Source organism: Xenopus tropicalis, chromosome 2 (assembly GCF_000004195.4).
Source record: "Xenopus tropicalis strain Nigerian chromosome 2, UCB_Xtro_10.0, whole genome shotgun sequence".
Classification (NCBI taxonomy): Eukaryota; Metazoa; Chordata; class Amphibia; order Anura; family Pipidae; genus Xenopus; species Xenopus tropicalis.
The window spans coordinates 132029819-132151714 of record NC_030678.2 but is presented as its reverse complement, the minus strand read 5'-3'; the positions used below and the strand labels follow the sequence as shown (position 1 = coordinate 132151714).

The following is a 121896-nucleotide window of genomic DNA, read 5'->3' as shown; positions in this document are numbered from 1 at the left end:
AGGTGCTGACTTGGCTCCTCTTACTACACACTACAGGACCTGAACTCCAGCCATGAGTGCTGGGGGGTCTTAACCCCTCTCTCTCCTGTCGGGGCTATCACTGCCCGTTCTCTCTAGCCTGCCTGTCACTCCTAGAGTGACCTGTTACAGTACCTCCTGTACTAGAACACAAGCCTGTTATACGCTTCTTTACAAGAAGCAGTCCCAGGACGAAGACCTGCTGAAACTGGGTGTCAGCCCTTTTTATACTTTTAGCACAGCGACATCTAGTGGTGGCTGTTAACTTGCAGGGAAACTCCCTTTTCACACATAAACACCCAGGACCACCTTTAGGTGTCCAAATCTCATAAGGCCACCCTCATGGTGCCTGTCTAAAGGGGAACTAATCCTGGAGGGGCCCAATTCTTTGGGGTCCCTACATTAGCAATGCAGTGTTTTCATTCATTCAGGACACAATATACTGTACTATACTATACTACCTAATACTGGTAAGTCTAATGCAACTGGACTTAAGTAATCTCGAAAATAGTTCACCAATAACTGAACATCTTCTTCTGTTCAACCTGAACCAACCACTCAGAAATGAAGAAGCCGATCAGAAGGCTGGTGTAATTTTTCAAGTCGAGTTGCTTAGACTTATAGACTTATCCTTACTAAATAATGGAGATAACGCAAATTTGCACATTGCTAGTGAACTGGCACAACCAGCAGTGGTCTGAACTAGAGTGCTCTAAGGCTGATGCCTCATGGGGTACTTTGCTGCCACTACCACCTAGCAGAAAACAGTAGTGTACTAAACACCCCTGTAAGCCTGTTACCACTCTTTTGGGGGGTATGTAATAATTGACAGCCCAAGGTTCAGTAACTCACATCAACCAATCAGCAGGTAGTGTTTACTGGTCACCTCTTTAAAAGCAAACATCTCATTGGTTGCAATGTGTTACCGCTACTTTGTGCCTTTTATTACATATGGGAGATTATGATATTAAATGTAAATAGTATATCATAAGATCAAAAAGCAAAAATAAATCAAACGGCTCCAGGCAGCATTTGAAAACTGCAGTGAATTTTAATGGCAGTGTCAGCACACATTTTGCTTTTTGACTGTACAAAGGTCACCCCCAGCCTGCAGATGGCAGCCTTAGACAATCTGGAAACAGTAGGGCTGATACCATGTGACTTTGCAAGGAGAGATGGGAAAGAGGAAGTCACGGCAATAAGGCAATGAGAGAGCCCTCACTGTAGCTAGTGAAGATTTAGGGCCCAGTTAGGGATTTAGGGAATTGTTTTATAAGAACCAGAAAGTTCATTAGTCAGGTCCCTTCTCTTATCAGAGTAGGTTAGAGCCGCAGGTTCCAGTGCCAGTGTCAGCCACCCCTGCTTAGTTAGTGGCCCAGTTCTACCCAAGAGGAGAACCAGGACTAAATACTGGACACTATAATCCCTGGGAACACTGGACATCAACGGATTACAAACGGATTACAAATCTAATGTACTGGATCATATGGATTTCACACCTTGGATTGCAGATAAGTGCGTACCAACATTAATAAGGGGTATATTTATCATGCTGTGTAAAAAGTGGAGTAAAACATCACTGGTTATGTTGCTCATAGCAGCCAATCAGCTGCTTTGCTTTGGTTTTCTAACTGTTTAAATCTAATTGCTGATTAGATTGTTGCCCTGGGCAACATCACTGGTAATGCTTCACTTTACTTTTTACAAAGTATGATAAATATACCCCGTGTACACAATAAGCAGGCCTGAATTCTTAGTTATATGTGTTGCACCACAGAGGTTAATAAGTTGTATTACTGTATTGGTTTGTTCTTACTGACATTATTTCAATTTGGTTTTTTATAGTTTTCATTTACCTGTTCTAGTAAAATAGAGAGTGCTGCATTCACTCTCACCATAAATGCATTCAGAAAGTGTGTTATCTCTACTTTGTACCAGGCTGTTAAAGGAACCCATACCTTGCCCAACTACCCAGAACGTAACATATAATTTGGTACAATATTTTTAGGAAGAAATGTAAAAAAAAGACAAAAACAAAAAAACCATAAAAATTTAAAAATTGCATTTCTCAGTGTAATATTATATATTATTGGCACAGAGGAAAATATGGTAGCTAAAAGGCAGAGGCAATTCTAGCTTAAAATGCTGCCTGAGGCAGTTTTTGTGATGCTGCCCCCTTGGCTCCTCTGTGCTTACCTTTACAGCGCCAGAGAGGGTCTAGGTGGGGCCATATCGCTAGTGCAGGGAGTGCAATTGTGCTCCCTGTACTAGAAGAGCTAATTTTCTGTTTTAAAAAAACAGAAATTTGTCTCTCTTAGTTACCAGGAGTGGCTTTTTGCCGGCCTTATAAACCTGTGGGGTGCTGCCACCATAGGCGTTTCTCACCTTGCTTCACAGCCGCTGCTCAAAAGTTCATATTTTTGCATTGCTAATATTTTGCTATTAACAACAGTTATTTATGTTCCCCCATAAGTGTCTTTAAGTGCTTTGCATATAAACTATATGGAGAAGCACATTCATTGCCAAACCTTTGTGCTGTTTACTAAGACTTCATTTAACTGCAGCATAAGGTTTTTATAAGTACTACTGGTAAACTGAAAGTCTGATTATTGTTCCTAAGTGAGTGTTTCAGACATGAATAGTTATTTCAGCTCTGCCTGAATCCCTTATGTGTTTAATGATTTCCCAAGCTTTCCCATTGCTCAGCTACCCATCTGGTAGAATATGCATGCAATTGTAGGCCTACAACAGCAATCTGGTTTTATCAAATGCAGTAAAGATCTTTATGTGTATCTAATTTCAGATTGACCAAATAATTGCAAAACACGTTGACTGGAAATGTATTATGTACTAGGCTACCGCCTCACGTGCAACAATAGTATGTTTTGTATATTATATTTAACTTCTGATTTTTGCTGCTCTGCCAGCTATATACAATTGCATTACGCATAAGGCCAGTTCAAAATCAAATTCTCCTATACAATAAATCATAGTTTTCCATAATTTATTATATTACTCATGCTGGTTATTCTGATTCCTTCTCTCTCTATACCATAAGTTGGTGATGTCATGTAAGCTTTAATTCAGTTTATAGTGGATGTCTGTTCCTTTACTATATAACACTGAAACTTTATTAAAACATCTTGGAAGTTATAAATGTTGGATAGAGTGTGATCAAAGCTTGATCTTGCATTTTTTATATAAGCCTACAAGGAAAGTGATTATTTCATATATGAGGTACAGCAATGTATCAGATGCATTTTTTTAAACAGCTTTTTTTCCTCTTTTGGAAAAGAGGAATTGTAGGGGTACAATTATTCCTAATGCTAGAGAAAGGTAACACAAGGACTAACTAATAAGATATATATACCTTCAATAATTGGGCTTCAGCAAATGATTGACTGGGGCTTTATACCAGCTCATTTTGGACTCATTAGGGAATGTCTTACACTTGAAAGACTAATTTTTTGGAGCATAGCTACTGTAGTTTCACTGGCTTCAACCAAGCCCAAAGGACCCCTTGGTCCTACATAAATGGGACCAAGGGGATAAAAAAGAACTGTTTGATCAGACCATTTTGTAATCCTACATTTATGAATAGAGGGACATGGGTGAATAAAAATGGTGGGATTAAGGAACTGATTGTCCTTTGGGACATAGGAGTTAAGTAGAGAGTTGTGCCTGGGCCTGGAGGAATCCTCTCTACTCCATAAACTAAATCAGTTTGTTTTCTGAGGGCATACTTTTAATTGAAAGTTTTACAAACTTATGGAAAACCCAAATCAGCTGGTACCATTTACTGGTCAAGTTTTTAAAATCAATATGCCAGTGGGTTGTTGTAACCATTAAAGGGGACCTTACACCCTAAGAAATAATTCAATTTTTTTTCTATTGTGTTTGTTAAGCAAAATAAACTTCACTTCATGCCTAAGGCATAGAGGCAGGGCAGGCAGTATATGTGATATGATCTGTGATATATATATATATATATATATATATATAGACAACAACAAGAGATCCTCTGCACTCACCCTTTATCAATATATATAGGACATTAAGACATTCTGTGCATTAAGCTACTAAGAAATGCCCTCCCCTTTAAACAAAACAGGGATTGTTTGTCCATACATTGCAATATACTTGAAGCTGGCCAACTACGTCAAAGTCATCCCTTCTGGCCAGTCCTACACTGACCTATGCGATTCACCAAGAATTCTACTGCTTCATGTTGTGGCCAGCTACAACATGGAGCTGGCCACTGCTCCTGTATAAACTATAGCAAAAAAGGGAAAGTTGTGCTCAACTAAATTTTAAACCATTAGGTGGGGGTGCAATGAGGTTGTGACCACAAAATACATATAGACAACAACAAGAGATCCTCTGCACTCACCCTTTATCAATATATATATAGGACATTAAGACATTCTGTGCATTAAGCTACTAAGAAATGCCCTCCCCTTTAAACAAAACAGGGAGCAGTGGCCAGCTCCATGTTGTAGCTCCCACCCTTCCCAGCTACAGTAAGGTGATCCCAATGGGCCAATAAAAGGGCTTGAAAGCGAGTAAGTTGCAGGTAAAACTTAGTCCCTTGGCTAAACATATATTGAAGCAGTAGAATTCTTGGTGAATCGCATAGGTCAGGGTAGGACTGGCCAGAAGGGATGACTTTGACGTAGTTGGCCAGCTTGAAGTATATTGCAATGTATGGACAAACAATCCCTGTTTTGTTTAAAGGGGAGGGCATTTCTTGGTAGCTTAATGCACAGAATGTCTTAATGTCCTATATATATTGATAAAGGGTGAGTGCAGAGGATCTCTTGTTGTTGTCTATATGTATTTTGTGGTCACAACCTCATTGCACCCCCGCCTAATGGTTTAAAATTTAGTGGTTGAGCACAACTTTCCCCTTTTTTGCTATATATATATATATATATATATATATATATATATATATATACATGTATGTAAATATATATATACATCTAGTAACTGTCAGTCATGCACAGTAAATGTTCGGTTGGCCACTAGTGTGGTAATTTCATCTGAACCTATCATCGTCTAGCTAGATCTAAAGTTTACATAAAGTTCTTTTGCTGACTGTGGCAGATATATATTCACAAGGAGAGTCAAGCTATAGGCAACATTCCTTTCTGAAAAAAAAGTTGATACATATCCACCTCACCCTTTTCTTCTTAACCCAAGCAATAAGATCCAGTAGATATAACCATGGGACACATCACATTTTACAACAAAGGAAGGTTATCATTTAAGTTTCATTTACACTTTCTCCAATGACACATTAATTAACATTGATTGTTTATATAAATTAAAGAATAATTATTAACCTCAAAAGTTAGCGATCTGTAGTCTGAGGGCCTAGCAGCCATCTCAATGTCTCCTTTCGTGGGAATGAGTGTGCAAACACGCTGATAGGGTGGTTAACAACAAGTGGCGGTGGACAGAACTAGGCATTTGCCTCTTCTGCCTACCCCTAGTTCCAGCCCTGTCACTAGATATGCTGCATCTTTGCATTATGATGTGATGTAGGCTGTTGTACTGTTAAATACCTGCAATAATGTTCATTACTGAAGTATTTATAGTTACAGCCTTGCATGGGAAACCAATTAAGTTTGCAAGAAAATGACCACATAATCAAGCTAAGCACCTCTGTAAAATCTCGGTACATGACGAGTTGTGATTTTGGGGTAAACTGAGAGTAAGTTAAAACTCAGTACCTTTGAAAACCCTTAAGTACATATTTTGTCCTTAGTCACAATGATCAGCTATAAAGTTTTACAATCTCATTTGTCAGATAGGTAGGCACGTACTCTTGGCAGATGGCAAATTGAATCTCTGGTCCTTTGAAAACACCTAGATACATGTTTTATCCTTAAGCACAATGAGTCGCTGAGTAGTTCTGTTATATTAAGGCTGATACACAAAGTGGAGAAGACATTATACACATGTAGATTGCTCATTCTGCTACTAGTTGGATCATATAATGGAGACTATCAGTAGTAAATTCCTTGACAATATCTTTGCTTCAAAGTCTCCAAAGGCACTGAAAGCAGCCATCTTGGCATTCTTATCACTTTCGTCTACATAAACTATAATACATGCAAGCAGGTTTGTTCCCTAGACTCTTGTAGAGTGTTTTCTAGCCATAAATATGTTTTTTTTGTTTATGTAAAATGAAGACTGAAACAAATATGTTGTGAATGAAAAAGTGAAAGAGCCACATCTAGGTACCTGGAAGTTTACCCTCACTTATCAGAGCAACATGTGATATTTTGGGGCTACTAGATTATTAGGCTTCCAAAAGCAAATTTATTTTTTATTTTCTTACTGATAAATATTGTAACTGGCAGAGGTATGTTTGGAATTCTGAAAACGTATAAAGTGGATAAATATTTAAAGACGTTGGTTAAGAACTGTGTGCCAGCCCATTCCAAATCAATCCAAATAAAAGGTTGTGTCTAATGTTCAAAACCAAGGCTCTCTGGGATGTTGCATGCTCAGCTGCAATCTGTTTGGTCTAAAAGGAAAGCTATTATATCACATTGAAATCTTACAGGGGCTTTTATTTTTATTAGACAGAATTATTTTTTCCAATAATTTAGAGTTGCTTTTCCTTCAGTTATGCCCTGATGCTGTTCCACAGTACTTATCATAGCAATAAAAGTGGCATGAACTCTTGGGTCCACAATAATATGTTTGTTAATAATATTTATACATCTAGTTTAAATATCAGTCTATGTATATATGTTACTTGGACCATTTGGTGATGTTCTGTGAGTCATACTGATCACCTGACAGGAAATAATGCAACTGTAACAGGAAGAAGTGTGGGTAAATGGCTCAGCTCACACCATTGATTAGCAACCCCAGCATGTACTGTATGTAAGTATTGAGACAATGTCAATATTTCAGCACGGAATTACCCAGTGGCACATACTATTAGAAAAAATATATGAAAAGACTTTATTTATATTAAACAATCTCAAATATTGCTGTTTTATTGCTCCAAAAGGTAGCACCACAAAATATTGGGCGCTGATTACTTATGCAAACTGTATACTTAATTTTCTTTCTAGCTGAAGTTCTAAGACTTTTCTGTACCAAAAAACAATGATGCATAGCAATAAAGAAAAAACCCTGAAATATCTACTGACTGATTGCTCTACACATAAAACACAATAATGAAAACATGTTAAAGAAGTTACACCAGGTCTAGAAAACCACAGCAACCAATCAGCAGGTTACCCATTTGAAAGCAAACATCTATTGTTGTTGCTACAGTACAAACATTTAACAAAGAAGCAGCAATTTTGTCCTTCGCTGACCAAGAAAACTTTATTATTAAATAGATTGTAAAGTAACACCAACATAAGATTATCAGCAAATGTCAAGGCTGTTTTTAACAGCAAACAGCAATAATAGAGCCTTTATCTTTGTGTCGGTGTCCAGTGAAAATAAAGAGAGGTGACTGTACACATTTATTTATTTAAGTCCTACATTCACTGGGTCTCAGAGATCATGGTAAAGATTTCTGTTTACTCATGTAAATATACTACTAAGCAGTGTGTTTTTGTGATATTTGATGTGTACATGTTACTTTGATCAGTTTTAGAAGGCATACATTTCAGCGCAGAGTTTGTTTTTTAAAATAAGAGTCCTCAAGACCGATATAGTAGCTTATTTGTCCATGTATGGGGACCCCAATGGACCTCCCAGACTGATATCTGACCAACTATTGGGCAGGTGTTTGATTGGGCAGGTTTGATTTTTCCATCGGATTGGGGACTGCATTGGCAATTTGGGGGCCAAAATAGCCTAGAGCCTAATATAGCCCACCTTTGGTAGGCATATCGGGAGTAGATCCCCTCATTTTGCAACCTCGCTATAGATATCTGCTACCGCAGGCAACTAACCACTCTGAAATGCCTTTCCTCTGGCAACAATAGGAGTTGCCGGTGGAAACGCCTACGCATCGCTTCGGCTTTACGAAGATGCAAACTCGCTCTGTGGGACATTAGCCTTAGGACAATGACATACAGAGCTACTTGTCACTGCTACAAAATAGAAAATATTGATAATTGTCTCTACATGTGTTTTAGCAGAGATAGTTCTCAGTATTCTCAAAGCATTGGTAGTTTCCAGTGTTTTGTAGCTGTTACAAGCAGCTGGCTACAATAACTTAATGTGTCAGCCTTTAAGCCTTTACCCACTGCCCAAATTGACTGCAAATTAACCTCAAAACAAGCTACATTATGTATGTATGTATATCTTTATTTATAAAGCGCTACACAGTAGAAAGATTAATACAAACGGGATTATTAAAATACTCAAAATTTTTTATGACTTTATACAGAGGAGTACAAAGAAGAGGTTAATCACTGGGGTTAGGAGGCCACAACTGATTAGCTTACACAGAGGAAGATTTCAGAATGTCTAAGGGCCAGGTTTATGATTGGTTAAGCCTTTGGGCTCGAGCAATCATAAAGGTTTCAGGCAGAAAAAGCTTCGAAATTTCCACAAATTTCCCCGAATAGGCTTTTTAGAAAATAAACACTTTGGCAGCTTTTAGTGAATTTGTTTGCGAAACGGTGACAAAAATTCATGGTCGTGTCAAAAAAGTTGCGGCCAAGGCAAAATGTTGCGGTCACGTCAAAAAAATTGCGGCTGCGTCAAAGAATGTCCCACATTTCAGAAATTATTTTTTCAAGAATTCTTCTGTACTTCTGCTAATTTTTCAGTGAAGCTAAACAGGACAGAAACAGCAGATCTAGGTTAGCAGGGTTTTTTATTTACTGCATATAGCCCAGAACAACAGCAGGCAGTAGGGGACCAGTGCATATTTTAATGGAAACTCTTGGTCCCAGGGATCACGTTCTGCTGATCTTAGATGTGTGCAGAAAGACATCAGATTAAAATCATGAAAAGCCAAGTTTCGGTTGTACTGCACATGTGCACAGCCCAGGGCAAAAAATGGTGGTACAGTGATCAATAGAATACCACCTTGGAGTTTTTTTTTTGGTGTAGAAGTGTGCATGGATAGAATCTAAGTTAAGCAATGAGAGTGCCTTATAAATTATCGCCCCCCCAGTGAGTAACTCCTTTCTTTCATTTAATGTAAATGGTTGTTTATGATGGATTCTCTTGTTGTTGTTGACTTTGGATCAAGGCAAGCAGGATTTTGGATCTTTGGAACAATTTTAGAGACCTGTTTTTTGCTACATTACATTAATATGTAGGTCTCGTGTGTATTATAGGTATAATTATCATATTAGAAGTCATTTTTTCTTCTATAAATGTATCTATCATATGCATGGACGCACTGAGGTGTAATTTTGGACTCCATTATGTTGGGGCCCTGTGTATTGTCTCATTACTAATGTGGAATGTTCCTTTGCCTGACCATAAGTAAAAAAAATATTTTGAGTTTTTTGTTTTTAATTGTGCCTCAGATAACATCAGAGAGTACACAAATGAGCCCCACTGCTTTTTTGCTGATTCTTGAGAAACAAGAATGAAGAAAACTGACAACTGTGGGCAAAGACAGGCAGGGTTTATTCCTTCAGATGATTATTCAAGATTATTTGAGACATTCATTTTCATTCAAGACATTGTTGCTAATGTCCTATTTCTCCTGAGGTCTTCCTTTTGTGTAAGTGTTATAGTAAAGACAATAAGCAGAGAACATAATATTTGTAATTGGATAGAAAACTGGCTGAAGGATAGAGTACAAAGAGTGGTGGTAAATGAAACATTTTCTAATTGGGCCAGTGTGGTTAGTGGAGTACCGCAGGGGTCAGTCCTTGGTCCTTTGCTTTTTAACTTGTTTATTAATGACCTGGAGGTGGGCATAGAGAGTACTGTTTCTATTTTTGCTGATGACACTAAATTGTGCAAAACTATAAGTTCCATGCAGGATGCTGCCGCTTTGCAGAGCGATTTGACAAAATTGGAAAACTGGGCAGCAAACTGGAAAATGAGGTTCAATGTTGACAAGTGCAAAGTTATGCACTTTGGTAGGAATAATATAAACGCGAACTATCTACTGAATGGTAGTGTGTTGGGGGTATCCTTAATGGAGAAGGATCTAGGGGTTTTTGTAGATCACAAGTTGTCTAATTCCAGGCAGTGTCATTCTGTGGCTACTACAGCAAATAAAGTGCTGTCTTGTATAAAAAAGGGCATTGACTCAAGGGATGAGGACATAATTTTGCCGCTTTATAGGTCCCTGGTAAGGCCTCACCTTGAGTATGCGGTGCAGTTTTGGGCTCCAGTCCTTAAGAAGGATATTAATGAGCTAGAGAGAGTGCAGAGACGTGCAACTAAACTGGTAAAGGGGATGGAAGATTTAAGCTATGAGGTTAAACTGTCGAGGTTGGGGTTGTTTTCTCTGGAAAAGAGGCGCTTGCGAGGGGACATGATTACTCTGTACAAGTACATTAGAGGGGATTATAGGCAGTTGGGGGATGTTCTTTTTTCCCATAAAAACAATCAGCGCACCAGAGGTCACCCCTATAGATTAGAGGAACAGAGCTTCCATTTGAAGCAGCGTAGGTGGTTTTTCACGGTGAGGGCAGTGAGGCTGTGGAATGCCCTTCCTAGTGATGTGGTAATGGCAGACTCTGTTAATGCCTTTAAGAGGGGCCTGGATGAGTTTTTGAACAAGCAGAATATCCAAGGCTATTGTGATACTAATATCTACAGTTAGTATTACTGGTTGTATATATGTAGTTTGTGTATGTGAGTGTATAGATTGGTTGGTATGGGTTGTGTGCTGGGTTTGCTCGGATGGGTTGAACTTGATGGACAATGGTCTTTTTTCAACCCTATGTAACTATGTAACTATGTAACTATGTAATGTGAATTAAATTGATTTTGCTATATTATATGGCCAAAATTCTATGCAGTCTTTGCATTTGTGCATTGGCAGAATACTCACAACTGTCTACACTTTGCCTCAGAGGAGTAAATACACTAAGGAGTCTCGAAGCATGCCCTAATATACTCTGAAAAGATCTACTTGTAAATATAAGTCAGGGGAGAGATCATAACATGGTTAGATTTATTTATGGGGTATATTACCCTGTGAATCTGTACCCTCTTCTACAGCTAAGTTTCTTATGAACAAGTACTCCATTAAGGATTTGCCAATTGTATTCCCATTACATAGCCTAATATGTTTAAAGCCCAAGTACCTAAAATTACATTTATCACCACTAAATGTCATCTGCCACTTAGCCTTTCACTCAGGTCACCATTATGTCTAGATCCCCCTGCAAGGGGAATGCATGCAGTTGTTTAGTGGAATCAGTAACATAGATCCTTTGCTTTCAATGCCCTTATTAAAACTATTAATTGACATATCAAATAACAGTAAACCAATAAGAACCCTGCAGCACACCACTTAGAATCCAAGTCCAACTAAAGAATGTAATATTCACAACAACATTCAGTATACAAAATTTTAGCCATATATAAACAGCACCACCACGACCAACAGGCTTTAGTTTAAAAAGCTAACCTTCATATGGTACTTTATTGAAAGCCTCAGCAAGATCTTAATACTGTAGATCACATCTGCTGCAACACCTCTGTTCAAGCTCAAACTTACTATATCATCATTTTTATAAGTAAATATGTTTTCCTTAAAACCTTGCTTATTGCTACATATAATGCCCTTGTCCAGAACGTACTTTCTTTAGCCACACGTTTAGATTTTGTCATCTTCAGATGAACATTCGGATATCATAAGTTTAAATGCAACACTCTAAAACTAACATTCAGATTAAAATTGTAGGATAAAGTCAGAGGATGTTATGAACATTAAATAATTGGCAGGCAATAATCGTATGGAAGTGACGTCCCAGAAATGCATTGGAGGCCCCCCAAGAATATCATCAGATGCACAATACATGCACAGATTTTAAATTTATCCAACTGAAATTTTCAAACCTGTCCAATCAGCTAAACAACCAATCGCCATGGTACAAAAATTGTCGGCACAATAATTCAGAACACATACATGATCTGAAATGGAAAAAGAAAACATTCTGTATGATTATATTGGAGCATGTATACCCAGCTTGACTTAAACATACAGCCTATAACTGCCAGGCTGAGACCTTAAGGCTCATTCTTCATACAACTGGCTTCCAGATTATTTTTTGCTGCCTTCTTCTGCTTCATTTCTGCTTGGAATTTAAAATCTAAGTGATCACTTGATAAAGGGCTCATCCCTGAAACGTGTTGTGTGGAATGGCACAATAAATGCACATTACAAGGAATGAAGTCCTGCTGTCGAGCCTTCTTGTTCCTACTGAGTTTCTTCAATGTTGTAACTATTATCCTGGTAGCAGGGGTATAGGAACCACAACTTAAGTCTTCCATATTGACCAAAAAAAGTACAAGTAATTTTTAATCTTTCTATTCAGACACTCTCCTATTTATCTTTCAGTTTGTCATAAAAATACTGTCTGGTTGGGAGGGTAAATTGGATCATAGCAACCAAATATCTGCTAAATTCCAAACCAGAGGGCTGCTGAACAAGAAACAAAAAAATTATGACCGACTGCAAATTGCCTCAGACCTATACTGTGTACATCATATTTAAACTTAATTTAACAGTGAATTACCTCTTTCAACCCATATTAACTTGTTAAATTACTTCACCTTTCCTACACTCCCATTTGTATTGAATACTATTGATCTATTCTATAAGCCCCCAGAACTTTGTACTTAAATATCTTGTGTCAGCAACTGAAAACATGTTTCAGCGAAGCCTACTTTATATATATATAATATATATAAAGTATATATAATTTATATTCAGATAAAGAAATCATTAAGCAAACTTATTCCCTGATACGAAAATATCTTTTTACTGTCGATATACTTTAAAAAGTGAAGCAATCAATTTCCTTTTTTCTATTTTTGCTTTTATAGCACTTCTTATAATTTTTACAGGTCCTTAAAAAGGCTTGTGCCTCTTTTGACTTTTATTTTTTATATGCTTCTTTCTTCCTTGCTGTTAACCTTTTACATCTGAAATACACCAAACAGGTTGGTCCTTGATAGGTTTTTATTTGTGTTTCCTAAGGGATTTGCTTGAGAACACCCACAACATAACTGTACAGAATCACAAATTGTTTCTGTTTTTAATTTAGAAGATGAGTAAAAATACTAAATGCTATTTCTCAGGTATTCTATTACCTGCATATATGTAATACAATCTGGATTGATCATTAGATCACTACCGCACCATGGTTGTCATCTGTAACATGAAACTATAAAGCGGCAAATGTAAAAACTTGATTAAATGAATGTGTTGCCATTATATTTCATACTTGCCCCAAAATATCAGTCTTCTCTATATGCAACAGGAGCTGAGCCTCTTTCTCTTCCCTTACATGAGGGGGTCTGTAATGTTCTTCTATGATTACCTTGCCATGGTGCCTTACACATATACAGATTTAGCCCCCTACAACATGTCCCTTTATACCTTTCCTATGATATAACCTTCTGTATTACCTGTCCATCATGTGACCATAGTTTAGCAATACCAGTGACAATATTGCTGATCCAATTTATAAATATTTGTAGGCTACCAGTTAATCCACAGTCTTAGAAATATGCATAATGGAAATCTATGATGTAGAACACAAGTCATAAGTAGAAAGACCCAGACAGTCCAGATGGCTGGTGTCAAACAGTTATCAGAATTTCATTTTGTTGTAAAAGCTAATTTCAATGGTAAAAAAATAATTATATATGGCAGATGCTAGGATTGCCAGCTGTTTTCTGTGTGATGGTTAGAACTCTGCTTGTGCCAAAGCATGCTATAAAATGTCTTATGCATACCCTCTCTTATAACAGTTGCATTGAGTAACGCAATTTCAGCATCAGTATCAATGATAAAATAAAGAGGAAAACATATTTTGTAGCTTTAATTAAATAGATTTAAATTCTGTCAGATAGGATCCATTCAGTAATGATGTCCTCCACTATAACTCTGACAGAGATCCAAATTACATGGGGCACACTTACAAATGGCAAATGTGATTTAGTGCTTGGTTAAAAAATGGTGGAACTTCAAATGCCAGACATGAAGTTCTAGATTCCAAATTGGTTTGCTTGTTCTTTACAATCTGTTACTAGCTGGTGGCCTAATGAATAAAGAAATATATGACTATTATCATTATAATGGAAAAAATCTGCTTTACCAAACACTTTTCATTCCAAAGAGAGTTCACATACCATGTATTTATTATAACTGGCTTTCAGTGCGCTTTAATTAATAGTGTAATACCTATTACTATGTGACAATTAATAGACTGGGCCTTAATTGCCTTGGAGACTGAGTTATAGCTGTGAATGCTAGATTACATTAGCATGGGTGAAAGGAAAAAAGGTGCCAGAAAAATGCTGTCCACAGAAATACAACAGGGAAGCATCAAGTTAATTTAAATGGAATGGACTAACAGTGTATTCTGGGATGTTTGGATGCTGGGACAAGACATTGACTAATTAGCGATTCTTTATGTTATGTGGGGAAAATTGAAATATCACTAAGAATTGTAGTATTAAAGAATGAATTTATATTGCAAAAATATATAAAAAAAATTGTTCCATGCCATTCCATAATCTTGAGCCGTATTCTGTGAAACATTCAGAGTTCCTAGATCAGTTGTACTCTTTCTAGAGTAAAAGTACATTTAATGCTTAAACAGTAAGTACTAATGCATAATTTATTATAAGCCATCTGCACCAAGCCAAACTTTTACTATAATAGTTTGGTTTTACTTGTCATTAATGGTCCCTCCAAGCTGTGCATTTGTGTGTGTCTAACACAGCTCCTACAACATATTGCTGTATGCAAAAAACTCTTGTTTTTACTCACATAAACTATTTTTCATAACCAATTGCTGACACACATGACATGCCACTTATAATTCAGTTTATGCTTGCATACCCCAACAATACTGCACATACACTGCACACAAAGTTACATACTTAAGCTGGGTTGAAATAAGACCAAAGTCCGTTAAGTTCAACTCCTCCAAGAGAACCCCAGCGCACACATACAGATCATCAATGTATCTGTACATTTACATATATAAACATCCCTGACGAAAGCTCCTGTGTGGAGCTGAAACGTTGGTCACAATAAACCTTAAATTTATTCAATTTTTGTGATCCTATGACTCTTTTGTGAAAATCCTGTGTGTGCCGTCACTCCAGCCTGTATACTCATTTTTTGCACAGGCACCCAGGTATCAATACTACCTCATGGTGTGCAGCTCTTCCAGCATTTTTGTACATATATAAACTATATATACCAATATTTATATTAATAGGAGATCTTAGTATCACAATAGCCATGGATATCATGCTTGTTCAAGAACTCATACAGGCCCCTCTTAAAGGCATTAACAGAATCTGCCATCACATCATCACTAGGAAGGGCATTCCACAGCCTCACTGCCCTCACCGTGAAAAACCACCTACGCTGCTTCAAATGGAAGCTCCGTTCCTCTAATCTAAAGGGGTGGCCTCTGGTGCACTGATCGTTTATGGGAAAATATAACATAAGTACAGAAATATATACATAAGTACAGAGCAATCATGCCCCTCGCAAGAAAACAACCCCAACCTTGACAGTTTTTCCAATGACCTCTTTTACCAGTTTAATGTTCACTTTTTCCAGCTCATTAATATCCTTTTTAAGAACTGGAGCCCAAAACCGTTGTGCACAGTGAAGGTGAGGCCTTACCAGAGACCTGAAACGAGGCATACAGCTTCAAATAAGTTGCTGACAATTCTAGTTATACTCTGGTACCATCCAAATGCAGTTTTTGAATGCCTAGCAACAGCGCATACAAAGAACTGTAAAGAAGTAGAGAATAAGAGAAAGGTGATGGATATGCTGCAGAACAGCTCTATCAAGGGTTGCAGAAAATGTAGGATATTTTAGAATTTTGTGATGGATTCTCTTTCTTCTTGCTCTGCATACAAGTTTGCTGTACTGTTAATGACAGAACTTTAGATTCTCTAGTACAGAAGGTATTGCAGGAACATGCTCCTTTATCTATGCCTATATACTATGACTAATGACAAAGGATTATAATGCATGTAAAACTTGACCCAAGACACCTTTTAAGTCTTTACAGTTACATTGGATTTTCAATTATTTTTCAAACTGTGATTTCAGACTCACCTTTTAACCTTATTTGTAATACTGATGATGCCCAAGTGGACTCATTGATCTTACTTTATAGCATTTCAGAGCATCTAAGGTGCTGGTATCTCTTATGCTTTATTGAAATACTAGGCTAAAATCATTTTTCTATAAAAACCCAGCTAAAACCCTTTAATACAGCTGTTCTGCTAAGTTGCAGTTTCAAAATGGGATCCATTATCCAGAAATCCGTTATCCACTAAGCTCCAAATTACAGGAAGGCCATCTCCCTTAGAGTTCATTTTAATCAAACAATTAAAATGTTTTAAAATGATTTCTTTTTTCTGTGTAATGATAAAATAGCTCATTTACTTGATCCTAACTATGATAAAACAAACCTTTATTGGAGATCATTCCCACTGCGTTTAATTAATGTTAAAAGGATTTTGTAGTAGACTTGGTCCTGAACATTCTGGATAACAGGCCCCGTACCTTTACCAATGATTATCTGTAGAGTCTTTAACCCTTTTACAAACACAGGTGTTAAAACTACATACTGGTTGGTTAAAAAAGGTAATTCAGCACCTGTATTTGTGAATTAGCCCTCCTAACCATTATTTTAATCCAGGGCCGCCATCAGGGGGGCACAGGGGGTCCCGGGTGATTTTCACTTTTAATGGGGGCCCGGCTGTGCCACAGTTTTCTGGACCCCTTTAGTCAATTCCGGGCCCTGTCAGTAATCTGATTGGTCGTGGCCCTTTGTACGTGTGACGTCAGTACGCATGGGGCGCAACCTTATAAAGGGCCTTTCTTGTTTCGCATGCAGTTGGAAGTGCAGAAGGTGTCCTTTGTACTGATGGGAGGGGCCATTGGGGGAGTGGCCCTGTGGGAGGGGGGCCCAGGAAATCTTGCTGTGAGGGACCCTGTGATTTCTGATGGCGGCCCCGTTTTGATCATTTGATTATTGTAATGAAACAGATAGGTGAGGCTAGGGTTATGACTGTGATTGCCTTAGAAAAGAGGTTGTTAAACTTAAGTCCAGCCCTTTAGCTCATAACAAGGTTAAAGATACAGAAAACTATATACTATTGGTATATTAGTCATTTATCCAACATAAGAATATGTAGGGTTTTCCCCCTCAGTCCTTTTATTAACTGACCTTCAAGGTAGGCTATCTAGGAGAGAAAATAGATACTCTCCCCATATCTCAAACTGACATTCAGGCTGAGCTCCCCCTGCAGCTGGTGCAGGGCACTAAGTAGGGACGTCCTCTCAGTTTGGAAAATTCTGCTCTAGATAATGTACATTTCCCTTTAACATTAACTAAAGGGAGCCCAGTTGACTGCAATATATTTTGATTGCAGTGTCAACATGAAAAAATGTTTCTAATACAGAAGTCATACAATAGTATGTCCAAAGCTGAGGTACTGAGATACAGTGAACTGCTAACATGAAACATAGTGCATGCATGGCCACATAGATAATGCTGCAAATATAATTCTACCAGAAACACTTAATTTACTGTCAGCTTCCTGTACTCTGGTCTCATTTTACTCTGTCAGGCATAAAGTCCAACTAAATGCTGAAATGACAATAAATTAAATGTTTGGAATACGTTGCTTTGTAGTACAACATGTGCCTATATCCCAGCGCCACGCAGTTTGTTTCAAAGAGTTCAATTTAATAAATGCATTTTTTCTCCATTCCACCCACCACTGTATGAAAAATGAGTTCTCTTGATGCAATAGCTGTAGTATTCGTCATAATGGAAAAGAGAAAATGTACATTTATCATAAATAAAATTGATTCAATTTTCTAAAATAGAGGTCAGCGCTGTGCAGGAGAGTTTAAGATTAAAATTGAATTCATTGAAACAGAGAATGCTTGCCGAGCAAAGCCAACATAATCTAATGATAGTTCTGCTTGTATCACTATTAGATTGTAAATTCATAACAAGTAATTAAAAAGATGTTTTGGGGAACAGCGGAATTATTTTACAAATTCATATTGTAAAAAAAAATTTATAATGTTGGGTATATTGTAATTTACAACTTTATAAACTACAGCTATTAAAATGTGAAATTAATTTTTAGTACTCTAGACCCTGGGGACTATAGATATCCTGAAAGCCCTCTCTTGGCTCTTCTTCTCTTTCATGTTTAAAAATAAGCAAAGATTACAGAGATGTAGGTTAATCATGACCTGCTCTGCAATGAGAGAGTTAAAACCATAGCCTGTTGCTAGCTGTTTTTTTTAAATTAAAGAACAGATTTCTGTAAATCAAATACATTTACAAATTACATCAATATAATGTAAAATATATTTAATGAAAAAGTAAATCCTGAAGTTTCATGGCATTCAATAAAACCAGCAAGAAGGCATCAGAATAGAACTGTGGAGGGAGCCCTATAGAATTTACACTATGGATTGTAAAGTGTTCTGGGATATTATTGTAGGGACCCATAGGGTTAACAATCCCAATGGCCTTATCCCCTACCACTTAGTTTTGCTGTTACTATGCAGAAATACATGTTACCACTTTTTGCTATTTTCGTATATGTTATTGGCCCTTAGACAGGATGACCACTTCCTGCACACTGTAATATAGTGTCAGGCAGGAAGTGGGAACTTCCTCTTTGCCCTTCCTCTTTCCAGCAGAAGGTTGTGTTCCAGGGGCCTAGACCAATTAGGCCCAGAATCCTTGAGCCTTAGAGGAGGCAACCACTCTAGAGATAAATGTCAGGGAGTGGGGACCCTGTGAATGAGGGTAAGTAAGTGTGCAGGTTATAGCACGTTCTAGGAGAGTGAGGTAGTTCATAATTACTGTGAAAGAGCAGTTGTGTGCTCCAACCAGGAGAAATCAGTGGAAGTAACTCTCTCAAGGCTCTGGTATCTTAGTGAAGGGACCACAGCAGCCAGAGGGAATTCAGGCATAGCTCAGTGGTTCAAGTCGACTGCAGGGATCCAGGCCATTTAAGGTGGACACCCTTGGGACTTCAGTCTACTTTCCCACATCGGTCTCCACAGTGGTGCTACAATACTCTGCATTTTGCATTTATATTGCCTGCACCTGATGTTCTGCTGTACTACTTCATTGCTGTGAGTATTTACCCTGCATATTTCCTTGTAAATCAAGTTACAGTTATTTGCAAAGAACCTCTGGCATCCTATTTGTATTACTACTACCTTTAACAGTGTAGAGTTGTAGATACACTACATCTCAATCAATTGTCAGCCCAGTTCAGTCATGGAGGAAACAAAGGTTAAGCAATGACACAGCAGGGTTGCAAAAATGTCTAAGCTGGAGCTTGAACACCAGAAATGGCACTAGCCTTGTGCCAGGGTCAGCCTTAGGGTCAATAGTGTCCTTTGCCAAATAGTTCAGTGGTTGGCCATGGTCAATTTGAAAACACACAGTGCAGTGGTCCCTTTAGCTAGTTGGAAAGCTTACTACACTCTCTTAGGTTTCAGTGTAAACTTAGAGGGTTATACAAAATAAATACGCATTTTAATGTAATTTAAATGTTTATATAAAAGGACAATGGGCAGTCTGTCCACCTCATTCCTTATCAGGGCCAGCCTTAGGCCAATTGGACCTATTGAGCCCAATAGGTCTCTGCACCCATGGGGACCCTGCACCAGTGTGAATAAGCACATAAAGCTGTCCAGCCAGCCCCCAACAACAATTGCCTGATAATGTTGCTTTGTGTTCTGGGACATTAACACAAAGTAGGCACTGCATTCATATTGTTACTCTAGGGTACGCACTGTCTTTCAAATTAGTGCAGCACAGAATTATTCACACAGTGAACATATTTGCCCTGCCCTTGGTTATACAGTATTTATAAAGCTAGACAAGAATGGTGCATTTAATGTGCAAACATAATTGTCAAATATTAATTCACAGTGCAAATGTCCTTAAAGCTTTTTAAATATGGAATATTTGCAAACTGCGAATATTTATGCGCACACTCTGAGTTCGAGTTGCACTTCAACTAGTGGTGGAAAAAATATTCGCTGAACTGATTTTGCAAATTGCAACTTTATATTCGCAAAGAGTTCATCAATATAGTCGCGCATACTAAACATGCGCAGAGGGCATGCTCAATGAAATCTCAAACATATTTGTGGATTTTTGTGCGCAATTTGGAAGAAAAGGAAAGATGGGAACAGTAGTGTAAAATGTAACAGTTTAGGGGAAAACAAATATGCGAAACAAATATGTGCTGCACAAACTTTATAAATGACCCCCACTGTCTCCACTGTATATAGTATGCTTGGTGGTCAGTGTTTGAGGTCCACATTGTGCCATGAAATGTTGGGGGCCAATGGAAAAAGAGAAAGAGCAGTGAAAAGGCAGGGTACAACATCAGTCACATGGAGGGGGAGAGGCAGGGACTATTTGCCTACCCGGCTCTGTGCCATTGCCAGGCTTTGCAGTGTAAAAAACAGCATAAAATCGTCAAATTTTTTTTACGTGTTATTTCTTCTGGTTGAACTTACGTAAAATGACAGCATAAAATCTACTGTTCAGGCAGCGATTTATTTTACACATCTTTTTACGCTTTTTTTTGGCCATTTTGTTTTACACAGCATAATAAATATGCCCCCTAGTGTAGTGGCCCCACCAAAACAGTCCCAATGGGGCAAAGCAGTTTATAATATCATCCCTGTTCCTTATTACACTTTTTGCAACTGCTCAGGTCAAACACCCTAAATACTGACCTTGACTGGAGACCATCCTGAGATCACCATTAGGGCCTCTGGTCAATGGGTAGTCAGTGGAGTGGCCTTTAATTTATCTTTAATAATACAAGTCAAGCAGTATCTTGCTTTACATCTCTAAACTATAATTCACAGTGTGTTGCACTTCAAATGTAAACATGAATTTTAATCTGTTCCTTGCTTTATGGTTTCCTTATAGGAGATTTTTAGTGCTAACCCCCAGTCTCTTTTGTAATGGCCAGCTGAATTCCTGCCACTGCTGCCTGCCTCATTCTCAGAATGGTAAACAAAGCTGAGTTTATGGAGTCCTTGGGGTTAAAAATTACATTCAAGGGATATTCCTGGCATCAATATTCAGACTTGCTGCCCCCTTTTCTTCTATTTACACAAAAATGCCCAGCAAACCAAAAGAATACAGTTATCTAGTTATCTAGTTCTTGTGATCCAGAACCTTTCAAATTATAAAAAAAGGTTTCAAACTGAGCTTTGCAGTGGGCAGAGACACATTTATTAAGTGTTTCTCCTCCATGCTGCCTTCTGGTTATTTTGGATCCAGGCATTTGGTTAACAACATATTTATCAGCAAGGTGACACAATGTCACACTGCTCTGCTGCAAAGATTCTTTCAATGTTTTGGAGATTTTGTAACTACAAAATGCAGTCAACAATGTTAACAAAATGCACGTATGTTTGATTTCTTGTTACAGACATTAATGGACTTATTTATCAGTTTTCGAGTTTGTGAGTTGGAGATTTCTTTTCTAATTTGAATTCAAGTTGATAAATCACTCCTTAGTTCCACACAGTGACACAGGGGCAGGATGTTCCTCCCTCTAAAACTTAGGGCAGGGTTACACAGGGAGATTAGTCACGCTGCGTCAAATCTCCGCTGTCGCAGGCGACTAATCTCCCTGCAATGCCATCCCACCGGCTAGAATGTAAATCACCGGTGGGATGGCATACGCAGCGAAGTCGCCTTGAGAGGCCGGTGGGATGGCATCACGGGGAGATTAGTCGCCTGCGACAACGGAGATTTGTCGCGGTGCCACTAATCTCCCCGTGTGTCACGACCCTTACAGTCTGGATGTATGTGTAACAACAATAGGCGGAAGTGTGGCGCACCATGTGAAACATGTAGAGGAATTAAGATTGTCGATTTGGACTGAGTATTTGTTTTATGCTGTATTATTTTCAAATCTTGTGCACTTGTGGCTTAAACAATGCAAACTTCCATCTGAGAACCATTCACAATGACTTAAAGAATAAGGTGTAGTACTATATAACTAATGCTACACCTTTCCCTTATGATACATATATAATATATATTTTCTTTAGTGTGGTGATATCAGGTAACATTTTTTGCTATAAATGTACCCATGCCTCTAATAAAACAAGAAGTCTGGTATTTGTAAATGGTAAATAATACAAATATAGGGCTGAGTGAATAGGGAACACGGAAGGGTTAACTTTGATATTGCCGTGACATTTAATAATTGCTCCCTTGTGGATCTATAAAAAAAATCCTCTCACCAGAAGGTGCTACAAACAGTCAGGCTAATTGCTCCGTAATGGATTCTCTCTAGATGGTTTCCACAGGGATAATAGTGCACGAGAAGCCTTGTTACCTATTGGGAAAATAAACTACTTTCACAATAAGTTGACCGCCAAATCATGACTCAACAACAGAAGAAAATGAGAAAAAGGTGGCAGTTTTAAATAGTTTATTTTTTATTACACCAAATGAAAAAAAACGGGAAAGTTATGTTCAATGGCAGGCCTGAAGTATAAAAGGAAGTGTGTTCTGATGAAAGAACATGCTCACAATACAATTCTATAAGGGCACATCTCCAGAGGGATCTTCTTTGCTGGAGTCTGTTCAATCAGTTCAAGTTCCATGAAAGATATTTTTTTCATTTCTCTTTTAACAAAAGATGACCTCTTCTGTAGAAATGAAAACTGCTGCATGCCTTTGTTAACAGGCATTTACCTCATCTATAGATTGTTAAAATTTTAACCTAGTCCTAAAAAGCAGTCAACTGGCATTCACTATCGTCACTGCCTTTGAAATGCCTGAAATGCCAGTGACTGGTCTTTTAGAAAATATTTAGAAATCCAAATGGGACTTCCCATTGTAAATTAGTACATGTTTAACGTCATATTTGTTCTTGAAAAAAGTTCTGTTCCTTGCCTACCATCCCATTAAAGTTAATGAAGGAGGTAAAAATATTAAAACTTATTTTTACATGTATTTGGACAAAGCAACCCTTGGAATTAAAGAAGGAGGGGGGGGGGTAAAAATAGACCATTCTACTGCAACATTTTATCATAAGTCATATGCTCCTATGAACACAATTTTATTAATGCAATCTGCTTTGGATTGTGAACTATTTATTAATTTTTTTTTCATGTTTTATAAAAAGTATAGAAAAAAAAACAAGAATATAACAACTGCTTTATGTACTTATATTGTAAAAGAATTATCAAAAGGTCTATCCCTAGGCCTCCTACATGGGAATATTCCAGTAAAACCAGATTTGCCCATCTTGACCCAATACTGATTGGCTTTGGAACCATTCCTGCCCATCTAGGTGTCATGGATGCACCCATATATAATATTCATGCATGAAATAAGTACCACACTCATACACGTGAGAATTTATTTTTATTAAATACATTTAATTAGATATAATAATGTGGAATATTTACACACAATTGGCACACGATAGAAGCTCTTTTACGTAGCCACTGCTCTGGGCGCCCAGAGCAGGACAGCCCCACAGCTTGGGAATCACTGCATTAAGGGCAATATACTGCCATAACCTCAGGAGCAGGGTTGCAACTGTAAAGTTTCCGGTGGTTTTGACCTCAACTTGGCTATGGTACTAAAGGCACTATGTATGACCCCAAATAAATAGTATAAGAAGAAAAACACTATAATGTGAAAGTGCCAGTTCAGAATTCTGCATTTGTAGCTTTGGTTTGGTTTGGGAACTGTGCACCGGGACCCATGACCACTAGCTTTAGCCCTCCTAGTGACATAGGGAATTCAATAACTTTACTGTTCTCATACAGAATAAATGGATAACATACTATTACTGATGCTGTTAAGTTGTCCTAATATGGCTGTTCCCCTGATTTTCCATCATGCACATCAACAAGGATATCTATAGATACCATAGAATCTGGTAAACAGAGACAAATGCAGAATACCTTCTTACTTATGCTTTATTGTAAATCCCAATGACATCTTTCAGGCATTGACTGTTTTTTTACTGTTCTTATAGTAATTAACTCTGCTGGGTGCTCCCTCGGGTCACCCCCGTCTCCCTCCCTCCTGAAGATAAGTTTAATTTATGTGCCCTCTGGGGGTGTGGGGGCCCTTGGGGGATGCAGGGGCCCCTGGGGCGGCAGCCCTGGTGGGCCCTGCACCCCCCAGTCCAACTGTGGTAACAATGAAATTGTAGCCTCACAGAGCAATAGCAGTTTTTTTCTGCCAGGGTCAGTGACCCCCATTAGAAACCTGCAAAGAAATTCAAAAACTGTAAAAAATAAATAATGAAGACCAATTAAAAAGTTGCCCAACATTGACCAACAAAGTGTCCATAAGTAGTGCACAGGCTGCAATAAAATAAAGAGCAACTTGATGTTTTGGCGCTGCACTACTGGGACTACCCAGGGTTAATGCAAGTCACCTGAATACACGTTAAATGCAACATTATAAAACAAGTACAACAACCTTAAAACTTAGCCCAGTGTAAGTTCATCCATCTATTCTTGGGTATGGCAGTCACCAAAATCTACAAAAAGAATACAAGCCATTGGTATAACAAAAAGCATTTAAGGCTCCATGCCTCATTCAACCCTAATGATGCCTGTGTGTTTAATTTTTAATTTTGATTTTTCTAAATAAATCGCCACCATACAATAACAATCTCACCCTCTCAGGCACCATCCATTCGATCTGCATAGCCTTATGGGCCCTCTTTGAAAGGTGTTTGGATACTGAGGTGTCTTTTGGGGATATTTTTGTAATTCCTTATGGTGCTGCCTTTATGCTTCTTAATCTTTTCTATTACATTTCTTCTAGATTGACCTATATAGGCCATCCCACAAGGCACATTTTAGGAGGTATACCACATTATTTGTTTCACAGGTAGCAGAATCTTGCAATTTAATTATAAATCCTTATGAAGGGTGACTAATAACCTCCCCCCTTAATTATAGATGCAAATACACAATTCAAGCAAGCAAAAGTGCTGTTTTTGTTATTACCTAGGGTCTTTTTTCCTCCCCCAGTTATGCACTTTAAATCTGCACAATATGTGCCCCAGTGCCTTGCCCTGTGTATAGCTGAACAAAGGGCACTTACTCACCAGCTTGCCTATTGTTTTATCCTGCAACTCTGTGGGCCAGTATCTTCTCTTCCTTTTGGTTTGGACTCTGTATTAGTGACAAACAGCATGTGGTCAGTCTTTAAACCTTTTACTTTATTTTGTAGCAAAAGTTTGTTCTGTTGACACTGCCTACCTGTGGTGTGAGTGGTTCCTGTGATTTTTTGCCTTTATTACACTTAATAAAAAATGTTGTTACCTTAAACAAGTTGTGTGATCAAGTGCACTTTTGCAGTTTATTCTGCCTTGGCTTACTTCTTGTTTATGAATACTGCTGTTTTGGGGTGTGTCTGGACAGGTCATCTAAGCAAGTGCCAACACTCATGCCTGGTATATGTGTGGTAGTGAGATTCTGAAAGACATCTCTAGAGGGATCTGGTCCAGTCCAACCCTGATTGTTACTTTTCATAACTTATTTTTCTATTCAGGTACTCTCCTATTCATATACCAGTCTTTCATTCAAGCCTGGTTACTAAGGTAATTTGGACCCTAGCAATGAGATATTGTAACCTGTGATTAAGTGCACTTTTGCAGTTAATTCTGCCTTGGCTTACTTCCCATTTGTGGACTTACTAAAATTCTCTGTGTGAAAACACATACACAGTAAAGGAGTTCTCTACACAAAAACAATCCATAGAAGAAAATCACGTGCACTCCAAGGGGGCCATTTACCAATGCTTGGATTTTTTTTTCTGATTTTATCGCTAAAAGTTGCAGAGATCATATAGAAGTCAATGCCAGAAGTCCCTACCCTTTCCTGAGAGATCCTTCTTTTGCTTTGAAACTTTCAGATTTTTTATGCTGTTTTTTTGTGTGACAGTTCAAAAAAAGTTGCGTTTTAGATATTAATATCTATATTATATATATATTAATATTATTAAGCTACAGAGGGTTTGTGGTGGAGCTCAGTGTTCAGGGGGGATAACCCTCCCCTAGTCAGGAACACCACAACAAAATGATACTATGCAAAAATCATTTTAGTTAACATTCTTTAGTAGAAAAGCATGGGAAGCTATATTTATAAACAATATTTAGTTTAATTTTACAGTCATGGGAACCACAATACTTTAATTCTAAAAATTGATTATAATAAAAAATTCTTTAGAGTAGAATACCGTCCATTCATGATCTCTACTTTAAACTGGGGTTAAGGCTTTTTGGAAACAAAACTGATTTATCACATCTCAGGAATACGGCACATCACGAAACAAACAACAGCAACAACAAAATGAAGTATAGCTGCTAAACAAGTGTTTCTCAAAATACTTAGTGCAGTCATGCCTTTGAGACCTTAGCACCATATGCTACAGAAAAGGAGCCATTTATCAATAAGACATTGGGGTACTAAAAGGGTCAATGTCAACACTTTGCAGCCAACAACTGATTTATGAAGTTCAGAATTGCACTGCTTTGTTTTAGTGAGACCGAGAGCCTAGCATCTCTGTTAACATGAGATACATCCGTGGCTCAAAGTCATTTCAATTTATCTTTGAGATGCCAAATTAGCAAAAATAAATAGTTGGAAGAAGCTACTGGAAGTCCTGGGGGAAGGGCAGTGATGGTGGCCCATGACTTTCGTCTAACTGCTGTCCAGTAATTATTTTGCTGTGTAAGTGGCTTGATGTAGTAATGCTGCCATCAGAGAGAGAACTGCTCCATAAGAGTGTACCAGCCGCAGTGCATAAAGTTCTTTGAAGTCCTATATAACATCAAATAGCTTTGAAAAATGCCAGATAGGACATGTGCTTCAATAACTTATTAATTAAATGTTGTAAAGAAGACTTTGTATAAGTGCTTGTAATTGTTGCACTAGCCAAGGCTAGAACTAGGGGCAGGCAGCTGCCTAGGGTTCAAATTTAGGGGGAGCAGGATGTTGCTGTTTGGGAATTCTACAGTTCCCAACGCTCTCTTTACATGTGGAGCACTGGAACCCTGTACAGTTGGCAATGATAAAGAATGATGCAGTAGGAGAGAGGTGGCTGTCTGGCAACTTTAGGTGGTGTTGGGGGGTGGAGGTTGGCTTTGGGCTGCCTTGGGCACCTGTATCCCAAGCCTTTGGGACTGGCTATATCCACATTGGCAGTTGCAAATGCCACTCCAACCAATACAACTTGTTATTAACAAGTTTTCAGCAATAATGTGCTAATAGGTAGTCTTCATTATAGAATTGTTACAAAATTTGGGGCAGAGTTAATTAGGTTCACCAGATTTTCTACTTTCATAGGAGATCAAATTTAACAGATCACCCTATGCATCCATTTAGGCTACCTCAAAAAGGTGCAATAAAATGGTTGCAGCACATGGTAACTATACACAATAAATGCAGATGGAAAATTGGGTCAATTTGTTAATGCCTTTTGTACCAGCATGTTATGCAATTCTTTACATTTAGTAGAAAAAAGAAATATATTGATAACAACCAAAGCTACAATATTTTCAGTAAGTCGCAGACATGTTTTCTCTTATCTGCATTCTGTGCATGAGTAGCAAAAATGCAAATTTGCAAGGAAGGGAACATATATGGAGGTATTGGGCAAACTATACTTGTTGTACCCACAGCAGTTTACAGCAGTCCTATAACAAGAGCTAATTTTATAGAAACCATTCTGTTTGGAGCTTTAGTTACCTTTCAAATGTTAAGGAAAAGAAAGAAACATTCTAACATTTTATCCCTTGACATCTGACTCCTCTGCTCCCTTTAGTAGTCCTTTAGGATATTCATGTATGTGATGCACTGTGAGCATGCAGTCACTACAAGACATGATCAAGATGCCAGGGCTGCCCTGAAGGATTTCTGCAAGAACAAGACTCCTCTGCATCATGCTATAAACAATAAGAATGATCAGCCTTGGATGAACTTGAATGAGATGGAGCTGCTCTGCTTCATATTATCTCAAGTGAGAAATAAATTGCAATCTCTCTAGAAAAAAAAAAGACTGTAAAAAGTGTTGAACAGAAAACGTTCATCCCTTGAGCCTAATCTTCATCCCATAAAAATCACCAGCTAGAAGGGCGACGGCACTGCACAAATTACATATTTTTAAATGCTATTATAGCTGAGGATTTGTATGGTTTAATTTACCTTTAACAAACTGTTTGAAAATAAATGCATGAATTATTTATGCTCTGAATTGTTTTGTATTTGAGAACCATCAAAGTTTATCCAATTTTTCCTTTTGCTTGGTTAATCTAATGAAATTACTGAATGTAGAATTTAACTTGTATTTTCAAAAGAAGTATTTAAAATTTGCTTTGATTATGTTCTTGTCTAATGAAGATGAATTTAGATGAATTGTTATTCGGGAACATATATTTCAGTGCACAGGCTTGTTCCTTAGCACTCAGTGTCCCACCATTAGGATGTGTTCTTCGTTGCTACAGGATTAGCAAGAAAAGCAAAAAAAGTGTTGTGATACTGCAGTATAGTGTCTTAACATTAACCTTAGCGACTTGGTCCACCTAAATATAATGAACAAAATCCACAAAACCAATTTCTGACTTCAGGAACCAATACCATCCCAGGTTAGGTCATACATTAAAGCATCACACATTCAGATTCACAACTTATACCATATAGGTAGTAAATGCATAATTGAAAACAGACCCTAATCCTTAAAACTAACAGGTTTGATATGCCTTTAATGGGTTAAACATTTTTATGATGTAACCCTTTAAAGTCAGTGGTGGCAAATAAATTCAGGTGATAGCTATCGATCAGAGAGTGATATGTAATGTATTTGATCTCAGTTTTACACAGTATGGTAAATTTACATCTGTCATGGCTGCAATTGCTGAAAATCGAAAAAGCAGGCTCTTACTGTAAGGTTTTTTCTCTGGATTTTGTCACTTGTGTGGCATGACCTTAAATTTGATAGGCATCCAATTATTGGAGCCATCCAGGAGTTACTTCTTTCACATTCTCTTGTCTTCTGCATTTTTTGTTGCTGGAGATATCTCTCAAAGTCCTAATCCCTGCTTCATCTGTGTTAAAGCCCTTTCACGTCTCTACCCCATCTAACCCCTTTCTGCTGCTCACACATCCAACTTTTTTTGTTCCCAAATCAACCTCTTTGCCTTAACTGAAACCCCTTCTTTTAGAATTACTATGCCATTGAGGCTGTGCACTCTAGGCATTCCCCTCTCTTTTTGTTGCTGTTGCAAAGGCACCTAATACCAACCTCTGTCTTGCTCACTTGTTTTTAGTGCACTTTGTTCCACCCTTCTAGTCTTGTTTGGCTGTTATTTACAGACCATCCTCTGCAACATCCACAACTGCATTCCTCTCCGACTTTTAATCCTGGCCTGTTCATTTCCCCTGTTCTGAAACCCTGCAATGATCTAAGGTGATTTTAAGGGCTCTGGTACATGGGGAGATTAGTCGCCAAAACTCCCTTGTTGCGGGCGACTAATCTCCCCAATATGACATCCCACCGGCGATTTACATTTTCGTCAGTGGGATGTCATCTGCGAGTTTAGTCGCCTTCAACAATGGAGATTTGTCGTGGGCGACTAAACTCCCTTGTGTGCCAGAGCCCTAACTGCTACACTGATGATCCGTCTCAGTCTTGACTTTCCTGCTCATACCTAACCTCCTCCTTTTATGTCCAGCAGTCACTTCCTTGATCTGGTGTTTACCAAAAACTACATTTATCAGTGATCAATTTACTGTTATAGATAATCACCTTGTCACTTTATCTTTCATGCCCTCACCTTTTCATCCTCTTTTGTTTAATCCCAGAAAAGGTCCTGAATTGGAATAATCACACCATTGACCTATTTAATCCAGCTAACACTCTTAGTTCCAGATTTTGCTCCCTCGAGTTTGCCTGGATCCTGATTCACCTTTCAATATCAATAATGCCATTCTGTAATCTAATATTGATTGCCCTGCCCCATTACAACCCTAACAGTAATGATTATAACCTTAGCCACTGGCTATATGCTTGTGTGCTCTTATATATCATCTGCAGAACAGGTATGGAGGGAAACCTGTGCAAAAGTTGACTTTCTCCATCATAAATTTCTCATGTTGTGCCGTCTTGGGTCACCAAAGTTAGCAACAAATACTTTTGCAGGCTCATCCACAACACTTACTTTACATCCTGCTACATCCTTCACCAATAAAATAATTTTCTACACCCTCCCCTGAATTCTTCTAACTTTAACTATCTCACCCTTCCTAGGTATCCTCCCTCTTTTGATTGTTTCAATCTTATTACTGAGTCTGCAGTGTTTCATCTCCAGTGCTCTCTATATAACTGGGTCCTTTGAATGTATGATTTTATTATTACTTAACATAGTGTGCACATGATATCCAGATATATTTAGGTAGATTTAGACATTCCTTTAGTGACCACTGATATTCAGACCCAGATCTGTAAATACCTCCTAGCTATCTCCTTTTAGATAAATTAACACCAGTTTAAAACTAAAATAAATGTAAACAATTTTTTCACCCAGACCTGGCCCTCTTCCCCTGAGATAGAGACGAGGTAGTTCCACTGTCTGCACCAGAGGACCTAAATTTCTGTCTTGGTGCTACCATAAACAAATTTGATGTAGAAGAAAAAAGGAGCACTTGTGGGTCTTGAAACAGAAGTGCAAATTAATTAGGTTGTGTTTTGCTCCTCCCTCAGACTTTTGTCAAGACCAACAGTTGGCACCTCTGTGAACTTTTATGATATGAAGTCTTTTTACATTTGACTGTGGCTCACGAGTAAGAAAGGTTGGGGACCCCTGCTGAAAAACATGGCAGTGCATTGCTCAGTATAAAGTGCCCATGGTTCAGTACAGTTTTATAAGAAGTGGAGCAGACTCAGATTAGGAAGTTACACTTGGGTGTCACCCAATTGACACACCCAGGGATTTTAGGTTTCCTTGACCTTTATGGGCGTCACTTTTCTATTCACATTTAGAGTTAGTTGGCCAATTTACTTCAGTCAGTATCTATTGGTTTTAATAAATTAAACCATTTGTGTACTATTATATCCTATGGGACACATACTCTCAGTTAATCAGTTTGATGAAATAGTCATTAATAGACTCCAATGAAAAATCTAGACAATTCAATGTATTTTTTGATAAATATAGGCTTGTATTATTCTTGGAGATAAGTACAGGTATGGGATCCATTATCCGGAAACCCGTTATCCAGAAAGATCCGGATTATGGAAAGCCTGTTTCCCATAGACTCAGTTTTAATCAAATAATTCAGATTTTTAAAATGGATTTCCTTTTTCTCTGTTAAAATAAAACTGTACCATGTATTTGATCCCAATTAATATATAATTATTCCCAACTGGATGCAAAATAATCCCATTGGGTTTTATTAATGTATTATTGATTTTTTTTAGTAGACTTAAGGTATGAAGATCCAAATGACAGAAAGACCCCTTATACAGTATACCCTTGGTCCCGAGCATTCTGGATAATGGGTCCTTTACCTGTACTTCTTTCTGTAGTTGCCTATATTTTTGTTTCTCTAGAGTTATTAGCCTATTATTTCCCCTCAGGATACAAAGAAACCAAAGCAAGCAGAATATCAGATGCTAATCTTTTGTGTGTAACACTAATTAGATAGATTCTAATGAATTTTTGACCTTGTTGCACCTATAGAATGTGTTATGGTGCAGTCACTTCTGCAAATTATACCTATTATTCTGTGTAACATTAGTTTAATTAAATGCTGACCATACTGAAGTAGCCCAAAGACAATGGTCCAGCTTTTTTTTTTCTTTTAAAGTGGGTCAAAGCTAGTACTATGGGTTTTCTGTAGTTTTTCTAAAATTAGAAAGCAAATGTTACTGCTCTAATTTGTAATTCGTGCAGATTGCTAAATGTAGAGATCATTGCGTAATGTGTAAATAATCTTAAGAACTGTAATGGGTGTGAAGACCCTTTTCTATTAAATTTAGGCCTTTGTAGAAATGTAAAGGTATTTGAATTTTTTCCATCTTGTATAGCACAAAATACCTGTAGTTTAAATATGTATTTGTATTTTTATAACTAGTTTTAGAAGGTTTTCAAGATTGCTTTCTCTAAACCATGTCATATATATGCTCTGGCACAGAGTTATTCACCAGGGGAATAAATTCTGCCTGGAAAGATAATGCTCCTGTTCTTTCACTGATGAATGTGAGCGAAATGTAGATGATACATAGCTGAGATTAAACAAAACCTAGAGCAAGGTAGAATGTTCAGACATAAAAACACCTCACAATGGATATAAAGCGGAGACCCATCTGCAGCTTAGCAGTTTCCATCAGAAGTGTCCCGTTACTGATCACAATTGCTATCCTAAAACCAGAATTTAACAGCATACAGGAAGAGAGGACTGAATAGGTTCAAGCACTTTGATAGACGGCTCTATATTTAGCATGCTTCCATTCATTAACTTCTCGCTTTCCCCCTTCTTTTTCCAGAATTTGCTTCAAATAATCCCTATTACTTTTTTCACTACCAGATAGCAACCTACAGGTATGTGGGCAAGCTAATAGCTAGTTTGAGAAAACCACTAAATCTGCACCTCAGAGTAATGCCTTAATTTGATTTCAAGGCATTGTGGATTTCCCAGTATCATCATTTGTTTTATATAAAATCGACTGAATTAATGAGCTAAATCATTTCTATGCCGTATAAGCTGTGCTGGTGTAAGAGAAAAATGGCCACAGGAGATTCACAACCCTTAACCTAGAAAGCTTCCAACATCTTCTACTCACCCTTATAATCATCAACAGTCGCAGGGAGATGTGGATCTATAGAATAGGGAGAGATGCAGGCTGGAAATCTCTGACCTACACATACAAATTATATATAATATACAATACTTATAATTATTAGAAAATAAAATACCTTGTCATTTGCATGTTTACATATGCACTACACTGTTGCTCTTCTCTTTTCCTTAAAGAGTCAGTGTCAAGCTTCTCGGTGACAATTAAAAAAGCAATATACACCCATGTTCCCAATAGATAGGGTTTGCCTTCTTGTTGTTACACAAGAAGCTAAAACAGTAATGAAGGGAAGTTGTGGGATCATTAAACACAACCCATTTTCTTAACTTCTTAACTTAACCCTAATTCCAAAAACCTATATACAACAACAGCTTTGATTGCTCTTAATAAAAGTAAGATATTGATTTTGTAAAGTAAATAAAGAGAGCACATATATTTTGCTCCACTGAAATGGTAAAGGGAATTTGGTTGTTTGCTATAACAGTCACTTATGAACATCACCTGATGGATATTTTTGCCAATGCTTCCATGTTCCCCTAATTATCTGTTATGTCTCAAAGTAATTATTTGTTCAGATGGCAACCGATTACAGGGAATCTTCTTGGATGTAAGATGAGACATTCCTGCAATCCCTTGGCTCCTCTTAGACCTCTCAAAGTTGCAGTACTTGCACAACATGCTCACTCCTGAATTGAGTAGATACAGTTCCATAAGGTTCCACAACTGGTCACAATTAAATAGTAGAGAGGATAACCTTCTGAAACCAACTTGTTATTCTGGGACACTTGGGGGTCCATTAATAAGTTATAATAATTATAGTTTTTCTCAGCCCCAGAAATCACTGAGCATTATATAAAGTTGTATCTTGTGCACCTCCTTGATAGCTGATAGAATGGTATTGTCTTTCTCTCTTGTACTTAAAATAGTATCTCATTAGAAATTAATATATAGACCAAGGCTAAATCAAAACTGTTAACGAGTCTGCCTCATACGTATGCAAATAAACACAAGGAGTTTTGGGAACTAAGTGTGATGTGGCCCTTAGTCTGCTCAAAGGCTCCACAAATTTCACTGTATGACATCATTTTAATATAACCCTGCCTTCCAACATTCTATATGAGAATAAATAATAATAATACATTGGACAGAACTGTAATCTAGTTAATTATTGTGTTATAAGGGTATGTGTTTTTAATGACTGTGTGTTGTACAGTATTCTCTTTTGACTGCAGTTTCATAACTTTAACTTTATAACAGAATAAATGATGTATTATGTATATTTTCTTTATTAAATATAACAATGAATATTTAGGTGTTGAAATGTTTCTTTAATACAACATAATGTTAAATGAAGATTTAAGTTACAGTTAAGCTAAAGTCTTTAAAGGGGAAAGAGTAAGAAAAGGAAAAGCAAGATGACTTAAATTTTAAACAGAAATTCACTTTTGCTCTGCTGGGGGGGCAGTTTCTCCCCAATACTGTTATTACTGCGGGTCTATATAAACACAATAAACTATTTCAGCACTTAAAATGTAATTGTGTTAGATTCGTTGCAGCCAGACTTCTCAAATTTTATCAAAGTTCTCTGGTGAATTGTCTTTTGATGCTGCAATTTTTTCCATAATAGCCAGTTTGATGAATTGCAGACTGAGGGAGATTGCATTCTTTAAAGAAAGTCAGTGTACAAATACATATGTGAAAAGCAGCCTTAATACTTCTTGTGTGTATGTATCTATCTATCTATTTATCTATCTATATAATATATATATAAATATATATATATATAATTGAGTTTTTGAGTTAAACTTTGTAGCCCTGCCTTACAAACTATGGCAAAGTACCCTTTACAGTAATCCTCTATTAAAGAACCTAACAGGGCAGTTTCTACTACGTCCCATACTAGCACAGAAAGTAAAGACCCAGCTTTTAAGGAGATCTGTGATAGTGGTAGACAAGCTTTGCTCATTCATACGCTACACTCATAATCTAAACTAAAATAACCCATGATCCTTTGGTTGATTGCTAGTTAAAAATGCTAATCAATGTTTGGCTCATAAATGCTACAGAGTAACTAAATACAAAATAAAATGTAGTAATTGCCTCTATTCTGGTGAATTAAAAAGGGACTTTCTGAGATTTTTATCATGCTGCCTATAATATTATACTGGGGTGTTATGACAATTCATTATAGAAGAGCTCTGTGACATTGAAAGCCAGTTAGGACAGAATTGTTGATAGATATTCTTTTCTTTCACTAAGAAATAAACAATCTGAGACATAATTCACATTACACCACACAGTTCTAATAAGTCAATACATTTATTCTACTTCAAAAGTGAATGTTACAGTCAACGTTAACGTGCGGAGTTCAAAAGAATGATACAGCTGCTCACTAGCTTTGTAAGTTACATCAAACTGCAACCTAAATCTGTAGGGATATATGTGAGACAGGAAAGATCTAAATGGCACATTCGCTTTACATCCATCTTACAATGAGATGCTTGATAACCTTCACAGTTTACATTGCCTCCATCTCTTTATTTAGATGAACTGTTCAATTTTATTTTGTTAGATAGTTATGAAGGCACGAAAAGACCTTTATCCACCAAGCTAATGGACTAGTTCCTTTGTCACCTTTATCAGTTAGGTAAAAAAAAGAAAATAAACTAAAAGAAAATGGGATTTGAAAGAGAGAGAAAGGGTTCATGGGAAGAGGCATGGGGAAAGAGCAAATCTAAGTTTTATCCTTGGGGATTTTGGGAAGTTTTACAGTTATAGATTAAAAGTTAGATTAGATGGTAAAAATAAATACTTTGGTTAAATAAAAAAGTGGTTTGCCATTTCTGGACAGTCCTTTTTTACATTGACAAAGATTGACAAGACAGAATTTCACATTTAAATTGACCTCTAGTATTTGGTAATTGGTCTATTCTAAGCAAGTCTCGGTCTGTATTATTTTATTTTAATGACGTTTGAATTATCTGTATTCTTATCTACCTCTATCCAGGTTGTTAGGTATAGTGATCCTGGCAACCAAAACCAAACTGACTGTGCTGATAAAGTATTGAAATGGCTTACTGCTCCTCTCACTTCCTCATCTGCCAATACTGCATCCACTTGCCCAGAAAGGGTTTCTGAAGAAAAGTTCAGTTTGGAAATAGCCACTGTCATTAAATGAATTTGCAATACTGTCTTTTGTTGCATACAGGCCCAGGAAGTCAGGCAGTGTGATCAAAATCGACCACACTGCCTTAGGCAGATATGGCTACTAGACCTGCCCAGGAATTCAAGCCATTTCAAATACTGCCATTTCAAGTACACAGACACCCAGAGACCTCCACCAGCCCAATAAATAGTGACTGTCTATGGCAGAGCAGGCCTAAAGCTCACTTATATTATATAACAATATTTATTTTATCTTTCTCGCCTTTATTTTTTGTTCTGACCCTTGAAGAGATTACTAAAGTTACAATGCCCCCCATCATCTGGTGGCCCATAGGCCAAAACCCTGCTACATCCCATCTGTGTTTAGTAAATTAAATAAATACTTATACAATAATATTGGCAGTAAGAAGTGTTATAGGTTGATTTTTTAGACTACATTTTTGTTATGTTGTTAAGTACATTTGTATATTTCAATGATAACAATTCCCTTAAACCATATTCATTGGTTACAGATCAAGATTTTATTTCTGGTTTGTTCTGAAATGTAGTTTTATCTTGCCTCAGTCTTATGGGAATGAGCCTCTGACCTTTCAAAGCCTTCAGCAATCAGCAAGCACAACGTACAAAGGTACCTATCAAAGAGGAAAATGAGGATGTTCTTCATGTTTCCTATTGATCTGCTTTGTGAGGGCAAGGGAGACACAGAGAATTCCGAAAAAAAAATACTTTTAAGGTTGTCATTTGCAACCTGATGGGACTTTGCATGATTGAATAGTAAGGATTGGCTCTGCTTTGCTTCATTACTTATTTATGTAACATAACAAGAGCTCTGCAATGGTGGCCAGCAATATTATGGTCCCAAAGCACCAGTTAGAATTGATTCCGGTGTTAGACTATAATCTAATTATTCCACAAAAGTAAAGGCAGTATTCTCTAGGACAGGGGTGCCAACACTTTAGGAAATAGGTGTATTCCGTCTGTGTAAATGATCTTGTTTGGTTGAAGGCATGTCTAATTTACAGACTTTTCCTCAAATGCAACCTGCGCAGCGTTAGATTGTTTCTTGTTTCATGTTTCATGCCTTAGATTGTAATGGGGATAGTAAAGTCTTGTCTTTATTAAGGGTAGCTTCGGGATTTTGTTGGATGCATAAAATTATACATCTAGCTCGTGGGAATCGTGCTACCCTTTATTTATTTAAGTGAGGGGGGGTATACTATATAGTTGCTGTATAAAAATGAATTTGCTTCTCTCACATGATGTCAGTGTTAAGAGACTGAAGGATATACAGTAGAGTTATGAATAAGTAAAGCCATTCCAGAGGAATGTTGTGCAATGTCATAGATCCAGCCAAACTAGGGTTAAAACCTTGGAGCCAGTGCAGTTAAGTCCCCTAATATTCCAGTTAAGTACACTAAAAGGGCTAGGTAATAAAAGGTGCAATGTTTATTACAGGTTTAATAATCTATAGTATGCACTGGTGGGGTAAGATTCTAAGCAAGCATCTTATTGGATGCTATGGGTTACTGCACCTGGGTAATAAAGGGAAGGTGACATGGTAAGTTGTTTACAAAGATTTTGGAACCCACCAGGGAGAGGACCTGCTGTTCCATGGAAGTTGTTCTCTCTTGCACCTCATGTTTGATAATAGAGAGGGTTACCTTAATCTTCTCGGTTTAGGAGTTTATCAGGGTTGGGGAGGTATCTCTGAAAGGGGGAAATCTTATTAAGTAGGTCCTGATGGAAAAAATGGGGAATGCCAACACTGTTGTGCTACTCTGTATTTGCCAGGCTGGATAAATAGGTCAGTTTTAGGTGGATTGCGTGGTGTGACTTGGAGGTGGAGATAGAGGCCCAGCAGGGAGAGTCTGGATTTTAGTTTCCTTAAAAGTATACTTGAATGATTTTTGATCATACCTTAGAAATTTCCATCTAAGGTTCCAAGAGAGGTATATGTGTCTCTGTGTGTGCTTTTGCTAACATTGTAAAGCTGCAGTATAACATTCTCTCCCATCACCAGCCATGGTGGATGAAGAAGTTAGAGGAATTTAGTTAAAAAATTACAGTTGTTTGGTTAAACCCTTACTTTCTAATTTACCAGATAACACAAACAATCCATGTTAACTGCACAGGACTCTATAGTTTCTGTGACAAGCTTTCCACGCACTTTCTAAATTCGGTAATGTATTTGTTAACATTGGAGATAAATATCACTGGTGATGTTGCCTCTAGCAACCAATTGACAATTAGATTGTCATTAAACAACATTGATAAAGTTTGTCTCAAATATTAATAAATATGCCCCTTTGTGTGTATGAGGGGGTGAGGGGACTAGGACCCAACCAATGGGATTCTGTAGCATCCCACGCTTCAGGAATAAATTGCTCATGTCTTAAGTGTACCCCTTCCCTTGATCCAGAGCTAATGGCAGTTGTGGTAGTGGCAGAAATGGCCTGGGAGAGGTTCTCACTGACCCTCCATTACCCTATCTACCACTGATTGTGGAAGGGATGTAACAGTGATCACCGCTCCATTTCCTTGTACCATGTTGACCATATGCTTTTGACCTCATATTACCCAATACTTTTCTTTCAGTAGCTATGGCCACTAAAATCCACTAAATCCACTAAATCCACTAAAATGGCAATATTGTGAGGGTCTTATAAGGGAAATCGCAAATTATTTGAGAATTCCTACCTCAACTGAAAAATATAAAAGTTTGTTTACCCCCAAAAACCCCGACCATGAGAAGAAAGAAAAAGGCACACACATGCATCATTCCTTATATTAAATTTCTGTTTATATATATATACACATATGTATTATATAGAATACATTCTCTTTCAACAATTTGGTAATAATGCATACCTATTTTTAATTTTTTTTTTTTTTTGCATCTTTTACTTTGTTTTAATTTTTAATTTTGACATGATATATCCCTTCTGTTCTTCATATTTAGCCACGAAAATTCTCATATCTGCAGTAGTTTGTTGGAACATGTCTGTGTGCTTGTATGAATGAGAGGTGTCTCCTGTGTTAGGGTTGGTGTCAGTTTAAAGGGGGAGAATAGTAAAGATAAGCAGGTCGTACACCAAGTTAGTTTCCAACAGGTCATGGCATCCACAGGAAAAAATAGATGGTGCATTTGTTTTGCAATGCAGTACAAGTTATAGTACGCTGCACTATACAGAACAGTCCTGCTCAGCTTAGTTCTAAAGATGTGTAGTCCTGACCCATCTATATAGTAGACCAGTTTCAGTCACTATGACCTTTACAGATTTCTGTTTATGTTTTATTGTTTCAATTAGCACACAAACATGTGTGGCACTTTTCATTAAGGGCTGACTGTAGTTATGTTACATGCATTGAGTTCCTCCTACAGTAAGCACATATATGCATTAGGGATGTGCATAAACCTTTTGTTCATAAACAGAACCAGGCACTACAGGCCAGTAATTGTTCTAAATTATTACTTTTATCTGCAGTCATGGTTACAGCTTAGCAGTCTGGGATGTCACCATATTAACACAATAACACCAAAAGCTTTTCCATTAAGAACCAAAAAAATATGGTCCCATTTGCATTGATAATGGCTTGCTTTGCATTTATTTCTTTTCTACTCATTCACATCAAGACAGGGAAGGACCTAAAGGTAGTTTTGTTGTTTTCCCCACTGTTACTATAAAAATCACAAATAACAAATGTCATTTTCTATTTTGCACTGCTTATCTCTGCCCAGTGTGGCCTGAAGCCGTGGGCACATGGAGCACTGGCTTTGCTGCTCTCAGCCTGCATTTTTTCCTGCAGGCTGAGAGAAGCAGATTCACTCCCTTCCGCATCTCCATGTATCTGCACTGAAAAGTACAGCTTCTGCTTCAGTGAAGGTACAGGGAACGGAGATGAGCTTGAGAATGCCTGCTTTTCTCTGACCTTCGCTCCATGCACCTGCACTCAAATGGAAGCTGTACTTTTCAGTACAAAAAAATGCAGAGAAAATGCAAGCTGAGACTAGCAAAGCTCTGTGGCCCAAGGCCTTATACCAATAATACGCTGCATCACTAGTCTATCAATTAAAATGTATTCCATTTAGTCCTGTTAAATTGTACAATACACCATGGGACTGATGTACAAACAGTGCACTTGCCAGCAGTTGTGTCTACTACAATTTAGAAAATGAAGTGGTTGCTACTGACAACTGCACATGCAGACCCAGATTCGTAGCAAGGCCACAAAGGCCCAAGCCTAGGGTGGCACAAATTAAAGAACATGGAAAATACATTTGTTAGGCACCCCCAGTGGAACTAGTTTCTTACCTCTTACACTTGGCGGGTTCTCCTCTCCATCCTAAAAAACACACCTGCCCTGGGAAGTCTATTGTAGAATATGCAGCCCTTGTCTCATCCATCCATTAAGCCTTTGTCATACATTCAGACTTGGCACTTTCACAGTACAGGACTTTTTTAAATTTTTGGGAAAGATGGCGGCAGGGCTAAGCAGTTTAAATTACGGGAAGTTAAATCCACTTGCTTAACTTAAACTAGGATCATAAGATTATTGAAAAAACATCAAGAAGTGACCCTGTGGAGCACTCTGTATTTTTCTTAGTCCCACCCCTCCCTAAGTGTGCCACTTTTCTTAGCACACTGTTAATCTGTGCACAGGTTTCTACCCTATAAAATGCCAGAGATTATTAATGCAGGGCGAAATGTACAAAGCAGCCACAAGTGGGCATAAAAAACAGTTATGTACAGAAGCAGAGCAGCTCTGTTGCTATGTTAAGAATTGGACCTATCGCTCTAACAATATAAAATGACAGGGAATGTAACCCTTACAGGTCAGAGACCTCAGTACCTAACCCTAATGGTACTGAATCGTCCATGCTGCTGTGAGGTTGAGTGGGTGTACAGCAAAGGGGATGGGGCCAGAAAGTGGATTTCACTTTGGAAATCTGGTAAACTGTATAGCCCCTTCTCAAGGGAACAACACAGACAAGTGGTTACAGTTAATTAGTGCATATATGGCAATGTACCTTTTATAGTTTTAAGGAAAAAGGCTATGAGATGAAAAGCTTAAAGAGGTGGTTAATAAGGCACGAGATATTCCAAGGGACTTGCTGTTAGAAAGTTGTGTCATGAATAAAAGTACCACTAAAAGAACAATGTTGTCAGCAGATACATGAGAAAAGTTGCAGACAGTGATAAATCAGTTCTGGCCAAGATAAATCATAAAGATCTTAAATATGGTAGTACTTTATTTATAAAGGAAATGAGACTGCACATTGCTTTTTGGCCATCCATTAAAGGAGGAGGAAAGGTAAATATCACTGGGGGTGTCAAATGTTAGACACCCCCCAGCGAGTGTAAACACTTACCTTATACCCTGGGCTGGTGCTCCTGTTAGGAGAAAACTGCACCAGCCCAGGGTAGCTGCAGTGAGTGTTTCCTCTTCCTTCTTTCTTCTAAAGCTTCATAGAGCTTCTCCAGCAGCATTCTGCATCAAAACCTGTTTTTCAAAAACATAAACAGATTTTTTTTATATTTAATTTTGAAATTTCACATGGGCCTAGCCATATTCTTAATTTCCCAGGGTGCTACAGCCATGTGACCTGTGCTCTGATAAACTTCAGTCATACTTTACTGCTGAGCTGCAAGTTGGAGTGTTGTCTCCCCTCTTTCTTTCCCTTCTAGCAGCCGATCAGCAGAACAATGGGAAAGGTTGCAAGATAGCAGCTGCCAGTAGGTATCAGAATAGCACGCAATAGTAAGAAATCCAAGTCCGGCTTTGGACTCCTCCAGTTACACGGGAGTAGGAGAAACAATATTAAATGGTACAGTGAATTATTTGCTATGTAAAGAGTGTAGTTTAGAAATAAAAAGTACACCATAAAAATCATGACAGAATCCTTTTAATGGGATTGCACTAGGCAAATCCATAATGAAGAAGGACCTTGAAGTCCTTGAAGATAATACACTTGGCTGTAGCAAGTAATGCAAACAAGGTTTGAGCTGTATTAAAAGGGGCATCAATTAATAGGAGGAGGGGGTCAGTCTTCCATGTTACAGAGCAATGGGTAGGCCCCACCTCAAATATGCTATGCAGTTTTTGTTTTCAATGCTCAGATGGGATATTCTTAAATTAGAGAGATTTCAAAGAAGGGCAGCTATGGTAATGGCTATAGAAAATCTCAGTTATAAATAAAGACTAGCCAAGTTGGGGTTGTTTACGCTGGAGAAGAGGTGCTTAAGAGGCAATATGATACAACAAGTAGGTCCTTTCAGCAGACAAGAGGACATCCATTTTGATTAGCTTCAAGAAGAGGTCAGATGGCTTTTAAGCAAGTGTACATTAAAAAAAAAAAAATAGCTCTTAGGACAAAGTTGATTCAGGTGCAACTTGGAGAGGCTTCAGAAGGCTTTCTCTTTATCAACTAGCAGTTAGACAAGTTTCATATAAACATATATGGTTAAACTCGATGGATATGTGTCTTTTTTCAACATGTTACTTTGTTACTATGTTAGTACCCAATCGGTTAAAAGACACATGGAGTGTTAAATGCCTATAATAAATATACTGTATATTAACACTGTAACCAAATTGGAATGTAACCTGATTTTTGTGTATTTATATAGTCTTCTGTTTCTTCCAGGTATGAATGACTGTCCTAGCGAACTACTCTCAGTCTGCTATGGTAAGATCATTTTGATTAGCACCTTTAAGTAGTAAAGAATTAAATGCTAACGTTAATATGGGCAGTTATTTACTTATGGTTCAAGTTACACCCTGTGAAAGACTATTATTTAGTTGTTCCTGATCCTCAATGTTTATGTATTTACTTTACTTTGAATGTTATAATGGGCTAGGTTCTCTAATGAGAGCCCATGAGTATTTACCCCTTCTATACACAACTGGTCAACCAAATGACTTGAAGGAGGGGTGTTTGGGACCTGTATTTTGGCTATGTAACTGTCTGTATTTTGGCTATGTAACTGTTATCACTTGGCTGTTTTGTCCACTTGAGAAAAAACTGTAGCCAGCATAAGTCTTTTATGTCAGGCATCCTTAATCTTTCACTTTTTGTCTTAAACTTTTATAGTGTATAACAGGGGCTCAGGAAAGTCTGTCTGAGAACCGAGACACTGAATATTCAGTAACTTTTATAGACATTGTACTGTTGCACTCCAGGTCCCAATCTCAATCTCAGGTTTCCCCTAATAGCAGCAGATGACTGCCCTCTATATAAAAGCAGAACAGCTACAAGGGCAACCAATACATTGCTTTAAACAGGGCCTTAACAAGCAAAGCAGTCACCAACAGGGACACATGCAGCCTTTTTTTTTACAGGTTTTAGGCTTCAACATTTACTTTCCATTTCACGTCTCTCGTTCTAAAATGTGCCATTGTTTAATGAATATTTGGGAAACATTTAATTATGTCACATTCTCAGTTTCCTGTAAACATCTGAGTCCTAATGACACAATGTCTGTTTTATTTCTTTTTGTAGAGAGCTGCGTGTTTAATTAGAATGTAAATAAGGCAGTATATATTACAGATGCCTAGATAATTGGGGACCTATTTATCAAACTGTCGCCTAGGCAGAAATAGGACAAACCCACTATGAGAAAAGTAATTGAACATTTTTCTTTGATAAATGCTCACTGGGTTTTCCTGTCGTTGTAATTAAATGACTTCTGCAAAATTCTAACTATGCTCTGTGTTGTTCTATAAAGATATGTTTATGTTTTTCATAGGTATTTGTGAGTAGATTTGTGGCCAGATTTATGATTCAGACATAAAAGGGGTAACTTATTACCGTTATATATTTATATCCTCATAATGATTGTATCAAATACTGTATCATTAGGTTTTTCCATATAAGATGATACCTTATCTGTTCACTCTTTTCCCTCTCCCTCCATGCTACCTAGATGGGTTGAAAGCTCAAATATAGAAGGCAACAAGAGGTCCTCTTGCACTCACCCATTATCAGTATATATAGGACATCTGCATTAAGCTACCAAGAAATGCCCTCCCCTTTAAGCAAAACATTGTCCATATATTGCAATATACTTCAAGCTGGTTAACTACGTCAGTCATCCCCAGTCTGCCCAGCCCTACACTCACTTTTATATGAGTCATGAAGAATTTTACTGTTTCAATATACATTTAACAAAGGAACTGAGTTTTACCTGCAACTTGCTTGCTTTCAAAGTTAGAACCCCCAAATGGTTGCCCTTTTATTGGCTCCTTTGGGATCACCTGACTGTAGCTGGGAAGTATGGAAGCTACAACATGCAGCTGGCAACTGCTCTTGTATAAACTATAGCAAACATGGGGAAGTTGTTCTCACTACTACATTTTAAACCATTAGGTGGGGGGGGGGCAATGAAGCAGTGACCACCAAATTCATACACCAAACAAATAGCAGTGGCACTCAAAAGCTATTTACTGCTATTTGTTTGGAGTCTGTGGAGGGGGTGCCGATCCCCCTGGGCATTGTGCACCGAGCGGTGAGTGTTTTTTTGGAGAGCTAAGGGTGTGCGGGTTAAGGTTCAATTTGTACACCAAATTCATACAGACAGCATCAAGAAGTCCTCTGCACTCACCCATTTAAACTACTAAGACATGCCCTTCCCTTTACTTTGCCTTATTGGCCAACCTGAATTATATTGCAATACATGGACAAATAATCCCTGTTATGCTTAAAGGGGAAGGCATTTCTTAATAGCTTAATGCACAGAGTGACTTAATGCCCCATAGATAAAGGATCTCTTGTTGCTGTCTATATGCGTTTTGTGTTCACAGCCTCATTGCTGCATGGTTTAAAATGTAGTTGTGAGCACAACTTCCACTTTTTTGTATAATCCTAGCAATTTCCCATTATATGTTCAAATTCTAAAGGTAATTGCTATTGAAAGTAATATCTGTCTGTCCCTTGCTATTCCTGTCCATGTCCTGTCCATCTGGTTCTGACTACATGTGTCACTGAAACAGTGATGCAGTAGTCAGCTCTTCTCCAGCCAAAACTCAATTTTTCCACTTGTGAGTCTCATTCTTTACATTCACTTTAGGATATAAATGGTATGAAGTTAAGTTTACATTCAGTAATGATAGTTTTCATACATTTTTATCTTTACGGATTTGTATTAAACTGCAAAAAGCCAACATAAAAGCATCCCTTCTAGATAATCTCACAGATGGATAATTCCTGATAGTATTTACCATGACATCTCGGTACATGAAAGAAGACTCTAGTAACATGATTTCACAGGACTATGAATTACCGCAGCTTGCTCTAAATCCTAACAGATGGCTTTGGGTCATGTAGAATAATTCTTCCGGATCTCTCTTTGCCCTTAAGAAAAAAAAAGGATTACAAACCTCCAAAGTGAAACATGTAAGATTGGAAGTTGCTATTTGTCCTTGATGACACTACAGTACATTGCAGTAAAGCCATAGAGTTTTAGGGTGCTGCGCTGCAGGATCTATTTTCAGTGTAAGATGCCACAAGTGCATTATAATTTGCTGCTGGCTCAATTGTTAGCGAGCATATTAATCTCCAAGGCAACATAGGTTTTTAATCCAAAGCTACAGAGGCTTCCTGCCGTGTATCAGTACCATTGTTATTTGTTTTAAATGGAGTGAAAAAGAATCCAAGCATATTCGTGCCACATGTATACACAGACATGGAGGCTACTGTACACTATTCCGATCGCAATTAAAAAATAAATCATTTAATGTTTATATACCTGCTAATAATAATAAAATAATATTATCATAATAATATTTATCAGTGTGAATACTTTCCTGCCCATGTTTTATATGTCAAAGATCTGAATGTTCTTTGCTATAATGAGCTACTAAAATAACTCCCCCATGTCATAAAAGGCTGTTTTTTTTGTAATCTATGAATAATTTATACTGACAGTCATTGCAAAGGATAAATAGTTATTAGTGAGATATATGTGCGAGCAGCTGAGCCTTTCCATTCTGGGTATAACACTGATTGCAATTAGGTGTGCCATGCTTTTCTTTTATGTGGGGAATCAAGGGACCGGAGAACTGAGAGGAGAGAAAAAGCAAAGAACTACATAAGAGAGAGATGTCAGTGTTTAATTGGTAGGAATTTGAAAAATAAATATAACTCGGTGAGTAATGAAACAGCAGCCTCTCATGAGGCGCTCACTTAAAAAGCCCTCGCAAAGGATCAGCTCCAGTGTAAACTTCCACCTGACCACATACATTCCTCCACAAACAGACTTTACTCTGTACCCTAAGAAAAATGCACCAACTAGTCAGTCACGGAGTCACTAGTGACAGAGCAAGAGGTAACTACCCAGATACAGATAGACCCACAATCAGTATTTCAAAAGACTCAAAAATATAAAAAGAAATAACATAAATCAACCAGAGACAGAACGAGTGCATTCACCATAGAAATAGATATTCAGAAATATTAATCCCACACCTGAGCAGAGAAACATTCATTGAAAATTCTGTTTGGAAAGATAACAATAGAGGAATCATCAAACCATTAATATCTGGAAAAACAGAAGTAAACACGAAAAGTAAGAAATTTACCCAAATTAGAGATTTTGCAGAAGTGGTCAGCCCTGACAAGAAATGGTTATAGGGAAATTTCCCCAAGAGACAAATGGGTGCTGTCCCAGAAAGACACACAGATTATGCTCAATAGGAAACACATAGACAGGGCACCAAGAGAGAGAGACCAAGAGCATATACATACATGTAACAGGCAAGTGACCACAAATACACCTTCAGCAGCAGCTTCTATAGAAGGTGCATTGCTTAGGACAGATACCAGCAATACTATCAGTCTCATCTGTATTAACCACAAGAGAGTGTGCTTTAAAAAGTGGGAAATCAATAGACAACTTTTGCAGCAAAGGATAAATAAAATAACAAAACCAGATGGTCTCTAGAAGAGTGGAGAAATATGCAGGGAATTCAGTCTAACAGATAACTGCATCACCCACACACAGCGAATGAAATCAGACACAAGAGATAATGCAAAACAAGGCACCCTCAAAAGTGGCATACAGACCACAAAAGCACAACACCTGCACACAGGGCCGCCATCAGAAATCACAGGGCCCCTCACCACAAAATTTTCTGGGCCCCCCCCTCCTCCCACGCCCCCAATGACCCCTCCCGCAGTGACCCCTCCCATCAATACAAACGACACACAGACATTGGTAGCCAGGGCCCCCCTAAAACATTTGTGGCCAGAGGTTACATTTTACATTGGTGCCAGAGCAGGTGCCCCTTAAAGCATTGCTAGCCAGCCCAGGGCCCCCTAAAACATTGGTGGTCCTTCCCCAAATACTATGGCCCGCTCCCGCTGCATCCTCCCGCTTCCCCCCCCGCATCCTTCAGCTACCCCGCCAGTATCCTCCGGCTCCCCCCAGTATCCTCCTGCTTCCTCCAGGGCCCCCCCAAAGCATCCTCCAGCTCCCCCCCAAGCATCCTCCAGCTCCCCCCCAAGCATCCTTCAGCTTCCCCCATGCATCCTTCAGCTCCCCCCCATGCATCCTTCAGCTCCCCCCCATGCATCCTCCAGCTTCCTCCAGCTCCCGCCCAAGCATCCTCCAGTTCCCCCACCCAGCGTCCTCCTGCTTCCCCAAGGCGCCCCCCAAGCATCATCCTGCTTCCTCCAGCTCCCCCCCAAGCATCCTCCAGTTCCCCCTGAAGCATACTCCAGTCCCACCCAGCATCCTCCTGCTTCCCCCAGGGCCCCCGAAGCATCCTTCAGCTCCTCCCAGCATCCTCCAGGGCCCCCCAAGCATCCTCCAGTTCCTCTCCCCTGCGTGCTCCGTCTTTGGTGACGTCCTCCGCTATGTCCTGCTCCATCTGCACTTATATAAGGTTGCGCCCCGTACATGTGACATCACTACACACGGGGAGCAACCTTATATAATCGCTGATGTAGCGGGGAGCAGCGGGACATAACGGAGGATGCCAGCAGTGATAGGGCCCGGAATTGATTAAAGGGGGCCCGGCTGTGCTAGAGTGTTCCTAGCTCGGGCCCCCTTTAATCAATTCCGGGCCCTATCACTGCTGGCATCCTCCGTTATGTCCTGCTGCTCCCCGCTAAAGTTAAAAACGTCTGGGCCCGAGACGACTGTCCCCCCTGTGCCCCCCTGATGGCGGCCCTGCCTGCACATGTGAACAAATGCCAGCCTGTAAGGAAGTCAGACGTGGCAAGCAATCAAATCGACCTGACATCACCCACCTTAGGTGGGTGACTCTCCAATCTTGACTCACACTAAGATGAAGCCTACCCAAAGACCCTTCCTATAGCCTGGATACAGCTGCACAGCAGATTTTCTCTCAGAGCTGTAACCTCCCCGTGCTTTCTCTGTTATGCAGGGCCATTTTAATAAATGGGCAAAAAGGGCATTTGCCCAGGGCCCACTATTACATTTTTCATCTGCTTTAACTTTTGCCTGGTGTCATCCTAAAATGGCAGACCCCTCATTTTAATGTCAGATTCATAGCTTATTTTCAATTGGCCATCATTATATTTGTTGTAAAAAATGATTTGCCCTTTTCCGCCTTTCAAATGGGGGTCACTGACCCCAGTGACCAAAAAACTGTTGTTCAGTGAGGCTACAATGTTATTGTTACTTTTTATCACTTATATTTTTCTTCAGACCCTGGACCCAAGCAATCAGCAAGCTGATGAAGTTCTAGTTGAAATACTGCTGAACACACAGCTAAATAATTCCAAAAACTACAAAAAATAAAGACGAATTGCAAAATGTCTCAGATCACTGCCTACACTGTACTGAAAGTTCAATGCAGCTACTTAAAACACATTATTAATCCCTTTTACGAGCATGAATAAAACATTCAAGTGAAGTAGTCTCAAAAAAGTGTCAAAAAAGACACTCCATTGAAATCTCTCCCGATAACTGAACCAAATAAACAGGGATGAAGAAAAAGTCTCCCATTAAAACAAATGCTTTCCTTGCAGACAGATACAACAAGAGCAAATAGAAAATGAAAAGGAGCATTAAAATGGAGTTCTCACATAAAGAAAAGCCCAGCAGCTTTCTCCAAAACAGATATACAAACAACGGCTGCTTCTTTTTACAAACACACAGACTGCACATCCTACTCACAAACAGTAAAATGAGTTACAATAAAGAACTTTTGCCTAGCAATCATGAGGAGTATACACTCTAAGGGCCGTGACACACGGGTAGATTAGTCATGCCACGACAAATCTCCGTTGTTGCAGGCGACTAATCTCCCTGTGATGCCATCCCACCGGCTAGAATGTGAATCGCCAGTGGGATGGCATACGCAGCACCACGATTTGCCGAAGTCGCCTTGAGAGGAAACATTGTGGCGCCGCGTATGCCATCCCACCAGTGATTTACATTCTATCCGGTGGGATGGCATTGTGGGGTGATTAGTCGCCCACGACAGCGGAGATTTGCCTTGTGTGTCACGGCCCTTATAGGTCTCATAAACTATTGCATTTCTGCAAATAATGTATAGTGAACAAACACATTGTTATACATTTTACATATTGCGTGCTGCTAGCAAATGAGGCCCAGGGTATTGTCCTGGCATAAGAAAAGAAATCTTTTTCAAAATTTTCAAGCTAACACCCTCTGCAAGTCTGGTTTCTTGCGTTTACAACAGCCTTCTGGCAGCATCAAGGTCAAGCATATTTACAGTGAATAATGATGTTTTTTCACAGCTTTTTCTGCCAGCAAAAGACTATTACTAATAAACATAGTAAATACCTCTCATAAATATAGTGATTCGGAGCATATACGCTTGTAGGGGTAGCTCCATACAGTTTCCAAGGGGCCTGTAAAGTTTGATATCATCACAAACTATTGAATGTCAATGACCCATGTGATCAAAGCGAACATTTTTGCAGCACAGCAAGTCTTGCCTCTGCATAACAGTGACGCCTAATAAGAAAGGCTTTACTTACTATATATCTAGACCTGTCTGATTAAGGCCCTGTGGGTTAAGATATTTTACTGATCAGAATAAAGTCTTGTACTTGTGACAGCAGCAATTTTTTTTTACTTTGGAGGAAGAAAATGCATTTTTAAATATAATAACTTGAATTCATAGTTACTCTAAACATCACAGGTGATAATTCCCCTTTAAATTATTCATTTAATGTAATTGTGTTTGTGTCATTCACAAAATGCATGTTTGGATAGTCCCAGAATGTAGATACAGTTTCTCTTTACAGGCTGTATCTGAACAAAAAGGGCCCCAAAAAATAGCATTTTTACAGGAAATGTAACATGTTTAGATTCCCATGATTTTCTCATTTTTTGTACAGGTAAATTCAAGACAGAGGAAATTAAGAGAAATATTGACACAGAATTACATTTATTTAGCAAATGACTTCTTATGTTTACTTGTTGTTTTATTAACAAGCCCCTGCGGAACCAACTTGTCATCCCTGACAAATTTATGTGAGGGTTTTTTTCTGTAATGAACAATTATTTCTTTAAAAAAAATGCATTTTGTGAGATGAAATAAATCATATTAGTTAAGGCAGCAATACCATCTGTATAGGCTTCATTTCTCCTTTTCTCCCTAAGTAAAGCAACCTACCTTATCCTGCTTACTATCTGCAATGTCTATACCCCACTCCGCATTGCCATATGGATCACCCCCCTATTATTCTACAGAATTAACTGTTGTTAAAAGCCATTTGCTATTCTATGTAGGTTTAGAACCACATACTATAGGAAATAACAGTATCCTAATAAATGCATCATTAGTGTAACTTTATATACTTTTTAGATTAGAAGTTTTTTGTCTTATCAGTGCCCTCCTTACCTCTTGTATCAGTTGTATTATGTATATTCAATGTATACACCCATTACGAGTGAGTGGTGACAGGCAGACATAAGCGTTTTGTTTGCAGCTGACTGGCCGCTTTCTGCAACATGGCAGTGGTGGACAAAATTCCCAAAAGGTTTTGGGGCTTAACTGATGTGTTTAAACTTACTGTATGTTCACAAAACATATGTTTTGCTGGTTTAATGGCCATGGACAGAAAATTGTTGCAATAGAACATGATGGTTTCAAGTTTAATCAAAATATAATAGCCGTTGAGCTGTGGGTGCAAACCTGTATAAAAGGAGATGGGTGCAGCAACTATTAATATAGATAATGTTACAAGAGATAGCAAAGGAACATATTATTATTATAATTATTTATTTCCTAATTTAAAAAAAAAAAACATTTAAAGGTCCCTTTTCTTTCACTTCCCATGGCCTTGATGTTTTAGCAGTAAACGGCTGTCAGGAGGCAGGGCAGTAGGATCATGGCATAATGTAGTAACCGGGTTGAAATTTGTTTCTTTTTACAACCACGGCAACCAATTGCTTGTTTGCTGTCAATATTCTATTAGTGCTGAATCATTAAAAGATAATGGGTAATTGTTTTCAATTTCTACTGGACCATAGCAAGCATTTGCCTGATTTATTATATAATCTCCTAAATCCCCTTTCACCCTGCCTATGTCAATGTGTTACATCAGAGGAGGAATGAGCTGAGGATTAGAAAGAAAATAGTTGCTGTCTACAGCTCATTTCTCCTAATGGATTTTGTGTGCCTGCTCAGAGGCAAAGATTGGATGTGTGACAGTACTAACATTCAAGACTACTTCTTTATAGGTTAAGAGCCAAGCCTTTAGCACAGCGATCCCCAACCAGTGGCTCATGAGCAACATGTTGCCCACCAACCCCTTGGATATTGCTCTCAGTGCCCTCAGTGCCTCCAGTGGAAAGTATTGGTTGAATAAAAACAAGATTTACTACCAAATAAAGCCCCCTGTAAGCTGATAGTGTGCATAGAGGCTGCCTAATAGCCAATCTTAGCCCTTATTTGGCACCTCCATGAACTTTTATGGTGCTTGTGTTGCTCTTTTTACATTTGGCACAAGTAAGAAAGGTTTGGGACCCCTACTTTAGCACATTGACATCACAGATCATGGTCACCCACTGACACATAGAAACTATCCTTATAGCTAGTTATGACCATGGTCCATAGCAGTCCCTCTCCCTACTTACCCTTGTGTTTATTCCTTAAACTTCCACCACCATTTATCTCACAGCAGTTCCTAGACCTGCTGACTGGATTATAAATCGGAAACAATCTATAATTTGCTGGAGTAATTACACCCTTAATCGACATTGACAAATATTAAAATCTACCAGCCTGTTTCAGTTCCCCTTGTGCTAAACACCATTTCCTCCTCTTTCCATCAAAATAACCCTGTTATCACTTTTGTTTTTATTTGAAATTACAAATGTTTATGCACACAGGGCAGATTTATCGCATGCAGATTCATCCCATAAAGGCTGTACTGGGAATAGCGAATAACAGCTGCCATCCTGGTTCGTTAATTAATTGCGTCCCAGTGAAACAGTTCCAGTGTGCTTGCGGCACAGTTGTAGCTTTGATACAGTAAGCATTTGATTCAAAATAGGCTTGGCACAGGGGACTAAATCCATACAAATATAGCCCCGATGGCATTTTCAGCTGCTGCCTGTTGTACGGTATACATGGGAAGAAAGCCACAGAGAGCGTATTGATCTGCACTGAAAGATATTTGTAGGCTCTTTAGCACTTTTCATTTTGTCTTTACTCATGCCTGTGAGAAAGCTCAGAAAATGCTGTTTTTCATTCTTTTCCCTCATTCCTGGAAATATTTATTTGTGGGCCGCTGGAACCATGTATTTCAGTGAGAGTACAGAGCTCAGCAGTAACACAGGCGTAGTTTAATGCGTTCATCCATTCCTGGCACTTTGTTGATTTTGCCCTTGTTGCTTTGAGAAAATCACACTCTCTTCTCTGCCTTCCACAATAGGACTGATTTAATTGGCACTTGCCACTATTTACCAGACTGATTTCTCTTATTAATCTCATATAATGAATTGGCTTAATTATTAAAATTGTTAGTATGCCTCAAATACATGTCAGTTATTTTTTTCCACTCCTCCTTTATTGGATGTGCTGAGAGGGTCTGGGAAATATAATTGATAGAGGAAAAGATGGCTAACCTTGACTTGTTCTCTTGTCTTTTGCCTTGAATTAATAGGTTGACTTAATTGTTTCTGAAATCTAGAGGTTTGCTAATTATGTTGCCGTTTCATTACTGTGGGTTAATGGACTGAGGGAAGAGCTACTTAAACAGGGTTTATTTTTAACCAAAATGTCCCATTTTATTTCAACTCTTTTTCTTAAATGGCAACAGAAATCAGCTTACCCCCCCCCCCCATAAAATCCTATTTTGTAAGTGACAGAACATGATGCAAAGAATGGTGTAATAAACACCTACACTTCAAAGACTTCTATCTTTAAATAGGTTATTAGCAACACATAGGGGCACATTTACTAATCCACGAATCCGAATTACGAATGGGAAAAAATCGTATTGGAAACGAAAATTTCGGAAGATCGCAAATATCACGAAAATGCTTACGAAAAAATCGTATTAGTCACGATAATATCGTATTGGCGATCCGAAAGTCACGAAATTTTCGTACCGAACAATTGTAAACAGCGGTAAAACCTTTCCGATTTTTTCGTGCAAATGTCCAAAAAAGTAGTGCGCCGTACGAAAAAGTTGTGCGGACGCCCGAAAAAAAACGGCGAAAATACGCTCTGAGCGTTCGCATGAACGCTCGTGCGTTCGTGCTTTTGTAAACGTGCCCCATAGTGACATAGTTAAGTTGGGTTGAAAAAGGCCAAAATCCCAGTGCACATCTATGCACTCACATATATAAACTATATATACCTACGTTAATACTAATTGTAGATTTTAGTACAGGTATGGGATCCGTTACCCGGCAACCCATTATCCAGAAAGTTCCGAATTATGGAAAGGCCATCTCCCATAGATTCCATTATAAGAAAATAATTCTAATTTTTAAAAATGATTTCCTTTTTTTCTGTAATAATAAAACAGTACCTTGTACTTGATCCCAACTAAGATATAATTAACCCTCATTGGAGGCTAAACAATCCTATTGGGTTTAAATGATGTTTAGTAGACTTTAGGTATGGAGATCCAAATTACGGAAAGATCCCTTATCCGGAAAGCCCTGGGCCCCAAGCATTCTGGATAACAGGTCCTATACCTGTATCACAATAGCCTTGGATATTATGCCTGTTCAAGAAATCATCTCTCAGAAGGGCATTCCAAAACCTCACCTCACCATGAAAAACCACCTACGCTGCTTCAAATGAAAGTTGTAAAGGAGTGGCCTCTTTTTCATGCAGGAAAAAGATCCCTAACATTCTAAAATAAAGAAATATTGAAATCAGTCAGCAACTTACAATATTTAAAAAAACTGCTTTGTTCTTTAACAGATTAAAGAAAGCTGTTTTTTCTAATTCTGTAAGTCAGGGCCGGAACTATGGTTAGGCAGAAGAGGCATGTGCCTAGGGTGCAAGGCACGTATATCTCTTTAGCCTCCCCCTAGTCTGTACCCTTGTCCTTCCACTGCCGCATGTCCCTCCCACCTCCTATATGCCCATATTACCACCTTCCCCCAGTTTTCAGTGTGCATGCAAACATGCGCTTGTTTGCACATACACAGGAAGGGGGAGTCGATGAGGCCGGCCATGTTGCCTAGGGAGCACAATGGGCTTGGCCCACCACTGCTGCAAGTTGCTGACTGTTTTCACCATTTTCTTTATTTTTGATTGGTAGTTGGTAAAAAACAGACAGTGATGAGAGAATTTTTTCGCCAGGCATGGATTTGCAGCGACTTTCCCCATTTCGCATCATTGGTGAATTCTTTTGTGAAAATTTACAGTGAAAAAATTAGCCACACATCAAAAACAGTCACAGTCGCGTCAAAATGGGCACAGTTCACAAATTTTTCACCGTTTTACAAATTTTCCTTTCGTTTCATGAATTTTTCAGTGAAGCGAAACAGGACAGATTCGCTCATCACTAACAGACACCAAGTTGATCAGCCACTAAGTTTTTTTTTAACTTTATTCAGCTGTTAGCTGGTCTCTTTAGATATTGTTTAAATATTGTTAATTTTGCTATTTTAATATTGTTAATTTTGCTGCTATCTGTCTATAATATCCTATAATGTACCTGTCTGGCAAAAATGGATTTGAAGGTCTTAAAGCTGATAAAACATGTAGAAAACACTGAACTAGGATAAAACAAATGGCAAGGGATGGACCCAGACTTAGAGTTATTAGCTGCAATTTTGATTGTAAACTATAACACAGACAGGCATAATGCTGAAGCGAGACTTTATTCCACACAGATGCAGCAGAAAAAATAAAACCGGCTGGCACAGGTGAGCAATAACATGCAACAAAACAATTCCTCCCATTCAGCTTCATGCAGAAAATAAACACTGCATAGGTGTATGGAACTGCAATAGCAGGTACACACACAGATACTTGCAGTATAAACTGTTTGGTAAGCAGTAATGTACCTGGTTTAGGGGCGCTGAGAGCAACACCCAAGGGGTTGGGGAGCAACATGTTGCTCCTGAGCTACTGCTTGGGGATCACTGCATTAATGCATGGATGCATTTTTTTAAATAAATCCTGACTTTCTGAGGCTTCAGAAAATACTCACTTGTTTATTCTAGTGCAAATTTTTTTGCTTTGTTTTTTCTTGAATTGGGAAAAACTCAGTTTTTTATAAATCTTCCCCCTAGTGCAGAAATGAGATTCCTTGGAAGTTCACTCAGTAGGTGCCCTCTTTTGCCTCATATTGAAGTACTTATGTGATTGTTGTAACCAAAGGTTCACTGTGTATTTTGCTGATAAATAATTGTTGAATCTATGTGGCATCATTATCCTTAAAGTGATACTGACACGAAAAAACAACTTTTTAAACTATAAATCTACATAAAAAGTTGCCTATAGGTCGTGTTGATCATTTTTTGCTGTTAGGGCTGCTTTTGTAAGTAATTGTTACTTGAAATCCCAAAACCTGACTGTTTTGCTAACCTGACTGTCCCTTCTCAGCCTGTCAGTTATAGCTTCTAATGGTAACGGCCTCCTGCTGGACAAATATGGCCGCCCCCTCATAGAGGAACATGGGGGATCAGATAGGGAATGTAAAAACTTGGACAAATCCTTTTATGGCAAAATTATAAAAAGCATGCAAAGACAATGTTATGTAAAAATGGTTTCATTTCTGGTGTCAGTATCTCTTTAAGTGTAGGGGGTCCAAAATGTAACATGTGCAGTTGAACATATAGTTTGGTTACAAACCAACTGAACTGTATAAAAATCTCTTTTGGCATTGTCAATGTTAAGTCTGTGGCTGAATAGTTGATCTTGTCCTGTAAAGCCTTAGTACATGTAGTTAGCTACATGGACTTCTTTGCTATCTGCAGACTAGGATTTACTAGTCACTACAGAGGAGCAGGGTCTGCGCACACAATGAGGAAAAAGAGTATCTTTGTGAGGAGATATCTGTTCTGTCCCCTTTAGAGGCTCACTTTTAGTACAGAATCAAATATTCACTTGTTAAAATGACATGAGCTCCATGGTAGCACAACAAAAGTCTAGTGTTGCCAGCTATTTGCAACCTTTGCTGAAAGCGTGACAGAAACCTGCCAGAAAAACTCATGGCAGAATCTGCTTTCATTATTCACTGACAGTTTATGTGATAAACCTTCATTTACATCTCAGATCTAAAATGTTTGCATAGTAAGCAACAATAGCTTGGCATTTGATTTTCTTGCACCAGGGCAAACTCTGAGCCATTTATTAAATATGAGGGATAGGTTCTAAACTGCAACAGTGCAGTTTTCTGGCTTTTTACAGACTGGTTGAAACCAATTGCTGATTTGTTGCTATTGGCAACTGCACTGATGCATTTTATCACCTGCGTTGGCAAATCAGTCCATAGCCTTACTTATAGGGACAAATCCCTGCTGATTACTCTGTGCCGTTCTTTGCTTGCCTAACTCTTTAATTCTGCTTCTGAAGTGTATTTGAAACAAGTTCAAATATTCAGAAGTGGTTTTCCAAGCTGGAATGCGGGTGGGTAAATAACAGCTTTGCACCTGTTTTTATACTTTGCATCTTCCTCTCACATTTGCATTCTTAATATTTAGTTTTGACACATTTAAGTGTTAAAATTGTTTAGGAAAACGCCAGAAACACTCATGCTGCAAGGTACATAAATCTACAGCCCGAATGTGCAGATTATACATACATGATTGCATCCAGTAATTGGCAAAGTTTCTCTTTCTTTTTAAATTTCTCTGTGTAATTAATCCTTCTCTCCGTAATACCTTTCCAGAGACGGCTCTCTAATGATCTGCCAATCACAGCCTTTCATTCTGCATGCATTAATGCTTAAAGTGACACTGACACTTAAAAAATTACTATTCAAAATATTAATGTACATTAAAAGTTACCTATAGGTCATGTTGATAATATTTTACTGATAGGCCTGGTTTTGTAAGTAATTGTTACTTGAATTTCCTAAACCTGACTGTTTTGCCAACTGACTGTCCCTTCTCAGCCTAACTGCCTACTGCTGCACAAATATGGCAGCTCCCTCATAGAGGAACATGGGGGATCAGAGAGGTAATGTAAAAGCATCAGAAAAATACTTTTATGGCAAAATTATAAATAGCATTCAAAGACTATGTTATGAAATAATTAGTGAAGGGCAGCTTTTCAGCCACTACCATTGGGTATAAGAGCCCTTAGTTTTAAAGAGAAAAGCTTAGCTGAAAGCCTGGTATCAATGGTTTAAAACTGGGAATAACCCAAAAAAACACTCAAAACAGGCAATTTTGTGTAAATTGCAAATGTGCGCAAGACTTTAAATTAGTTCATATTTTAGGCAGTTTAAATCCCCTTTTGCCTGATTAGTAATTCATTCAGATTCACATTACATGACAGATCTCAAACCAGGGCAACTGCATCAGAACGGAATAATTAGCCCTGTAGAATCAGCTTATATGACAGACATATCACAGTTTCTGCTTGATATTTTGTTTTGATAATCTTAACAAGCAAATTAAGTTTTGGATTAAGTTTAGTATTTGGTAGGATTGCCCCCTACCCGGTTTTGACCTGGAAAGCCCAGTTTTTGGGAGGGCTGTTGACTCTATTAGATTGATGTGGCAATCGGCTAATCACCAATCGCCGCATCATAGCCCTGCCCCTGATGTCACTGCCCCTGCCTCTGATGACACCGGTCCCACACCTGATGTCACCTGCCACCCCATTGCCATCACCATCTGCCCCCCCTTCCCAGACTTGCTACAGTCGGAAGGTTGTAACCCTAGTATTCGGCCAAATCTTTTGTAGAGTATTCCCTCCACATCCCTCCACATCCCTGCTGTAAACACACAAGCTTGGTGTATCTTGTAAACTGTAAAAGGTGCTAGTCTTCCCCTTGTACAGTAAGCCATAGCCACCAAAAGGATGCTTTCTTTTAAACCAGCAACTGCAACCTGCTTATTGGTTGATATAGGTGGTAACACGAGTAACAAACTTTTTACTTTTATTACGTTTCCCTATAAGTTACTTGAAGGAAGCAACCGCAGTGTGCATAGCACAGTTTTGGATTCATCTGTTTTTTACCCTACATACAACTGTACTCCCCCCCTACAATTCCAGCATAATAGTGGCAACTTGTGAATTTGCTCCAGAAAATTTTGAGCTCAAAATTATCAGAGTGTGTATTTTGTTAAAATGATATTTCAATGTGATTCATTGGACACAAGTCTGCTGTTCTTATTGACGCAGCCGACAGTGGGAAGCTTGCAATTACCACCACATTCTGGCTGCCAGTAGCTCCAGGATTATTTAATAGGGGCACTTGTGCCTGATTCGTTGAAAGGGCACAATGGTAGTTGGAGCAAAGTGCTGTGCATGTTTGGATGCAAGTGTCTTTAATGAGTGGCGCACTTGTGTGTGTTATGTTTCTTTACACAGATTATATTTAAAAATATGAAATCCTTCTCTAGTATCAGATTTCAGAAATAACCTGGTCCTTATTACGCTTCCCATTCTGGTAGCAGCACAATTGGTAACAATGCCTTTAGAAGTAGAAGTCACCCTTCATCTTGTAGACCTGAGCCCTCTATTAAAATGCTTGTCTGCCCTAAACATGGCCATAGCACTTAGGGAAGAGATTACAGTACATCCACAAGGCAACTTCTATGTCACAGTGAGAAGCTTGTCTGTGCTGTAGCTGCTAATTATTTCTGGCTTGCTAATGGTTTTTACATCCATACTCTATTCTGTTAACTATGTGTTTGTTAGCTGGTAAGCTATTTGAAAAAGAAATGCACTGAACAATATGCAGTGACAATATTCTGTGATATTCTATGACACCAGCTTCTTCTGTACAAGAGATTATTAGCTTCCCGCAGAGTTCTTATTGCTGTTTGTTAGAGCTGCTCTAAAAATACACCTGATTAGAAGTATTGTAGCATTTTTCTTCTATATGAGCTTTGCATTTCCAAATTTACCAAGCTGTTTATTTTAATTAAAAGCAGCACAATTCTCACTGACATTAAGGCCATTCCTCTGCTAGTTATTGCTCGTCAATTTAGCTCTCTGTCAAATTAGTGTCTTGTTGACTTACTGGTTTGTCGTCTCAATGTTCCGCACCCTCCAGGATCTTATCTACACATTTTAATATGGGCTGATAATTTTCCCCTACATTTGCTTGTCATTTACACTACATTCACTTCACAGTTTCTAAATTACAGATTTTCTGCATTCCATATTTCTTTGTGCGTGACAGCATCTATTACAAAAAAACATTTTCTGTTTTACAAAATGGAACTCTGCATCGCTATGAAAAATGTAATTAATCAGTAAAGCAATTGCAGGCATGTGTAACTCAGTATCATAACTGCGGCTATACTGCAGCATCTTCGTAATTATATGGCGGAGGATATAGCCCTACTGCCATTTATAAAGATATTGGAAGTCACTAAATGGGTTTGATGACTACATAAAAACAAGGTGCTGCCATGTATTTTGCATTTATATAACTCTTGGAGTTCCCCCCCTTGGAGTATTCCCCCCCCTTATATAGTATATTAATAAAGGGCTTGCATTATCTGTTATAAGAAACACATTTTGGACACCAGCTTGATAATAAAGTATTGCCTCTGCGGCACATTTTTTTGCCAATTGAGTACCCCTGTTATGTACTGTACAGTTCTCTGTGCATTTGCCATACACTACACCCCCACATTAGGACACCCCTACACCCCCTCTACTGTCCTTGCTGTATAATTCTCCTAGGGGCTTACAATAAAAGGCACTAAGTTTGCCCAGGAGGAGTAACCCATAGCAGCCAATCAGCAGGCAGAATTTACTGGTCACCTGTTTAAAAGCAAACATCTTATTGGTTGCTATAAGTTACTGCTCCTGGGCCATCTTAGTGCCTTTTATTATATATGGGGGGAAATCCTTATATACTTCCTACTCATAAGAGTGTATGTTAAAAAAAAATGTATTAATATGTAAATGCAGTATGCAATTGTAGCTGCTGTGCTCTATTAAAATGCTTGCAGTTGTGCTTTTAAAGGAATTGCACTCAATGTGGCTGATTCAGTAGCCCTGCAATTTTGCAGTGTCTTCTGCTGCTCCATCAACCGGCACACTTGCATGTCATTCATTCCCCATAATGTCTAGCAGGGGCATGACTTTGGGGGCCTGCCCCCCCCCCCCCCCACCCTGGGATTTTAACCTCTACCATGAATACAGCCACTGCCATTTACACCCACTACCGTAGTTTCGCCAATTTCCATGCAGTCAGTTGCTCAAATAATTCCAAGCATTAAAGATAATTGCATTCAATGTTTTCCTTTGCACTTCCATGTAGTTGCCCTCAGTCCTTTTTTGCCTCCTGTTTTTAAATGTGTGCACTTGTGCCTATTGAAGCAAGGGAACCCTGGATCTAATGCCATCTCCAAAACAGGTGGTAGCTTCAGGGTACCAACAGTGCCTTGCATCAATCACCACATTGCAGTTGTGCCAAAAGAATTGGACACACATGTTACACACAGGCTAAATGATGAAGATTACGATCAGTTACAATTTTGTTAATTTTGTGTGATGCAACTGCCCCTGGAGAGCTTAGCAACACTGGAATTATGGGAAAAACACTGCATTGTGGGGATAAACATGGTATTGCACGTGTAAATGACCCCTTGGATGCAAGAGGCAGCTTGCTTATGGAAGGAATAAATTAAAGGTCTGTGTTACACCCACATCACTGCACCTTATACCAGATTCAGAGCAAGGTGCAAAGTGCAGACTAAGCAAAGCAAGGAATGCAAACACTATGGGGACAAAATGTAAGGGGTACAATTTTGCACCCCTTAGGGCTCTAGCACTTAGTACCCAGGAGGCAACTGGTCTACTTCTACCATCTAAACTTATTTTAGAGGTCGGTAAAAGTGATAGTAAACCTTTCTGTAACGTATATGCATACTTTCCTTCAACCTTCAAAACATCTGTAAAGCTAGCTTATTACCAAGTGTAATAAGAAACACATTTACCTAAATTAATTCTTTACATTTTTGTTTTCCAAGAATGAGTGCCAATGCTCCTGGCTGCTGGAGCAATACCTGTCTGGCAAACATAAAGAGGATTCATTGAAACGAGGACCGTTTCAACTCGAATTTTTCAAGTTTTAACGATACTTCTAAGTGTAAATTCAAAATTTTCGTACGAACGAATCAAGCATTATTGGAACATTTTCAAAATACAACAATGATTGACTTTTATTCAAATTGATACCATGTCGCGTTTATATGACTTTTAAAGGCCAGAAAAACATTAATTTTAGTAAATGAGCCCCTAAATGTGTGGCTAAAGTTGGTTTAAATGATATGTGCACTTGTGTGCCCTATGCCTCTCAGAGGCACTGATTATATGATTGTCACCCCCTCTGCTATATCAGGAATTTGCACAAATTAGTGCTGGTCCTTTAAGAGGTATCTAGAATTAGTCAAGATATTGTATGCGCTCTTAAAATAGAAATGCTGTTTTCCCTGTGCCTCTTACAGGCACCTAATCTGTAACCACCACCTCCTTAATTGCACCTGTATTTTGTCCTAAAATCACTGTAGTTCTCAAAACCAACTACTCAAACCCTCCGTTCTTCCTTTAGTCAACTTTTCATATTGTGCACATTACATTATCAAAGGCTTCCTGGGCAAAACTTTTGTCAGGCGATAATCTTAATGCCCTTCTCATATAGAAGTTAACATTTGGACCAACTATAGGTACCTATGAGTGGTCTAATACAGGGGTGCCTAACATTTTGCCACCCCCAAGTGACGTAGGCTTTCCTTCTCCCTTAAAGCCTGCAATATGGGCTAGTTCTCAGAATAAATGCATCACATTATAACTACTTCTCTATAATACTGTATAATAAGAAAGATCTATCTTAAAGGAACAGTAACACCAAAAAATGAAAGTGTATAAAAGTAATTACAATATAATGTACTGTTGCCCTGCATTGCTACAACTGGGGTGTTTGCCTCAGAAAGACTACTATAGTTTATATAAGTTAGCTGCTGTGTAGCCATGGGGGCAGCCATTCAAAGGAGAAAAGGCACAGGTTACTTAGCCGATAACAGACAACCCCCCATTATATGGGGCTTATCTACTAGTTATCTGCTATGTAAGGCTGATGCCACACGTGGCGTTTTTACGCGGCGTTTTTTCTCAGCCTAAAAACGCTGCACAAGCCACACATGGCGTTTTTCAGCCTAGTACTGGTGACGTAAGCAAATCCTGTTGCCATGGTGCTAATAGTGCGAAATAGCAAAAAACGCCGCGTATTTCCGCTAGGTCTGGCAGCTGCCTTTGCGTATCCATAGGAATGGCTTGCTTTGCAAGTACTGGCGTATTTCAGCCAACGCTTGAAAAATCCGTGCTTAGGCGTTTTCTAGCGTATTTCCGCTTTGTGTGGTTTGCTTCGCGTCTTTTCAAGCTATTTCTATGGATGATGATATCAGGCGTTTTTCAGCCACTGAGAGAATTAGAAAATACGCAGCGTAAAAACGCCACGTGTGGCATCAGCCTAACCTGTGCCTTTTTTCCAGCTTAAATGGCTGCCCCCACGGCTACACAGCAGCTTATTTATTTAGTAGCTTTTCTGTAGCAAAAACACCATTTTTTTTTGCAGAGCAACAGCACATTATATTTTAATTACTTTAAAACACTTTAATTTTTTGATGTTACTGTTCCTTTAAAGGGATTTTTATTAAATTTGGGTGCAGGCAGTGTCGGACTGCGATGGCAGGGGCCCACCAGAAAAAGCTGGACCATGGGCCCACTCTCAAAACTTTAATTCCTCCTGTTTTCCCTCAAACACCTTATTATCCTACTCTCTTTTCTCTACATACTATACTCTATTCTTCCATCTATCAAGCTTCCTTGTTCCCATACAGAAATAGGGGATGACCATGAAATAGGCTAAATAGTTACAAGCAGGAGGGCCCACTGACACCAGGTGTCTTATTTATCAATTTTTGAGTTTGTGAAACTGAGTTTGTTTTTCTAAATTGAATAAACTTGCATATTGAACGCTCAGTTATTTATTAATAAGGAAAACTTACTTGAATATAAAAACTTGAAAAACTCAAGTGTAAGAATATGGCTTGACTTTGCTTATGACAACTCCCATTGCCTTCTATAGAAACTTGCAAGCTTTTAGATGGCGAATTTTTGCATTGAAGTTTTTTTTGCATCTAATAAATATCAGCCTCTAAAAGACAATGGGAGTTGTCCTAGGCAAAGTCAAGTTGTATTTTGAAACTCTAACTTTTTTACTTTTCTGCATTTGTAAGCTTGAAATATTCAAGATATTCAAGTTTTTTATTTGAACAAGTTTTCCTTATTAATAATTAAGTGAGCATTCGATATGCAAGTGTATTCGATTTACTTGAATTCATTTTACTAGGGATGCACCAAATCCAGGATTCGGTTCGGTATTCGGCCAGGATTCGGCCTTTTTTGACAGGGTTCGGTATCGCCTTAATCTACGGTCCTGGCTGAACTGAACCGAATCTGGATCATAATTAGCATAAATTAGCATATGCTAATTAGCATTGGCAAGGGTTAAATGTTAGGGGGATTTTTGTTTTCCATTTTTAACCCTTACCTATCCTAATTAGCATATGCTAATTTGGGGGTTCGGCCGAACCCAAAAAAGTGGGTTCGCTGCATCCCCATTTTTTACCATTAAAATGTGTATGTGGCTTAGCCAAAAAAAAAAATGATGCCTCCATTTTGTAATTGTTAAGTTTATGCATGTGCCCCTGATGGTATGTTTTTTATTCTGTGCTTTTAGTCTATGTAAAATAAAAGATGAATCTTTTTCTATTTGCTGTAGTGTCCCTTGTTTTTTGGTTTCTTTTAAATGTTTTCTGAACATTGGATGCCTTGGATGCAGCTTCACTTTTACTGATTTACTATTTGGCATAGGATACACAAGCATTATACTCTATTAAGCAATAGGTTTACCCAGCTGTTTAAAAGCAACCAATAACATGTTTTATTTTAAACAGCTGACCAGTAAATTCTACCTGTTGATTGGTTACTATGGGCTACTGCTCCCGGGCAAACTTTAAGTGCCTTTTATTACATTACCCACATTACCCATATGTTTCTCTGACACAGTCTTTCAAAATATGGAGTGATATATATATAGCAAGTCTCTCTTTATTGAATAAATTAAATGACTGTGTAACTTGTTAACGCTTCATGGGAGCCATTGACTTTTTTCCTTTCTGCCTCCTCGGATACTTAGACTTGGTTGCCGCACAAATCTTCCCTCCCCTACTGGCTCCATTTCTTCCTTGCAATGTCTCCACTTCTCCCTGCACCCACTTCAGCATCTCCTTATTACTGAGCTCACTGGAGGTATCAAAAATACAAATTTAGGCAACATAATGGTTTTGGAACAACTCAAAGACTGCTTCCATAAAAAAAGTGAATATAACTGAACTAATGCACTGTGGTCACATGACCACTTCAGACCATTTTCTGTCAGTCTACTAGAAGCCTAAGTTCTTCTATCTATAGATTAATGACCATATTAACCCAGACACCAATAAGATTTCAGGAGTAATTCAAACCCATAAGTAAAAATCCCACCACCCTTTTTTGATTTTTGCCTGCAACATCTTTTTCTATAATCTTACCCTTAACTTTTTCCTGATCTTTAGCATACTATTATCCTTCTCTGACCAGCATTTTGAATTTCTAAATTTTCTGTTTCATTATGTTTCTAGAGGCACTTAAGTGTGTGGTTGAAAGCATGACAGACTGTGAAGCGCTCTGCCGGTCCGGTGCGGTCTCCTGCCTTGGGCCGTGCCGGCTGGCAGATGCGCGCTACTCACCCCCTTCGCTTCCGGCTTGTTGTGCGCCTTGTTGTGCCTTGCTTCTACGTTTAGCATTGTTAAATGCTTTCTTCTCTTGTCTGAATGGTTTTTGAGTAAAATAACTATCCTCTTCTTAGGTTGGAGGGCAATGCCAACGTTCAGCTCTCCTGAATTTTCACATGAACTGTTAACTTTCATCCACTTCCCACCACCCTTCTTTAATTTTTTTTCACCATCTGATGTATTGGCTCCTTGCTTGCCATCTTCTGTTAACTTTCATCCACTTCCCACCACCCTTCTTTAATTTTTTTGCATCATCTGTAGTGATGGGCGAAATATTTCCGCCTGCATGGATTCGCGGTGAATTTCCTCGTTTTGCGGATTGGCGGATTGTTTCGCGAAACGGATGAAAAAATTTGCCGCATGACAAAATAATAGCCGCTGGCGACAAAAGAATAGCCGCGGGCGACAAAAGAATAGTCTCGGACGACAAAAGAGTAGCCGCAGGCTACAATTTTTTTTGACGTGCAACATTTTCGCCGTTTCGCAAATCTTTTGAAACGGACAGATTCACTCATTTTTTGCATCATCTTTAGTTAAATGTTTCGCCAGGCATGGATTCGCCGCACGACAAAAGAATAGCCGTGGGCGGCAAAAGAATAGCCGGGCAACATAAGAATAGCCACGGACGACAAAAGAATAGCGCAGGCAACAATATTTTTTGATGTGCAACATTTTCGCCGTTTCGCGAATCTTTTGAAAGATTCGCAAATTTTTCGGCGAAGCGAAATGGGACAGATTCGCTCATCACTAATCATCTGATGTCTCAGCTCCTTGCTTGCCATCTTCTGTTAACTTTCATCCACTTCCCACCACCCTTATTTAATTTTTTTTCACTATCTTATGTCTCGGCTTCTTGCTTGCCATCTTCTGTTAACTTTCATCCACCACCCTTCTTTAATTTTTTTGCATCATCTGTAGTGATGGGCGAAATGTTTTGCCAGGCATGGATTCGCCGCGCGACAAAAGAATAGCCGCGGGCGGCAAAAGAATAGCCGGGCAACATAAGAATAGCCACGGACGACAAAAGAATAGCGCAGGCAACAATATTTTTTGATGTGCAACATTTTCGCCGTTTCGCGAATCTTTTGAAAGATTCGCAAATTTTTCGGCGAAGCGAAATGGGACAGATTCGCTCATCACTAATCATCTGATGTCTCAGCTCCTTGCTTGCCATCTTCTGTTAACTTTCATCCACTTCCCACCACCCTTATTTAATTTTTTTTCACTATCTTATGTCTCGGCTTCTTGCTTGCCATCTTCTGTTAACTTTCATCCACCACCCTTCTTTAATTTTTTTGCATCATCTTTAGTGATGGGTGAAATGTTTCGCCAGGCATGGATTCACCGCACGACAAAAGAATAGCCGTGGGCGACAAAAGAATAGCCGCGGGTGACAAAAGAATAGCTGCGGGCAACAAAAGAATAGCCGCAGGCGACAAAAGAATAGCCGCAGGCGACAATTTTTTTTGACTTGCAACATTTTCGCCGTTTCGTGAATCTTTTGAAAGATTCGCAAATTTTTCGGCGAAATGAAACAGGACAGATTCGCTTATCACTAATCATCTGATGTCTCAGCTCCTTGCTTGCCATCCTCTGTTAACTTTTATCCACTTCCCACCACCCTTCTTTAATTTTCTTGCACCATCTGCATCTGTTATCTATTCCTTAAAATTGCCTGATCTGTTGCTTACTGTCATGTTGTTAGGCTTTGTTATACGTTACATATTTGGTCCTGAAATCTTCAGTCTGATGTGATTTTCACGTAGAATATAATGATGCTAATAATAAATAAAATTCCAGAAATGAGCAGTCGCTCTAGAGATGCTTTCTCGCATTCCTGGTGTTCTCTTGGAGGTAAGTCTAGCACCTCCTCTTGCTTTTCCGCTTCGTGAGCGTCATGGACTTCCATTGGTGGCACCATCAATAGATTAAAGGATTCCGAGGTGCTTACATTTTCTTTTAGTCCATTGACATCTGTAATTAAATACAATAATGAATAAAATAATAACAATAAACAATTTGCAAACAAAATTATATTTTGTACGAATATAGAAAACAAACATACCAAGTTTCTCTTTCTCTACTACATCTTCAGGTTCTTGTTCGATGCTTAGAAAAATGGAATCCTGTTGCTGGCTTATTTCTAGCTCTTGTTGCTGTTCTTCTTCAGGAAAAGATTTTTTAACCTCAACTGCCTCTGGTTGATTTTTGGCAGATGATAAATCTTCTTCCTTAATGTTATCTAATTTTAAATAAAAACACAGATTATTATTAGATCCATTATTAGACTTAATTTGCTAAAGTTTTGACATAAAATCAATTTTATATTTTTCCAGTCTGATATTTTAGTAGTATCAGACGGACGTATACACAATTTTGCATAATGAAATATTACATTATGCATTAATTAACAACATGGGAAAACATTATAATTTGCTTTATCTTATAGTCTAAAGTAAATATAAAATGTAATTTTAAGATAAACATTACCATTAAGATACAATATTTTATTCACAGAACATGATAAACCCTTAAAAGTTCATGTTTGTTTTAGGGTAAACTTTAAAAGGTGACACTTTCCCTTAAATAAACAGGTTCTCATACGCTGTCTGTGCTCTCCCTCATAATTCCTTAACAATCTTACCTTGTAATTGCTTGTAGCATTTCATGTGATCCATAATTTCTTTTTGGACACATTTTTTGGGAGGCTGTCTCTTTAAGAATTTATGCCTCAGAAGTTCTTCTGCTGTGGCTCGATACTGTGGGTCTTTCAATAAACACCCCTGTAGAAATTCCCTGAAATCATACGACCTGGAAGCAGGAAATGTAATAATTCAGTAAATTTTTTCTGAAATATTGTTATCTGATCTTTACTGGAGTGAAATTGTTTGCTGACAGACTATAGAGAATATAATAGAAACCCGAAGCAAAAATATACAGTATTATTTCTACTTACAAACCAAATATTTAGGTGCAACTTTAATGGTTGTTCCTTTATCAGCAGATTGGCTGCTTCATTACAGTAATGCACTATTTATTTGATTATGTTGGTTACGGTAGTGAAAGGATATAATAGAAGGAAAATTTTCACATTTACAAATATTTTATTTTAGTATTGATATCAATATAAAGTGTTTCTGTAAATAATTTAGAATAATCTTTTCAACCAGGAAATATAACAAGTTTAGTTAATTCATTACTATGCTGTTAACATAGTACATCTTCTTGCATAAGCATTATGGGCTGTTGCAAATGTGCAATAGATAACTCACCATCTATATGAACGCAGAGTTGGTGGATGTCCATAGATGATACGGTCAAAAATCCTTTGCTTTGGAAATTTTGCAAGCGCTAAATTAGAAAAATTAGAAGAAGAGTTTATGAGAAACTTCAAACTGCTTACATTGCAAAATGTCGCTATCCACTATTTGTTTCCTAAGCTAGAACACACATAGCATGTGACTTCAACCTCAAAACCATTCATACTTTAAACAAAAGATTTAATTTACATTTCATATATCAAGTGGAGCAAAGTGCAAAAAAGGGTTAACATTTTTGTTTTCTGCTCTTTTTGATTTGTACTGAAATTGCAGGAGGTTTCTGTGCTCCAAAATGTAGAATACAGCAATGCTAAATAATGACAGTGCTCCATTTATGTGCATTGAAGGTGGGGGGGGGGGCACATAGGTTTCAACCTTCACTTTCCCTAATTTGTAGGTTATTCGGTGACAGTGGTAAAGACAGATGATTCGCCTTATATTAGCCCTATGTCCAACTGGCTTGTACAAACATAGCAGTTAGCTAGCCGTTTATTAAAAAACCTTACTTTATAATATATTAAGCAGAAAAGCAGAACCTTGTCTGTCCCACAGTACCTAGGTTTGGTCATTTGCTTGGTCATAGTAAGGTTTCTGGTAAAACTGCCCCAGATTGTGTGCCTAAATATATGTGTGTGTGTGTGTGTTTATGTTCTAATAGTCACTTCTACATAGACTATAGTGCACTTAGAATAAGAATGAACAGGTTTTACTTACGGGCAAATCCTTCAGCCATGTGGATGGTTGTTATACCAAAGGACCAGATGTCACACTGTAAAAAATAAATTATTTATATTAAATGTGCATATTAGTGAGGCTTATGGTGCAAAGTTAAGGATCATTCAGGTGCTTCACGCCAATCTCTAAATGTTCTTGCTTATTATATACCAAACTATCATTTAAAAACCAAACATCTGGAAAAAATAACCACAATACTGATGGGCAGTTATAATTCTACTTATAATTGGTTATGGATAAATTGTCTGGCTCTGTACACATGAGGGCCAGAGATCACAACAAATCACAAACTGGGAAGCAATGCTATAAAAATGATTGTTTCCTTAGCCAAAAGGCAAAGTATTTTATTATTTTGAATTTTATTTATCCTGTTTTATTCCCAGCTTTGGCAATTTAAGTAAAGAATCCCTATTATAATATCTGTTAACCCAAATATCTTTGTTGTTGTTATAATATTTTATTTTGTGTAAAAATCTCAGTACAAAAATCAGTACATGGCAATACTATGGAATAGTGCTAAGCATATTTTTCTTTAGTTCTGCATCACTGATTACTATAGCAGATTTTGGGAAAAATTGCCCATGATTCAACAATATCTAAAGTTTCTAGAAGTTTCAAGAACACACCTCAACGCCATATCCTGGATGCCCCCTTCTATTAGAAAGCACCACTTCTGGGGCCATATAGCATCGTGTTCCACAGGCTCCACTCAGTTTTTCTGCTGGGTCGCTCAATTGTGTAGCTATACCAAAATCAACTGAAGAAAAATATTACACCACAGTTAATATATGGGTTTATTTGTTTTGCAAAGTATGTATGTATGTATACATACATGTATAAGCGCTACTTATGTACGCAGTGCTGTACAGTAGAATACATTAATACAAACAGGGGGTTATTAAGATAATAATAGATAAATACACAGTATAACAATAAATACAAATAAATAAATACAAATAAATAGAAGATACAGTTGCAATAAGTTAAGAGTCAAAGACACAAGAGGATGGAGGTCCCTGCCCCGTAGAGCTTACAAACTAGATAGAGAAATAAATAGTGCATATGAATAAACCAACAAAGTTTAAAACATGAACCAATGATTTTGTTTCATTTAAACTTTACTTACTTATTTTTATTTCGGCCTTTTCTGTCAGCATGATATTCCCTGCCTTGATGTCCTGATGGATCAAAAGGTTTTCATGCAGGTATTTCAGGCCCTGTGGACATAAATAACAAGCATAAATAAAAGTATGGCTTATAAAGATATAATGTTAATTCAACCATGAGAATAAAAACAAATAATTGTAAGGTTATCTGCCTTTGTGCAGCCATTGTATTTTGCACTTTGTTCTGTATCTTACACTGTGCAAGACATCGAAAAAAGGTAGATAGAGTGGCTAAAGCAATATTTCTTATGCAATGCATTTATATTAGGACTCAATATAATAATCACTTGTAAAAGAAGTACAAGAATCTATTAATAACAAGAATGATGGTTATAAGGCGGCACCATGAACAACTGCTATTATGATAATATTGGATTGACATAAAAGTATTGAATCGACTTGATTTCCTTAATTCTTTGGTACTCAAACAGTCAAATCTAGCATAGCATTGTTTCATTATATTATACTCTTAGCGGTGCTTGATGATAACCAGTATTTTTGAGTTTGATCCTAATAAAATATTTCTTAAGCTCTCTTGCCCTGTCCCCATCTCATTCTTTTTAAATGCATTAAAACCATACCTACCTTTAATATCTCCCTGGAGATATATTTTATCCAGTCTTCTGGGAGGGAACGATGTTCTGTACTCTTGATAAGATCTAATAAAGAGCCCCCTCCACAATAATCCATTACGCACTAAAATATAAAGAGAAAATTCTAGTTTATTTATAATCCTTTATACTGTATATACTGTTCATCGATACATCAGTCCCTGTGCCATCTTTCCAATGTATGCTTGTACCAAGCAGAGACCTCAGTCCTTATCATATGTTTTATTTACACTGGCAAATACAAATACAGTTGTTTAGTAGAATTAAAAGATTCTTACCCATAAGAGTTGTTCTTCTCGATGGATCATAGCGCAATGTAAAGACACAATATTTTTGTGTCCTGAATATTTATGAAGAAGTTGAACTTCTAAAAGCACAGCCTCTTCATCCTGTATCAAAAAAAGTTTAAAAAAGATAAGTTCAACCACTGCAATATTGAAGAACAAAGTTACAAGTAAAGTCAGTGAATTTCCTGCTGGCAAACATTTGTGTGAAAGTCAGTCTTGTATTTTACTGTTCCATACACTATGGAATTCTCCTGTAGACTCTTTCTAAGGGTTTATGGACATACGAATTTTGTTAAATGTTCCGCCTGCCATGTTGTATGTTGCCTAGTTATCATTGAAGCTAGATAATAACCAGATATATCAGTCTGACAGTTACAGAATTAAACACAAATCTGGTCATATGTTGTCTTTCTAACACAGGTTCTGGCACAATGAAAAGTCAGAATCAAAGCCAATAAGACAATAATGAATAAATATCTTCCAATACTTCTACTTTAATGTCAACTTTTTATAGCTGGACAGGAAATCTATTTTTAAAAAAATCATTTATATTTAGGCATACTCATGCCACGTGACTAATCCACACAGAACTGTATTGCGTACGTGAAAGGAACCTGACAAACTATTGGTTTGAGTGATAAGTAGCTCATACTGTGATCAACCACAGCTAGAAACAGTTGTTAAAATTGAGTAGTTTTAATGTAATTTAGAAGAAATATGTTACCTTTTCTAGGTCAGTTACTTTAACTGCCAAGTCATCTTTCTGGCCTTTGAAATGACCCTGTAACATAAGCACAACAACAAACATTATTCCACAGGAAACAATGCAACCTATTACTTTCATATTTTTCAGGTTCTGGTTAAAAGTGAAATCCACATTTATAAAAATGTGGAAAAATGCAAAAACAACATTTTGGAAAGTGGGAACATAGTTTTTATGAGCTGATCCTTATGGCATCTATGATTGGTTAAGTGTCCCATATTCTATGTTTCCCTAAATAACTTACCTTCAAGACGACTCCAAATCCCCCTTTTCCAATTACTTGTAAGTCATCAAATAATTCTTGGGGATTCTAAAAATATAGAGAAATATTTTTACACAGAAATAATGTAATGTATTATAGGTGTTGAGAAAGATGTAGAAAATAGTGCATTTTTAAAGCCCTGCTCTCTAAAGCTCCCATGCAGGCTGCACAAGGAAATAGCTTTTTGCAGCAGTTTATTATTAAAAATATATTCTTTTAGGTCAGGCCCACATTCGTGGCTCCCTGCTGGTTATATTTGGGGTGCAAGTGGCAGAGTAAGTAAAGTTGCAGGGGGGAGTGTGAGAAAAGGAAAGAAAAAGTTGTTAATATAATATTGTACTTACGTCATCAACCACTGGTATTGATAATGGTTTTGATTTCTAAAAAGAGAACAGTGATATTAGTTTCTTCCACAAGTGACCATTACAGAATAAGATCGAGGATATAATGCTAATATATATTTAATACAACAAAATATTTAAAATTGTATTTTTGTCCTTAAAAATATTAGTTTTATTACCCCTGTGATGAGGTGAGTTTATAAAAGTTAAATGAGCTACTTAATGATAAACCACCCTAGACATCATAGCAATCCATTTTGCAATTTTGACTCAGGTTAAAATCCACCTGAAACCTTTTTCAGTACTCTTTCCCTTACCCACTTTTTCAGTACTCTTTCCCTTACCCACCCATATACTGAACCCCAATATCTCCAATTCAAATGACTGAAACCCTCTCATGAGTTTGATGAGGGCAGAATAAATGTGTAAGTGTAGCACAGTCACCTTCTATATTTATATCTTTATATATACACCTACTCCATCTAATATATACACGTTCTCTTGTTTGTGTTCTACACTGTTATGGAGAATATTCTGTAATGCTGAATATACTTGGGAAAGTACCAGCCTATAATATGTGCTTAGAAATATTCTAAAAGCACCATTTGGTATCACTTAGGGGCTGATTTACTAAGACACGAATTCGAATCCGAATTGGAAAAATTCCGATTGGAAAACAAACATTTTGCGACTTTTTCGTATTTTTTGCGATTTTTTCGGCGCCTTTACGACTTTTCGGAAATTATCGTGACTTTTTCGTTACCAATACGATTTGCGCCAAAAAACGCGAGTTTTTCGTAGCCATTACGACTTGCGCAAAAAAACGCGAGTTTTTCGTAGCCATTCAGAAAGTTGCGCAAAATCTGGCGATTTTTTCGTAGCATTAAAACTTGCGTGAAAAGTCGCGCCTTTTTCGTAGCGTTAAAACTTAAAAGGCGCGACGTTTTGCGCAAGTTTTAACTCTACGAAAAAATTGTGACTTTTCGCGCAAGTTTTAACGCTACGAAAAAATCGCCAGATTTTGCGCAACTTTCGGAATGGCTACGAAAAACTTGCGTTTTTTCGCGCAAATCGTATTGGTAACGAAAAAGTCGCGATAATTTCCGAAAAAATCGCAAAATACCGATCATTACGAAAAAAACGCAATCAGACGCATTCGGCCCATTCGTGGGTTAGTAAATGTGCCCCTTAGACTTATAGATGCTTGTATAGGTGCTAAATTGTCAAGTGCATTTGCAAATCGCAAACTATCTGCACTTAAATAAAGTCTACTGCAAGTTAAAAAAATAGAAGCAAAGACGTGATCAGCTACTGATGCCAATGGTGCATTTGTAACATAACACCTATATTCATAAATGGGCTTTACTTTCTGTAAAGCTGTTATAAATTCTTACCTTTCGACGTTTTGGAAAACAAGAAAATAGTCGACGAAAAAACTTTGCAGCCATTATTATCTGATTTCTCAAGACTGTTGATGAGATTATAGAGAAATTGAATAAATGTTAGATTTTTGATCCTACTACTTTAAATAATACATTTTATAATACTGGTATGGGACCTGTTATTCAGAATCCTTGGGACCTATATATATATATATATATATATATATATACTGGAACAAGGACAGCACTCCTAGGATTTAAAGAATTGTGAGCAAAATATTAATGCAAAAATAGAAAGGTTTATTACTCAACATTTCGGTCTCACACAGAAACCTTCATCAGGTTCATCACAATTCTTTAAATCTTAGGAGTGCTGTCCTTGTTCCAGTGCATTTTTTTTGTACTAGCACCCAGGTTTTGTTGCTGCAAATGGTGTGCACCTTATGGACTATATTATATATATACAGGTATAGGACCCTTTATCCAGAATGTACGAGACCAAGGGTATTCCGGATAAGGGGTCTTTCCGTAATTTGGATCTCCATACTTTAAGTCTACTAACAAATCAATAAAACATTAATTAAACCCAATAGGATTGTTTTGCCTCCAATAAGGATTAATTATATCTTTGATAAAGTACAAGGTGCTGTTTTATTATTACAGAGAAAAAGGAAATCAGTTTTAAAATTTTGAATTATTTGACTAAAATGGAGTCTATGGGAGACGGGCTTTCCGTAATTCGGAGCTTTCTGGATAACGGGTTTCCGGATAAGGGATCCCATACCTGTATATATATATATATATATATATATATATAGGTTTAACACTGCTAATACATCTATCTATCTATCTATCCATATATATATATATATATAAGCATAAAAAGCATATATTATTTTAATTAAATGTGTAGTAGAGAATAATCCTTTACAATTTTCAGCACTCTTTAGTGCAGCTTAAGATTTTTAGAAATTCAAAGAAGGTGTCATAGTGGCCAAATATTAGATGTACTCACCTTTATGTCTGCAAAGCAAATGAAAAGCTCAGACAAAGGTTTAAGTACTTAAAAACATAGAGTGATGTCACAATGATTGACCTTTCAGCTTTGAAACAGAAAGTGATGTCACAATGGGTGATGTCACAATGAGTGATATTGTGGCAGTGGTCACATGACTAAGTTATATAACATACATATATGATTTATATAAAAATATGTATATATAACATAACCTGCATTGTAGAATATTTACTAGAGAATAACGGTCAGATTTATTAAAACTTGTGTTTGTGCATTTTTTGTTCATTTTTTTCTACTTCATTTTCTACCTGCATTTTTTTTGTACTAGTACCCAGGTTTTGTTGCTGCAAATGGTGTGCACCCTATGGATTATTTTTTATATATATATATATATATATATATAGCGAACCCAGGGGTGGCACTCTGCTTCAGCTCTTACCTCGGGTGCAAGGTAAATGATTTAAATATCCAAAAAAAGACCAGCAACACCGAGTTATATTACAAAAAGATCAATCATGTATTAAAAACGCATGAACAGCCGGTCCCCATCAGGACTGAAACGTAACGTTGCGTTATATATATAGGTTTAACACTGTTAATACATCTACCTATCCATCTAAATATATATATATATATAAATATAAAAGCATAAAAAGCATATATATTATTTTAATTAAATGTATAGTAGAGAATTAATGCTTTACAATTTTCAGCACTCTTTAGTGCAGCTTAAGATTTTTAGAAATTCAAAGAAGGTGTCATAGTGGTCAAATATCAGATGTACTCACCTTTATGTCTGCAAAGCAAATGAAAAGCTCAGACAAAGGTTTAAGTACTTAAAAACATAGAGTGATGTCACAATGGTTGAACTTTCAGCTTTGAAACAGAAAGTGATGTCACAATGGGTGATGTCACAATGTGTGATAGCACAACTTTAAAAGAGGAAGTGATGTCACAATGAGTGATATTGTGGCAGTGGTCACATGACTAAGTTATATAACATACACGTATGATTTACATAGAAATATGTATATATAATATAACCTGCATTGCAGAATATTTACTAGAGAATAACGGTCAGATTTATTAAAATGTGTGTTTGTGCATTTTTTGTGTATTTTTTCTACCTCGACTAAACTCGCATTTTTTAAAAAGCCCAAATGTCTACTCAGTTACTAAAATCTAAAGGAGATCTGTTATCCGGAAACTCATAATCTAGTCCTAATGAGAAAAAAGATATATTTTTGTGCAGATTTTTCTTCCATGATTTGTGCTTCAGATACCCAGATATACCTGTACATTATTCATACATATATTCAGTGTGGACATAGGATCCCAGTAGTCAGATATACAAACCTTTGTGTCTGCAAAGCAACTGCCAAACTGACAGAGAATCATTACTGTGAATGAGAATGATGTCATATTGAGTTTGGCCAAGCAAGCAAAAAGCTCATCAGCTGTACTTGTACTGGTACTTGGCTGCCACTTCTGTGGTTTCATTTTTGTCCCAATTTACAATTAATAGTTAAGACACAGATTTATTCCTGCTTGTTATCTTTTATAACACACGGGGGCTGATTTACGCTGAAAAACTGAAAAAACAAACATTTTGCGACTTTTTCGTATTTTTGCGATATTTTTCGTCGCCGTTACGACTTTTCCGTAAATTGTCGCGACTTTTTCGTAATCAATATGACTTGCGCGAATTGTCGCGACTTTTTTGTAGCCATTACGATTTGCTCGTATCTTGTCGCGACTTTTTCGTATTGAGCGCTCGTAAACTGCGGGCAAAACTTTCAGACTTAGAATGATTTTGGAAGCCTCCCATAGGACTTAATGACATTCTGCAGCTCCAACCTGGCCCAAGAAAAGTCACGATACTGAAGCTTGAATGAATCCGAAACTTTCGTACTCTGCGCGAAGGCTACGAAAAAGTTGCGACAATTCATGCAAGTCGTAGCACTACGAAAAAGTCGCAACATTTTGCGAAACAGTCGTAATGGCTACGAAAAAGTCGCGACAATTTCCGAAAAAAATGGCAAAATACCGATCATTACGAAAAAACCGCATTCGGACGCCATCGGACCGTTCGTGGATTAGTAAATCAGCCCCATGACCTTCTTCTCTCCTCCTCACTCTCGCATACAGGACTTCTCACGCGCTGCACCCATCATCTGGAACGCTCTTCTCTGCCCCATTAGGCACTGCCAGACTCTCCAATCCTTTAAATGGTCTCTTAAAACTCACCTTTTCACTCAAGCCTATAACCTAAACCTGCCAAACATTCACTAACCACTGGTTTTCACCTCTCACTCCGCACTTTCTGTCACTTTGCACAGCTACATGAACTCCAACACCATGCTAGTTACCCTGACCTAATGTATCACCCCCCTCTTTTAGAATGTAAGCTCTTGGGAGCAGGACCCTCCCCCTATTGTCTCCGATCCTCATCCAATGTAACTGCAAACCATTTTTGTGAATTGTTTATATGTACTTTTGTACCTCTCTATTCTGTAAAGCGCTGCGTAAATTGATGGCGCTATATAAATAATAATAATAATAATAATAATTTTATGAACAATCATAAAATTAAAATAAAGTAACTAGTAGTTTAATTTTTGGAATCTTTTTTTTATTATGTATTGGTATATTCACATATACAAAAGTTTTTATATTCTAGATTTTTGTGTCAGTAACTAAAAGCATATAGGACATATAGAGACATATGAAATAAAATACCCTCGTTTGCCCAGGAGCAGTAACCCATAGCAACCAAACAGCAGGTAGCATTTACTGGCCACCTGTTTAAAAGCAAACATTTCATTGGTTGCTATGAGTTACTGCTCCTGGGCAAACTTAGTGCCTTTTATTACATATGGGGGAAAATACAACCTTTAAATACAACCTTTCTATTAATACGTGTATAAAAGAGCCATGAGTATCCTGTAAATTATATCCTTATCCCCTGTTGTAAAATACGAGGCTATTAGAAGTCACCTCGGAGCTCCATGATATGTATACTTTGCAAATGGCCTTCAGCTTCATGCCTTTATTTGGTCATAAACACCTCTGTTTTTAGGGTGAACATTTGTTATAATATACAGTTGACAGTGAGACTTGTGATACAAATGACATCACAAAACACCATTTATTACTGATGACATCCCTAAACACAGCTTATATGAATAATGTACCCCCTATTGTAAAAAGGATATTATACAATACAGGTATGGGACCTGTTATCCAGAATGCTTGGGACCTGGGGTTTTCCGGATAAGGGATCTTTCCTTAATTTGGATCTCCATAACTTAAGTCTGTTAAAAATCATTTAAGAATTGAATAAACCCAATAGAATTTTTTTGCCCCCAATAAGGATTAATTATATCTTAGTTGGGATCAAGTACAAAGTACTATTTTATTACTACAGAGAAAAAGGAAACCATTTATAAAAATTAGAATTATTTGCTTATAATGGAGTCTATGGGAGATGACCTTTCCGTAATTCGGAACTTTCTGGATAACGGGTCCCATACCTGTATAATGAAATGAAAATATAAACATGAAACAGTTTTCTTTAGAAAACAAATGGACACATTTTAATGAGATATTGGTGTAACTCTAAAAGAAAAACTTTATTACTACAGATCAGTAGGAGGCACTGATTTATAGGTGCTAAATTGCCCAAGCACATTTGGAAACAGCAACCAATCAGTAGTTTTGAACACTTTGCTACAATGTAGAAAATAAACTGCCTCTTTGGTTGCTGCTGGCATCTAGATTTGTAGATTTTAGCTGCTAGTACTCTATGAATGCCATTCATTTCAGATTTTGTCCGTAAGGGTAATGCTAAATGGACATTGGGAGTAAATTGGGCTTTAATACATTGCAGTTCACAATACTATAAGTTTGTGCCAGCATGGTTTTATGAGGAGTTTTCCTGGTATCCTGGTGGGCCAGTCCGACACTGGGTGCAAGTTTCAATAAGATAGTGACTAACTGAAGTCGCAGATTTATCACAAGATACCACCATAGGATAGGGTGGTATCATTGGTTGTTGAATAGTGATATTATGTTATGCACCAATAACCCTATAGTATTGATAACAGATTTAGATACATTAATATTTGTAATTACTTTTATGAAAAACCTTATTACTACAGATCAGTAGGAGGCACTTATTTATAGGTGCTAAATTGCCCAAGCACATTTGCAAACAGCAACCAATCAGTACTTTTGAACACTTTGTTACAATGTAGAAAATAAACTACCTCTTTGGTTGCTGCTGGCATCTACATTTGTAGATTTTAGCTGCTAGTACTCTATGAATGCCATTAATTTCAGCTTTTGACCGTAAGGGTAATGCTAAATGGACATTGGGAGTAAATTGGGCTTAATTTAAAGAAAAATCTAATGCAGATTATTACAGCCAATGCTGCTGTAGTGCCTCAACTCATTGAATCTCAGTTCATTCTCTGATTAAAGCAATATGTAGCCGCATTTACATCAGTCACATATTGTAGTTTTTTGTTCATACGCTGTTATGACACCCAACCCATACCACCTACCCACCACCTATGGGCCCATAGAAGGCACTGACAGCCAAGCTTGTCTATCTGTATAGACCACATGTGTCAAACACAAGACCCGTGGGCCAAATAGGCCCTTCTGGCTGTTTATGTGGCCCCTGGTGACTGTGCCTGACTGTACAGTATCTTAATAACAAATTTGGCCAGCAACTTGGCCTGTGTTTTAGATTTCGGCCCCCTTATGTGATTGAGTTTGCCACCCCTGGTATAGACCAACGGTGATCTGATGGAATCAAAGGATGGACTATTGCTACTGCTTACTGAGGAACTGAACCATCAACCGCAGTCTGAATGTTCCGCAACAAATAGATAAACTGCTTGGCTATATTGCTCCCAGGTGACATGATAAATTAAGCTGTTTCCTATTTCTCCAAGCAGGCAGTATATTTAATACTTCAAGGCAAAGTATCTTACAAGTAAAAATATATAAGCAGAAATTTAATATGTCACTATAATCAGGACCAGACTGACAATCTGTGGATTCTGCCAAATGCCAGAGGGGCTGCTGTAAGGTGCCACAGATAGTCATTAAGGAAGCAAATAAAGCATGCAAAAGAGCTATCAGGCAAGCTAAAATAGAGATGGAAAGGGATATTGCAGCTAGGAGTAAAAAGAATCCAAAATTATTTTTTTAATTACACGATTAGTAAAAAAATGAAGCAAGAAGAGGTGGGAACCTTACTATCACGGGGGGGGGGGGGGGGGGGGGGGGTAAGTCTGTCTATACATCTGAGGAACCTTACTATCATGGGAGGGGTAAGTTGGGGGTAAGTCTGTCTATACATCTGAGGAGCCAGCTAATGAAGGCTTCCCTTTTAATATGCCCAGTTCTAGTAATTTTGCTACTGATGCATGGGTCACTTGGAAAGAAAATTCAAAAGAGACTTGAACATGTAAAGGTAAACAAAGGTCCAGGACCGGATGGGATACATCCCAGTGTATTAAATGAGCTGAGCGCTGTGATTGCCAAGCCTCTTCACTTAATTTTTCAGGAGTCGTTGAGGTCTGGCATGGTGCCGAGAGACTGGCGGATTGCTAATGTGGTGCCGTTATTTAAAAAAGGATCCCATTCTCAGCCTGAAAACTATAGGCCTGTTAGTCTGACATCAGTAGTAGGAAAGCTTTTGCAAGGGGTAATAAGGGGTAGGGTACTTGAATACATTGCAGTTCACAATACTATACGTTTGTGCCAGCATGGTTTTATGCAGAGTTTTCCTGGTATTATCTTCAATAAGATAGTGACTAACTGAAGTCGCAGATTTATCACAAGAACCATAGGATAGGGTGGTATCATTGGTTGTTGAATAGTGATATTATGTTATGCACCAATAACCCTATAGTATTGATAACAGATTTAGATACATTAATATTTGTAATTACTTTTATGAAAAACCTTATTACTACAGATCAGTAGGAGGCACTTATTTATAGGTGCTAAATTGCCCAAGCACATTTGCAAACAGCAACCAATCAGTACTTTTGAACACTTTGTTACAATGTAGAAAATAAACTACCTCTTTGGTTGCTGCTGGCATCTACATTTGTAGATTTTAGCTGCTAGTACTCTATGAATGCCATTAATTTCAGCTTTTGACCGTAAGGGTAATGCTAAATGGACATTGGGAGTAAATTGGGCTTAATTTAAAGAAAAATCTAATGCAGATTATTACAGCCAATGCTGCTGTAGTGCCTCAACTCATTGAATCTCAGTTCATTCTCTGATTAAAGCAATATGTAGCCGCATTTACATCAGTCACATATTGTAGTTTTTTGTTCATACGCTGTTATGACACCCAACCCATACCACCTACCCACCACCTATGGGCCCATAGAAGGCACTGACAGCCAAGCTTGTCTATCTGTATAGACCACATGTGTCAAACACAAGACCCGTGGGCCAAATAGGCCCTTCTGGCTGTTTATGTGGCCCCTGGTGACTGTGCCTGACTGTACAGTATCTTAATAACAAATTTGGCCAGCAACTTGGCCTGTGTTTTAGATTTCGGCCCCCTTATGTGATTGAGTTTGCCACCCCTGGTATAGACCAACGGTGATCTGATGGAATCAAAGGATGGACTATTGCTACTGCTTACTGAGGAACTGAACCATCAACCGCAGTCTGAATGTTCCGCAACAAATAGATAAACTGCTTGGCTATATTGCTCCCAGGTGACATGATAAATTAAGCTGTTTCCTATTTCTCCAAGCAGGCAGTATATTTAATACTTCAAGGCAAAGTATCTTACAAGTAAAAATATATAAGCAGAAATTTAATATGTCACTATAATCAGGACCAGACTGACAATCTGTGGATTCTGCCAAATGCCAGAGGGGCTGCTGTAAGGTGCCACAGATAGTCATTAAGGAAGCAAATAAAGCATGCAAAAGAGCTATCAGGCAAGCTAAAATAGAGATGGAAAGGGATATTGCAGCTAGGAGAAAAAAGAATCCAAAATTATTTTTTTAATTACACGATTAGTAAAAAAATGAAGCAAGAAGAGGTGGGAACCTTACTATCACGGGGGGGGGGGGGTAAGTCTGTCTATACATCTGAGGAACCTTACTATCATGGGAGGGGTAAGTTGGGGGTAAGTCTGTCTATACATCTGAGGAGCCAGCTAATGAAGGCTTCCCTTTTAATATGCCCAGTTCTAGTAATTTTGCTACTGACGCATGGGTCACTTGGAAAGAAAATTCAAAAGAGACTTGAACATGTAAAGGTAAACAAAGGTCCAGGACCGGATGGGATTCATCCCAGTGTATTAAATGAGCTGAGCGCTGTGATTGCCAAGCCTCTTCACTTAATTTTTCAGGAGTCGTTGAGGTCTGGCATGGTGCCGAGAGACTGGCGGATTGCTAATGTGGTGCCGTTATTTAAAAAAGGATCCCATTCTCAGCCTGAAAACTATAGGCCTGTTAGTCTGACATCAGTAGTAGGAAAGCTTTTGCAAGGGGTAATAAGGGGTAGGGTACTTGAATACATTGCAGTTCACAATACTATACGTTTGTGCCAGCATGGTTTTATGCAGAGTTTTCCTGGTATTATCTTCAATAAGATAGTGACTAACTGAAGTCGCAGATTTATCACAAGAACCATAGGATAGGGTGGTATCATTGGTTGTTGAATAGTGATATTATGTTACGCACCAATAACCCTATAGTATTGATAACAGATTTAGATACATTAATATTTTTAATTACTTTTATGCAATTTAAAATACTTTGCCAATGTTTGAGTTTGATTTTTTTCACGATTCAATTTTTTGTGCAATAAAAAAACCTCAAATTTGAATTTTTTTCAAAAACTCAAATGGCACTCACAGTACTTTTGAACACTTTGTTACAATGTAGAAAATAAACTACCTCTTTGGTTGCTGCTGGCATCTACATTTGTAGATTTTAGCTGCTAGTACTCTATGAATGCCATTAATTTCAGCTTTTGACCGTAAGGGTAATGCTAAATGGACATTGGGAGTAAATTGGGCTTAATTTAAAGAAAAATCTAATGCAGATTATTACAGCCAATGCTGCTGTAGTGCCTCAACTCATTGAATCTCAGTTCATTCTCTGATTAAAGCAATATGTAGCCGCATTTACATCAGTCACATATTGTAGTTTTTTGTTCATACGCTGTTATGACACCCAACCCATACCACCTACCCACCACCTATGGGCCCATAGAAGGCACTGACAGCCAAGCTTGTCTATCTGTATAGACCACATGTGTCAAACACAAGACCCGTGGGCCAAATAGGCCCTTCTGGCTGTTTATGTGGCCCCTGGTGACTGTGCCTGACTGTACAGTATCTTAATAACAAATTTGGCCAGCAACTTGGCCTGTGTTTTAGATTTCGGCCCCCTTATGTGATTGAGTTTGCCACCCCTGGTATAGACCAACGGTGATCTGATGGAATCAAAGGATGGACTATTGCTACTGCTTACTGAGGAACTGAACCATCAACCGCAGTCTGAATGTTCCGCAACAAATAGATAAACTGCTTGGCTATATTGCTCCCAGGTGACATGATAAATTAAGCTGTTTCCTATTTCTCCAAGCAGGCAGTATATTTAATACTTCAAGGCAAAGTATCTTACAAGTAAAAATATATAAGCAGAAATTTAATATGTCACTATAATCAGGACCAGACTGACAATCTGTGGATTCTGCCAAATGCCAGAGGGGCTGCTGTAAGGTGCCACAGATAGTCATTAAGGAAGCAAATAAAGCATGCAAAAGAGCTATCAGGCAAGCTAAAATAGAGATGGAAAGGGATATTGTAGCTAGGAGAAAAAAGAATCCAAAATTATTTTTTTAATTACACGATTAGTAAAAAAATGAAGCAAGAAGAGGTTGGAACCTTACTATCACGGGGGGGGGGTAAGTCTGTCTATACATCTGAGGAACCTTACTATCATGGGAGGGGTAAGTTGGGGGTAAGTCTGTCTATACATCTGAGGAGCCAGCTAATGAAGGCTTCCCTTTTAATATGCCCAGTTCTAGTAATTTTGCTACTGACGCATGGGTCACTTGGAAGGAAATTCAAAAGAGACTTGAACATGTAAAGGTAAACAAAGGTCCAGGACCGGATGGGATTCATCCCAGTGTATTAAATGAGCTGAGCGCTGTGATTGCCAAGCCTCTTCACTTAATTTTTCAGGAGTCGTTGAGGTCTGGCATGGTGCCGAGAGACTGGCGGATTGCTAATATGGTGCCGTTATTTAAAAAAGGATCCCATTCTCAGCCTGAAAACTATAGGCCTGTTAGTCTGACATCAGTAGTAGGAAAGCTTTTGCAAGGGGTAATAAGGGGTAGGGTACTTGAATACATTGCAGTTCACAATACTATACGTTTGTGCCAGCATGGTTTTATGCAGAGTTTTCCTGGTATTATCTTCAATAAGATAGTGACTAACTGAAGTCGCAGATTTATCACAAGAACCATAGGATAGGGTGGTATCATTGGTTGTTGAATAGTGATATTATGTTACGCACCAATAACCCTATAGTATTGATAACAGATTTAGATACATTAATATTTTTAATTACTTTTATGCAATTTAAAATACTTTGCCAATGTTTGAGTTTGATTTTTTTCACGATTCAATTTTTTGTGCAATAAAAAAACCTCAAATTTGAATTTTTTTCAAAAACTCAAATGTTTGTTATTTATTAAGTGCAAAAAACTGGAAAACTCAAATGTAAAAATGTGTCATCTACAAACTTTTTTCTAAATTGAATAAACTTGCATATTGAATGCTCAGTTATTTATTAATATTGAAGATCTTGAATTTTTCAAGTTTACAAGCTCTAAAAACTTGAAAAACTCAAGTTTAAAAATATGGCTTGACTTTGTTTATGACAACTCCCATTGCCTTCTATAGAAACTCGCAAGCTTTTAGATGGCAAATTTTTGCATTGAAGTTTTTTTGCATCTAATAAATACCAGACATTCGAGTTTTTGAAGACAATGGGAGTTGTCCTAGGCAAAGTCAAGTTGTATTTTGAAACTCTAACTTTTTTACTTTTGTAAACTTGAAATATTCAAGATATTCAAGTTTTTTATTTGAACAAGTTTTCCTTATTAATAATTAAGTGAGCATTCGATATGCAATTGTATTCGATTTACTTGAATTCATTTTACTAGGGATGCACCGAATCCAGGATTCGGTTCGGTATTCGGCCAGGATTCGGCCTTTTTTGACAGGGTTCGGTTTCGCCTGAATCCACGGTCCTGGCTGAACCGAACTGAATCTGAAACCTAATTAGCATAAATTAGCATATGCTAATTAGCATTGGCAAGGGTTAAATGTTAGGGGTTTTTTGTTTTCCATTTTTAACCCTTACCGATCCTAATTAGCATTTTCTAATTCGGGGGTTCAGCCGAATCCAAAAAAGTGGGTTCGGTGCATCCCTATATTTTACCATTAATATATGTGGCTTAGCCAAAAAAAAATAAAAAATGATGCCTCTATTTCTTAACTGTTAAGTTTATGCATGTGCCCCTGATGCAGATGGGGTTGAAATGTGTTGTGCTTTTAGTCTATATAAAATAAAAGATGAATCTTTTTCTATTTGCTGTAGTGTCCCTTGTTTTTTGGTTTCTTTTAAATGTTTTCTGAACATTGGATGCCTTGGATGCAGCTTCACTTTTACCAATATACTATTTGGCATAGGATACACAAGCATTATACTCTATCAAGCAATAAGTTTACCCAGCTGTTTGAAAGCAACCAATAACTTGATTGCTTTTAAACAGCTGACAAGTAAATTCTACCTGTTGATTGGTTACTATGGGTTCTTATGGGCTACTTCTCCTGGGCAAACTTCAAGTGCCTTTTATTACATTACCCACATGTTTTATATATTTAAGGTTAAATGATCACTCTCACGTGGTATTAAATTAATTTTTCTCTGACAAAGTCTTTCACAAATATGGAGTGATATATATATAGCAAGTCTCTCTTTATTGAATAACTTAAATGACTGTGTAACTTGTAACGCTTCATTGGAGCCATTGACTTTAATTTTCTTCCTTTCTGCCTCCTCGGATACTTAGACTTGGTTGCCGCACAAATCTTCCCTCCCCTACTGGCTCCACTTTTTCCTTGCAATGTCTCCACTTCTCCCTGCACCCACTTCAGCATCTCCTTATTACTGAGCTCACTGGAGGTATCAAAAATACAAATTTAGGCAACATAATGGTTTTGGAACAACTCAAAGACTGCTTCCATAAAAAAGTGAATATAACTGAACTAATGCACTGTGGTCACATGACCACTTCAGACCATTTTGGGTCAGTCTACTAGAAGCCTCAGTTCTTCTGTCTATAGATTAATGACCATATTAACCCAGACACCAATAAGATTTCTGGAGTAATTGTAAAAATGGTTCCTGACTACGTTTCTAGGTGCCCGCCTCGACTTTTGCCTGTACACCGACTACGATTTTGCCTAAACCTTGCCGGTACCTTGTATTTTCATCTGTACTCTGAAAGTTTGCAGGACCCCAGCTTGGACAGCAGCAGAAAGTTCAGGGGCCCCAAAAGGGCGTCGGTGAAGACCGGGAAGGGCTGGGAGTTCCTGCTTTACCGTAAGAGTCAGATTTTACATCTAGCGGTCTCGCACTGGTTCCTAGTACATTACACAGATGAATAAAAATTCTTACCTCAGATTACGGACAGTCATTAGATCACTGGAATGTTGTGGCTTCGTTCAGCTGAATTAGCCTTGCTTCTACGTTTAGCATTGTTAAAGGAGAACTAAACCCTATTTACAAATTAAGCTCAGCTTGTTGCCCTTTACATGAAGAGCTACTTTCCATTAGCTTTCCTGCAGTAGACTTCCTCCATTCCAGCAATAATAAATCAAAGTAAAAAATACTGTACACTCCTATAAAAGATTCCAGCTTTTGCCACATAATGAAGTGAGATTAGGGCGTACGCACGCGCACTTTCACTCCCCCAAGCCAAGCGCATGCTCACACAGCTCTCCAGATTTCCCCAGGCCAGCGCTGATGTTAGAAGCTAGAAGGAAGTGACGCGATCGGTAAAAAGATGGCCGCCGCAAGAAACGATGCGGCTGAAAATAACTCCAGCGCGGTGCACAAATAGTAAGTAAGCAGGAGAAGTTTCATTACGGCGGTTCAGGAGAGGGACATGTGGCAAATCTTTTAAAAACATTTTAAAAACTTGGGTTTAATTTTCCTTTAAATGCTTTCTTCTCTTGTCTGAATGGTTTTTGAGTAAAATAACTATCCTCTTCTTAGGTTGGAGGGCAATGCCAACGTTCAGCTCTCCTGAATTTTCACATGAACTGTTAACTTTCATCCACTTCCCACCACCCTTCTTTAATTTTTTTGCATCATCTGTAGTGATGGCCGAAATGTTTCACCAGGCATGGATTCGGTTAATTTCTGCGTTTCGCCATTGGCGGATTGTTTCGCAAAACGGATGAAAGAATTAGCCGCGGAAAAATTTGCCGCGGGCGACAAAATAATAACTGCGGGCGACAAAAGAATAACCGTGGGCGACAAAAGAATAGCCGCGGACGACAAAAGAATAGCCGCAGGCGACAATATTTTTTGACGTGCGACATTTTCGCCGTTTCGTGAATCTTTTGAAAGATTCGCAAAAAAACTTTTATCCACTTCCCACCACCCTTCTTTAATTTTTTTGCACCATCTGCATCTGTTATCTGTTCCTTAACATTGCCTGATCTGTTGCTTACTGTCATGTTGTTAGGCTTTGTTATACGTTACATATTTGGTCCTGAAACCTTCAGTCTGATGTGATTGTCACGTAGAATATAATGATGCTAATAATAAATAAAATTCCAAAAATGAGCAGTCGCTCAAAAGAAAATGCCTTCTCGCATTCCTGGTGTTCTCTTGGAGGTAAGTCTAGCACCTCCTCTTGCTTTTCCGCTTCGTGAGCGTCATGGACTTCCATTGGTGGCGCCATCAATAGATTAAAGGATTCCGAGGTGCTTACATTTTCTTTTAGTCCATTGACATCTGTAATTAAATACAATAATGAATAAAATAATAACAATAAACAATTTGCAAACAAAATTATATTTTGTACGAATATAGGAAGCAAACATACCAAGTTTCTCTTTCTCTACTACATCTTCAGGTTCTTGTTCGATGCTTAGAAAAATGGAATCCTGTTGCTGGCTTATTTCCAGCTCTTGTTGCTGTTCTTCTTCAGGAAAAGATTTTTTAACCTCAACTGCCTCTGGTTGATTTTTGGCAGATGATAAATCTTCTTCCTTAATGTTATCTAATTTTAAACAAAAACACAGATTATTATTAGATCCATTATTAGACTTAATTTGCTAAAGTTTTGACATAAAATCAATTCTATATTTTTCCAGTCTGATATTTTAGTAGTATCTTAAAAGGGGAAGTATACACAATTTTGCATAATGAAATATTACATTATGCATTAATTAACAAACATTATAATTTGCTTTATCTTATAGTCCAAAGTAAATATAAAATGTAATATTAAGATAAACATTACCATTAAGATACAATATTTTATTCACAGAACATGATAAACCCTTAAAAGTTCATGTTTGTTTTAGGGTAAACTTTAAAAGGTGACACTTTCCCTTAAATAAACAGGTTCTCATACGCTGTCTGTGCTCCCCCTCATAATTCCTTAACAATCTTACCTTGTAATTGCTTGTAGCATTTCATGTGATCCATAATTTCTTTTTGGACACATTTTTTGGGAGGCTGTCTCTTTAAGAATTTATGCCTCAGAAGTTCTTCTGCTGTGGCTCGATTCTCTGGGTCTTTCAATAAACACCACTGTAGAAACTCCCTGAAATCATACGACCTGGAAGCAGGAAATGTAATAATTCAGTAAATTTTTTCTGAAATATTGTTATCTGATCTTTACTGGAGTGAAATTGTTTGCTGACAGACTATAGAGAATATAATAGAAACCTGAAGCAAAAATATACAGTATTATTTCTACTTATAAACCAAATATTTAGGTGTAACTTTAATGGTTGTTCCTTTATCAGCAGATTGGCTGCTTCATTACAGTAATGCACTATTTATTTGATTATGTTGGTTACGGTAGTGAAAGGATATAATAGAAGGAATATTTTCACATTTACAAATATTTTATTTTAGTATTGATATCAATATGAAGTGTGTCTGTAAATAATTTAGAATAATCTTTTCTACCAGGAAAAATAACAAGTTTAGTTAATTCATTACTATGCTGTTAACATAGTACATCTTCTTGCATAAGCATTATGGGCTGTTGCAAATGTGCAATAGATAACTCACCATCTATGTGACCGCAGAGTTGGTGGATATGCATAGATGATACAGTCAAAAATCCCTTCCTTTGGAATTTTTGCAAGCGCTAAATTAGAAGAATTAGAAGAAGAGTTTATGAGAAACTTCAAACTGCTTACATTGCAAAATGTCACTATCCACTATTTGTTTCCTAAGCTAGAACACACATAGCATGTGACTTCAACCTCAAAACCATTCATACTTTAAACAAAAGATTTAATTTACATTTCATTTATCAAGTGGAGCAAAGTGCAAAAAATGGTTAACATTTTCTATGTTTTCTGCTCTTTGATTTGTGCTGAAATTGCAGGAGGTTTCTGTGCTCCAAAATGTAGAATACAGCAGTGCTAAATAATGACAGTGCTCCATTTATGTGCATTGAAGGTGGGGGGGGGGGGGCGCATAGGTGTCGCCCTTCACTTTCCCTAATTTGTAGGCTATTAACTGACAGTGGTAAAGACAGATTGTTCGCCTTATATTAGCCCTATGTCCGACTGGCTTAGGCAGGTGGCACAAACATAGCAGTTAGCTAGCCGTTTATTAAAAAACCTTACTTTATAATATATTAAGCAGAAAAGCAGAACCTTGGCTGTCCCACAGTACCTAGGTTTGGTCATTTGCTTGGTCATAGTAAGGTTTCTGGTAAAACTGCCCCAGTTTGTGTGCCTAAATATATATGTGTGTGTATGTTCTAATAGTCAACAGGTTTTACTTACGGGCAAATCCTTCAGCCATTTCGATGGTTGTTATACCAAAGGACCAGATGTCACACTGTAAAAAATAAAAACACTTATATTAAATGTGCATATTAGTGAGGCTTATGGTGCAAAGTTAAGGATCATTCAGGTGCTTCACGCCATCTCTAAATGTTCTTGCTTATTATATACCAAACTATCATTTAAAAACCAAACATCTGGAAAAAATAACCACAATACTGATGGGCAGTTATAATTCTACTTATAATTGGTTATGGATAAATTGTCTGGCTCTGTACACATGAGGGCCAGAGATCACAACAGATCACAAACTGGGAAGCAATGCTATAAAATGATTATTTCCTTAGCCAAAAGGCAAAGTATTTTATTATTTTGAATTTAATTTATCTTGTTTTATTCCCAGCTTTGGCAATTTAAGTAAAGAATCCCTATTACAACATCTGTTAACCCAGATATCTTTGTTGTTGTTATAATATTTTATTTCGTGTAAAAATTTGTATTAGTTCATGGCAATACTATGGAATAGTGCTCAGCATATTTTTCTTTAGTTCTGCATCACTGATTACTATAGCAGATTTTGGGAAAAATTGCCCATGATTCAACAATATCTAAAGTTTCTAGAAGTTTCAAGAACACACCTCAACGCCATATCCTGGATGCCCCCTTCTATTAGAAAGCACCACTTCCGGGGCCATATAGCATCGTGTTCCACAGACTCCACTCACTTTTTCTGCCGGGTCGCTCAATTGCATGGCGAGACCAAAATCAACTGAAGAAAAATATTGCACCACAGTTAATATTTGGGTTTATTTGTTTTGCAAAGTATGTATGTATGTATGTATGTATGTATATCTTTATTTATAAAGCGCTACTTATGTACACAGTGCTGTACAGTAGAATACATTAATACAAACAGGGGGTTATTAAGATAATATTAGATAAATACACAGTATAACAATAAATACAAATAAATAAATACAAATAAATAGAAGATACAGTTGCAATAAGTTAAGAGTCAAAGACACAAGAGGATGGAGGTCCCTGCCCCGTAGAGCTTACAAACTAGATAGAGAAATAAATAGTGCATATGAATAAACCAACAAAGTTGAAAACATGAACCAATGATTTTGTTTCATTCTTGTTTAACCCTTTAGTGGAATGGCACACAGGGCGGATAGTGGACATAAATGCACCACCTATGCCAGTGCTGTCCAACTTCTACGGTGCCGAGGGCCGGAATTTCTCTAGCATACATGGTGGAGGGCCGCTAATGGAAGCCAGTTTTGACCACTCCCCTTTTTGAAACCACACCCACTTCAAACCACACCTATTTTATCACAATGGTGGTAGCACAGCAAAATCCCAAATGCTTGGTCCTTACTGTGGGGATATCAACCATCATTCATATGTGAAAGAATTATGTCATATTAAGATATACCCTTAAATTCCATATGCCTCCTCCTCCCCTGTGGATAGCAGAGCAACCCCCAGTACATAATTACACACCTTAGGGACCATTTAATGGCTATTTCCAACTGCTAACAAACTCCCACAACAAACCCCTGCCAGGTTCACCTCCCACAAGCAGCATAGGGCAAGCAGAGTATGGCACACACAGGCAGCACTCTGCCTGTCCTATACTGTCTGTGTGTGCCATACTCTGCCTGCCCTTCCCTGCCTGTGTGTGCCATACTCTGCCTTCCCTATGCTGCCTCTGTGTGCCATACTCTGCCTGCCCTACCCTGCCTGTGTGCGCCATACTCTGCCTGCCCTACCCTGACTGTTTGTGCCATACTCTGCCTGCCCTACCCTTCCTGTGTGTGCCATACCCTCCCTGACGTATGCTGCCTGTGTGTGCCATACTCTACCTGCCCTATGCTGGCTGTATGTGCCATACTCTGCCTACAGTACCTATGTCTGAGGTGTGAAGAAGTGAACAATGGGAGTGATTACAGTCTGAGCCTGAGGTGTGAACACTGCAGGGGGTGAACAATGCAGGTATTAAAAGGTGTGAAAAACACAGGGGATTACATTTTTAAACAATACAGAGGGATTACAGCCTGAATCTGAGGTGAGAACCATGCAGGGGGCCAGTTAATCTCAGTACTGATACCATTTAATGCTTACTCAAAGGTAAGCCATCAAAGCAGCCAGACAGGTGGGGGGCCACACAGAGGGGGGTCGCGGGCCGCCAGTTGGACAGCACTGACCTATGCTATAGTACTTAGCTGTGCAAATAAATATTGTAAGTGTTTATTATAGGCCATCCAATAATGTTATATATAACACAATTAATAAGGATACATATTAAAACATATAATGGTATGTGAATATTATTTCTTGAATGGAACCTTTCATGCTCCGCTCCTAGGCATACATTTTAAACTTTACTTACTTATTTTAATTTCGGCCTTTTCTGTCAGCATGATATTCCCTGCCTTGATGTCCTGATGGATCAAAAGGTTTTCATGCAGATATTTTAGGCCCTGTGGACATAAATAACAAGCATAAATAAAAGTATGGATTATAAAGATATAATGTTATTTCAACCATGACAATAAAAACAAATAAGTGTAAGGTTATCTGCCTTTGTGCAGCCATTGTATTTTGCACTTTGTCCTGTATCCTACACTGTGCAAGACATCGAAAAAAGGTAGATAGAGTGGATAAAACAATATTTCTTATGCAATGCATTTATATTAGGGCTCAATATAAAAATCACTTGTAAAAGAAGTACAAGAATCTATTAATAACAAGAATGATGGTTATAGGGCGGCACCAAGAACAACTGCTATTATGATGATATTGGATTGACATAAAAGTATTGAATCGACTTGATTTCCTTAATTCTTTGGTACTCAAACAGTCAAATCTAGCATAGCATTGTTTCATTCTATTATACTCTTAGCAGTGCTTGATGATAACCAGTGGCTAATGTTCTTCTAGAACTTGTATTTTTGAGTTTGATCCTAATAAAATATTTCTTAACCTCTCTTGCCCTGTCCCCATCTCATTCTTTTTAAAGGCATTAAAACCATACCTACCTTTAATATCTCCCTGGAGATATATTTTATCCAGTCTTCTGGGAGGGAGCGATGTTCTGTACTCTTGATAAGATCGTATAAAGAGCCCCCTCCACAATAATCCATTACGCACTAAAATATAAAGAGAAAATTCTAGTTTATTTATTATCCTTTATATACTGTTCATCGATACATCAGTCCCTGTGCCATCTTTCCAATGTATGCTTGTACCAAGCAGAGACCTCAGTCCTTATCATATGTTTTATTTACACTGGCAAATACAAATACAGTTGTTTAGTAGAATTAAAAGATTCTTACCCATAAGTATTGTTCTTCTCGATGGATCATAGCGCAATGTAAAGACACAATATTTTTGTGTCCTGAATATTTATGAAGAAGTTGAACTTCTAAAAGCACGGTCTCTTCATTCTGTATCAAAAAAAGTTCAAAAAAGATAAGTTCAAACATTGCAATATTGAAGAACAAAGTTACAAGTAAAGTCAGTGAATTTCCTGCTGGCAAACATTTGTGTGAAAGTCAGTCTTGTATTTTACTGTTCCATACACTATGGAATTCTCCTGTAGACTCTTTCTAAGGGTTTATGGACATACGAATTTTGTTAAATGTTCCGCCTGCCATGTTGTATGTTGCCTAGTTATCATTGAAGCTAGATAATAACCAGATATATCAGTCTGACAGTTACAGAATTAAACACAAATCTGGTACAACAAGTCATATGTTGTCTCTCTAACACAGGTTCTGGCACAATGAAAAGTCAGAATCATAGCCAATAAGACAATAATGAATAAATATCTTCCAATACTTCTACTTTAATGTCAACTTTTTATAGCTGGACAGGAAGTCTATTTTTAAAAAAATCACTTATATTTAGGCATACTCATGCCACGTGACTAATCCACACAGAACTGTATTGCGTACGTGAAAGGAACCTGACAAACTATTGGTTTGAGTGATAAGTAGCTCATACTGTGATCAACCACAGCTAGAAACAGTTGTTAAAATTGAGTAGTTTTAATGTAATTTAGAAGAAATATGTTACCTTTTCTAGGTCAGTTACTTTAACTGCCAAGTCATCTTTCTGGCCTTTGAAATGACCCTGTAACATAAGCACAACAACAAACATTATTCCACAGGAAACAATGCAACCTATTACTTTCATATTTTTCAGGTTCTGGTTAAAAGTGAAATCCACATTTATAAAAATGTGGAAAAATGCAAAAACAACATTTTGGAAAGTGGGAACATAGTTTTTATGAGCTGATCCTTATGGCATCTATGATTGGGTAAGTGTCCCATATTCTATGTTTCCCTAAATAACTTACCTTCAAGACGACTCCAAATCCCCCTCTTCCAATTATTTGCAAGTCATCAAATAATTCTTGGGGATCCTAAAAATATAGAGAAATATTTTTACACAGAAATAATGTAATGTATTATAGGTGTTGAGAAAGATGTAGAAAATAGTGCATTTTTAAAGCCCTGCTCTCTAAAGCTCCCATGCAGGCTGCACAAGGAAATAGCTTTTTGCAGCAGTTTATTATTAAAAATATATTCTTTTAGGTCAGGCCCACATTCGTGGCTCCCTGCTGGTTATATTTGGGGTGCAAGTGGCAGAGTAAGTAAAGTTGCAGGGGGGAGTGTGAGAAAAGGAAAGAAAAAGTTGTTAATATAATATTGTACTTACGTCATCAACCACTGGTATTGATAATGGTTTTGATTTCTAAAAAGAGAACAGTGATATTAGTTTCTTCCACAAGTGACCATTACAGAATAAGATCGAGGATATAATGCTAATATATATTTAATACAACAAAATATTTAAAATTGTATTTTTGTCCTTAAAAATATTAGTTTTATTACCCCTGTGATGATGTGAGTTTATAAAAGTTAAATGAGCTACTTAATGATAAACCACCCTAGACATCATAGCAATCCATTTTGCAGTTTTGACTCAGGTTAAAATCCACCTGAAACCTTTTTCAGTACTCTTTCCCTTACCCACTTTTTCAGTACTCTTTCCCTTACCCACCCATATACTGAACCCCAATATCTCCAATTCAAATGACTGAAACCCTCTCATGAGTTTGATGAGGGCAGAATAAATGTGTAAGTGTAGCACAGTCACCTTCTATATTTATATCTTTATATATACACCTACTCCATCTAATATATACACGTTCTCTTGTTTGTGTTCTACACTGTTATGGAGAATATTCTGTAATGCTGAATATACTTGGGAAAGTACCAGCCTATAATATGTGCTTAGAAATATTCTAAAAACACCATTTGGTATCACTTAGGGGCTGATTTACTAAGACACGAATTCGAATCCGAATTGGAAAAATTCCGATTGGAAAACGAACATTTTGTGACTTTTTCGTATTTTTTGCGATTTTTTTGGCGCCTTTACGACTTTTCGGAAATTATCGTGACTTTTTCGTTACCAATACGATTTGCGCCAAAAAACGCGAGTTTTTCGTAGCCATTCAGAAAGTTGCGCAAAATCTGGCGATTTTTTCGTAGCATTAAAACTTGCGTGAAAAGTCGCGCCTTTTTCGTAGCGTTAAAACTTAAAAGGCGCGACGTTTTGCGCAAGTTTTAACTCTATGAAAAAAACGCGACTTTTCGCGCAAGTTTTAACGCTACGAAAAAATCGCCAGATTTTGCGCAACTTTCGGAATGGCTACGAAAAACTCGCGTTTTTTCGCGCAAATCGTATTGGTAACGAAAAAGTCACGATAATTTCCGAAAAAATCGCAAAATACCGATCATTACGAAAAAACCGCAATCAGACGCATTCGGCCCGTTCGTGGGTTAGTAAATGTGCCCCTTAGACTTATAGATGCTTGTATAGGTGCTAAATTGTCAAGTGCATTTGCAAATCGCAAACTATCTGCACTTAAATAAAGTCTACTGCAAGTTAAAAAAATAGAAGCAAAGACGTGATCAGCTACTGATGCCAATGGTGCATTTGTAACATAACACCTATATTCATAAATGGGCTTTACTTTCTGTAAAGCTGTTATAAATTCTTACCTTTCGACGTTTTGGAAAACAAGAAAATAGTCGACGAAAAAACTTTGCAGCCATTATTATCTGATTTCTCAAGACTGTTGATGAGATTATAGAGAAATTGAATAAATGTTAGATTTTTGATCCTACTACTTTAAATAATACATTTTATAATACTGGTATGGGACCTGTTATTCAGAATCCTTGGGACCTATATATATATATACTCAACATTTCGGTCTCACACAGAAACCTTCATCAGGTTCATCACAATTCTTTAAATCTTAGGAGTGCTGTCCTTGTTCCAGTGCATTTTTTTTGTACTAGCACCCAGGTTTTGTTGCTGCAAATGGTGTGCACCTTATGGACTATATTATATATATACAGGTATAGGACCCTTTATCCAGAATGTACGGGACCAAGGGTATTCCGGATAAGGGGTCTTTCCGTAATTTGGATCTCCATACTTTAAGTCTACTAACAAATCAATAAAACATTAATTAAACCCAATAGGATTGTTTTGCCTCCAATAAGGATTAATTATATCTTTGATAAAGTACAAGGTGCTGTTTTATTATTACAGAGAAAAAGGAAATCATTTTTAAAATTTTGAATTATTTGACTAAAATGGAGTCTATGGGAGACGGGCTTTCCGTAATTCGGAGCTTTCTGGATAACGGGTTTCCGGATAAGGGATCCCATACCTGTATATATATATATATATATATATATATATATATATATATATAGGTTTAACACTGCTAATACATCTATCTATCTATCTATCTATCTATCCATATATATATATATATATATATATAAGCATAAAAAGCATATATTATTTTAATTAAATGTGTAGTAGAGAATAATCCTTTACAATTTTCAGCACTCTTTAGTGCAGCTTAAGATTTTTAGAAATTCAAAGAAGGTGTCATAGTGGTCAAATATTAGATGTACTCACCTTTATGTCTGCAAAGCAAATGAAAAGCTCAGACAAAGGTTTAAGTACTTAAAAACATAGAGTGATGTCACAATGATTGACCTTTCAGCTTTGAAACAGAAAGTGATGTCACAATGGGTGATGTCACAATGAGTGATATTGTGGCAGTGGTCACATGACTAAGTTATATAACATACACATATGATTTATATAAAAATATGTATATATAACATAACCTGCATTGTAGAATATTTACTAGAGAATAACAGTCAGATTTATTAAAACTTGTGTTTGTGCATTTTTTGTTCATTTTTTTCTACTTCATTTTCTACCTGCATTTTTTTTGTACTTGTACCCAGGTTTTGTTGCTGCAAATGGTGTGCACCCTATGGATTATTTTTTATATATATCTATATATATATATATAGCGAACCCAGGGGTGGCACTCTGCTTCAGCTCTTACCTCGGGTGCAAGGTAAATGATTTAAATATCCAAAAAAAGACCAGCAACACCGAGTTATATTACAAAAAGATCAATCATGTATTAAAAACGCATGAACAGCCAACGTTACGTTTCGGTCCCCATCAGGACTGAAACGTAACGTTGCGTTATATATATAGGTTTAACACTGTTAATACATCTACCTATCCATCTAAATATATATATATATATATAAAAGCATAAAAAGCATATATATTATTTTAATTAAATGTATAGTAGAGAATTAATGCTTTACAATTTTCAGCACTCTTTAGTGCAGCTTAAGATTTTTAGAAATTCAAAGATGGTGTCATAGTGGTCAAATATCAGATGTACTCACCTTTATGTCTGCAAAGCAAATGAAAAGCTCAGACAAAGGTTTAAGTACTTAAAAACATAGAGTGATGTCACAATGGTTGAACTTTCAGCTTTGAAACAGAAAGTGATGTCACAATGGGTGATGTCACAATGTGTGATAGCACAACTTTAAAAGAGGAAGTGATGTCACAATGAGTGATATTGTGGCAGTGGTCACATGACTAAGTTATATAACATACACGTATGATTTACATAGAAATATGTATATATAATATAACCTGCATTGCAGAATATTTACTAGAGAATAACGGTCAGATTTATTAAAATGTGTGTTTGTGCATTTTTTGTGTATTTTTTCTACCTCGACTAAACTCGCATTTTTTAAAAAGCCCAAATGTCTACTCAGTTACTAAAATCTAAAGGAGATCTGTTATCCGGAAACTCATAATCTAGTCCTAATGAGAAAAAGATATATTTTTGTGCAGATTTTTCTTCCATGATTTGTGCTTCAGATACCCAGATATACCTGTACATTATTCATACATATATTCAGTGTGGACATAGGATCCCAGTAGTCAGATATACAAACCTTTGTGTCTGCAAAGCAACTGCCAAACTGACAGAGAATCATTACTGTGAATGAGAATGATGTCATATTGAGTTTGGCCAAGCAAGCAAAAAGCTCATCAGCTGTACTTGTACTGGTACTTGGCTGCCACTTCTGTGGTTTCATTTTTGTCCCAATTTACAATTAATAGTTAAGACACAGATTTATTCCTGCTTGTTATCTTTTATAACACACGGGGGCTGATTTACGCTGAAAAAATGAAAAAAACATTTTGCGACTTTTTCGTATTTTTGCGATATTTTTCGTCGCCGTTACGACTTTTCCGTAAATTGTCGCGACTTTTTCGTAATCAATATGACTTGCGCGAATTGTCGCGACTTTTTTGTAGCCATTACGATTTGCTCGTATCTTGTCGCGACTTTTTCGTATTGAGCGCTCGTTAAACTGCGGGCAAAACTTTCCAGACTTAGAATGATTTTGGAAGCCTCCCATAGGACTTAATGACATTCTGCAGCTCCAACCTGGCCCAAGAAAGTCACGATACTGAAGCTTGAATGAATCCGAAACTTTCGTACTCTGCGCGAAGGCTACGAAAAAGTTGCGACAATTCGTGCAAGTCGTAGCACTACGAAAAAGTCGCAACATTTTGCGAAACAGTCGTAATGGCTACGAAAAGTCGCGACCAATTTCCGAAAAAAATGGCAAAATACCGATCATTACAAAAAACCGCATTCGGACGCCATCGGACCGTTCGTGGATTAGTAAATCAGCCCCATGACCTTCTTCTCTCCTCCTCACTCTCGCATACAGGACTTCTCACGCGCTGCACCCATCGTCTGGAACGCTCTTCCCTGTCCCATTAGGCACTGCCAGACTCTCCAAGCCTTTAAATGGTCTCTTAAAACTCACCTTTTTACTCAAGCCTATAACCAAAACCCGCCAAACATTCACTAACCTCTGGTTTTCACCTCTCACTCCGCACTTTCTGTCACTTTACACACCTACATGGACTCTAATGCCATGCTAGTTACCCTGACCTTATGTCTCACCCCCCTTTTTTAGAATGTAAGCTCTTGGGAGCAGGACCCTCCCCCTATTGTCTCCGATCCTCATCCAATGTAACTGCAAACCATTTTTGTGAATTGTTTATATGTACTTTTGTACCTCTCTATTCTGTAAAGCGATGCGTAAATTGATGGCGCTATATAAATAATAATAATTTTATGAACGATCATAAAATTAAAAAAGAGTAATTAGTGGTTTAATTTTTGGAATCATTTTTTTTATTATGTATTGGTATATTCACATATACAAAAGTTCCATGGTTTTTATATTCTAGATTTTTGTGTCTTTAACTAAAAGCATTTAGGACATATAGAGACATATGAAATAAAATACCCTACGTTTGCCCAGGAGCAGTAACCCATAGCAACCAAACAGCAGGTAGCATTTACTGGCCACCTGTTGAAAAGCAAACATTTCATTGGTTGCTATGAGTTACTGCTCCTGGGCAAACTTTTATTACATATGGGGGATAGTGCTTTAAATACAACCTTTCTATTAATATGTGTATAAAAGAGCCATGAGTATCCTGTAAATTATATCCTTATCCCCTGTTGTAAAATACAAGGCTTTTACTTTGCAAATGGCCTTCAGCTTCATGCCTTTATATGGTCATAAATACCTCTGTTTTTAGGGAGAATATTTGTTATAATATACAATTGACAGTGAGACTTGTGATACAAATGACATAACAAAGCACTATTTATTACTGATGACATCCCTAAACACAGCTTATATGAATAATGTACCCCCTATTGTAAAAAGGATATTATACAATAGGGGGTACATTATTCATATAAACTGTGTTTAGGGATGTCATCAGTAATAAATGGTGCTTTGTGATGTCATTTGTATCACAAGTCTCACAGTCAATTGTATATTATAACAAATGTCCACCCTAAAATATGAGGCTATTAGAAGTCATCTTTGGAGTTTTATGACCTGTATAAAAGCATTCACCTTTGACCTTGTGATCATGGAAGACTTATACTATCCTTATATTTTAGAATAGTGAAATCAGTATTCCCTATATATTAAGAAGGAGCAAGGGCATTTTTTCCATGAGGTGAGATTGTAACATTGCCATCAGGTGGCATTTTATGAGTGACAGCAAATAGTTTTTGTCTGTACAAGTAAGGAATCTCCTTTAGTGAAGTGACTTCTGATTTTACACACAAACAGTATATAGAAGAATATATTTACATTACATATCTGTAAATAAGTATAATATATCATATCTATATAGTGCTGAAACTTATTTCTTTATCTGACGTTCAAATTACAAGAACTAGTATAAAGTGCAGATCTTTAATAGATTGATGTAAAAAAAAATAAAAGCAAGGGTATTTCGGATAAGGGGTCTTTCTGTAATTTAGATCTTCATACCTTAAGTCTACTAAAAAATCAATAAAACATTAATTAAACCCAATACGATTATTTTGCATCCAATAAGGATTAATTATATCTTAGTTGGGATCAAATACAAAGCACTGTTTTATTTTTACACAGAAAAAGGAAATCAATTTTAAAAGTCTAAATAATTTGAATAAAATTGAGTCTATGGGAGACAGGCTTTCTGTAATTCTGAGCTTTTTTGATAATGGGTTTCCGGATAAGGGGTCCCTTACCTGTACTCAAAAAAGAAGCTGAAATCAATGCCCCTCATATATGAGAAACTCTTTAATCCTCAAATGATTGCAATGCTTAGAAAACTTGACAAACGTTTTACAGGCTGCCCTCTCAAAAATCTTAATTGTCATATTCCTAATATAAAATGGGTATTTCCTGGTCAGTCTCTGCCGCTATGTCATAAACCATAGGCTATTTAACAATCTAAGTTGTTTTTTCCACCTGTTCAAACTTTCTTATGCAGTGCTTACTCCTCTATTGATGTGATGCTCTTGTACTGCCTTGTCTTGCAGTGTACTGGATGTCACTCTTTGTTGGCCCTCTAAACTGAAATTTGCGGTCATCTTGTTCAGAGACATTTATCTCTGCTGAGAGCTCTCAGCCATGCACTGTAACTCTACGGACTCTAAGGATTGCTCTACACTGCCATAGTTTCAGGAATCCTTAGTTTTAGCCTAGCTCTTGCCTTTGCTGGCCATCATGCTGGGCCCCAGCTGACTGAACATACTGATATGAAGTCCTTTTCCTGCCAGCTTTTCCAAATGAATGGTACCATGATATCTTTATGTCTTTAAAAGAAACAAATAAAAAAGGAAACACAGTTTTCCTTAGAAAACAAATGTACACATTTTAATGAGATATTGGTGGAACTCTTAGGGCTCTGGCACACAGGGAGATTAATTGCCCGCGACAAATCTCCTGTGTCTCGGGCGGCTAATCTCCCCGAAATGCCATCCCACTGGCGAAAATGTAAATCGCTGGTGGGATGGCATACGCGCACCGCCGCGTTTGCCATCCCACCGGCAATTTACATTTTCGCCAGAGGGATCTGGGGAGATTAGTCGCCCGCGAGCAGGGAGTTTTGTCGCGGGCGACTAATCTCCCCATGTGCCAGAGCCCTTAAAGAAAAACCTTATTACTACAGATCAGTAGGAGGCACTGATTTATAGGTGCTAAATTGCCCAAGCACATTTGCAAACAGCAACCAATCAGTAGTTTTGAACACTTTGTTACAATGTAGAAAATTAACTGCTTGTTTGGTTGCTGCTGGCATCTACATTTGTACAGTTTAGCTGCGACTACTCTATGAATGCCATTAATTTCAGCTTTTGACCCTAAGGGGCACATTTACTAATCCACGAATCCAAATCCCAAATGGGAAAAAATCGTATTTGAAACGAAAATTTTGCGACTTTTTCATCACCGTCACGTTTTTTTCGTATTTTGTAAATTGGGATTCATTTAAAAAAAAATCTTATGCAGATTATTACAGCCAATGCTGCTGTATTCTCTGATTAAAGCAACTGCTTAATGAACATCACAATTGATTCTTTCTGCTTAGATATCCTATAGCATGGCTACTGATGAGGGCAATATGTAGCCGCATTTACATCAGTCACATATTGTAGTTTTTTGTTCATACACTGTTATGCAACCCTTACACCTACCCACCACCTATGGCCCAATAGAAGGCACTGACAGCCAAGCTTGTCTATCTGTATAGACCACATGTGTCAAACACAAGACCCGCGGGCCAAATAGGCCCTTCTGGCTGTTTTATGTGGCCCCTGGTGATTGTGCCTGATCGTACAGTATCTTAATAACAAATTTGGCTGGCAACTTAGCCTGTGTTTTAGATTTTGCCCCCTTATGTGATTGAGTTGGTATAGACCAACGGTGATCTGATGGAATCAAAGGATGGACTATTGCTACTGCTTACTGAGGAGCTGAACCATCAACCCCAGTCTAAATGTTCCGCAACAAATAGATAAACTGCTTGGCTATATTGCTCCCAGGTGACATGATAAATTAGGCTGTTTCCTATTTCTGCAAGCAGGCAGTATATTTAATACTTCAAGGCAAAGTATCTTACAAGTAAAAATATATAAGCAGAAATTTAATATATCACTATAATCAGGACCAGACTGACAATCTGTGGATTCTTCCAAATGCCAGAGGGGCTGCTGTAAGGTGCCACAAATAGTCATTATTTATTGGGCTGGTGGGAGGCTGTTTGGGCCTCTGTATAGTTGAATTGCCAGGACCTCTTCTGAATCGCACTGTGGGCCTCATGACAATTGTTAAACCCCCATGCACAATAGGGGTCAATAACTTTGCCGCCATACGTAAACGAAAGAGCACTAAGAAGCAAGTAGCCCCCCCACCCTGGTGTTCATTCCAGCACTAAATGCAGAGTGTGGCTAAAGCTGGAGCAAGACAGCCCTGTTCTAACCACCTGCAATAGATAAGGGAATAGAAATGTTTCAAAGTGCAGGGCAGGGCACTTTGGGGATCTAGTCTTAACTAAATATCTACCCCTCTCTGATTTTAACAGTGATTGGTTACCTTTTCTGGCACTCTTCTTCCCCACCTGCTCTTTCCCCCACTATACTAATTTGAAATACATATGACATAAGAATGACTCCATGTTGGATCTGGTAATATCTAATAATACTGAAATTCATCTCTAACATTTGTGTGGGTGAGCATTTATGGACCAGTGATCACAAAATGGTCTCCTTTGAGATAATGCTGCAGAAACAGCTCTATAAGGGAGTAACTAAAACGCTCAATTTTAGACGTGCAGACTTTGCCAGTATAAGGGCATTTCTGCAATGTGTCAACTGGGAAAGGCTTTTCATGGGGTTAGACACAGAAGGAAAATGGAACATCATTAAAACATTGCTTTGCAGGTATACGGATCAGTATATTCACCTTGTAAGCAAGGAGAGGCATCGCAAAGCAAAACCTTTATGGTTGAATAAAAGTGTTATTGTTGAGGTTGGTAAGAAAAGACGTGCTTTTAAAGCATTCAAGTTAGCTGGGACAGCAGAAACTTTCATCAGGTACAAGGAAGCAAATAAAGCATGCAAAAAAGCTATCAGACAATCTAAAATAGAGATGGAAAGGGATATTGCAGCTAGGAGTAAAGAGAATCCAAAATTATTTTTTAATTATATGATTAGTAAAAAAATGACGCAAGACAAGGTGGGAACCTTACTATCACGGGGGGGGGATAAGTTGGTTGATGAGAACAGGGAAAATGCCCTTCCTAGAGATGTTGTAATGGCAGCCTTTAAGAGGGGCCTGGATGAGTTCTTGAACAAGCATAATATCCAAGGCTATTGTGATACTAATATCTATAGTCAGTAATAATGTTTGTATATATAGTTATGTATGTGTTGGTATAGATTGGTAAGTATAGGTTGTGTGTGCTGGGTTTACTTGGAAGGGTTGAACTTGAACCCTATGTAACTATGTAACTATGTATGTATAGACCTTCCACCCTTAGCTAACTCTTTCAGGTCCAGTCTCTCATCCTTTAGGTTGATGTCTGATCCTGATAAGTATAATTGCATACTAGCCTCCACCATTGGCTCATTTGCTAAGTGTACTTGGGCTCAAAACCCCGACCACGGAATGTATGTGGAGGAAATTCTCTATGCAAGACACAATATCCATTATAAATTCCTATTGCATGCCTCAATTCTGCCTTGTTAAAGGCCAAACAGGAGTACTACAGTACCCTTATAAACAATAACAAATTTATGACACCTCTTTTCTATACTTAATACCCATGTACATCCCTCATCAAACAAATCACTCAACCTGCTGAGCTTACTCCTAGCTCTTACTCACATCATCAATTCTTCTCAGGCTTCTGGAACTTTCCCCTCTCTTTTCAAACAGGCCTGTGTCAAGCCTATTCTTAAAAATGTCTCTTTGATTACTGTCCTGTCTCACTTCTACTGCTTACTTCTGAAATCATAGAATGTATTATGTTTCCTCTTATTGCTAGCTTTCTTAACACCCATAATCTGTTGGACGTGCTGCAATCTGCTCTCCATTCTGTGACTGTATTGTGCAGAGTTTGAAATGATCTTCAGGTTGCCAAAGCTATAGGTCACTTTTCTATACTAAACCTCCTTGACCATTCAGCTGCCTTTGATACAGTTGACCATTCCCTGATGCAAATTCTGCATTCACTTGGTTTCAGTAATCAGGCTGCATCCAGGCTCACTTCTTTCTATTCTGACCAATCCTTATACAGGTATGGGATCCCTTATCTGGAAACCCATTATCCAGAAAGCTCCGAATTACGGAAAGCCCGTCTCCCATAGACTCCATTTTAATCAAATAATTCAGAATTTTAAAACTGATTTTCTTTTTCTCTGTAGTAATAAAACAGTACCTTGTAATTGATCCCAACTAAGATATAAATAATCCTTATTGGAGGCAAAACAATACTATTGGGTTTAATTAATGTTTTATTAATTTTTTAGTAGACTTAAGGTATGGAGATCCAAATTACGGAAAGACCCCTTATCCGGAATAACCTTGGTCCCGTGCATTCTGGATAACGGGTCCTATACCTGTACTGTCTCTTATGCTGACAAAACCACATCCCCAGTTCCACTTAATGTAGGGGGACTGCAAGGCTTTGTATTTGGTCCATGTTGTTCATTTGGGGATCACTTCTGCTCATTTGGCTTTAAATATCATATGTATGCTGATGATATCCTAATATATTTATCAACCCCTTCATAAGCCTTTTCATTTAGTTGAGACTCAAATCTCTGACTGCTTCATGGCAATCTCCAGCTGGATGAACCACTGCCACCTCAAACTGAACCTAACAAAAACTGAACTCATCATCTTTCCACCTAAGCTCTTTCCTATCCTTCTCGGGCCATATTAACACCACTGTCAAAACTTGCCACTATTTCTTCGGCAATATTGCCAAAATCTGTCCCTTTCTTTAACCTGCAGTAGTTAAGATGCTAATACATGCTCTCATCCTATCCCAACTAGACTACAGTAACCTGCTACTAACTGGCCTCCCTAACTCCAATCTCTCCCCACTACAGTCTATATTAAATATTGCTGCCAGAATTCTTCTCTCATCTAGGAGAGTACAGGCTTCTGCTCTGCTGCAATCCTTACTATGGCTTTCCATTAAACAAGAATAACTTACAAACTCCTTCATCCCTCTGCTCCTCACTACATCACTTCTCTTTTGTCTCCATAAGTTCCTGGCTGACTCCTTCACTCCTCTCATAGCAATCGCTTGGTTCCCCCCCCACTACTACTGTGGTTTCCAACCTTAAACCTTTCTGCCTTGCTGCCCCTTACATTTGTACTGCCATCCCTGAATTCCTCCAGAGAGAACCCTCCTTGAGAACTAAACTCAAAGACTACCTCCTTAAGCATGTGCACAGCACCTGAACTGGGAGCTGGCAATTATATTGCAGTTTCACCCTCTGTATTGTGCAGCACCCTACTATTTGTGTCTGTAAATTACCCTCCCATTTAGATTGTAATCTCTATGGGGCAGGGAACTTCTACCTCTTTTTTGTCATTTAGCTCTGGAATCTTTAATGTAACTGTACTTTGTATTTATTTATTTGTATTCATTATTGTACTTTGTATTTATTTATCTATTGTTTTAATGACCCCTTTTTTGCTGTACAGTGCTGGGTACATAGGTAGCGCTAAATAAATACAAATATACATACATACATGCACTGTATTTCCTCTAGATGACTTATAGTATGTGTTTAGCTAAGCTAATTAAATAAGAGTATCACACAGGTTTTCAAGCAAAGAAACAGGCAATTTATATAAGTAGGTATTGAGTGGCACATTCAAAGAGAGAAAATTACAGGTACAGACACATATCCCTGGCTTCTTTCAGGAATAATAAATATGTAGATATGAATGAAGAGCATACAGCACATTGTGCATGTAAAATATGCTGCAAGGTCAAGAAGAACATTTAATCCTTTCATTTGGTGCCCAAGGAATGTATCTTTTGTGCACTGTATCTACCACCCATCATCAAATAGTTATGTAAACATAATAGCTTTTTGTATAGAGGATGATAAAAGAAGATAAACACCCTAATAACAGTAAGTTATGTACTCACTGCAGTCTTTTGTAATACCATTAGGACCAGTGGTGAGAAAGGGATAAATATTTAACAAAATTTTGTCAGTGTTGAAAAGATAAAATAGTATAAAAAGTATTTTGCATTCTTTTTTCATTAAGACAGTCACCTTAAAAGACATATGCATTTCAGTACTTCATACCAAAAAGGACTAAATCAAAACATAATACAATTGAGCTTTGAATATTACTGATTAGCAAATCTGTCCCGTTTCACTGAAAAATTAGCGAAACTGCTGAAAAATTCACGAAATTCACACAATGCACAGAAGTCAATAGGCCACTTTTTTGTGCGTGACATTTTTTATGTGCGACAAATTTTTATGTGGGCGACATTTGTTTTATGCGTTACTTTTTTTTACTCCAAATGCATTAGTCAGTGGGCGTTTTTTTTGCTGTGACATTTTTGTCTTGGAGAATTTTTTTCACAGTGAATTTTTTCCGGGAAAATTTTGCCAATGCCAAAATGCATAATTTCACTGCGAAGGATTCGTTCATCACTATTGAATGTGCATTCATACTCATGATAGGCAGTCCAGATGCATCTAATTTACACCCATAAGCACCACATAGAGACCGCTCTGAATAAGTCTGTGATGTGTTAATAATATATAGGATCTATTATCTGTAAATCCATTGTGCAGAAAGCTCTACAATATCATTTCATTCATGTCATTTCTTCCTATTTAAACAATGTCCCTTGTACCCTGTACCTTGTCCTTATAGATAACTAAAATGCATATAAATGTACCAATTATATTGTATAAAGCAAAGTTTTGTACAATTATTGGCAAGTGTATGGTGGTCAGTTGATCTCAGAGAAATTGATATACTATGGAAATTGGGAATTGGATGCTTTTGATAATGTAATCTGCCAATGCACTATGTTGGTCAGTTTCTCTTCCTGCTGTTCCAATTATGGAAAGGTGGCCATAATGTGTGAATGCTTTACATACCATTGCAGTATAAGCTGCATAAATCTATAGTGGTGGCAAAACAATCATGTTGTTTATTTGATTTTCTTTGAAATTGCTTTGTGACATGGTACTCCAAATTAGGAAAAACCCCAGGTCCCAAGTAGTCCAAATAATAGATCCCACATCTGTATGTAAATATCCTGCTGGTTTATTGAATTTCATCTACTTTTAGTTGTTGACTGGTGCACAAATTTGTCTGCCTTTTGAGTCTGCCCAATTATTGCTGTGCATGAAGTTCATACTAAAGTCACATACACCGCTGACTTCCTTCCAGTATGTGGCAGGCACAGCCCTAACTCCTTGCAAATTTACTGCAGATATTTATGCAATGGCGAGGCAACTTAGATTTGTATATAAAGTTCTTTATAAAGGCTGCTTTGTTCTGAAATGCCACATAAGGAGTATAGCTGGAGTTATAGGCAAGTGTTGGCTGTTGGCTCAGCTCCTGGGCAATATCTGGTTGGGGATATTCAGATACTGATCATGACAACTGGAATATCTAATCGGGTTAGGTGATGGAACATACTGGAACCATGGATACAGTCTCCTTACATTAGGACCTCCCATGTGAGACACCTGGCTTGCCAAATTAGACAAAGTTATGTGTGTATGGAGACCTTGTCCAACAAGTAGATATTCCTGTGTATGGCCAGGTAATGAGACAATACCACCAAAATCATACATGTGTTTAGTGTTGATGTGTGTCTTTATCAGAGTACATGTGAGATGCTAGCTAACATGTTTCTTCAAGTTTATATTGGTTGAATGGAACCATACCAAGCCTTGCTTGCTTTAATGTTTACATACAATGATTGCAGTTGGAAAACACTTTAACCCTTTATGTGCTACCAAACAGAATTGACGGCACTGGCATAAATGTACCATTGTAATTCATAATCTCTGGGCTGTCTATTGATTATGCAAAGGTAAGTGTTTACTGACTAACAATAACAGGAACAGATCAGAAAGCGCTGGTGCTGGATGGGTTAATGGTCATTCAAAATCTAACCCAAATGAAAATGACCTTAGAGGCCATTGCATTCTGTTTGCTTTCCAGTAGGTGGTGCTGCTAGAAGAGCATTCATTCATGAACTTTTCCTGAATGACACCTTCTTTTATTTGTTTCTTTTTTATTTTCTGCCTTCACCAAGTCAGTGGATTCGGATTCACGAATTTCGTGGAGAAGTGAAATAGAACAGATTTGCCCATCACTACTGTAAAGTCATATATAAATGTCCTAATAGCTCATTTATTTACGCAAGTGGGAAACACAAATCTCTGTCCATTGTCACCTGCTCCATATGCTAAATGCTTTTTGTGCCTGCTGTTCAGCAGAAGGCACAAGGTGCAAAATAAAGGGGACATGGAGGCACAGGAGCCCAATTATTAATACTCGAGGAGGTTACTCTAGGGCTCCCTGTGTGCAAAAGTACAGTGCACATGCAACACATTTCTGGTGGTGCTGGAAATAATGCAATCTGCATACAAAATCAGTTCCAACAAATCGCAATCACAACTTACGTGCTATATACCAGTGTGAATGCTACTTTGCTGTGTTATTAATTTCCACCCCAGTTGAAAAGCATGCTAATTAGCAATTGTATTGGAATTCAATAAAATAACACTACACTAAAGGTAAAAAATGCTAATATACATCTTTTTTTTTGCATCTTTAACATTGTACTTGTGCTAGTAAATGAGCCCTATATTTTCCAATCTGTCGGGATGGTCCCCTTGAGGCCCTGTTTGATGTTGAAATAAGGGGGACATTTAGAGGTGAATGCTAATTTACTCATGGGATTATAGCAAGGTAACTGTTTTTATGAGCTCTTTTAAAAAAGGAATTTCTGTTTCTGATCAATTGGACCAAGAAGACCAATGTGCACAAAAATCAAATATATATGTAACCCTTTGTTGGCTGTAACCAAGACAACAGCACAGCTAGATAGGTTTAGAGCATGTGGTACACGCAACTCAATCCTTCACGATGGGCCTTCGCTATGTGGAAGTGACCAAACAGAGATATGGTGTAGTGCAACTACAACTCACTGTAGCTGTGTGCAGTGCAGAATAACAAATGGGCGCCAGAAGGTTCTTGCAGTTGAACACCAGAATCGGTTTATTGTCAGAGACAATCAATGTGCAGAGTTATAGCAATACTTACACAGAGCAGATATCAGGTAATTGCAGAGAAGGTAGAAAAATATGGTGTCCACCCGTATAGCCCACTTCAGCCGAGGGTGGGAAAGGTAAGGACCACCAACCAGCATGGCCCCTCTGCGGAGAAGAGCCATGCCAAGTATCTATATCCTCAGGGTGTCCCTTAGTAGCCAAGGATCCCTCACAGCCGACTATGGATCAGGGAATGGAACTGACCAGATACCTGCGTCTTAACCGTGGCCCTGCTCTACGGCAACAATGCCTGTAGGGAAGAATACTTCTAGCTAATTTCCTGGTTGGGGCCTGGAAACTGTTCTTTCTAAATAATCTCACTATCTCACTTTCCTAGAAAGTGCTCTTTATAAATTATCCTGACACTTACTATTTCTCATTCACGGGGTCCCTGTCCCCGACTTCTAGATACAGCCTCTAGGGTACTCACTTTACTGGGGCCCTGTTGATCCCAGGCTTAGTGGAACTTCCACCTGGGTCAGCAGATGCAGCCAAAGAGGAAGACCCTCCCCCCTGCTAAGCACTATATCAGAGTGCCATTGGAGTGGTCTCCCTGTTAACCAATAGACAAATTTGCAAACTCTAACTGATACATGGATCTTCTCCCAGTAACAGCACAAACCAAGGAAGCTGCAGAGGTTTAAAGCCATAGGGACATTTTAACCCTATGGGTCCCTACATATACACACAGCAATGTATTTTCATATATATCAGAAGCATTTGCTTGCAAATGTTTTTATATTGTTGAATATCCAACTGACTTAGAAACAATGCTTAAAGAGAAGGAAAGGTACAATCACTGGGGGAGCCAAATGTTAGACACCCTTCAGTGATTGTAATCACTTATCTGTTACCCCAGGATGGTGCCCATCAGCAGAAAACTGCACTGACTTGGGGTACCTGTGCACTGATCCTCTTCCATCTGTCTTTTTTCTTTGCGATCCGGAGGCAGACGCATGCGCAGTACAGTGGAAAAGCCGGCTTTTCACTCTAGTGCGCATGTGCAAGCGGCGCAAACAGAAGAAAGAAATTGATAACTCGCTCACAGGTACCCAGGGTCAGTGAAGTTTTCTGCTAACAGGAGCACCAGCCCGGGGTATCAGGTAAGTGATTACAATCACTAGGGGGTACGTAACATTACCTCCAATTCTCCTTTAATGGAATAAATTCCGGAAGGCCTTTGAAGTAGATAATGAAGGTCTCTACAGACCACTGCACTTAGATGTACAAAAAACTTGAAAACTTGGTAAGAGAAATCTGATCTTTGATACCTAAAGGAAATAGTATGGAATCAGCAGGAATAAGTTTAAAGAATACTGTCATGGGAAAACATGTTTTTTTTTTTTTTAAAACTGATCAGCTACTAGAGCTTCTCCAACAGAATCCTGCATTGAAATCTGTTTTTCAAACCCGCAGATTTTTTTATATTTAATTTTGAAATTTCACATGGGGCTAGCTCTGTGCTCTGATAAACTTCAGTCATGCTTTACTGCTAAGCTGCAAGTTGGAGTGATATCACCCCCTCCCAGCAGCTGATCAGCAGAACAATGGGAAGGGAGCAACATAGCAGCTCCCAGCATATATCAGAATAGCACTCAATAGTAAGAAATGCAAGTCCAGCTTGGGACTCCTCCAGTTACATTGGAGCAGAAGAAACAATAGGTTAGCTGAAAGCAGTTCTAATGTGTAGCGCTGGCTCCTTTAAAAGCTCAGACTTAGGCACAATGCACTGAGATTGCTGCCTGCACGCTAATATTGCTCCTGCTGCACAAATATGGCAGCCCCCTCATGGAGGAACATTAGGATCAGACAGGTAATGCTAAAGAGTCAGGCATATACTTTTAAGGCAAAATTATAAATAGCATGCAAGCGCAATGTTATGATGTAAAAAAAGGGTTCATTTCTGGTGTCAGCATCTCTTTAAAGAGCACACAAATCCACAAGTTCCTTTCTATTCCAACTAATTCTTTATTGTTCCTCCTTCTGCAATACATGCCCATGCAGTTTTGGAGCAGCAGTAAAGTCACCATGATATTAGGTGGTAACAGATAATTCTGAAGCTTATTAAAAAAGACCTTTAACCAGCCTATTATTTCTTATTCTTAATGCCCTTTGTCTGTACTGTAAATCACTGGGCACACTGTAATTTTAAAGTTCACAATTAACAGAGCCACATTAAATACTGATAAACACATTACTATATAGCAGTGGTTCTCAACCTTCCGAATGCCACGACCCTTTAATACAGTTCCTCATGTTGTGGTGACCCCCAACCATAAAATTATTCCTAAGACCATCAGAAATATGTGTTTTCTGATGGTCTTAGGCGACCCCCTGTGAAAGGGTCATTCGACCCCCAAAGGCGTCGTGACCCACAGGTTGAGAACAGCTGCAATATAGTAACTAGTAGGTACATTGTAACACAACTAGAGGACTCCACCCCCAAATTGTAGCAAGAAGGTTGACAGGCCCAGCCTAGGTTGACCATGAAAAACACTAGGGGTGGTATAGACAGGGGCATCCGTCCCAGTCCATACTAAAATAAAAACTATATGTACAAGATTACACTTTTGTTTGTAGAGACAGGAGTGTTTCAGGCCCCTCTGCCTCTGCTCATTTGGCCAAGGAATTGCCCCGCTGCGCTTAACTTCAGTGCTGGAGCTTTGGGGGGAGCAGAGAGCACAGAGTGTTCAGGAGATTTTGGCAGCTTTTTTCTGCCCCTGGTAACTCACAAACCTGTGGGGTGCTGCCACCTAAAGTAAGTTTCTCAACTTGCCTTATGGCTGGAGCGCCCCTGTGTGCCCTGTGTGGAAGCGGGCACTGGAGAATGTATACTTATATATCAATATACTGTACAGCTGTTGATCTCTTTTTGGGGAGGCTAAGCCTTTCCAAATCTTCATATGCAACTCACCAGTCCAACCTCTCATGATATTCTGAATCCTTAAAAAAATCTATTCCTATCACAGCTCAAAGGGTTAATTCTATAGGCAGAGGGTTCCTCCAATCAGAAGAATACCTGCAAAGGCTTTAGTCACTAAATGGCTATTTTGTAGCTGTTATGGAACTTAGGAGTAGCTTTCCCAAACACAACTCTTGGCCAACTGCACTGTGTTTTAGATTACACTGGTGATATGGCATTTACACAGTATTCTTATATTTGCCTTAATATTTTTAATAGCCTTAAAAATGCCTTCTCTATGTATCAATGTAAAAGCCTATGCAAATAAACCTACTTCTTACAGCAGCTGGTAATTGGAAAGAGGCTTTTAAAGCTTTGATACTGCCCAAATTGCTAAAAAGAAAAAAAAAACAAACAAAATCAGTTGCGTAAGTGATCAGGAGATTATGGCATGTTGCTTTCATTTTGTCTAAAGGGTTACAACCCTTTAATAAACTCTTCCAACTCTGGCAATAAAACATCCTTTGCTCCAGCTTCAGTCGATATTCTCTTGTCTCTTGCACTGTCCTAAGAAGGAAAAGTTCATTAGACAAATCCATTTATTGACCCTGTAAATATTTGAACATCTAAGGCTTGTGTTTTTTTAGGCAAATAAATACAATTTGTCAGAGCTTTCATTATTGGTTAAATGGTTATACAGTGCACAGGTGAAGCTAAAAGCAGGGCACTCTGATTGGCCAATATGCAATAGTGCACATTTTGTTCCTTTTCTTGTTCTCCTTTTCAGCAGTGTCTCAGTTCTACTATATATATATGTTCATTATACTTATCATAGGCAGTTTTATACAGGCATTGAACCTCTCTTTTTCAGACAACACTTAAACACTTTTACTCTTTACTAGTACATCTTGAACCTTTGGAGCAGTGACTCTTGGCCTGTACTTTCTCAAGACATCTTTCCCTCCACTGCAAGTGGCAAAAGCTTCACTTCTTTTTCTTCTTATATATATGAATTAGTAAAGCTAAATACTCAATTCATGTAGAATGTCTCTTTGTATAATCACAAACATGTGAACAGAGGATAGGAAAGATAGATAGGTCCTTGATGATGTGTAAGCTATTGTGAAAAAAATCCCAGGGCAGGAAAAACATCCCAGACCCATGCATCCCAGAAACCAGGATGGAGTAAGGGCTGCAGACTTGGCAGAGGGGAGAGGGAGAACAGGTTATTTCTTTGTTGCAGTAACAAACAAACCAGCAGATTATTAGCGTTTGTCCCTTAGGCACCCAAATTTGGCAACATAGGCAGGTTAGTGTGCAAACCCAGAAATGCAAGAGGGCTTTGAGCTATAAGGGAGCACACATATTCACAATGACTATTGACTGGACAAAGTTTCCCCAGAGTTGAGCATTAGTGAATGGGTGAATATCTGGTAGGGTAGATTATTAAACTGGTTCTTCATGCCCTGATTTGATGGTTTTCAACAGACCAACATGTATTTCTGTTTGATCTGCCCTTTTTCAAAATTGTTTGTGAGGCACAATATAGGCAGATCCCTGATGTGGGTCCTGGAAACCATACAGTTGAAGTCAGTGATGCTCAACCTTTAAAATACCGGCTGAAATATATCTGAATGATTGAGAATGCTGGGATGTAGTTTATTTCATTTTAGGTCCTTCAAATACAGCATCTATGGATTTTTTTAAATAACAACTATAACACTTTATATCTTGGATGTTTAAGTAACGTGATTGTAGTTGCTTAATTTGTGTTAAAATGTGACATTTAATTTTACAGGTTTCCAATCCTTTTTATGTTGATCAAATAAATGGTATCATAACCTGGAAAAAAAATCAATTTAGCTTAATTCATTTACCATAACTACATAACGTTAATAGATGTGATCACATCTAGTTCAATGAAGGTGCCAGTGGTGAGGATTAATTGCAACATGGTCTGTATTACTGTAAATTTCAATAGAAAATCTATTTGAGAGATGGACTACACAACTCACGGCTTAGGCTATAATTCAGACAGAACAGCGAAATATGAAGAAATGACTATGTTCTTATTGCATACTAATATTGACCCTTGTGTATTTTTTTCCTCAGCCTCACATCAAATAATAATCTGCATGAAATAAATGGGCATTAGCATGAAATCATGGGGAACTCACATTGAAACAAGCATGGAATCACAGAAACTCACCATGAAACAAGCATGGAATCACTGGAAACTCACATTCGCATGGAATCAGGGAAAAGGTATGCTAAACTAACATGGAACTAACATGGAAGACCCTGTTGATTAAATGCTAAAATGGTCCATGTAATATTTGTATAGAAATATAGAATTTGATGCCAAAATAAAAAACAGTTGGTGCATGTAATCTGCCCATTAAGTGCTGAATTCTATTTTTTGTTTTAATTAGATTTAATTTCATTAAAATTATTTTGCATTATTCTCTGCCATGTAGGGCATGTCAGGTACTTATCACCATTTCTGTAAAGAAGCGTTTACACATATTATGTTTCACTTTTTCTCGCTCCACATTCATGTTGGGTCTGCAAGTTCATCCGATCCCTAAAGTACTATCCCCAGTCTGTATATATTATTGTATGGTCCTGCAATGCGCAGTAGAGATTCTGTGGTTTACAGGAAAATCTTCATGCTTTGTGGGACTTGGTGGGATATGGGTAGGCTTGCATTCTGCAGCACTGCATTCATAAGGGGTGGGCAAGGGAAGGATGATCCACTGCCCATCCAATATGGGTCATTCGGATGAGAAAGTTAAGGAGCCCTGAGGGTACAGGTAGTTGGTAGGTGGCAAGAACAGGGCTGCCTTGTGCCCACTGTTTCTGCGGTCTGAACCTCGCACCACATTTTTTACTGGACTCAGGATGCAAATGACAGCCAGATCCAAGTGATTTTTAAAAGAGCACCAAGAGCCACTCTTTTGCCCTTGCATTTGGGGGCTAAATGTAAATGACCCCTAATTTTTTTGTGTTTTTTCACTTTAGGGCTAGTAGTCAGGTTAAAATAGAAAATCTATGGAATCATTCCCAAAGGCAGATAAAGATTTTACTAAGAAATATACCTCCACATTTTTTAAGCTAGATTGTTGGAACTATTCATTGCTCTTATGTCACTACATTTCAGTGAAGGGCAATAGGGAAAACATAGGACACTGAAGGAAGGTTGTCACAAAGAGTCGCAGAAAGCAAAATGAATGATGTGGCTTTGAGAAATGAATGAAGTTATGAAGATTGAGCAATACCAGGCAGGACAAGCAAGGGCAGAGCAAGGAAGGATACTAAGCAGCATAGTTATCAAAACCTCAAGTCTTCAATCCATATAAAATATGATCCCAAGTAGTCTTTAATATTTATGAAATGGTTTAAGAGGTATTTTTGTGCATTCTCTTCTATATTTAATTTGGTAGTGCAAAATCCACCCAAGGAATTCCTCTTGGAAAAATCAATAACTAGAAAACCCCCTCTTTTTGTGATTTTATTAAGGACTTACTTTCTCTAAAGCTCAGCAACATTCAATGCAAAGACAAGGACATGACTGACTTTTGAGAGCGTTATGGAAAATGGTGGCTAAAAAACGAAAACAATGATACTGTATATCAGTCTGTAAATATGCACTAAAAGGAAAAATATATACAACATTTAAGCTGCTATTAACCCTTCTAAAAAATAAAATAAATAAAAAGTAAAAGCATTACATTCTGAACCCAATATATCGTTGATTAAACAACTCAAAAAGTATGTTCACATACTTTGTATGTGATACAAGCTCAGCATGATAGAACACCAAACTAAATGTAAGTTCAGGCTATCATGTACTTCCACAGACACATCTCTCACAAACAGAGTGCTTCCTGTGCCCAACGTGACTTGGATTTTAAACTCATGGCAGAATTACCTAAATAAACGCACACAAAGGCCACCTGATACAGGCACCCATTTATCTTCTCATTCTCTCGGTAAAGCAGGGATCCCCAAGTTTTTTAATGTAAAAACTACTGAAACTATTGCTTGTGGATGCCACAGAAGCTGTGATAGACTAATTGGTAGCCCCATGTGGACTGCCAGCCTGCAGGAAGCTTTGCTGGAGTAAAACTGTGTTCTTATGCCTCCAAAACTTGCCTTCAAGCAATGAATTTAAAAACTGGCACTTACTTTGAGGTCACTGGGAGCAACATCAATATGGGAGTGGTGAGCAACATGTTGCTAATGAGCCAATGGTTGGGGATCACTGCTCTACAGAGGGGAAGATATCTGCCACCCAATTAGTGTTTCTATCTATAGCTGAACCTTCGATTTGACTCTTGGACAGAATAATATGGCACAATGACTTAATTGTGAAAGCTGGAGGGCCAACATATAATAATCATGGTTCCATTTCTACAGCCCAACTTGCACCTACTGAGCCTTGCAAGAAGAAACACCTCGCTGCTTGGATATCAGTGTGTCCATACAAGATCTTATGCCAGGCTAGAGAGGCCTTTCTTATATTCTACCCCCCTTTAATAAGCTCCAGGGATCACTGACTGTTCCAGAATCTTCCAGGGGTTTCCTAACCAGGCACAATCTTAGGAGTTGATGCCCTCTGGTGACAAAGATAGACTTTGCATTAACTTTAACACCAGTAAGAAGCCAGTGGTCTTTATTGAAGTGAATGCATCGCCCTTTTACTTTACTGTTGCATTTTTCCCATATGTATTAAAGGTAGTTGACATTTATAATAACTTTAAGTATGATGTAGTCAGTTTGCAATGTGCTTTATTTTTTGTAATTTTTGAGGAGTGCTAAATTATAATTCATTGTGTTCTGCAGCTCTCAACTTGGAACAGCTATCTTTCTCTAGCAGCCAGGCTGTCTGGAAGCCAGGACAGAAGATGGAATGAAGTGGGCCCGAATAGAGATAATTAATACAAAAATAAGAAACCATTAACAATAAAAATGTAGCCTTAGAGAGAATCTGGAGAATCTGTGGGAACTAGATAGTATTAGTCTAAGAAAGGGGTAGCACATCATTCAATAACCATAAAAATTGGTAGTGCTTATAAAAAAATGTAAAATATTTTGTGTGGGAAATGCTCTATAAATACAGCATAGAAAACTACTGAGAAATAGATGATTTCCTTGTTTCCAGTAAATATAAAGCATCTGCACTACCCTTAAGCATAAATTCAGGGAGCAGCAAATATCAGTAGGATTTAGAATCAGATGTTATTATGCCACAGTATGACGTCAGCTGGGAAATATTGCCAATAACATGCTCTGGGTTTTCTTTCTGTGAACATGATTAAATAAGGGGAATACTATCATTTAAATGTGTGGCTTATATTGCTTTACATAAGCTTATTTAATGCTTCAATTGGCCCATACTCTGCTGCTGACAGGTGTTATTAGTAATTTTGCTCTCACCGTCATACATAAGCTATCTGCACAATGCCAATGGAAAATAATACATCAAGGTCACACGGTTTTAGAGAGAAATGAGCCCCTTATAATGAAAAACCATCATATACATTCTCATGCAATATTCTCTCTGCAGACACAAGCCTGTTCTTCAGTGCAGATATAGAATTTTTATTTCAGATTGCTAGCACAGGCTCACCTTCCCTTTGTATATAAACATACCTTGTTTACCCGTTATAGAATACATTCAGTGTGCAAGGGGCATACATTTGTCACAAAAATCTGAGGTAGGATGTTTCATTATTAATAAAGAGTCCCCTTCCAAGTTATGCTTCACCCAGTTATTATACTATTCTGCCTGCATTTTCAAATGGCAAACGCCACCTTACCACTTCAGGTTCACAAATAAGGAATATTAGGTGATGTTATCAGAAACTGTCCTGTTTATCTTCCCCCTCAGGTTCGAATTCCCCTATTGATACAGGTCCCTGTTTTTTTCAGCAGCTTCTGCACCCAATTCACATTGTATAACCAGCCTTAAAATATACATTTTGGTTTACGATCCACAACCTAAGGTTGGAATTGGTTCCAGGGCAAGGAGTACATATTTTGGATAAGATAATTCTAATATGTAACCAAAGAGAATACTAATAAGTCATAATACTTAGTTTAGATACATGTCCTACCATAAGGTGAACTGTAGAGAGTTAATAAAACAAGATTTAGATTTATACTTCAAAATGATACAAAATATTTTTGGTATTATAATTCTTAAACACGAATCTGTCCTAGTTCGCCCACAGCACCTTCAAACACAGAATTCACAGATAAGTTCCGATTTTAGGGATTTACCCACACAGTCTCTCAGAGCTGCCTTAAGCAGTGGATAAGGGGTCCAGCTGAAACCTGTCAGGTCAATGCTTAGCATCTCTGATTACTCTTAGTAATGTAGCAGGCTAATGTGTATGGCAAACATTGTTTTATGATAGGGGAGGGAGGGTATTTGTCCTGGACCCCAGCATTAGAGGGGATCTGTGGAGGAAACCATTTATAGCATATAAACCAAAAACATCCAACCTGCTAAACCTCCACATCCCCGGTTTTACATTCCTGAGTTACATTATTTTTCAGTTGTATCCCTCTGTTTCTGCAATGCACAGGGACCTCCACATCATTAAATCTGACCCTGGGTAGGTATTAATGGCACTTTTATAAGAAAGAGGTGGTCACCATATTTGACTAAATGTACTCCATTTAAAAGTGATCCTGAATAAGAAGCAGCAGCAATGCCCCATCCTAATCAAAGAACAGAACAGTTCCCATGATTTTGATTCCACACAAAGAGCAAGGATCTGATTCTTGTCACCATGCCCTGTTTCCTTTGACCTTGGCATTCCATCTTTTAATCGACTCACATTATTAGAGTGCTGGAGCATTAGCCAGGCGATGATCATTATCATGCTTGTGTTTACCAGTTTCCAGGCCTATTCCCAATCACTCTATGAAGAGACACATGAGTGTGCAGAGCAGACTCTGTGCGTATTTAATGAATATGGGATTTATTGCATTAACAGCACAAGCTCCACGGCTGAGAAGTTGTTGTTCCCTCGTTGCCTCTGTCTTGTGCTTTTTATATTCTGAACAGTGTTGCTGCTGTTTGAATATTGCATGTGTGCTCCTGGGCTATTCTTTTCAAAACCTTGGGAATTAATGATTTCCACCTAATGTTCTTCCAAACTGGTACGCTCAGACTTGGATGCTATTATTCTTCCTAAAAAGGCAGCCAAGTGTTTCAGATTCTGCATGAATTTCTCTGATGATGTTTTTATGTGTTAAGCAGAGGTAATGCTGGTGAGACCCTACGTGCAGGAGATGGAAATAGGTGGTTGCCGTGGACATAATAATGCTTTAAACACCTTTGTACATACATTAGGGGCCTGAGGGGGCTGGATAAAAGTCTATGTGCATTTTTATGTGCACAGCACATTCTTGTGTGGTTAGTACTTTGTATAACTATCCTTATTCAACAATGCTGACTCCAAAATAGATTTCTTATGAAAAGGGACCCGTGACCCTCTTAATGTTGTTAGGCTGCAATTTGCAGCATTTCCAATATAAAGCACAACTGCTAGGCTAAAATAAATCTCGTCTAGGTAGCTATATAGTAGCAGAAAAAGGAAAGAAAGAAAGAAAGAAAGAAATGAGAAGGTGAGAGACACAGATGTGTGAAACATCAAGGATGTCAGATTGTTGGAAGCTATTGTGTTAATTTTAAGCCAGTTAAGACAGTCATTGATCTTCATTGTATAATACCCATAATGCTCACATGCACTGCAGAACAGGGAAAGAGAACAAGCCTTTATTCCACCAACTGGCAGTCCTGTCTTTACTCATAAACCAAATGACCTATGTGAAGGTTGATAAGAGACAAATAACTAGTACCAATAGCAGATGTGAGGCTAAATAAAAGAAGAACAGTGAGCATGCAGGGATGGATTCAGTGCACCTACAAGGACATCAGAACCAGCATTCTTTCTTTTCTTACTCACTGGGAAGCGATCGGATCCCAGATGTGTTCTTCTGCTCTTTGGATATTGGAACTTTTGCTATATTATTTAAACCCCAGGCATGCTGAAAGGGGTGGGCCTTTGTGTGGGTGGATTTTTATATACCCTACCAGGGACACAAATAAAGTTGTGAACAAAAGAAGTTGAATTTTGATGACCTACCTTAAGATAAAA

General features: G+C 37.9%; 1 protein-coding gene and 3 long non-coding RNA genes across 4 annotated transcripts; 1 reads left to right on the top strand and 3 right to left on the bottom strand.

The window, feature by feature from the left end:
- The first annotated feature begins 1204 nt into the window (after positions 1-1204).
- On the top strand, positions 1205-72749 carry LOC116408879. Its single transcript, XR_004221363.1, has 3 exons — positions 1205-1533; positions 42868-42909; positions 72641-72749. It is a non-coding gene; the product is annotated as an uncharacterized LOC116408879 (long non-coding RNA).
- LOC116408877 (serine/threonine-protein kinase 3-like) lies at positions 67198-69752 on the bottom strand. Its single transcript, XM_031897120.1, has 5 exons — positions 69703-69752; positions 68941-69019; positions 68313-68479; positions 67734-67910; positions 67198-67642 (listed from the first exon to the last, which is right to left on the bottom strand). The coding sequence occupies exons 1-5, from the start codon at positions 69719-69721 to the stop codon at positions 67410-67412; spliced, it is 675 nt and encodes a 224-aa protein (XP_031752980.1). The 5' UTR covers positions 69722-69752; the 3' UTR covers positions 67198-67409.
- LOC116408880 lies at positions 70858-71885 on the bottom strand. The gene is made up of 3 exons (XR_004221364.1): positions 71779-71885; positions 71475-71585; positions 70858-70940 (listed from the first exon to the last, which is right to left on the bottom strand). It is a non-coding gene; the product is annotated as an uncharacterized LOC116408880 (long non-coding RNA).
- A 13835-nt stretch (positions 72750-86584) lies between the features above and the next one.
- On the bottom strand, positions 86585-88819 carry LOC116408878. Its single transcript, XR_004221362.1, has 2 exons — positions 88742-88819; positions 86585-88650 (listed from the first exon to the last, which is right to left on the bottom strand). It is a non-coding gene; the product is annotated as an uncharacterized LOC116408878 (long non-coding RNA).
- Positions 88820-121896: the final 33077 nt, after the last annotated feature.

Coding starts and splice junctions, on each gene's coding strand:
- LOC116408877 (XM_031897120.1), bottom strand. Junction 68,480..68,940: donor ACTCTGCGTTCATATAGATG/GTGAGTTATCTA, acceptor TCCTGCTTCCAG/GTCGTATGATTTCAGGGAAT. Junction 67,911..68,312: donor ATGCTACAAGCAATTACAAG/GTAAGATTGTTA, acceptor ATTTAAAATTAG/ATAACATTAAGGAAGAAGAT.